The sequence below is a fragment of the Meles meles genome, chromosome 2 (genome assembly GCF_922984935.1).
Source record: "Meles meles chromosome 2, mMelMel3.1 paternal haplotype, whole genome shotgun sequence".
In the NCBI taxonomy this organism is placed as follows: Eukaryota; Metazoa; Chordata; class Mammalia; order Carnivora; family Mustelidae; genus Meles; species Meles meles.
This window is the reverse complement of record NC_060067.1, coordinates 85,540,772-85,684,950: the sequence shown is the minus strand read 5'-3', so window position 1 is coordinate 85,684,950 and position 144,179 is coordinate 85,540,772. Positions and strand designations below refer to the sequence as shown.

Sequence of the window (144,179 nt, the reverse complement as noted above, 5' to 3'; positions counted from 1 at the left end):
GAGAATCTGTTTTGTTGATTAGCCAGAGGTACATTTATTAATAGTTGGGTGAGAATGTGACAAGGAATAAACACCTACAATAATGACAGAAGGTAGAGAAATGACAGAAAATTACTGATTATGTATGCAAAATGTGTGAAAAACATCAGATTGTGGGGGGGGGGGGGGATGTCCAAATGATCCAGCTTAAGAAATCAATATCTGAGATTAAAAATATAGAACTTTATATAAATAGACTTTTACTGACAAAATAAAGCAAAAACACATTTTGGGATAATTTATATGCATGTAAACATAGCTATCAGGCTGAAGTACAGTGCTGATGATTGGTATCCAGGGAAACTTTTCAAATATCAATGTGCCTATCTCATGATGAGTTTGACATAAACAATATGTAGAGGTGCTCTCATGTATATACAAATATTGCTTGTTTTCTGCTTAAGTATTTAAACCAGGGAAGTGATAGAAAGACTGTATCATTATGGTTTGTCACAAGAGAACTTCATGTTTGGAGACTGTGGAGATTAATTGGAAACTTCCAATTTTAAAAACTGAGGCTCATAAGAGTTTACCTTCACCCTAATCAGGACCTCAGAGGAATCCCAGAACAGATGTACATGAGATGACACCATTTTTATAGTTTGGTAATGCCAGTGGGGGCTCCCTGACTCTCACTTGGCCAGCTCTTTTTCTGACTCGACACTATTCTTTTTTCTCTCCAGTCCTATATGTTCAATATATACATGTAATTTCCATCTCTCTCCCAATCATCATTCAAGTGATGGGGGAAAGTTTAACAGGCATGTCAAAGCAAGGAACATGTGCATTAAGATTCAATATTCCGAAGTTGTTGATGTGGTGGGAAAATATTCTTAAAAATTATTCATAATTTTTAAAATTTAAAATACCTTTTTTTTTTATTTCTCCTCCAGCCTATTTCTTGAATTTAACATGGGTAGAATATATGTTGAATTTTTAATTAAAAAAGAAAAAAGTGTGTGCTTGTGGGTTGTGTATAGGATGCATTCCAGTGAATTAACATGAATTTTTAAATGTTAAAAAACTTTTGACTCGGGGCGCCTGAGTGGCTCAGTGGGTTAAAGACTCGGCCTTTGGCTCAGGTCATGATCCCAGCATCCTGGGATCAAGCCCTGCATTGGGCTCTCTGCTCAGCAGTGAGCCTGCTTCCTCCTTTCTCTCTCTCTGCTTACCTCTCTGCCTACTTGTGATCTCTATCTGTCAAGTAAATATATAAAAGCTTAAAAACAAAAACAAAAACAAAACTTTTGACTGTAAGTTCTAATATGGAATTTTAGAGTCTAATGTGTTCAAGTGGAATAGATAACTGCTGAATTTTATCACTAAACCTGCCCTAGTCACCAAAAGAGAAGTACTTTGATTATAAAATATATTATTTTAGTTTTTACCATCATATAAATATTTATTAAAGCACCACTGGGTTCACAAAATATAAAGAGAAATATAGACTGACATCCTTTGACACTATAAACCTAAATCATTTAGTGAAAACTATAGAAGGCATTAATTTAATGTCTATTTATTCTGTCTAAACAAAATAGTGACGTAAGTAATGAATGCTTGTTATGTACTTTCTTCACTCTTTTAGGGAGATATCATGTCTTCCTTCAGATAGGACAAACTTCTTTTTATCAAGGAGTTGTTCTTTGCTTCAGATGCTAAGCCTTCCCTGTTTGCTTCTATAGCACCAAACCACATGCTTTTGGACTTTCTACTATTGCCTTCCCCCCTAATTATATTCAAATAATCAAATATTAATTAAATATTCTACTCTTCAATGTGATTACAAAGATATATTTGTAAACTCCAAAAATATCACAATCATTGCTCCCCAAAATTTAAGTACATTAGAAGAGAAAATATACATATGCAAATTACTATGACAGATTAGAAAATAAGATCAAAGACGTTACTGGAAACTAAAGGGCAAGGAGGTACAGACAACAAAAGATGAGGTAAGATATGCTAAAAGCAGAAAAAACAAAATAAGTAATATGTAGGAGAAAGATTCAAGATATACACGGAGAATAACAAATATGTTGGTCTAGATCAATAGTTGAAGGGAAGAGTCAAAGTATGTTTGATAGAGTATTCTGGTTTTAAATCATAATAGGTCCTGACTATTATGGTGAGGAAAGTAGGCTTTTCTTATAGGCAAAGATAGGTAAATGTTTTTTAGCAAGGAATACACATGATTAAATTCATGATTTAGTAACATTATTCTGGAAACAGTGGTAATCAAGTTGAGCAAATAAACACAAAATATTTGCTACTAAAATATTTTATAACAATTTGGCAATAACTAAAATGAAGTTCCCAAATAACTTACTAGTGTTAGAAAAGGAATGTATGAGATGAATGTGGGAAAATTGCAAAAGGCGAATCCAAAGATAGAAACACAGAAGGGTTTAACGAACTTCACAGTGTCCCTCTAACTCATTGTCTGACTTATGATAAAACTTACAAGGGAAGAATTATGTTTCCTTACATTGATTGTGCATTGTCTAGGAAAGCACCTGAAACAGCAGATAATCAGTTAAAAAAAAAAAGTGAAATGAATTAAACTATATTGAGGTCAATGAAGTTTTATACAATAATATCTAAGTCTCCTTCAGACTCAGAACTGTATTGATTATAACCTGATTTCCTATTTCACAATCAAATGATTCAAATAAATAAATTAGTGTCAAAAAAAGTGATACTGAGGGGCACCTGGGTGGCTCAGTGATTTAAGCCTCTGCCTTCGGCTCAGGTCATGATCTCAGGGTCCTGGGATCAAGCCCCGCATCGGGCTCTCTGCTCAGTGGGGAGCCTGTTTCTCCCTCTCATTCTGCCTGCCTCTCTGCCTACTTGTGACCTCTCTCTCTGTCAAATAAATAAATAAAATATTTTTTAAAAAAGAAAAAAGTGATACTGAGTGTAAGTATAAGCCACTTCTAAGCACTATGGCACAAAGATAGATAGGTTGTTATATATATTTTTTGTTCCTTAGTCTGCAGAAGTTTCACATTTTATTTTGTGAGGAAAGTAAAGCATTTTTATTTAAAGTAATTTTTAAAATAAAAATCTTAAGGATAAATGCTATTAGTGAGTATTAAAAAAATACATCATAAGTTCCATAGGCAGTCAGGGGGTACCTGATGATGTAGGCACCACCAAGTGTGTATACTCCCATCTTTTCTGGGACACTTTTCCTTAACAGAGTTCATGAATCAAGTCTCTTCCTAAAATAAATTGTCAGGACTCATCATACTTATGAAACTGTTTTATTCTGCTTTATCATTTTATTAAAGATTTTACTTAAAACCTTGAGTGATATAATTAAGGAGATGTAAAAGTATTTCAAAAATAAATAGATTAGTTTTGAGGGTGGGGTGCAGGGAGAAAGGCAACATAGTAAAACCTAGCTTCCATGTCCCCCCATAAAGATCAGTAACTGGACAGATATCCATGAGCAAAAACAGCTCCAAGGGACCTCTACAAACTAAGAACCTAGCAACACTAGAACAAACAAAAACAAAACAAACAAACAAAAAAAAAAAAACTGAGAATAATTGTATAAGAAGAGAAGGAAGACCATTTCATTTTGCCTGCATCATCCCATCCCCTAAACTGACATTGTTCAGCATCAACAAGGATCTTCCTAGCTAGAAAGAGTTCCTCTCACCAGGAAAAGAACAACAGGGTGAAGAGATGGTTTCCTTACCATCATGGGGCAATGCACATAGGTCTTTCTTTGGTTTCACCCTACAGAGTCCAACAAAGCTGAGACACTGAGGCAGCTTAGCACAAAGAAGAAAAGCAGAGGTTAGCAGACATGCAGTGGGATTGATCATAGTTCACAGACACTTGCTCTGCAGACAAACTCAGAGATTTTTCCACTCATGAGACTCACAGCACTGTCACCATGGGCCCCCTGTAAATCTTTCCAGCTTTTCCCTCCCAAAATACTTTCCCCGAGTATTTATCATCACTGACACTAGCTGCCTGAGTCCCTCCCCACTCCCACTAAAACCAAAGAGCTACAGATGCAGCCAGATCAGGCTTCAGCAGCTATGTAAGTGCAGGATACCAGCCTGGGACACCCTGGCTAACCACTGTGCCCATGTTTGAGCTGTCCCTTCAGTCATGCAACTGCATACTATTGGCCTGACATGTGTTATCAGCCTCCACTGCAGCACACAGGCACAGGGGTACAGAGTGTGGTTATGGTGAATATATTCATAGTGAGGGACCCTCACTGCCTTTAGGACAGATCAGACCCTGGTTGCTGTCATTGGCCACACCACTGCACCAAACTATAGCTAGCCTCTCCACTTGTGCACCTACATGACCCTAGTCCAACCCATTACAGTGTGTATTTCAGAGAGAGAGAATATGTAGCCATAGGAAATGGCCAAATCCTCTAGAGCTGCTAGGGAGTCCATAGTTGGCCCTGGCCCTTACTACCTGTCCTAACCCCCAACACTTTGAATGTGTCTAAAACTGGCCCCTGATCCGATCAAAAGAGCAAAATGAAAAAAAAAAATAATGAAAAAGAATAAAGGAAGCCTATAGGACTTATAGGACATCATCAAAAATATAAGGTATATATCATTGGGGTCCCATATGGAAATTAAGGGAGAAAGGGGTAGAATACTCATTTAAAGAAATAATGGCTTAGAACCTCCCAAACCCAGGGAGAGATTTGGATATCCAAGTTCATGAAGCTAATAGGCACTTCAAATGTTCAACTCAAAATGACCTACTGCAACACACATAATAATAAACTATCTAAAAACAAATACAAAGAGATAATTTTAAAAGCAGCAAGAGAAAGAAAATATCACTCATTCAAGGGAACCCCCTTATAAGGCTATCAGTGGATTTCAGTGCAAGAGACCTTGCAGCCCAGCAGAGAATGTACTAATATATTCAAAATGCTAAAAGAAACTGCCAACCAAGAATACTTTATACAACAAAACTGCCCTTCACAATTGAAGATGAAATAAAGACCTTCCCTAATAAAGCTGAGGGAATTCATCACCACTAAATCTACCTGAGAAGAAATGTTAAAAGGAAGTCCTCAAGAAGAAACAAAAAGATTCTAATTAGTACTATGAAAACATATAAAAATATACAACACACTGGTAAAGAAAACAAAGTCAGTCTCTAAATGTCCCAACACTAATATGTTAACGTGTTAACTACTTCACTCTAGTATAAAGATTAAAGGACAAAAATCTTTAAAATGGATATAGTTTCAACAATTTGTTAATGGATATACATTATAGAAGGATGTAAGTGGTGACATCAGAAATATAAAATGTGTGGAGTAAAAAGAGTTTTGGTATGTGATCATACTTAAATTCTTATCAACATAAAAGAAACATATATATATGTGTATTTTGGTATAATGTTTTATATAAGCTTTATGGGAACCATCAAATAAACATCTATAAAAGATACACAAAAGAGAAGAGAAACAAAACATTACACTACAGAAAAAATTAATTTACAAAGAAAGGCAAAAAAGGAAGGAAAGAAAATGGAACTATAAAACAGCTGAACACAATTAAGATAGCACGAGTAAATCTTTATCTATAAATAATTACTCTAAATGTTAATGGATTGAAGTCTCTAAATCAAAATGTATAGAATGACTGGATGAATTAAAAAAAATAAAAAGACCTCGGAGGAGTCAAGATGGCGGAGAAGTAGCAGGCTGAGACTACCTCAGGTAGGAGGAGATCAGCTAGATAGCTTATCTAAACATTGCAAACACCTACAAATCCAATGGGAGATCGAAGAGAGGAAGAACAGCAATTCTAGAAACAGAAAATCAACCACTTTCTGAAAGGTAGGACTGGCGGAGAAGTGAATCCAAAATGACGGGAAGATAGACTGTTGGGGGAGGGCCCAGCTCCCGGCAAGTGGCGGAGCAATGGAGCACAAAACCAGGACTTTTAAAAGTCTGTTCCACTGAGGGACATTGCTCCAGAGGCTAGACCGGGGTGAAGCCCACGTGGGGTCAGTGTGGCCCCAGGTCCCACAGGGTCACAGAAGGATCTGGGGTGTCGGAGTGTCGCAGAGCTCGCAGGTGTTAGAACAGGGAAGCTGGCTACAGAGACAGAACTGAGGAGTGAGCTCTCAACTCAGGGTTACCTTGAACCTGTCACAGGATGGGTGAGCTTGGAGCGCGGCCAGAGGCCGGGGAAGCGGGAGTGATTGAGTGCTGTTCTCTGGGGGCGCAATGAGGAGTGGGGTCCCGGGCTCTCGGCTTCTCTGGGCTGGAGACTAGGAGGCCGCCATTTTCATTCCCGTCCTACAGAAATCTACGGAAAGTGTTCAGGGAACAAAAGTTCCTGAAAGCAAACCTGAGAGGATTACTTAGCCTGGCCCCAGTAAGGGCGGTACAATTCTGCCTGGGCAAAGACACTTGAGAGTCACTACAAAAAGCCCCTCCACCAGAAGATTAACAAAAAACCCAGCCAAGACAAGTTCATCTACCAAGGAAAGCAGGTTCAATACCAAGGACAGCAGCGGAATTCCAGGGGAGTAGAAATCAAAGCACGGAACTCATGGCTTTCTCCCCTTGATTCTATATTCTTGCAGTTAATTTAATTTTTTTTTCAATTTTTTTTCTTCTTCTGTTAAATTTTTTTAAACTTTTACCTTTTCTTTTTTAACGTTTTTAAACTAGTTTATCTAATATATATTTTCTTTCTTTCTTTTTTATATCTTTTTATTTGTTTTCTCTTTTTAATTTTTTCTTTTTTTTTTCTGAACTTATTTTTATCCCCTTTCTCCTCCCTATGATTTGGGGTCTCTTCTGATTTGGTTAAAGCTCATTTTTCTGGGTTCTTTGCCACCCTTTTAGTATTTTACTTGTTCCTTCATATACTCATCTGGACAAAATGAGAAGGCGGAAAAATTCACCACAAAAAAAAGAACAAGAGGTAGTACCAAAGGCTAGGGACCTAATCAATACAGACATTGGTAATATGTCAGATCAAGAGTTCAGAATGACGATTCTGAAGGTTCTAGCCAGGCTCGAAAAGGACATGGAACATATTACAGAAACCCTCTCTGGAGATATAAAAGCCCTTGGAGAAATAAAAGAACTAAAATCCAACCAAGTTGAAATCAAAAAAGCTATTAATGAGGTGCAATAACAAATGGAGGCTCTCACTGCTAGGATAAATGAGGCAGAAGAAAGAATTAGTGATATAGAAGACCAAATGACAGAGAATAAAGAAGCTGAGCAAAAGAGGGACAAACAGCTACTGGACCACGAGGGGAGAATTCGAGAGATAAGTGACACCATAAGATGAAACAACATTAGAATAATTGGGATTCCAGAAGAAGAAGAAACAGAGAGGGGAGCAGAAGGTCTATTGGAGAGAATTATTGGAGAGAATTTCCCTAATATGGCAAAGGGAACAAGCATCAAAATCCAGGAGATGCAGAGAACCCCCCTCAAAATCAACAAGAATAGACCACACCCCGTAGCTAATAATAAAATTTATAAGTCTTAGTCACAAAGAGAAAATCCTGAAAGCAGTCCGGGAAAAGAAGTCTATAACATACAATGGTAAAAATATTAGATTGGCAGCAGACTTACCCAGAGACCTAGCAGGTCAGAAAGAGCTGGCATGATATATTCAGAGCACTAAATGAGAAAAACATGCAGCCAAGAATACGCTATCCAGCTAGGCTATCATTGAAAATAGAAGGAGAGATCAAAAGCTTCCAGGACAAACAAAAACTGAAAGAATTTGCAAACACCAAACCAGCTCTACAGGAAATATTGAAAGGGGTCCTCTAAGCAAAGAGAGAGCCTAAAAGTAGTAGATCAGAAAGGTACAGAGACAATATACAGTAACAGTCACCTTACAGACTAATAATGGCACTAAATTCATATCTCTCAATAGTTACCCTGAATGTTAATGGGCTAAATGCCCCAATCAAAAGACACAGGGTATCAGAATGGATAAAAAAACAAAACCCATCAGTATGTTGCCTACAAGAAACTCATTTTAGACGTGAAGACACCTCCAGATTTAAAGTGAGGGGGTGGAAAACAATTTACCATGCTAATGGACATCAGAAGAAACCTGGGGTGGCAATCCTTATATCAGATCAATTCGATTTTAAGCCAAAGACTATAATAAGAGATGAAGAAGGACACTATATCCTACTCAAAGGGTCTGTCCTACAAGAAGATCTAACAATTTTAAATATCTATGCCCCTAACGTGGGAGCAGCCAACTATATCAACCAATTAATAACAAAATCAAAGAAACACATCAATAATAATACAATAATAGTAGGGGACTTTCACACTTCCCTAACTGAAATGGACAGATCATCCACGCAAAAGATCAACAAGGAAATAATGGCCTTAAATGACATACTGGACCAGATGGACATCACAGATATATCCAGAATATTTCATCCCAAAGCAACAGAATACACATTCTTCTCAAGTGCACATGGAACATTCTCCAGAATACATCACATCCTGGGTCACAAATCAGGTCTCAACCAGTATCAAAAGATTAGGATCATTCCCTGAATATTTTCAGACCACAATGCTCTGAAGCTAGAACTCAATCACAAGAGGAAATTTGGAAAGAACCCAAATACATGGAGATTAAACAGCATCCTTCCAAAGAATGAATGGGTCAATCAGGAAATTAAAGAAGAATTGAAAAAAAAATCATGGAAACAAATGATAATGAAAACACAATGGTTCAAAATCTGTGGAACACAGCAAAGGCAGTCGTGAGAGGAAAATACAAGTCTTTCTCAAGAAACAAGAAAGGTCTCAAGTACACAACCTAAGCCTACACCTAAAGGAGCTGGAGAAAGAACAAGAAACAAACCCTAACCCAGCAGGAGAAGAGAAATCATAAAGATTGGAGCAGAAATCAATGAAATAGAAACCAAAAAAAACAATAGAAAAAATCAATGAAACTAGGAGCTGGTTCTTTGAAAGAATCAATAAGATTGATAAACCCCTGGCCAGACTCATCAAAAAGAAAAGAGAAAGGACCCAAATAAATAAAATCATGAATGAAAAACGAGAGATCACAACTAACACCAAAGAAATACAGACAATTATAAGAACATACTATGAGCAACTCTACACCAACAAATTGGACAATCTGGAAGAAATGGATGCATTCCTAGAGATATATAAACTACCACAACTGAACCAGGAAGAAATCAAAAACCTGAACAGACACATAACCAGTAAGGAGATTGAAATAGTCATCAAATATCTCCAAACAGACAAAAGCCCAGGGCCAGACAGCTTCCCAGGGGAATTCTACCAAACATTTAAAGAAGAACTGATTCCTATTCTCCTGAAACTGTTCCAAAAAATGGAAATGGAAGGAAAACTTCCAAACTCATTTTATGAGGCCAGAATCACCTTGATCCCAAAACCAGACAAGGATCCCATCAAAAAAGAGAACTACAGACCAATATCCTTGATGAACTCAATGCAAAAATTCTCACCAAAATACTAGCCAATAGGATCAACAGTACATTAAAAGGATTATTCACCACGACCAAGTGGGATTTATTCGAGGGCTGCAAGGTTGGTTCAACATCTGCAAATTAATCAATATGATACAACATATTAATAAAAGAAAGAACAAGAAACATATGATACTCTCAATAGATGCTGAGAAAGCATTTGACAAAGTACAGCATCCCTTCCTGATCAAAACTCTTCAAAGTGTAGGGATAGAGGGCACATACCTCCATATTATTAAAGCCATCTATGAAAAACCCACCTCATTCTCAATGGAGAAAAACTGAAATCTTTTCCTCTAAGGTCAGGAACACAGCAGGGATGTCCATTTTCACCACTGCTATTCAACATAGTACTAGAAGTCCTAACCTCAGCAATCAGACAACAAAAGGAAATTAAAGGCATCCAAATGGGCAAAGAAGTCAAACTATCACTCTTCACAGACGATATGATACTACATGTGGAAAACCCAAAAGACTCCACTCCAAAACTGCTAGAACTTGTACAGGAATTCAGTAAAGTGTCAGGATATAAAATCAATGTACAGAAATTAGGTGCATTTCTCTACACCAACAACAAGACAGAAGAAAGAGAAATTAAGGAGTCCATCCCATTTACAATTGCACCCAAAACTATAAGATACCTAGGAATAAACCTAACCAAAGAGGCTAAGAATCTATACGCAGAAAACTATAAAGTACTCATAAAAGAAATTGAGGAAGACACAAAGAAATAGAAAAATGTTCCATGCTCCTGGATTGGAATAATAAATATTGTGAAAATGTCTATGCTACCTAAAGCAATCTACACATTTAATGCAATCCCTATCAAAATCCCACCCATTTTTTTCAGAGAAATGGAACAAATAATCCTAAAATTTATATGGAACCAGAAAAGACCTTGAAAAACCAAAGGAATATTGAAAAAGGAAGTCAAAGTTGGTGGCATCACAATTCCGGAGCTCAAGCTCTATTACAAAGCTGTCATCATCAAGACAGCATGGTACTGGCACAAAAACAGACACATAGATCAATGGAACAGAATAGGGAGCCCAGAAATAGACCCTCAACTCTATGGTCAACTCATCTTTGACAAAGCAGGAAAGAATGTCCAATGGAAAAAAGACAGCCTCTTCAATAAATGATGCTGGGAAAATTGGACAGCCACATGCAGAAAAATGAAATTGGACCACTTCCTTACACCACACATGAAAATAGACTCCAAATGGATGAAGGACCTCAATGTGAGAAAGGAATCCCTCAAAATTCTTGAGGAGAACGAAGGCAACAACCTCTTTGACCTTAGCCCCAGCAACATCTTCCTAGGAACATCGCCAAAGACAAGGGAAGCAAGGGCAAAAATGAACTATTGGCATTTCATCAAGATCAAAAGCTTTTGCACAGCAAAGGAAATAGTTAACAAAACCAAAAGACAACTGACAGAATTGGAGAAGATATTTGCAAACGACATATCAGATAAAGGGCTAGTGTCCAAAATCTATAAGGAACTTAGCAAACTCAACACCCAAAGAACAAACAATCCAATCAAGAAATGTGCAGGGGACATGAACAGACACTTCTGCAAAGAAGACATCCAGATGGCCAACAGACACATGAAAAAGTGCTCCACATCACTTGGCATCAGGGAAATACAAATCAAAACCACAATGAGATCTCACCTCACACCAGTCAGAATGGCTAAAATTAACAAGTCAGGAAATGACAGATGCTGGCGAGGATGCAGAGAAAGGGGAACCCTCCTACACTGTTGGTGGGAATGCAAGCTGGTGCAACCACTCTGGAAAACAGCATGGAGGTTCCTCAAAATGTTGAAAATAGAACTACCCTATGACCCAGCAATTGCACTACTGGGTATTTACCCTAAAGATACAAACGTAGTGATCCAAAGGTGCACGTGCACCTGAATGTTTATAGCAGCAATGTCTACAATAGCCAAACTATGGAAAGAACCTAGATGTCCATCACAGATGAATGGATAAAGAAGAGGTGGTATGTATACATAATGGAATACTATACAGCCATCAAAAGAAATGAAATCTTGCCATTTGCGACGATGTGGATGGAACTAGAGGGTATCATGCTTAGTGAAATGAATCAACTGGAGAAAGACAACTATCATATGATCTCCCTGATATGAAGATGTGGAGATGCAACATAAGGGGTTAGGGGGGTAGGAGAAGAATAAATGAAACAAGATTAGATTGGGAGGGAGAAAAACCATAAGTGACTCTTAATCTCACAAAACAAACTGAGGGTTGTTGGGGGGAGGGGGGTTGGGAGAGGGAGAGTTGGACATTATGGACATTGGGGAGGGTATGTGCTATGGAGAGTGCTGTGAAGTGTGTAAACCTAGCGATTCACAGACCTGTAACCCTGGGGATAAAAATACATTATATGTTTATTAAAAAAAAAAAAAGAAAGAAAGCATGAATACCCAACTTTTGTATCACCATGGTCGGGACTGGAAGTGATTATGCTGAGTGAAATAAGTCAAGCAGAGAGAGTCAAGTATCATATGGTTTCACTTATTTGTGGGCATAACGAATGACATGGAGGACATTGGGAGATGGAAAGGATAAGGAAGTTGAGGGAAATTAGAAGGGGAGGCGAACCATAAGAGACTATGGACTCTGAAAAACAACCTGAGGGTTTTGAAGTGGGAGGGGGGTGGGAGGTTGGGGGAACCAGGTGGTGGGTAATAGGGAGGGCACATATTGCATGGAGCACTGGGTGTTGTGCAAAAACAATGAATACTGTTATACTGAAAAAAGAAATAAATTAATTAAAAAGAAAACGAGAACTCTTGTGCACTGTTGGTAAGAATCTAAATTGGTACAGCTGCTGCAGAAACAGTATGGAAGTTCTGCAAAAAAGTAGAAATAGACTTATCATATGATAAAAAGAATCCTACTTTCCGGGTATATACGCAAGGATTTGAAATCAGGATCTCATAGACATATCCACATTCTTATATTCATTGCAGTATTGTTCACAGGAGTCAAGATATGACAATAGCATACATATCCATCAATGGCTAAATTAATAAAGAAGATGTGACATATTATTATTTTATATATACATTATATATAAATAAAGAAAATGTAATAGATATAGATGATAGATAGATAGAAAGATGTATATAAATATTATTTAGCAAAGAAAGAAGGAAATCCTTCCATTTGCAACAACTTGGATGAACCTTGAGGTCATGCGTTAAGTGAAAAAAGTCAAACAGAAAAATATAAATACTGTAGGATATCATTTATATGTAAAAGTGAAAAAAAATGAATTTAGAGAAACAGAGAGTAGAATGCTATTTAGCAGGAGCTGGAAAATGGGAGAAATGGGGAGAGATTGCCCAAAGGGTACAAATTTCCAGTTATAAGATTAACAAGTTCTGGGGATCTAGTGTACAGCATGGTGGTTATGGCCAATAAAACTACTATGTATTTGAAAGTTACTATACGAGTATATCTTAATTATCACCACAGAAAAGAAATGATAATTATGAAATGATAATTATAAAAATAATGATAATTAAAAAGAAATGATAAGGATGGAAGTGTTAGGTAATACTATTTTGGTAATCATTTTGCAATACATAAATGTATAAAATTATATATCATACATCTTAAAATTATGACAATGTTGTATGTCAACTATATATCTCAACAAAGTTGAAAAAAATACATCAAGCTAGGGATGTTAAGGTATTTTAACTTATTTTTTTCTGTTTTTTTTTAATGGTAAATTTTGCATAAATAACTTTAGTATGATATTAAGAGTAATATCCACTTGTATTTTTTAAAAAATCTTTTTTGCTTTATCTTTAATTCTTTGGCAAGTCACCATAAAAAAATCATAACATATTTTACTATCTGGTAATCTTTTTTTAAATTTTTATTAATCTTTTTTAAGATTTTATTTATTTATTTGACACAGAGAGAGAGATCACAAGTAGGCAGAGAGGCAGGCAGAGAGAAGGGGAATCAGGCCCCCACTGAGCAGAGAGCCTGATGTGAGGCTCGATCCCAGGACCCTGAGATCATGACCCCTGAGCTGTAGGCAGAGGCTTAACCCACAGAGCCATCCAGGCACCCCGTCAATCTGGTAATCTTATCACCAAAACCTGATAGAAATAATTGCTGCTCAAGAGTACCCTTATGGAGTTTGGATTATTTCAGTTCATCAGAATACAAAGACTAGCTTGTAAAACCTCATAGAGATACATCTTACCAAAGCTAATGTCTCCATTTAGTTAGAGCCGTGATGTCAGGGTCTGTTCCTCTCTACTCCATCCATCTCACCAAACACTCACTCACCATGTGCCAGGCATGGTGGGTGCTAAGGATACAGTGTTAAATAAAGCAGAATCCCTACCTTCAAATTTAAAGTTCAGGTTAAGGTAGTTTCCCCCAAAGAATTTTCTAAGTAACTTTGAGCCCTCGTGAACATACAGATGATCATAGTCAATACAATTTCAAAATTTCTCACAGCTAGTTTTATTAAAACCAAAGTGCAATCTCTGAGACTATTCCATGCTAAATAGAGTATCTGATTCCACAATGCTAAAATAGTAGTCCAAGAAATTCTGCTACTTTCTGGAACTACAGATACTAAAGCAATATTTTAAAAGGATAAATTTGAGCAAATAAAAAGAAAGCAAACAGTGGAATGATCTGAAATTCCTTTAGCATAACTTCAGAACTGGAATAACATTCAGTTCCTTAATTAGAATTAACTATGAAATTATATAGTACAGGAGGTAGCTAGAATACCAGTAGACTGGAAGCTTCTAGCTTGGATCTAAATCATTTTAGGTTGACAAAAAGAGAATTTAAAATTTGTCTGTTATAAAATTATCAAATAGTCTCAATAACTATCATTAACTAAAAGGCATAGAACACATGTTATATATTTGCATATACATCTTTGTGTGTATAAACTCACCTACATATTTGTATCCTGATAAATTGTAGACTTTTAAGAGAGTATTTTAGGCAATGTAAGAAATAATATGTATTAAATCTAGTACACATTTCCCACAGGTAAAGCATGAGGAATTTTGTTCTACAGGCAATCTGCTTTGCAATGTTTCTGGACTTTCTCAAAAGAACCCTTAGAAAACTCTACAATAGTAACAGTGTGTAGTGAAGTAATTGAATGAATATTTATTTGTTGTTTCCAAGATACAGATTGACAAGTGTCTTGTTGGAGAACATACAAAGCATAACTCTAGGTAACTACCTTCAGAGTGCATGAAGAGATATACCTTAGATATGATTCCAAGTTGTATGACAACAACCAAAAAAAAAAAAAAATCCAGCAGTACAAACAGACAAAGCTTATAATAGATTTTGAAATCCAATGAAAGGTTGAATTTGTATTGACTGTAACAACTACCCAATCATTTTAAACACACATCCTCACAACCTCATCTACAAATGGCAACCTGCACATTTTTGACTATTACATCATTCTGCCGTTATGTTTTATGTCTGGGTTCACTAAAAAATGATGTCTGAATTTACCTTTGAAGTTGAAAAATGTTCTCAACCTTACAGATTATTTGCTGAAATCCAGCAAAGGCCTGGAGTATTTATATTTCTCCAGTATTATCAGACACTTAACCACCCTAACCCCCTCTTATTTTGTGGTCTCAAGTGCAAGTTCTGGTATTTCACCTTGCAGATCACTAGCTACTAACAATCTGGTTTCCTTTTTTTCTTAACATTTCTCTTACACTTCAGCACTTGGTTTGCTGGCTATCCACAAGCTGATCACCACATGTTAACAGATGTAGTGACTCGCCCCTCAGAACAAGAACTAAATTCAGGAAGTTAGGGCTGACAAAGGGATGGAGCAAAGCATTTGTGATGGCTTATTCTCCTCTGGCTAGGAATATCTGTAGGCCTGGTTTAAATTGTGTGTGGAAAAGAATTGTTCTGTGCAATACATTTACATGGCATAAGAGAGGAAATAGGATTTCAAAGAAATTAAGTAAATGCTTCAGAAATTCCAAATCCTTGGATTTTAATTTAACATTTCTAACATACTCTAACATACTACAGGCAAAGCAGTTGAACTGACTTGTTTTAGACACATTCCAAATCATTAAAAAAATTGAAAACTAACAATTTCATATTAAGACTCTGAAAATAAAGCTACATTGATGAAATGTTTAACTAAGTTTGGACCAAGTTTGATGAAAGCTTTCCAAACATTCGTGAAACTTTTTACAATCTTCCTTACATGTGGGATTGGTAGTAAAACTTGATACCAGGGCAGCTTTTCAAGAGATTTCAAAAATAATAAGACTTGTCAGTGTTCCATTTGAATCATTAACTGTACATAGTCTCTTCCCATATTTACCAATGGTTTCCTTGCAACTTGTGGCTACTCCATCACCTCTCACTGCTAAATGCATCCCCACTCCAGTATACCCATCTGCCTATTGTAAAATACTTGGAGTTCTCTGGAAATAAATTTAAAAGAATCAAAGTTGATTAAGGATATTTTTCTGCCTATTGCTAGTATCCAATTTTTCATTCACACATGATCATTTTTTCCAGGTATTGGAATACTGAAATCTGAGCCAGAAAACCTGCAGACTATTAATAATAAATAAATAAATTATAAATAATAAATAACTATAAAATTTTTGTGACATGGAAAAAGTCAAAATATAGTCTTTGGTTTTCAAAATTATATTTAATAAACAAAGAGATCAATAGGGACTCGGGGATGAAACATAGTTTTCATTTTGAGTAGCAGCTTCAGTCAGTAGTTGTGGATGTCTAGGGTGCTGGTCTGAGAACAAATGTATTGAGCCCAGGAGCAGAGCCTCAAGACTCACTACAGATGAATGTCATGACCGTGGGTTTGTGAGAGCTGTGGCAATGCCAACATGTAGTTGCCATCTCTGCTCAAGGTAATGTGTAAGGTTGCTTCCAGCTCTAACAGCCTATGATTCACTTATTTCTCTCTCCTAAATTATTTCTATCACCTGAGGAAATAATTTTATTCTTATTTTTACAGCTGGGGAAATACTGTCAAAGTATATTTTGAAAGTTATAAAGTGCCTTTGTTCCCCTTCTTAAATGGACTTTCAGTGATAATGTTTATGCTCAAATAGAAGAGTGAGTTGATTATAAAAAAGTAAAATAAAATAACAGAGGAATAAAAGGCTTTGCTAGTACTTAAGCTCAGATAACACTTCCAATTCCCATATAAAAAAAATCAGTTTCTTCCACAACAATTTGAAAACAGGGCCCTGCTAACCAAAAGGACTTTCCTCTTGCTATAGTAGATAGCTTTGTCTAAATAGGAAATTGGTATAAAGTACTAAAAATAACTCTTTGTAAAAACTGCTGTATCTTTTATAAAAGTTTTTATTTTTATATTTATTAAAGGAAGATCATTTTCACAGACTCCTAATAATACGGAATTCTCAGAAACCACTTTGGAAAAGATTGATATAAGAAGAAAAATTTTTTCCATGGAAATAAGATTAATCATCACGTAAATTCTGATACTAATATAATAATGATTGCACTAGTAAGTTGCACTAGTAGTTGCAATAGTAAGAGCTCATATTTTCCATTTATTTAGTGCTAAAATGCTAAATACTTTATATATATGAACTAATTTAATCTTCACAAAAGCCTTAATATGTTTTAATATTATCATAATTTGAGACGAAAAGTAAATAAATAATTTATCTCAGAGTTAAACTCATTGAGTGATTGAAATACAGAAATCTGACTCTGATATCTTTAACTAGAAAGACACGGGAAAGTGACAGCGAAAGAAAGGTATCATACTTATATCTGACATGATATTTATTAAATTGACATCATACTAAAAATACAAATTTGTGGAAATTGTGGATCTTAGTTATTCTTTCATTCAAGAAATATTTTTTGAGTGCTCACATTTGCTAGACACTAAAACAGGTAATACAAATTCAATCATGGGAAAAGATACAAGATTTCTCATTACACAGAATCTAGAGTCGAGTCTACTTCTAGATGTAGATATTAAACTGAAATGTAGGTAAGGAACACCAGATTACCTATAATATAGTAAAGTATAATGAAGCAAACTAATATACAGTAAATTATACACCAACTTTCTTAAACCACACAAAAATTACAGTTTAGTGATCTTATATTAATAAAGATAAGAACAGACAAAACTCTGTACAGCGAGCTAACATTTTCTAATTGTGAGACATGTCAGGATCCTTGGAAGAAGCAACTGGGATTCCATTGAACACAGCATCAGTGAAAGGCAACCCAGAGACAGACAGCAGATGAATAATCTGGGCTGTTTGCTGACCTCAGTTAACACCTGAACTAAGCAATATTCCTATTGTAAAGCTAAGACTGTCACAGAGTTGCTGAGTTCTTAACATTTCACTCCATGAAATTCAGTTATAAACAGTAACAGCAAAAATACTTCATTGAAGTACTTGATTTACTTGGCTTTGCAAAACCCTCTTTAGGTAAGGTATTTCCTATATATAATAATTCAATCACGAATCATGATTACTTAGGATAAGAACATGGAGTTTCTGCTTCTGCAACTTAAATAACATTGATTGGGAAGCATTAAAAAGGCATTCCTGTACTGAGAGTTTTGCAAACTTTGTTGTAATATTGGTATTTCTAACACTACAAATAATTACTTTATCAGTGCCAGATTGAACTAGAAACGTCTATGCAATTTCTGAAACAATGTAAATCCTCACAGTTTTCATTAATGAATACAGTCAATACCCTTATATTCAAGGTTTCCCTGACTAACCACCCTTACTCAAGGTTTCCCTGTCCAGTCACCCTTATTTGAGGTTTCCCTGTCCAGTCACACTTATCTGAGGTTTCTCTGTCCACGATTTCAGTTACCCAAGTTCAAATAGTGTTGAAGCAGATAATCTTCCTTCTGACATATCATCAGGAGGTCAAGGTAGCCTAATGCCAAGTCACAATGCCTACGGCATTCACCTCACTACGTCTCATCACATATTATCATCTCACATTATTACAAGAAGGGTGATTACAGTACAGTAAAATAGTCTGAGAAAGAGAGATACCATATTCACATAACCTTTATTAAATTATATAGTTGTAATTGTTTTATTATTGTTGTCAATCTCTTACTGTGCCTAATTTATAAATTAAACTCTATTGTGTGTGTATATATATGTATAGAAAAAATATGGTATATACAGACATACCTTGGAGATACTTTGTGTTTGGTTCCAGACCACCACAATAAAGCAAGTATCACAATAAAGCGAGTCAAATGAGTTTGGTGGTATCTCAGGGCATATAAAAGTTATGTTTACACTGCACTGCAGTCCATTAAGTGTACAACAGCATATCTATAAAGCAATGCACGTTTTTAATTAAAAATTTAAAAATAGCTAAAAAATGCTACTGATTATCTGAGCTTTCAGCCAGTCTTAACCAATAATAAGAGATTGTCACAAAAGACATAACAATAATAAAAAAGTTGGAAATATAGTGAAGATAACCAAAATGTGACACAGAGACATGAACTGAGCCAATGCTGTTGGGAAAATGGTGCCAATAGTCTCGTTCAACTCAGGGTTGCCATAAACCTTAAATCTGTAAAAAATGCAATGTCTGCAAAGTGCAATAAAGTGAAGTACACTAAACTGAGCTATGGCCATATAGTTTTCAGTACTATATGCAGTTTCAGGCAACCACGGGGGTCTTGGAATGTATCCCCCACAGATAATGGGGGACTGCTATACATTCTTAGTGTGGACCCTGAAAATGTGGTGATACAATTGTGCTCCAGTGTCTTTCTCTTTGAAATAAAATTTGAGTTAGAAAAATATATATAGCAATTATTAGAAACAGATGATATTTTTTGATACATACAGATCGGACCATCACTTAGTTTTCTCTTTTAGTTCTTTCATAATCACTCATGTCGTGTCATTTACTGGCACCATGTCATTCTGCTATTGTCAGTGACCCACAACTAACCTTTCCCAAAGAAGCTTAGAAACCTCTATTTTTTTTGTTTTGTTTTGTTTTGTTTTCCTTTAGGGAAAATCAGAGGTCAACTGAGAGTTTGCTTTGGTAGAAAGGGTTAAACTAAATCTCCTGAGGGATTACATAATTCAAAACAAATTCAAATGTTCAATTTACTGAAGTGTGCAGAAAAACAGAAAAAAGCATTTGTCTAGAAAGAACCCCATCTTCATGATTATAATCCACTTTCTTGTTGTTAACTAGTGCATCAAATGCCTTACTGTAGCCTTGAACTTGCCAAGGCTAAGAAGTAGCTTTCTTAAGAACCCAGACTGTACAAATATAACTTGAAAGCTGGCTAAGACAGAGCGTAAATCTCCACTTCAGCCCACCAAGATGACACCATAACTTCTGCCAAGTCTTAGAAACCCAAGCAGACCTAGGAGATGAGTAGAAATATAAATTGAAGCTCCTTCATATATAAACTCTTTGCTTTATGGTTCTTATTCCCACAGATGGATGAAATTTTTACTATTGGGAAGAACATTCTTTCTTAGAAACATACGCAGGTAACAAAGTTCAAGTCTCATTTCTCCTTCATTTACTCTTCAGTGTCTCTATTTAATATCCACTGCCCTCTCTAAATGTGAATCTAGCAAATTTGTTCATTTGAGTAGGTTTGGTTCCAAGAACACCAGGGGGCTCTTTGGCCTTGTGTTTACCTTTAAGGTCAAAGCTAAGGAAAGCCTATCACACAGCTTCTTCCTGAACATGTTGCCTCATTTATTTCAAGGGTTGCATATTCCCTGGGAAGTTGTTCTTTCCAAAGTCAATTTTAAGGTTAAGCAAATATTAGTGCATCTAGCAGTATGTCCCATGTGCTTCCTTCTTTGATTTCTTTTACATGCAAAATCCTAAGACAGTGTCATGAATTCTTTAGAGAAATGTGGCTCTGTACTTCTGACAAACCAGTTTTCGTTTTAGATATATTTGTCCACATGCCAAGGTGAAGGCATAGACGCTTTCAGAAAACTGTAATTGATGAGAGCATAATCCCAATATCTTGCTGCATTCCTAAAAAATATTAACATAAAGACTGGAAGCCCTAAATCTCTCATTTTCCTACACACACACACACACACACACACACACACACACACGCATGTACCTCACAATGATTGTAATTGTTCATGACAACAGATTATAGAAAACTTTCTGTCCATCTTTAATTTCATCAGGACCTTTATGACACTTCATTCTTTCACCTTGGGGTTGTCTGATGTTTAACCTGAGCAACTACTCCATTTCTTTTCAGCTGACAGTGATAGGTAGATTAGTTTATTTACAAAAAGGAGTTTTCTTTACTATAGCTAGCAAATGCTTTATTTTAAAGGATTGCTGTAAGATTTTTGCATCTTGAAATTAAAGTATCTGAGAAAAATGAATAAAATTCTGACAGCTTTGTCCATTTAATTATCTGAAATGACAATATCCTGAATAGTATTTATTGACTCTAAACCATGAAGAATCCTGCTTACCATAGTTCATAATCCATTCTTAAGGTCAACAGCTTTTATACTTGTATATTATCTACATCTATCATGTTATATAGAAATATAGACAGATACACATACATGTGCATGATATATAAATGCACATATGTGTATGTAATTATATCCATATGTATGTATCTTTGCATTATTAAAGAACATATCTCTTATAACTTTATGCTTAAAAAATGTTTATACCAGTAGCTTCACTCTACTTGCTAGAAGGAATGCTGCTCAATTCATGAATCATTTAATGAAGCCAATTAGATCTTCCAAAAAAACATGCTTATACCTTTAGATAAATTGATGTTAAAAATTATCTTAAACATAAAAATGTTCTCCATTATATATTTTATCCACACAAGACTGTATTTAAAGTCATTTTTTAATATTTAAAATTATATCACCTACATTCAGGTCCTCATACTTCAATTTATGAATTTCCCTCAGCATTCCTGAACTTCATTTACTAGTGCTGCATTTTGAAATGTTGCCACTATTGAGTCTTTCAAAAAACCAGCTTCTAGGGGCGCCTGGGTGGCTCAGTGGGTTAAGCCTCTGCCTTTGGCTCAGGTCATGATCTCGGGGTCCTGGGATCAAGCCCCATACGGGCTCTCTGCTCAGCAGTGAGTCTGCTTCCCCCCCTCTCTGCCTGCCTCTCTGCTTACTTGTGATCTCTCTGTCAAATAAATAAATAAAATCCTAAAAAGAAATTTAAAAAAAAAAACCAGCTTCTAGTTTTGTTGCTATGTTCTACTGTATCTCTAGCTCCTATCTCACTGATCTCTGCTCTAATCTTGATTATTTCCCTTCTAGTGTTTGGGGGTGGCTTAATTTGTTGTTGATTCTCCAGTTCTTTAATGTGTAAAGAGAGCTGGTGCATTCTGGATTTTTCAAATTTTCTGAGGGAGGCTTGAATGGCTATGTATTTCTCCCTTAGGACTGCTTTTGCCATATCCCATAGGTTTTGGACGGAAGTAAACCACTGGCCAAACTAATCAAAAAGAAAAGAGAGAGGACAAAATTAATAAAATTATTAATGAAAAGGGAGAGATCACGACTAACACCAAGGAAATAGAAACAATCATCAGAAATTATTGTCAACACCTATATGCCAATAAGTTAAGCAACCTAGATGAAATGGATGCATTCCTAGAAACCTATTAACTTCCAAAACTGAATCAGGAAGAAACTGACAACATGAATAGACCAATATCTAGTAACGAGATTGAAGCAGTGATCAAAAACCTCCCAAAAAACCAGAGCCCAGGACCTGAAGGATTCCCTGGGGAATTCTACCAAACATTCAAAGAAAAAATAATACCTATTCTCCTGAAGCTGTTTCAAAAAATAGAAACAGAAGGAAAACTTCCAGACTCTTTTTATGAAGCCAGAATTACCCTGATCCCCAAACCAGGCAAAGAACCCACGAAAAAGGAGAATTTCAGACCAATATCACTGATGAATATGGATGCTAAGATTCTCAACAAGATCGTAGCTAATAGGATCCAGCAGCACATTAAAAAGATTATCCACCATGACCAGGAGGGTTTTATCCATGAGATGCAAGGGTGGTTCAACATTCGCAAATCAATCAATGTGATAGAATAAATCGAGAAGAAAAGAGAGAAGACACACATGGTCCTCTCAATTGATGCAGAAGAAGCATTTGACAAGATACAGCATCCATTCCATTCCTGATTAAAACACTTCGAAGTATAGGGATAAAGGGAACATTCCTCAACTTCATAAAATCTATCTATGAAAAACCCACAGCAAATATCCTCAGTGGGGAAAACCTGACAGCCACCCCTTTGAGATCAGGAACACAACAAGGATGTCCACTCTCATCACTGTTTTTTAACATAGTACTAGAAGTTCTAACAACAGCAATCAGAACAAATAATCAGAACAAAAACAAATAAAAGGTATTCAAATTGGTAAAGAAGACATCAAACTCTCTCTCTTTGCAGATGACATGATACTTTATATGGAAAACCCAAAAGACTCTACCTTCAAACTACTAGAACTCATACAACAATTCAGTAATGTGGCAGGATACAAAATCAATGTACAGAAATCAGTTGCTTTCTTATACACTAACAATGAAAATATAGGAAGGGAAATTAGGGAATTGATTCCATTTATTATAGCACCAAGAACGATAAGATATCTGGGAATAAACCTAACCAAAGAGGTAAAGGATCTGAACTTGAGGAACTACAGAACACTCATGAAAGAAACTGAAGACACAAAAAGATGGAAGAGCATTCCATGTTCATGGATCGGAAGAATAAACATTGTTAAAATGTCTGCCTAGAGAAATCTATACTTTCAATGCCATCCTGAAATGTTGTCACTATTCTCTCTTTTAGATTAAAAATTTGGCTACCCTGGGGCACCTGGTGGCTCAGTGGGTTAAGCCTCTGCCTTCGGCTCAGGTCATGATCTCAGGGTCCTGGGAAAGAACCCCACATCAGGCTCTCTGCTCGGCAGGGAGCCTGCATCCCCCACCCCCTCCTCTCTCTGCCTGCCTCTCTGCCTGCTTGTGATCTCTGTCTCTCTGTCAAATAAATGAATAAAATCTTAAAAAAAAAAAAATTGGCTACCTACATGTTTGCTGAAGGCCCCAGATTCAATACTACCTTGGAAAGAAATCAGTAAACTACAATACTCAAAATGAACTTCAGGGGCACCTGGGTGGCTCAATGGGTTAAAGCCTCTGCCTTCGGCTCAGGTCATGATCCCAGGGTCCTGGGATCGAGCCCCACATCGGGCTCTCTGCTCATCAGGGAGCCTGCTTCGTCCTCTCTCTCTGCCTGCCTCTCTGCCTACTTGTGATCTCTAGTCTGTCAGATAAATTAAAAAAAAAATGAACTTCAGTAATTTAGTCATACACAGTATCTAGCACACATATTTAACTTTAAAATTATGCATAGTTCTATTTTTCCAATATTCCTTGAATCACTTTTCCACAATAGCAATTTGTAAAGCACTGAAATATTTGTAAAGCAGCACTTTTATTCATATTTTTATAGCCAAAATGTTAGCTTAAGCATATTTCACACAAAGAAATAAAATTCAATTCTTAATACCTTAAATAAATTGTGTCTTAGAGATCTTAAAGAGAAATGAAACAAAATGATAGAAAGAGCTTATCAATCCATTGACTCAAGTAAATCATTGAACCCTATGGAAGAGATTGCCTCAGGGCCCCATTAGCTTTTCCACTGAACAGGGCATTATGTTGCTTAGATAAAGCCTCTCTTCTGACAATTTGTCCCAATTTCCCTGAGACTCTCCGTTTCCCTAAAACTCACTTTCCCCAAAAGTCTGCCTCAAAAGGGCAGAAGACAGGTATGGGCAGTCTGGAAGTTGGAATTGTTTACAAAATTTATTAGTACGGGAGCTTGGGGTATAAAATCAAGCTAGACTTTTGTTATGCTGCATGAGATAATGTAAATAAAACTCCTCTGCTACTGGTAGCAATAAACTAGGAGTTAGCTTTCTTTGTATTTCACTCCAATATTCCTGAGGCCAGTCCATGTTTTCACCATTTCCTCTTTCAGCTAGTACTGCTATACCATGCTTAAGCATAAAAATGAGAATCAAACTGATTAATTTGTTTACCTTTCCTCAAGTTTTCTCCCAAGTCAATGATTCAATTTAGTTCCACAATATGCAATCAATCATGTCTGTCTTTAGTTTTATTTCTTTCTGCTGCATAACAACATTTTAAATGTTCAGATTCTTACATGAGTGTGGTATTGAGATTTTATGAAACCTTAAGTGAGGAAATTCAAATTTATGATTCCTTCAGTAAGCACAAACTGACTCTATTTGGACAATTCATATGTACCAGAATGGTTTCTGTATAAAGAGGCTGCAGAGACTCACTTTTTTATACTTTGGAAAATGCCAGAACAACACTTAGGCTAAAATGATAGACACAATTTTTGTTTGTTTTAATCATCATTATCATCATCACCAAATATTTTTAACTCTCTAAACTATTTGGAATGTGATCCATTTCAGATTCAAGGTCAAGGCCTAGTACGATGAAAAAAGCTATTTATTGGTATTAGGTCATTTCATCTGGGGTGGTGATTAGTATGCTAACCCAGATCTGTCATTGCCTGAACAAATCCCAAAAACAGAGAGCATGAGGGCCTTGCTTATGAAGAATCGTTAACTTGCGTTCCGGTCATGGATTTATAGCCACACAAATTGTCTGCCTCTTAACAATTTTTGATGAGATATACAGAATAAATGATTTCTCAGATTCCCTTCCCCTCAAATCAGTTGATTATTTTGGGGGTTTGTATCCTTATAAGAATCTCTTTCAACATTTCCTATTTTCAGTGTTGTTTATTGTACATGATGCTAAATTGCCACACTATACGCCAGTTTTCCAGACTGGCAGCAGTGAATGACTAGTGTTCTGATTAGATTCACCTCCCTGTCTCTGTCACTACAAACAATGACCTTATCGCTCAGAGTAAGCATGTGAAGAGACTGTCATGAATTTGTGAAGGCTTTCCCAAGGTTTCTGAGCATATCCCTCCCCCTTTCTTTCCTTGTGTTCACACTCCCATCTCTGTTTAGCATTCAGCCCTATCAAAACACATTTTCCTGAAAAGATCTGGTTATCTCATCACACTGTGATTTATAAGCCTTGGTGTGTTGTCATTCCCAGGTGCATTTGAATTTTAACCCCAGACTAGGAGCTTTAAATCAAAGGAATGACTCTATAATTAACTTTAATAATTTATGGTCTCTGTGAGCAGGTGAGAGATGAATATAAGAAGTTCAGGGGTTTCTTTTTACCCTTGAAACCATATATTAATAAATGCTTACTTCAGCTTTGTGATAATTACCATTTAGGTATCAAATCATTCACATATTTTCTATTTCTGTTATGAATATATAGAAATCTTTGCCTAGGATTTCATAAGAGATGATCACGGGGATAAAGGCTTTTACATACTGGTCAAGTCAGAGTGAAGGGAAGAGTTAGCTCCCAAATTTGAATATGTGCTTAATGCCTTGGAGTTTTTTGGTTTTTTTTTTAAAGATTTTATTTATTTGACAGAGAGAGATCACAAGCAGGCAGAGAGAGAGAGGAGGAAGCAGGCTCCCTGCCAAGCAGAGAGCCTGATTCGGGACTCGGTTCCAGGACCCTGAGATCATGACCTGAGCCCAAGGCAGAGGCTTAACCCACTGAGCCACCCAGGCGCCCCAATGCCTTGGAGTTTTAAAGTTCATATACTTTACCTCGAAAAAACAAATAAATAAACCAAAGCAAAAACAAAACAAAAAACCCTAGTTGCCTATGTCTTACTTGCCTAATTCTCCAATAATAAGAAATAGAAAGACATAATGTTAAAGACGAATATCTTTTTTTTAAAAGATTTTATTTATTTATTTGACAGAGATCACAAGTAGTCAGAGAGGCAGGCAGAGAGAGAGAAGCAGGTTCCCTACCGAGCAGAGAGTCCGATGTGGGGTTCTATCCCAGGACCCTGGGATCATGACCTGAGCCACCCAGGTGCGCCCCCCACCTTTTTTTTTGTTTGTTTGTTTTTGTGAAAACCCAAACCTCAAAAAAAAAAACCACTTTAATTCCGGCCTAACTGCGCCAGGAGCAATGTCTGGGGACAGCCTCTGGATACAATGCTATGTGGCGACCACTCACTCACACATGGCTCTGGGAAGGCCCCCAAGGGGGACTTACCTTCAGGGGGCTGAGCCAAGGGGGGGAAGGGGGCAGGGGCAGGCAGGGGGAAAAGGTGCTACTTCTTGGCAAAGGAGATCTTCATGGCATTGTTCTGGGTGATCTTGAAACCCTGCAGTGCGTCCCGAGCGGCCCCTGCCTGGACCTCATTGTCAAACTCCACAAACGCAATGTCGTGCCGCCCGGGGACCAGTCGGACCTCCTTGAAGCCAGGGAACTGGTTGAAAAGCTTGGACAGCATGAGCTCGTTGGTCTCCTCGGGCATGTTGGTGAGGAATAAGATGTGATTTGGTGGATTTTCGGAAAGAGGCTGGGCAGGCTGCATCTGGCCCGGAATAAGCTGCTGTGGGGGCAGGGCCCCTGCCGGGATCTGGCCGGGAGCCAGGCCTGGGGGCGGGATCGTGCCCGGAGGCGGCATGTAGGGAGGCTGGCCCGGCATGTGGTGCATGATGCGCGGCGCCTGGGTCATCGGGGACATGCCCGGAACAGGCCCCTGGACGGCCCCCACCACAGGGGCGGCTGCCCCACCCTGCACGGCCTTCTTGGCTCTCCTGGCTCTTGGGCTTCCTCTTTTCCTGTTTGCGGTCCCGCTCCACAAAGGTGCCCTTCATCTTAGCAATGATATCTGAGTCAGTCTTTGCATACTGAATGCACATGGGCTTGTTGTAGAACGGGAAACCGTGCATGGGGCGCAGGGCGTGGGTGGCACTGCTGACCTCCTTGAAGATGACAAAGGCCTGGCCCCTCATCTTCAGGCTTCGGGAAACCAGGATATCCAGGATCTGGCCAAACTGGGAGAAGATGGCATAGAGGGACTTCTTCAGCTCATCCTTCTTGATCTTCTCGTTGAGATTGTTGATATAAATAGTGTGGTTGGGGCGGGTCTTGGGAACTGCCACGGAGAGGTGCCGAGGTAGAGCAACAGAGCCGCAGCGCCTGCAAGTTTCGCCGCGTAGGTTTCTGAGAGTTGACTACGAAAGCTTCCTCTTCTGGTCGTTCCCAGCTTTTTTTAAAAAGAAAAGGTGAATATCTTGATATCCATTCCCAGGGAAGTCCCTGGCTGGACCTATTTTCTGCTTGAATGACTAAGTAGAATAACACAGAAGGGGATCTCTTTAAATTGGATATTAGGAGTTAGAGTCTACGTAATAATTTGTTAGTCTCCCAATATGTCAGTTTCTGAGATACCTGAATAAAGAGATCATGGGGGTTTCACCACAAAGTGAAGACTGTCATGACCCTGTTTATAAATCTTCTGAGACTGATAGTACTTCTATGGATTGGACATCCTAGAGCTGTAAGAAGTAACAGTGCTATCTATGGGGGGGGGGGGGGGGCAAAAAAGAACAAGAGACAAAATGAAGGAGGGCCTCACATCCTAGGAAGAGCCCTGGAGATTTGAAAGAAGCCCATCCTTGCCATTCCAAAGTAGAAGTGGGATATAATGCTATAGAAGAAACTGAATTGTCTAATTAGGAAAAGTCTAGTATTCTCAATACAGGGATGTTGTCCAGTTCAGGGACTTTTGAATAGATATTCAAATAAGCCGCGAGCGCAGCCCCGCGCCGCCCCCTCCAGCCGTGTTCCGGGCCACCCACCCCGAGCCCTGCGACGGACTCAGCAGCCCCGCCAGCGGCTCCTACGAGACCGGGGACCGGGCGATGGACGGGGGACTTCGGGCCCACGCTGGGCCTGCTGCGCCCAGCCCAGGAGCCCGTGGCTGAGGGCCCCGCTGTGAAGAGGATGCGGCTGGACACCTGGACATTAAAGTGAGGACTCCCACTCCCCCCTCTCAGCCTCCCTGCCGAAGACAATCTCACCGCCCACCCCTCCCAGCCCTGGGCTCCTCCCGCTCGACCCCCCCCCTTCCTTTTGTGCTCCGTGTCCTGTTGACGGCTACGTTTGTGTATAATTATTACTTTATTATTATTATTATTATTATTATTATTAAGAATAAATAAATAAATTATTCCCAAATAAGCTTTTTTAAAATCTGTCATCACCATATACTGGCTCTGTCTTTGGCCATGAATTAATAATGTTACAGCCTAGAAACTTAATTTTCTCTACTACAAAATGGTGATAATTGTGATTTTACCCACCTTATAGGATAGTTGTGAAAATTAAATGAGGTAATATTTGGAAACTTTCTGACACAGTTTAAATGTTCAACATTATTATTGTTGTGGTTATTGTTCTATAATCCTTTTCTCCAAAGCTAATAAACTGGCAAAGGGTCATTTATCAACTCTTTTAAAGGAGAAAGATGAAGAAAAAGCAAAACATTTTTCCTGTTATCACAATGGTAAACATAAACCTATGTCATTAGTTCAAGTTTAAGCTACGATTGCTCCAGATTTCTACAATGTTGAAACCATACTTGACTTTGGCATCAGGCAATGTCATTTAATATGTTCATATGGTCCTGCATACCATTAAGCATGCACTGTGTATTATTTTATGATGTTTGAGTTGGACTCACTCTTTCTGGGTGCACGTATTTATGTGTGTGTGTGTGTGTGTGTGTTTTCAGATTCCGTAAAAAGCTGGAGGAACCTGTTTCCAATTTCATGACCGTTTATCACTAATCCAAAATGACTACAGCATTACCTACAGACCTACAGACAGGAGGCTCTAAGAACTGGATCCATCAAATATTTGCCCAGAAGCTCTGGTAAACCAGTTTTATGTTTACATAGATGAAAGTGACAGTTGGTGGGAAAGTGGACAAAGTATTATACTGAGCTACAGAATGGGAAAAAAAAGTTAATTTATTTAATATAATGAAAGATAAAGGAACACGATGTTGGTACTTTCATTAATTGCTTGATTGTTAGAACAGTTGCTGTCTCTTTAAGTTTCTAATATTCTCTTCACAATCATCTTCAGCTGTAATTTTCATTCATGAAGATTTAATACAAAGAAAGCAAAATCATGGTTTTCACTTGGGATAGTTCTCTTAATCAGATATGAAGTGTACTTTCCCTGGAAAATCTTCAAACAAGTTTGAAAATATTGCAGCTGTGAAGTAATTAAGGTATTTGGAGTTTCTCAAGCAATTTGTGTGAATAAAATCACAAATGTAATCATGTTAATGCTCAAAAGCAGCTTGTGGCTTCCTGAAAAACTCCTCCTTAAAAACGAATATGGATGATCTATAATGGAAAGCTTCTTATTCAATATTTTCATTCACTTGGCCATTCACAAAGGTATCTGACATTCAGCTATGTAAATGATCTTGCATTGAAAGTAATTCATTTAAAAATATTAGTTTAATTTATCCATGTTAAATTTAATCTCTATCAATGTTATTTTATAAGCAATTTTGTCTTTAAATTCTCAAGGTCTATGATAAGATACCTTTAATAGCTTAGCTTCCTAAATGTAAAAAAGGTTTTTGTATGATGATATTCATAGTAGGTTTATGTGAGTTGGCTAATAAAAAAATCAAATAAAAGTTTGGTAAATAGTTGAAAAGGTTATAGTGCCTACATTCGTTGGCACACGATGCCCCTGACAAAATGTTTATAAAAATTAATTAGACAGGAAAATTCTTACCCTATAAGGACAACTGAAAACACAATTTACAAAATACACTCTATATTATGATAAATTTTTGCATTAAAAATTTAGAAACGATGAATTCAAATGCTATTTTTATGGTCCAACTAAAAGACTGGCAAAATGATTCCACCACTTAAAATGCTTCAATAACCTTCTATTTCTTCTGAAACAAACTCTTTATCACTAGCTATTCTTGCCTCATTCTCTAAACTAATGACATTGACATTCTTTCCAAGATTCCTTCTTGCTTTAAGAAATCTAATCCAAAAAAAAAAAAAAAAATTCTAATCCAATATTCCCTCTACATGGAATGCTTTTTGCACTCTAGCTGACCCTGACTTCCTTGGGCAGTTAACTTGTAATAACTCTCAAATATTAGTTAATCTTTTATTCTTCTAATTCAGCTCAGGGAGAAGGTTTCCCTGGAATAGTCTCATGTCCCCTTGAAATTCACTTTCATAACTTTTTGACAATTGTAACTAATATTTGGGTATTTGTTTAATGTCTCTCTCCCACAGAACACATATCTTATTAGATCAGAGACCAATTGCTACCACTTAGCAGAGTATTTGACACAAAATTGGTACTCAATATTTTGTTTGTTTGAATACACATTGTGCTTATGGTAATGGTGGAGAAGTATCTTAACAGAAAACCCTCCTGTAGAAAACAGTGATAAACACTGAACAAAATATAAATTTATGCCTATGCGCACAAGCCCGTGCACACATACACACAGAACACACACACCTGGAAGCAAATGAGAAACGAGCAGTAACTGGTGAGTAGTGAACATGCTGGCAGAAGAGAACAGCAGTCATCAAGTTTCCCATGTTTATAGCTTTTCTCTTGAAGGAAGTTTCAGTCACCACTGTGAATGCCAAAAATCTTTGCTAAAGGCCTGATCTCTCTTATTGGCTTGAAGAACCAGAGGAAATATATCTGGGCTCCCACAGAAGCTGGAAGGTATAGGGGAGGATCCCAAGAGAGAGGAACGGAGGCTGAGCCCACATTTGTGGCTGGTCCCTGAACCCAGCGTGCCTGGGACGGACTCAAAACAGCCTAGTTAAGGTGGAAGACGGGAACATATATTTTAGCTGCTGCCTGCTGCGGGAGAGCACAATTTAGAATTTATGTTTAGCCAAGTCTAGCTGCCTGCTAAAACAAAAATCAACACTGTTTTGGCCTAGGATTTATATTCACTGCAAAAATGTCTCTGAAGAAGCAGCATTTATGTTGATACAGAGGGTTTTGTGGGGGTTAGGAGGAGAGGAAAATAAGGATATTTCTTTCAGAGAGAAGAAAAGCATATGTGAATGTCCAGTACTGGGAAAGATGGGCATATTTTGAGACACAATAAACACTAATATAGCTGAGGCATAATAAGGAGAAGGAGGGAGAGAGTGATAAGGTTCTAGTGTTAAGCAGGGGTCTTGTCTGTCGTGTTTATTTTTACTTTATTCTAAGCACTTCTAAAGATGTCAAAGGGTTTTAAGCAGTATAATGGCATGATCAGATTTTCTTTTTAAAAAGTCATTCTGGCTACAATATGGCTAAAGCCTTGCTAGAAGGTAGAGGTTGATAAAGAAAAAGCAGATTCTATAATTGGATGTGAGGTGGGAGTTAATAAGGTAAAGGTAAATATAAAGACTGACACCCAGGTTTCTGACCTGAGCAGTCATAGTGCTGGTTATCAAGATACAGGAAACTGGAGGTAAGGAAAACTTAAGGAAGAGATTAACAATTGAACATTTAATATGTTGATGATGTCAGTTGAATATATTGGCTTGGAAGTAATAGGGGATTATGGCTTAGCAACATGAATTCAGAAGCTATTCATATAGCTTTGGTATTTGAAGTCATGGAAATGGAAAACAGTGTAATTGGAAAGGGGAAAGTGAGGCATGATGTGGACCCAAGAACAATCTCTGAGTGACTTCTTTTTTTTTTTTAATATTTTATTTATTTGACAGAGAGAAATCACAACTAGGCAGAGAGGCAGGCAGAGAGAGAGGAGGAAGCAGGCTCCCTGCGGAGCAGAGAGCCTGATGCGGGGCTCAAAGCCAGGACCCTGGGATCAGGACCTGAGACAAAGGCGAACGCCTGACCGACTGAGCTACTCAGTCACCCAGGGCTCCCTGGTGAGTCTGAGAGTCTGCTTCCCCATTGCATCCCCCCCAACTCATGTTTGCTCTCTCTCACCTCTGAAACAAGTAAAATCTTAAAAAATAGATAAAATAAATTGTAATAATATAAGTGCTTAACCACCTCCCAAGCTTTTTCAATCTGAAATATCTATCTCAGTTCCTGACCACAGCATTTAATAAATATTGCAGTGATGACCAAGGTGACTGATAATATCATCAAATAATGAAGGAATATATTTCAAAATGCACACATCCACACACACACACACATGTACACACATATTCAGACACAGAAAACTGGGAGTAGCAATGAAGTGTTAAGTAGCACTAAAATAATCTGTTAAGAAGCAAGAATTTCCTTCTTGGGTTTGAAAAACATAGATAACAATGTCTAGTAAATACAAGTATTTTATGATTTAAATGACAATTTCATTTGAACTTTGTGTTCATAATAATTAGAAGTTCAAACTCTACAGACAATTTTTGTGGTTTTAATTCTCAGCTCTATCATTTACTTGTTTTAAAAAACTTGGAATATGTATGTAATTCTTTGCGCTTTGGTTTTCTCATCTGTGAAATGGGGATAATAATTACCTACACTGGAAGAATTAAACAAATTAATAGTAAAGTGGCACAGACTATCTAAATGTGCACCATAACCCACTCTTAACTTCCGAGGCTCTGAAGATTTTATCTCCCAGCTTCCTTTCATTTAGGTTAGGGTAACACCACTGTGCTTCTGTCAAAGGAGTGTGATTCAAAGGGATATATGCCCCTTCCAGTTCTTGCCATAAAATGCCTAGCATGGTCTTTGTTCTCTTACTTTGCTTTTTGGTCATTTCAAGCAGAGTTAGAAAGAGCCAGCATCTTTGATCACAATGTGGAAGACTGCCTCCTGAAATCCAATTAAACTGTACCATGAATGATAAATATACCTTTGTTGTCTTAAGCCACTGAGAGTTGGCAGTTGCCTTTTACAGCGTTAGCAATAATTTCCCTAAGGAATACCACAGCGCTTAGAGCAGTAGCTAGCTAGCACATAGTAAGTGTTCAATAATTGCTAACATTTAAAATATTGTTGGACTTCCAAGAAGCCAAATGTTAGAGAATATATTGACTAGGAAATGATGCTCTAAATTCCACAATAAGATGTCCTCATTCTGAAAACAAAATTTGACCTTGAAACCAAGCACGGAAAATATGTTCTGTTACCTGTCATATCAGTAGCAAACTGTATTTATTAAAACAAGGTCCAATGACATTTAGAAAGGTAAGCTTACAAGTTAGTATTGTTAAATAATTTTATGGCCTTTAGCCATTTGATACTATGCTCTGTGCCATATCATTTTATTGTGTGGATTATCCTAAACTCAGTAGCACTCCAGGCTCCTCATCTCTTCTAGACATTTTTACCAATTCACCCACTTCTTTTCTCTTTCTCCAGGTAGAAGGAATATATATGGTTTACATGTATTTTTAGAAGAACTGAAATTGTATTGCATGCATGTATAAGTGAGATATATATGAAAATATATCAAAACAATGAAAATATGTTTGTTTGTGTCAGAGTCAAAGAATCATGGTAGAGCACCAGAAAATATAAAAAAAATAGAGCACCAGAAAAATAAAAAAATCCTCACTTGATATCATCCAACATCTTCCAAAGCACCATATACATTTTACATAAACAGCTTGAACAGAAGCTCTTAACTAGAACAAGGCTACACAAATACAATTTTTCCATATGGGAAGAAATCATATACATTACAGCCATTTTATTGTTCATTGCAGAGGGTTATGTGAAGTAGACTGCACTGAATTCTTTTCTCCTTTAGAAACTAAATCTGAAGTTTTGTTTTTTATTTTGTTTCTGCAGAAACTGCATATATATTTAGCACATTCACTGAACCCTGTTACAGATATTTTTTAGCCAGAACCAATAACTGTGGACCTCTCTTAGTCTTCTTCTAACTACTTGGTGTGTGTTAACATGAGACTCTTGGAAACCTTAAAGGAAATCACCCCATCTCCCTCAGCACCACTGCCCATGACCTTGATATTCAGATATCCTTGTTTTCTATATTCTTTCCAAAGTGCATGAGAAAGCTTCTAGTCCTTATGGGTTTTTATTCTTTTGCATGGAAGCATCCAAAACAGTGCGGAATACTGTAGTGATGTTCAGGTAATTACTAACTTCCTAATCTTGGGACCCCTCCTAGTGTTTTAAGTATTTCCATTACATTTTAGGTCTTTTTCTCTCAGCTGAACATACTGGAACTATTCTAAGCACACAGGAAAAATAATCCTGGGTAATTCTACTTCAAAATCTCTGAGTAATGCAATTTTTAATGACATCCCATTACCTCAATGTTTTTTCCAATTCTAAAACAAAGTATAACAACAATTGGAAAACCAAACCTCAAGTGCCTGTGTGGCTCAGTGGGTTAAGACTCTGCTTTCAGCTCAGATCATGGTTTCAGGGTTCTGGGATCAAGCCCTGCATTGGGCTCTCTGCTCAGGGGGAGTCTGCTTCTCCCTCTTTCTTTCTGCATGCCTCTCTGCCTACTTGTGTTCTCTGCCTGTCAAATAAATAAAATCTTCAAGAAAAAAAGAAAGAAAAACCAAACCTCGGGACCAGAACTGAATTTCCTTTTCTTTTTGTCAAATATATATCTGTGCCCTGCATAAAATTCTGAGTATCATTATTTAACTTACTCCATTATTGAGAATGAATGTACCTCACACTTGGGCACTGTGTGAGGTACAAAAAGTGCAAGCATGGAAGACAAAACCCTGTTCATGGAGCTCACAACTGAATTAGGAGAGAACAAATAAGGAAATCAGGGATTATTAACTATATGATTAATAAGTGTTAAATAACATTGTTTGATGAGAGTCATAATAAACATATACACATGTACATATATTTTCCCATCTGGTAACAGGAAACGAGAGATCAGATAACAGTGATTCTTGAGAACTTGTGGTTAAACTTGGAGAATAGAAAAGCATTACAGCTAGAGATAGAATAGTATGTGCGAACACACAGCAACAGGAATGAGACAAATACTCAGAATCTTGAAGCCAGGACAGTTGGATTAGAGTAAACAATGAGTCTAGTATATATGATGGGTGATAGGAAAGCGAATCTTACATGACATATGAGCATTCAAATTTAAATAAGAGATTTTCCTGAATGATATATATCCATTCCGCTTTTATTTGAAACACAACAAAAACACACTGTATTTCTCTAGGTAGAGTCTACTCTAGAACAAGAACACAACAGAAAGAGCAATTCTATTTGTTCGAAAGAACCAAGGAGGAAGATTTGAATCAGGCATACGGTGAAGAGCATCCATTCCTGAGAATGCTGAAAGAGGAAAACTAATATCTTTGAAAAGTTTTTTTATTCCTTTATTTCTCTGATTATGAGAGCGTGAAGAGATCATTTGTGCACACTGCCTCGAATTCATTATAAGTGGGTTACAGTTATGGCTTATTTTCAGGTGTAACTTCTGTTCCTTAGATTGCCATTGATGGGCTCTACCTGCTTGATACTGCAAAAGACCTGAAGCTTTCCTGGTTCCTTCACAAATCCTCCTTTGAGGGGCACCTCAAAGGGTGGCTCAGTGGGTTAAAGCCTCTGCCTTCGGCTCAGGTCATGATCCCAGGGTTCTGGGATCGAGCCCCGCATTGGGCTCTCTGCTCTGCGGACAGCCTGCTTCCTCCTCTCTCTCTCTGCCTGCCTCTCTGCCTACTTGTGATCTCTGTCTAAAAAAAAAAAAAAAAACAAAAACAAAAAAAACAAACAAATCCTCCTTTGAAGTCCAAGACACTCAAAGAAATATGGCCATTGGAACCTCCTCTCACATAGTCCATTTATTAACTTTAGCCTTTGAAAAACAAAACAGCGCAGGGTACAGTGCTTTTCTCAAATTAATTTTATTACAATTTCTAGAGGCTTATATTAGTTCGAGTTTACTTTAGAGTAAGAAAGAATGAAACAAAAATGTATTATGGTCATAGTTAAATGTGGTCTCTGGGAAAGACACTGAAGAGTTCTTTCACATGCTGGCTTAGTAAACTTTCTTAACTGAGTTCACTTCCAGGCACTTGGCAACTTCCTCCAAACAGCCAAGTCAAAAATCATGATGTTCAGTTGCTGCGACAGTCCATGAACTAGGACAGTATGCAGTACAGCTGCAGAAACCACAAATTATGTTGATAAAAGGAGTGATTTGCTCAGTAATCTTTCAGAAGATAAATCTGGAACAGAAGAAGTAATACTCCATAAATATTATTTTTATCCCATTATATAGGGTGTCAGTCCTTTGAGAATTTTAAAGAGTTTTACCGAAGATGACTTGTGAAATAGGTATTGTTGTATCAGTTTTAAGAAGGGGCAGAGCAGGCTTCTCAAATATGCATAGAATTATAGTGCTGAAAGGGATGTGAAATGTATCAGGTACAAGTTCAACTTTCTCTTCTACACATGAAAAAACTGGTTATAAGAGTTGAAATGGCTTGCTCCAAGTCACAGAGCAAACAGGTAAAGAAAGTCTTAGAACTCAGGTGTCCGGCCTCCTAGTTCCATTGCTTTACTATACCTTGTAGCTGCATTGTGTCACTAAGTATTAGAAGAATATAAAACCACACACACACACACACACACACACACACACACACACACACATCTATACCCTAGCCAATCTGAACACTAGTATATAAAAGCACCCACCTAAGACATAGAAACCATTCTTTTAGGCATATGCTTGCTGCTAGATTTTGCACAGTTACAGAAATAATTACACCTTCAGATGGCTTCATCTCCTAGAATAGAAGAGCATTAACTCTAAAATTGTTGAAAAATTAGTGGGTTTTTTGGTGACACAAAAAAATTCTGAAATTTAGATTCTAGCATCAGAGACTGGAATTGAAAAAATATATTAGATTCCATGGAACTAATTCATTTCATGTTTGAAAAAACCTGAGGCCTTGAATCATACACTTATTAGCTAAATTGTGCTTGACAAATAATCTTTATAAAGTATTCATGTAATGTGGGTCTCTTGGACCTTAATTCAATGTAAATGCTTCCAAAGAGTAAGTTGTTTCCCATCCCCCCACTGCCATAGAGAAAACATAAGAATGAAAATGAATATAACTATTCAAGTATAACTTAGTCAAATCTAAATCAATTCTAAACTGAAGAAAATTAAATAATTTCAGGCATTTGACTCCTAAAGCGTATTATACTATGACTTCTCTTCTTCATTACATTTTCTAGACTTGGCCTATTCTTTTTCTGACAATCAGCAGCATTTCTAGTTTCCACGATGCAGGACATTTTAAGAATGTCAAAAACATACAACACATGCACATATACACAAATTTATGTGACTGAAATTAAACACACACACACACAAAGCAATTTCAAGAATGGAATTTGATTCTCTCCTAATTTGATTGGTAAATTAATCTCCCTGAATACTAATAAGACGATGAACAAGTAACCCTAGAGTAGGACAGTTGGACTTATATTAGCTTTCCTAAAATGTATTTAAAGAAATAAGAACTATTTATAGTATCAATGACATAAAGTGTTCCTCAAAAAAGTCATATGAGTAAATATGCTTCATATTATGTCAACTGTTTTGGAAATGCACAATGAATTTGAATATCTGAGAATTCCTGCATTGATAAAAATGATGAGTAAAAATCCTATTGATTATTTTTAAGTTAAAGTTTCCAGGAACTTGTTTTTTTTAAAGATTTTATTTATTTATTTTGACAGCGAGAGAGATCACAAGTAGGCAGAGAGGCAGGCAGAAAGGGTAGGGGTAGCAGGACACCCGGTGAACAGAGAGCCCAATGCAGGGCTTGATCCCAGGACCCTGAGATCATGACCTGAGCCGAAGGCAGAGGCTTAACCCACTGAGCCACCCAGGCACCCCTCCGTGAACTTATTTTATCATAGAATGTTCTTTTTATCTTCCTTAAACCTAGAATGAAATACCAACTGTGCTACAGAAATTGTGATTGATAGAATACATGGGCAATGCTACTCAATGAAAATTTAATATACTTCATATTATACAACTGTCAAAAACTACATGACAACTTAATTTTGTAAAGAGTATTTTTCAAGCCTCTTTAAGATTTCCCTAAATCTTATATAAGACATGCAGATAATTGTCAACTATAATTAACCGAATGTCTGACAGGTGGAATTCCTAAGACATATACAATATAAAACAGAAATCCTCAACTTGAATATTCAGGAAAAGTTTAAATGATTAAATAAAAGTGTGCATTTATTAATATTCAAATTCATTTTGAATATTGGGTTATTACTTGAGTAATCATAAATCACTGTTAAACAGAAGTTACTAAATGGCATTTGAAGTGACACATGACAAAATATTATACTTCAGGGAAAACTGCAAGCGTAGATTTGATTCAAATTTTAACTAGCTATATAGATTCAGACCCAAGGAAAAGAATTTCTTAATGAGTCATTTTGCCATTTTATAAACTATACCAAAATCTATAAGAATTACAAAGAGATCATTATAAAGAGTTAAATTTTCAAACATACCATGTACATCTAGATCATTAAATACCTAAACATTACAATATATATAATTGTATAGCTGTAGTAAAGTATAAGTACCCCAATTCTGTGGTGAACCAGTAGAATGAATAGAGGAAAACAATCTTAAAATGGTAATTTTATAGTTTCTTTAAAAATAAATATTTTTTGGAGCACCTGGGTGACTCAGTCAGGTAAATGTCTGCCTTCAGCTCAGGTCATGGTCCAGCAGTCCCAGGACTGAACACTGTATCAGAGAACCCTGCTCAGGGAGGAGTCTGCTTGTCCCTATCTCTCTGCTCCTCCCTCTGCTTGTACACTCTCTCTCTCTCTCTCTCTCTCTCTTTCTCTCTATAAAACAAATATTTTTTTTAAAAAAACACACACACACAATTTTTTTTTTTTTATATTATGTAGTCCCCTAAAGTAGACAATCCCTTAAGTAAGATTGTTTATTCAGGCCCTACTATATTTTGGACATTAGCGAAGGACAGACAAAGATGAAAATGGATTTGACATAATACTCCAATTGGCATGCTAAAAAAGTGAATAAGTACACTGTAAAGTGAAATATAACTGAATCATTTCAAACAATGGTATGGGTGCACAGAGATAGAAGTCACCAGCCTAGACGAGGGAGGAAAAGATGCTGCAGAGCCACTGGTATTTGAAATGGATGTTGAAAGGTGAAGTTCCAAATATATAGAAACTTCCAAGTAGAGAGCTATTAGAAACAATTCAATGTATAAAGTGTATCATTCCAGGAAAGAGAGAAATATAAGATGTATAGGAAATTCAGGTAACAGAAAGTATCCGTGTGGCTGCAGTAGGTGGACTAACAGGGAATGAGGGTGCAAATACAGGGCGGACAAGATAAGAAAAAACCTGACATGCTATGCCAAGGAATTCTCTATTGAGAAACTAAGGACATATCGTTTATAACCAGTCAAGTGACCTTTCCTTAACATTCCTTGACTGTTTCAAGAGATCTGTAAAACCCAGAGTTAGGCTGATGCTACTTTCCCAAGTATCTCCTCCATTCTTTCCCTCCTGACATTACCCAAAATCTGTTATAGATAGATGGGATAGGTATCACATCGTTTCTGTGCTTTGCAGTCATGAGAACTGTCTTATATCACTGTAAAAATGTTCTGGATTTCTGCCTTCTCTAAAACATCAGAAAATAAGGTCTTTTTTTTTTTTTTTCTTAAAAAAAAAAAAGCATAGCTGCTATTGAAGTTTCATACTTCAATATTAGTAGTTAAAAGCTTGTTTAAAAAAAGACAATTCTTTACAGAGAAGTAAATGTTCTAAAACTATTTTCTTCAGATTTCAGAATTTAATTCTTGAGTTTTGGGAATGGAAATAAGAATCCCGGAAAGCTACAAAAGTCTTTAATTCTTCCTGAAAGTTTCTTAATTAGCTGCAATTATATAGAATATTGGATTTTTACATTTTAATTAACCACAGATCTTGATCAATTCATCCTTGCTAGTTCAAATTTTTCCAAATCTTTTGGGGCAAAATCCGGCTAGAGTCTTGTAAAATATCTTTACATGTATTGCATTACTCTTTCACAGCTTTATATTAAGTTCTTTTTCCTTTGTGTATGGGAAAGGAGATTGAATTCTGAGAGACATGGGAGCAACTATATGAATCTAGCATGATATTAATAAGAGTACTGAGACTGTCCCAATTCCATAAATGGAATATCTCTTTGGCTTCATAGCCTAGGTCTTTGGCCTCAGAATCCTTTCCAATATGTCAATAATTCACACATTCATATGTATACTTATTTTAATAAAATAGCTAATTAAAGGCAAAAAAATTAACAGCATTTTTATGAGAGATCTTTTAAAGTTCCCTAATTACGGGATGCAATTATTGATAGTGACATGTAGATTTTGTTTCATATAGTATCTGGTCTTATAAACATCATGAAGCTCAAATGTTGTTTATCTTTACAAATAAGTGTACAATTACATTATGGGCTTTGCTTATTTTGAAATAACTAGAATTTTATAATGAATACTATAAAGAGGAACCAAAAAATTCAAAGCAAACTAAACTCAAGGTTTTGTATTTGTGCATTTCGTAATTCACCATTATAAATGACTTGAAACTCATGAGATAACTTAGAACATAAAACTGTAAGCCACCCTTGTGAAATGTGTAATTCTTTGATTATTTCTCAAGTTATCATTCCTTTTCTATTACTATGGTGATAACTTAGGGTAATCTTATTTTTTTATATCATATTTTTTTTATTTGTTTTTTTACAGCATAACACTGTTCATTGTTTTGGCATCACAACCAGTGCTCCATGCAGTATGTGCCCTCCCTATTACCCACCACCTGGTTCCTCAACCTCAACTTAGGGTAATCTTTTTTGAAAAAGCTTCAAATATTAAAATATAATTATTCAATTTTGGTAACTAATTATCATGCTATTATGCTGTAAGAATTGTTGCCCTGTTAGGGATAGTGAGACCTCAGCATTTATATATATTCATACATGTATTTATATAGCATATATATCACATACAGATAAACATATATATCATATATACATATACATCTTATTCATATATATATATATCTTTATAAGAACCATTATGTATAGATATTACACAGAGATTTACAATACTTGTAAATTTTAAGTTTATTTTTCTGACTCTCTACTTTTTTGTTTTACAAAATTTATTCATCTCCTATCACGGAGGGTTGATAATATCCAGGGTAATATTCATGGAAATAGAAGTGGAAGTGGGTGAAGGAATGGTTGTGGCTGCTGCTTTCCCTTAATTCTCAGAATTACCACAGAAGTTAAGAGTTTTTCTGTAAATATGAAGAGCTTGTTTTAAAGCCCATAGAGCTATACTGGATGTTGCTTTTATCACTGATGAATTGTGTAACTCTGAGGAAATCACTTAGCTCCCTGATCTTCATCTATGATTGTGGGAAATAAACCATTTATGTAAAAGTATATTTAAATAGAACCTCCTAATCACATGTTATATTGGTTTGATTACTGAAGCTTGATACTATTTTCTGAGATGATAATTTCAGAGATAGCAACTATCTTATCTTATAAATCCTTCTTAGTGAACCACCAAAAGCCAGAAATTCACTAAAAGCTCATGCTCTATTAGTCATAAAAATTTTCAGTCTATTAATTATATTTGAGTGTACAGCTGAAGTCAAGTACAATAGGTGGTGTTCCATTTTCTGCTACTTGGGAAGCAATTTAATTGTGATTCAAGTGTTCTGGGTGGCCCTTTCTTACTCTCTAGACTGTTCTGTTAAAGTATCTGGGAAGTCCAATTGACAGACATTTATTGACTATTTAATATAAACAAAACACTTACCTGAAGACTGAAATTTGTATAAGCTGTATTATCATTCACTTGAGGAATTTACAATATTTTAATAGAATAATCCATACAAAGCTAGAAAAGGTAGCATTCCATGCATTCAATCATTGAATTATTTGTTCAGCAAATGTTTCTTGATATTTCATAAAATAGGCACTTAGAAAATAAAAATGAGAATGATATTTCCTTTCTTTGTGAACTTGCTGTGTCATAGGTAAACCATCAGATAATGTAACAAATGCAAGATAGCAAGAAGAGGCATTTTTAACGGGATAATGATTTAGGTAAAAATTGGACCTACAAGATCTCTTTCAATTCCAAGGTATTTTAACATTCTTATTTTAATAACAGTTTTACAGTTCTTTAAATATACTTATCTAAATTCCAAATGAAGTTTATGATAAGCTGCTATACTCCTTCATACCATGACCAGACACAGGAAAAGTAACAACAAAAAAGACATTACTTTTAATTACTCTATGTTTCTCATTCCAAGTTACTAATTTCTCTAATTTTAAAATTATATTTTTTCTTATTCCAAAACTAATACAAACAAATTATAAGTACACTGAATAATGAAAACACATATAAAAATAAAAATAGCTGACATCCATATATACAGTATCTAGAACTAACCACTGTACATATTTTGATATATATCCTTTCAGAGGCTTCTGGAAAGAAGGAAGACTAGGAGACTCCTAAACTCACCTTATACCACAGACACACCTAGATAACAGTCAACCCAGAAAATGACCCAAACACCAAAAGAACAGACTTTCCAAAGTTAATCCTAGAAGGGAGGCCACATTGAAAAGAGCAGAAGGGTTGGAGATGCAGAAGGGGACCAAACTCCTGGAGAAACTAATCACAGATGGAAAGGACACCACAAGTACAGAAAAGAGACAGGAGAAGACCCTACACTAGGCAATTCAAGCAGGGACCTTGCCTAGGAAGATGAGTCCCAGAATATGGGGCTTTGAATGCCAATAGGACTTAACTCTGTCTACTTTAAAAATTAGCAGATTAGTTCTGGGAGTGTTGAAGGGCAATAAGAAACTGAGTCCCTGCCCTCACAGAGACAACATAACAAACCACCCCACAGACATACAGTATAGAAGAAGCAATTTGAAAAGTACCTGGAATATATATGAAGGTGATTTATTTATTAATTGAAGAACTTGTACAGGAGGGGAAATGATCTTTAGAAGACTTCAAGAACAAAGAGCTTACAGGTGCCATTTCTCTCCCCTCATCCTGCCAGACTACATAGCCTGACACTTGCAGGAACCAGCAAAAACACTCTTCAACCACCTTGCTAACATCACACACCCTATGTGTTCTACAGGTCTATTCCATTGGAACTGTCACACTCTGAAGGAGTCCCTCTAAAGTAGCTCTTGCCATGCAGCATCAGCAGGGACCAGCACCACTCCAACGTGATTTCTTCCTGGGAAAGGGGGAAGATAGCCATACATATAAGTCTGACAGTAGCCCCAGTGGCTAAACCTTATAACTGGCAAAGCATAGAGAATCTAGATTAGTTAATCAATCAATTAGATTGATTAGTGTCTCTGAAGCCCTAGGGGATGGATGGGGGCCAGGTATCTGATCTGAATGCTGACCCCATTCATCAACAAAAGCACTCAGGGGACAGCACAGCCCTACAGTTCACAGTTTCTGCATCCCAACAGATGGATTAGGTGCAAGCATCTAGTCTGACTGCTGGCCTGCCCATGAATGAGAACCTCTCAGGGAAGAAGGCAGGGAGAGCATCTACAGGTGGGTACAATAGCCAAACTGAAATGGACTGAAGGAATCTGGTCTGACTACAAGTCCATGGTGGACCAAGACAGGTCCCAACCCTGCTAGTATAGTCACAACAGAAAAAGTGGCCATTGTAACTGACTGAACTAAAGGCAAATGCAGCTCAACCACAATAGTAGAGCACACACAACCCCGTAGGTGACACTCCTGAAGCACCTAGTTCTGGTGAACAGGGGTCATTTTGCTACAGGGCATCAGAGGACCTGTTCTTCATAAGGTCACTACTTTCAAAATCTGTGTCTTTCCTAATACATAGAAACAAACACAGAAAGTTTGATAAAATGAGGAAACAAAGGAATATGTCCCAAATGAAAGAATGGGACAAAACTATAGCATAATATCTAAATGAAATGGAGATAAACAAAATTCCAGATAAAGAATAAAGAATTCAAAGAAATAGTCATAAAGGTATTTACTGGGATTGAAAGAATAGAGCAGCTCAGTGAGCTTTTCAGTGAGACGTTCTCAGTGAGACTTTTAATGAGTATAAATATAAAAATAAATGATATATATATATATATGATGAGATGAAGAATTAAATAACTGAAATATAAAAGACACTAGAAGACATCAATAATAGACATCAATAATAGATTAGAGGAGCCAAAAGAATGAATCAGCAAACCAGAAGACAGTGTAATAGAAAGAAATCAAGCTGAAGAGCAAAAAGAAAAAAAAGAATAATAAAAAAAATGAGAATTGGTTAAGGGAATTCAGCAACATCATCAAACATAATAACATACACATTATAGGTATCCCAGAAGATAAAGAGAGAAAGAAGGGAGCAGAAAATTTATTTGAAGAAATGATAGCTTAAAACTTCCCTAATCTAGAAAGAAACCAATATCTAGATCCATGAGGCATAGAAAGAACCTAATAAAATCAACCCAAGGAAGTCTACCCAATAATACATAATAATTAAAATGAGAAAATGTAGAGATACAGTGAGAATTTTAAAAGCAGCAAGAGGAAAGAAAATAGTTACATACAAGGGAAATACCACAAGGCTATCAGCTGATTTTTCAGCAGAAATTTTGCAGGCTAGTAGGGAAAGAAAGGCATGATGTATTCAAAGTGATGAAAGGAAAAAACTTGCAACCAAGAATACTCTATCCACTGAGGTTATCATTAAGAGTAGAAGAGAGATAAAGAGCTTCTCAGACAAACAAAAGTTAAAGGAGTTTGTCTCCTCTAAAACTAGCATTACAACAAACATTAAATTCTTTTAATGGAAAGTAAAGGCCATAATCAGGAGTAGGAAAATTATGAAAGGAAAAAAAAATTGCAGGTAAATACAAACATAATAAAAGCAGTAGATTAGCCAGTTATAAAACTGGTATGGAGGTTAATGCACAAAAGCAAAAAAATCAATTATATCTATAAAAATTAGCCTAGGGATTCACAAAATAAAAGGATGTAAAGTATGGTATTGTGTACATAAAATGTGAGAGTAGTAAAAAATTGGTGCTTTTAGAATGTGTTCAAAGTTATGTGACTTAGTATAAACTGCTATATGCATAAAATATCATATATGAGCCTACAGATAACCAAAAATCAAAAACCTATATGAGACACACAAAAACTAGAAAAAAAGGAATCAAGCATATGATTAAAGAAAGCCATTAAACCACAAGGTAAGAGAGCAAGAGAAAGAATGGAGCATAACAAAAACAGTTGTAAAACATGTAACAAAATGGGAGTAAGTACATATTATAAATAATTACTTTGAATGTAGATTGTCTAAATTTTTCAATAAGAGTCATTGGGTGACTGAATAGACTAAGAAAAGCAAGATCCTTCCATATGCTGCCTATCAGAGACCCATTCAGACCTAAAGACACATGCAGACTGAAAGTGAAGGGATGAAAAGATATTTAATGTGTAAATGGAAGTGAAAAGAAAGCTGAGATAGCAATATTTATATCTGAAAGAATAGACTTTAAAAAAAGGAATATAACAAGAGATAATAAAGGACATTACATACTGATAAAGAGAATAATCGAATAAGAAAATGCAACAATTAGAAGTATTTACGAACCCAACATAGGAGCACCCAAATATATAAAGCAGCTAAAAACTGGAAAAAAAGAGAGAGGGAGAGAGAGAGAAAAGAAACAGTAACACAATAAGAATAGAAGACTTTAACACCTACTTATATCAATGGATAAATCATCCAGAGAGAAAATCAACAAGGAAACAGTGGTTTTGAATGACACATTGGATTAGAAGCAACTAACAGACATTCAAAACATTCCACCCAAAAACAACAGAATACACATTCTTTTCAAGCACACATGGAAAATGCTTCAGAAAGTATCACATGTTAAGCCACAGAACAAGTCTCAACAAATTCAAAAAGACTGAAGACATATCATGCATCTTTTCCAACCATAAAACCAGGAAACTAGAAATCAATCACAAGAAAAAATCTGGAAAGGCACAAATACATGGGTATTAAATAATGTGGTACTAAACAATGAATGAGTCAACCAAGAAATCAAAGAGATAATAAAAGATACATGAAGACAAGTGAAAATGAAAACATAATGGTCCAAAATCTTTGGGATGCAGCAAAAACTGTACTAAGAGGAAAGATTGGAAGAAAATAATAAAGATAAGAGCAAAAACAAATGAAATAGACAATAAAAACAAAAGAAGAGATTAATGAAACCCAGAACTGGTTCTTTGAAAAGACAAACAAAGTTGACCAACCTTTAACTCATTAAAAAGAGGAGAGGGAGTGGGGCGCCTGGGTGGCTCAGTGGGTTAAAGCCTCTGCCTTCGGCTCAGGTCATGATCCCAGGGTCCTGGGATCAAGCCCCGCATCGGGCTCTCTGCTTTGCAGGGAGCCTGCCTTCCCCTCTCTCTATGCCTACTTGTGATCTCTGTCTGTCAAATAAATAAAATCTTAAAAAAAAAAAAAGTGGAGAGAGAGGGCTTAAATAAATAAAATTAGAAATGAAAGAAGAAAAATAACAACTGACACCACAGATATGAAGATTATGAGAGAATATTCTAAAAAATTACATACCAACAAATTGGACAACCTAGAAGAAATGGATACATTCCTAGAAACATATAATATCCCAAGACTAAATCAAGATGATATAGAAAATTTGAATAGATTAATTAGCAGCAAAGAGGTTGTATCAGTAATCAAAAAACCCCCAATAAATAAAAGTCTAGGACCCGATAGCTTCACAGGTGAATTCTATGAGACATTTAAAACATAGTTAATACTGGAGCACCTGGGTGGCTCAGTTGGTTAAGCAACTGCCTTGGGTTCAGGTCATGACCCTGGAGTCCCAGGATTGGGTCCCGCATCAGGCTCCCTGCTTGGCAAGGAGTCTGCTTCTCCCGCTGACCTCTCTCCTCTCATGCTCTCTCTCTCTCTCTTTCTCTCAAATAAATAAATAAAATATTTAAAAAAAACATAGTTAATACCTATTCTTCTCAAAAAATTCCAAAAAATATAAGGGGAAGGAAAACATCCAAATGAATTTTACAAGACCATCATTATTACCCTGATACTAAAACCAGATAAAGATGCTACAAAAGAGAGAGAAAGAGAACTACAGACCATCACTAATGAATACATATGCAAAAACCCTCTAAAAATTATTAGCAAGCTGCATCCAATAATAAATTAATAAAATTATTCACTGTGATGAAGTGGGATTTATTCCAGATATACAAAGATGGTTCAATATTCACAAGTCAATCAACATGATACATCATATTAATAAGAGAATGGTTAAAAACAATATGTTCACCTCCGTAGATGAAAAAGGTTGATGAAACACAGCACCAATTCATGATAAAAAACCTTCAACAAAGTAGGGTTAGAGGGAACATACATTAATATAATAAGAGTCATATATGAAAACCCACGGCTAACATCATCCTCAATGAGGGAAAAATGAGAGCTTTCCCTCTAAGATCAGGATAGGATAAGAGCGTACATTCTCACCAATTTCATTCAGCGTAGTAATGGGAGCCCTAGCCATAGCAATCAGACAACAAAAGGAAACAAAAGCATCCAAATTGATAAGAAAGAAGTAAAGCTCACTACTTGCAGATGAAATGACGCAAAAATCAGGAGATACAAAATCAGTAGACAGGAACTGGTTTGCATTTCTATACACTAATAATGAAGGAACAGAAAGAGAAATTACAAAAATAATCCCATTTATAATTGCACTGAAATCATAAATATTTAGGAATAACCCAACAAAGATAAAAGATCTCTATGCCAAAAACTACAAAACACTGATGAAAGAAATTGAAGATGACACAAACAAATGGAAAGATAGTCCATGCTCATGTACTGGAAGAACAAATACTGTTAAAATGTCCATAATACCCAAAGCAATCTACAGGTTTAATGAAATCCCTATCAAGATACCAACAATATTTTCACAGAGCTAGAACGAATAATACTAAAACTTGTATGGAACAACAAAATACCCAGTCAAAGCAGTCTTGAAAAAGAATAACAGGGCACCTGGGTGGCTCAGTCAGTTAAGTGTCCACGTTTGACTCAGGTCATGATCCCAGGATCTGGGATCAAGTCCTTCATCTGGCTCCCTGCTCAGCAGGGAGTCCTCTTCTCCCTCTGCCTGCTGCTCCCCCTGCTTGTGCACTTTTAACTCTCCCTCTCTCATGCACACTCTCTCTGGCAAATAAATAAATAAAATCTTTAAAATAAATAAATAAATATAAAGTTGCAAAGGAAAAAGCACCAATTTTTCTATAACTCCCAACATGTATGAAAGAAAGAGAGGCTTTACACTAATCACACTACATATAACATGGTCCCAGGAATTGGGCACTTGGTCATAATTTTGGGCTTTTATTTTTAGTGTAGCAAAAACTGAAGAAATTTGTGTCAGTATCTCTGGTGAGCAACTTTATGCAAAAACATTTGTTTTATGATCTGAAATATGTATATTTGTCACATTTATTAAGCATGTAACCCCTTTACCCCTTTTGGAGAGTTTAGATTTAAACAAAAGTAATCAGTGAAAAACATGTATCTCACTGGTTAATATCAGTGAATAAAAGAGAGTTTCTAGGGGCACCTGGGTGTCTCAGTGGGTTAAAGCCTCTGCCTTCAGCTCAGGTCATGATCCCAGGATCCTGGGATGGAGCCCCACATTGGGCTCTCTGCTCAGCAGGGAGCCTGCTTCCTCCTCTCTCTCTGCAGGCTTCTCTGCTTACTTGTGATCTCTGTCCATCAAATAAATAAATAAAATCTTTTAAAAAAATTATAAAAAGAGAGTTCCCACTAATTTACCAAAGCTGTCCTACCAATGACTATATCTACTTTTTAAATAGAGCCATATGGATGGGGTGCCTGGGTGGCTCAGTCAGTTAAGTGTCTGCCTTTGGCTCAGGTCATGATCCCAGAGTCCTGGGATTGAGCCCTGCATCAGGCTCCCTGTTAATGGGGAGTCTGCCTCTCCCTCACCATCTGTCTCTTCCACAGCTCATGCTCTCTCTCATCTTTAATAAATAAATAAATTCCTCAAAAAAATCCATATTGAAATAACAATGTTAAAAATGAATCTACTGTTACTATTTGCTAGTGACACACAAGTCTAAAGGAAAAAAAAAATTTTTTTTTAATTTGAGCATAAAAGAAACCTTAGCAGCAGGCATTTAACTTGAACATCCTGGAGTTAAGACAAGTAGGAAAGAGAAGATGAGAGAAAATAAAGTAATAAAACTGTCCAGATGCTTTTTTTTTTCCATTTTATTTATTTTTTCAGCGTAACAGTATTCATTCTTTTTGCACAACACCCAGTGCTCCATGCAAAACGTGCCCTCCTCATTACCCACCACCTGTTCCCCCAACCTCCCACCCCTGACCCTTCAAAACACTCAGGTTGTTTTTCAGAGTCCATAGTCTCTTATGGTGCGCCTCCCCTTCCAATTTTTTTTTTTTTAATAAACATATAATGTATTTTTATCCCCAGGGGTACAGGTCTGTGAATCGCCATGTTTACACACTTCACAGCACTCACGATAGAACTTACCCTCCCCAATGTCCATAGCCCCCTCCCCCTCTCCTAATCCCACCTCCCCCCAGCAACCCCCAGTTTGTTTTGTGAGATTAAGAGTCATTTATGGTTTGTCTCCCTCCCAATCCCATCTTGTTTCATTTATTCTTCTCCTATCCCCCTACCCCCCCATGTTGCTTCTCCATGTCCTCATATCAGGGAGATCATATGATAGTTGTCTTTCTCCAATTGACTTATTTCACTAAGCATGATACGCTCTAGTTCCATCCATGTTGTCGCAAATGGCATGATTTCATTTCTTTTGATGGCTGCATAGTATTCCATTGTGTATATATACCACATCTCCAGATGCTTTTTACCAACCTCAGACAGGTTTTAAGGCATAGAAGACAGGATTTCAATCCCTAGCTGCCCAAAATACAATGAGATAAAGTTTTTCAAGTAAAACACAGAAACACATTAAAAAAGTACCAACTATGAGGAATTTTTTTATTATGTTCAGTTAGACAGCATATAATACATCATAAGTTTTTGTTGTAGTGCTCAATGATTCATTAGTTGTGTATAATACCCAGTGCTCACATCTTGGGATGAGAGGTATAAGGAAAGTTTTAGTGATAAGTTTCTGGGAGATATAGATATAGATATAATATATATATAAAATTTATATATATTATATATAATACATATTAAATGTTATATAATATTTAATATATTACATTTATTACTATTTTATTATATTATATTGTAATATATCTATTATATATGTATATATGCAAAAACAAGATAAGTGGCAATCCTTTGAAAATGTTTTGGAATTCACAGCCAACCAAGAAATCATGCTTAAAAAAACAAACAAAACAAAAAAGACACTGAATGCATACATGTTTACAAAAAAAAATAAAAAACCTTGTGCAGGCCTTGTGTATTTTCCCCCCTGTGTTCCATCTTTAGAACCACATCCTGACAAGTTCTGGTTGAAACATTTCCAACACACTAACTTTCTCTCTTATCACCTTTATTTTTGAACATTTTTCAGGCCCTCAGATCCCTAAAATTTACTGTCAGGCATCCAGAAAGGACACACCACAGTGCACTGACCTCAGCATCATTCTTCAGATATCATCCTGATGTATTTCCAAACTATTTTGCTAGGAAAGGGGAAGTAGCCACAACATATAAAATCCCCAATTCTAAACCAGTTAGTTAGTAACTTAGTTTGTTTCAAACAAATTTTCTGAAAAAGTCCACAACTGGTAATATATTCCCTAAATTATCCCTCCTAAATATGGGTTTTAAACTGCAATAAAATCTTATACAATAAAATGTCAGAAAAGCAAACTTTAAAAGGTAAGAAACAGTGCTCTGCTATGGAGATGTTAATGCACTTATGTTCCTTTATCTCTGATTATGACATTATCCAGAAGTATCAAGGATTATACAGATCGCCAACTTTTTAGATGCTATGTCCTAGTGCAAAGGAAATGTGTTTTCCATACAAAACCACTACATACACTGAGCCATATTTCCAGATACCCTTTACCAGCACTCCATTTTGGCTTTGCATTAAAACAAAATTTACTTAGAGGCTCCACAAATAATAGCTCTCCAGTGTCCAATTATTGCTTCACAATTCAAGGAAACATCTACTTATGGAAAGGCATTGAGCCAATCACAAGTTTAAGTGATAGTCTTTGAAAATTCAGTCTTATATTTTGTTAGTTTTCCTATAAAAACATTCAGCAGGACACCAAATAAAGGTTAAAAAGTCACATTGTTTTATGAAAAATAACATAAGCCAGGATAGTATGTTATACACATAAAACTCCATGCCAATACTTCTGTGTGCATATACATAAATACACACACACACATATATGTGTATATAGTTATATGTAACGATAACTAATTAATTATGAGTTCTTGGGAAATGTGTAAAAATAAATGTATGGACTTGGTTTCTAGTCTCTGACAAGAACTAGAGTTGCTGCCTCCCTCCTCAAAAATCTATCACAGAATAATGTCAATAATTCAAAAGTATGAAGAAGCATGAATTTGAGGATCTAATGAGAAAAACTGTGAGGATCGACCTTGAAATGTCTAATTTTGAACTTGAGAGGGACAAATGCATTGCTCCAAAATAGTGTCAAAGGAGAAATAACTAAATATGTCATCATGGATATTTAATAAACTACTTATTAAGTGGTAGAATAAGCAGGCAATAAAGCAGCAATATACAGAATAAATAGCATGATAACTACATTTGACCCAGTTAATCAAATAAATGAAAAGTATGTGTTTCTTTCAAATGCATACAGATATATACTTGAATATATGTTGGCTCATAATATGATTCTCAATAATTATACTTAAATCACAGAGAATATGATAACATCCCTGAACTGCAACAAAAACAAACAAACAAAAAAAACAACAAAAAAAGAAAATCCCCATACATTTGTAATTTAAGCAAAGCAGTCCTTAAAACTGGAAGTTTAAATCACTGGTCTATTACATTAACTCTGCCTCCCAAATTTTCATATGTTGAATTTTTATTTTCATTCTCCTAAATTTTCATGTCGAAATTTTATTTTCATTATTTAAATTCCCTTGAATCTTCTGATTTGATCTGTGTACATAGGAGTGTGTTTTTTAATTTCCAAATATCCAGAAATTTTTCAGATATATTTTTGTTACTGATTTCTAATCAAATTCAGTTTTCTACTATAAACATATTTTACATATTTTTTTATTTGAGATTTGTTTTATGGGCCAGAATACAGTCTATCTTGGTGAAAGTTCAACATGCATTTGAGAATAAGGCGTTTTCTGTTTTGTTGGGTGCATAGTGTTATATAAATCTTAATTAGGTCAAATGATTAATAGCGTTATTCAGGTCTTCTACATGCTTACTAACTTTCTATGTATTTGTTCTATCAGCTAATGACACTGGAGTGTCAAATCCTCTACAACTGTGTATATTTCAGTTTTTGGTTTTTTTTTTCCAGTTCTGTCTTTCCTTTTGATATACTTTGAAGTTCTGATGTTAGGTGAAAATCACTGACAATTGTTAAGTCCTGTCTTAGAAAAATTGACTCCTTTATTATTATATGGTGACCCTATTCATCCCTATTTTTATTCCTTGTTCTGAATTATATTTTATTTTATTTTAATATAGGTATTCCAGTTTTGTTTTTAGTTGGGGTTTGCATCGTATAGTTTTTGCCATTCTCTTACCTTTTACCCTATTTTATACCTTCATATTTGAAGACAGTTTGGTGTGTACATTGTATAGTTTGAGCTCTTATTTTAATACAATGTGACAATCTCTGCCTCTTAATTTGCATGTTTAGGCCATTAAGATTTAATATCATTTTGATATATATGGCTAAAATTGGTCACTTATATAGCTGTTTCCTATTTGTTCCATCTCTTTTTTCCTGCTTTAATTTTTTTTTTTCTTTTGGCTTAATTGAACAGTATTATTCTATTTTAACACTCCTATGGACTTATCTTTCTTTTAGGAAAATTTAGTGGTTGTCTTAGCCCTTACAATACATATATTTAATTAATTAAAGTCAACCTTCAAAGAACATCTACACTGCTTTACATGTAGTACAAGGGCCTAAAGAAATTTTAAATTTTTCTTATAAAGTATGTCCATAGCAACAAATTTCCTCAGTATTTGAAAATGTCTTTCCTCACACCCCTCCATTCCTCAAAGATATTTTCCTAGGGCATAGAATTCTGGGTTGATAATATAGATTTTTTTTTCACCACTAAATAAATATCAATTCATTGCTTATTAGCTTTCATTTTTTTTCTTAAAAAAAAGGAAGTCATGGATTTTAAGTAAGATATGGATCAATGAACTAATGGCTGAGTATTTAGTTGATGATGTATGAAAACTGGCTCACTATATGGATAAATTAAAGCTGGGTTTCTATTACACTGCATGCAAAAAAGGTACACTCTCCCAAAATCAAAACTATCATGGTAGGAAATAAACCAATAAAGTTAATAAAGGTAAACAAAAGGTAACAGAGATGAAAAGGTAATGAATTCTACAGCACCTGATGAAGACTGTGTGTCAACAAAAAGACATGATGGATAAAGTAAATAAACCTGTTGTTTATTATTCACAGAAGACACTTGCAATATCTAAAACATCAGTCTAATATCTAAAATATACAAAGAACTTTTGCTAATCCACAAAAATATAGCAAATCAAAATAAGAAAAAACAATGGGCAAAAGATGTGAACAAGCATTTCACAAAAGAGAAGACTCAAAAGGAGGCCATTAAGATGAGGACATAATAATTTATACTTATTATAGTGGGAAAATATTAGAAAACTAGATAATTCAAGTATCCAAGGAAACAGATATATGAAAAACAAACTCATGAATTACTTGTAGGAGTTTAAATTGGCCCAGCCATTCTGAAGAGTAACATGACAATTAAAAGTTAAATTCAGGGGCCCCTGGGTGGCTCAGTGGTTTAAGCCTCTGCCTTTGGCTCAGGTCATGATCCCAGGGTCCTGGGATCGAGTCCCACATCGGGCTCTCTGCTTGGCGGGGAGCCTGCTTCCTCCCCTCTCTCTCTCTCTCTCTCTGCTTGCCTCTCTGCCTACTTGTGATCTCTCTCTGTCAAATAAATAAATAAAATCTTTAAAAATATATATATATATATATATAAAAAGTTAAATTCAATGTAGGGTTATGCTATCATCTAGATTAAGTCATATTCTGAATGTATGTTCTGGAACAATTCTTGCACAAGTATGAGAAGATATACATAAATGTTCATCCCGGTGTTGTTTTTAATACAAGTAACCTGAATGCAATCCAGGTGTTCATCATTGTGTCAAATGGACAATAAAATGTGCTGCATGAACACCCTGTAATACTGTGCAACAGGAAAAAAAACTAGATCTAAACACAGAAACATAAATAGATCTTTAAAACATGGTGCTGGGTGGAAAAGAAATAGATTGTGTTTATAACATAATAGCATTTATGTAAATTAAATGTACATGCACATAAACAGAAGCACATGCAAATAAATTATTCAAATTATCAGAATTGAAATCAAATTCTCTCTTATGTAGGAGAGGAATGTTAAGTAGAAAAGCATTAAAAGAGAAGGAAAAGGAAAATTGGAAGAAAATATGGGCTGAAAGAAGGGACAAATAAAGGAAGAGACTTGCATAAATTCTTTTTTTTTTTTTAAAGATTATTTATTTATTTATTTGAGAGAGAGAGAGAGAGATCACAAGTAGGCAGAGGCAGGCAGAGAGAGAGGGGGAAGCAGGCTCCCCATTGAGCAGAGAGCCTGATGCCGGGCTGGATCCCATGACCCTGAGATCATGACCTGAGCTGAAGGCAGAGGCTTAACCCACTGAGCCACCCAGCTGCCCTGAGACTTGCATAAATTCCTAATAACAGTGTCCTAAGAACTTGGGACTATGATTAGTCAAACAATCTATCACAAGTCCAAAATAAATTATTAGGTATTTGTTTAAATAGGTCCATAGTTAAATGAGAGATATTATTACATGTAATTGGTAGGTAAGTAGGTAGGTAAGTAAGGGGAGGAGTGGGTGAATAGAAGGGTAGATAAATGATATAAACAGATGATAGATCAGTAGATGATAAACAGACAGACATAAATATAGGTAGATACAAAGGAGATAAAACATTTTTTGAAATTAAATGTTCAAGTTAGACGTAGAATAGTAAACCTTGATTAATTATAATTCTTCTTAATGATATTTGTAAAATGTAAAATTTATTTTACATATATATCCATTTAGAGCAATACTGATTAATTACTCTTCCAAAGGCCCAAGGATATGTTTTTTTCTAATAAGAAGGTGATTTTTTTTTTCCTTTATAACATTCTTATAATCCACCCTAGATCCATAAACTAATTCCTGAGTAACTGGCTACAGATTTTACCTACAACTTGCTAGCATAAACTCCCCCAGGACAAAAAAAAAACAAAAACAAACAAACAAAAAAACCACAGTATTTTCAAAGAGTAGCCTGATGAATGTATCTTTTGTAAATATAAAAAATGACTACTTTCTTATACTGCCTTTATTATTCTTTTCTTTAAAATTCAGATATGGTTAACATGCAATATTATATTAATTTCAGGTGTAGAATACAGTGATTTGATAATTCCATGTATCACCAGTGTTCATCACAGCAAGTGCACTCCTTAATCCCCATCACCTCTTTCACCCATCCTCTACCCACCTCACCTCTGGTAACAATCAGTTTGTTCTCTATAGTTAAGAGTCTGTTTCTTAGTTTGTCTTTTTTTCCTTTGCTCATGTGTTTTGTTTCTTAAATTCCACATGTGGGGAAATCACATGAAATTTGACTTTCTCTGACTTATTTTGCTTACCTCCATTCATGTTGTTGCAGATGGCAAGATTTCACTCTTCTTTATGGCTGAATAATATTCCAGTACATGTGTGTTATATAACATTGCCTTTAGCCATTCATCTATCAAAAGACACTTGGGCTGATTTCAAAATTTGGCTATTGTAAATAATGCTGCTAAAAACAAGGAGTACATGTATTCCTTTGAAATAGCGTTTTTATGTTTTGGGGAGGTAAATGCCCAGTAGAGTGATTACTGGACCATAGGGTAGTTCTATTTTTAATTTTTGAGGAACCTCCATACTGTTTTCCACAGTGGCTGCACCACTTTGCATTCCCACAGACAGTGCAAAAGGGTTCCTTTTTCTCTACATCCTTGATAATACTTCTTGTTTCTTGTGGTTTTTTTTTCTCTTTTTTTTTTTCTTTTGGCCATTCTGAAAGGTGTGAGGTGATATTTCATTGTGATTTTGATTTGCATTTTCACTATGATGAGTGATATTGAACATCTTTTCATGTGTTTGTTAGCCACCTGGATGTCTTCTTTGTAGAAATGTCTATTAGTCTTCTGCCCATTTTTTAATTGGATTATTTGTGGGGGTTTTGGGGTATTGAGTTATAAGTTCTTTATATATTTTGGATACTGACCCTTTATCAGATAAGTCATTTATAAATATCATCTCCCAGTCTGTAGTTTGCCTTTTAATTTTGTTGATTGTTTCCTTTGCTGTGCAGAAGGTTTTTGTTTTGATGAAGTACCAATAGTCTATTTCTATTTCCTTTGCCCCAGGAAACATCTCTAGAAAAAAGTTGCTACAACCAATGTCAGAGAAGTTATTGCCTTTGCTCTCTTCTGGGATTTTTAAGCTTCCAGGACTCACATTTAAGTCTTTAATCCATTTTCAGTTTATTTTTGTGCATGGTGTAAGAAAGTAGCCCAGTTTCATTCTTTTGCATGAAGCTGACCAGTTTTTCCAACACCATTTGTTGAAGAGTCTTTTTCACATTGGATATTCCTGCCTGCTTTGTCAAAGATGAAATGATCATATTATTCTTTCCCTTTCCTATGTTGTACAAATATGCAGTTATCAAATACAGACATTACGAATGTCTTATAAAATTTCATTGTATATAAATATAATATCTCCCACAGGGAAAATACAGAAAATTCAAATTCACAAATAAAATTCCTTTCTTCTTAATATCAGAGTCCCAAGTTTAACAAAAAACACTAGATTATCCTGTTGAGATAATTGTTTTAACAATTATTATTTCAGTTAATACTACTTGTACTTTCTTTCGATGTGTTTTGTTCCTATCTCTTCCTGTGCTGAACAAAACAGAATGATCCAATTTGAGCTGCATGCCTATTTAGCTAACTGAGATTATTCAGTGGTCTAGTTAATCTTGAGTCATCAGAAGGTCTCAAACAGAATGAAGTAATATATTCTATCCCACTAGCTCAGCCCCTTTTATTTTAGTTTTTTTTTCCAAAGAAGAAAGGTTTATGTTGTGGGAGAAGCAGAGGGTCTTAGATCATAACCATGAAACACTAGGATAACAGGGGAGACCAGTCCGCCTGTATGTATGAATGTGAAATCCTATCTGTGCAGGTCACTGCCAGCATTGAAGGAGACAAGGGCACTGAATTTGTGCAGGAACTTCACTTTTTACTTCATCCAACTGGGGAAAAAAGGAGTAGTGATTATAACCATGCTACACATGAATCTTTGGTATTTTACTAATCTTTCTACTATGCAGAGGCACTTTCTTTGAGCAGCCAACAGGCTTTCAATGGTCATGTCATCTCCCTTCAAATCTCTTTTAAACTGTTGAAGACATAGCCAGCATCCTGTCTCCTATCATCCTCCCACCCCTCTTCCCTTACCTTTATTCTTGGTGAAAGCTAATTTAAGACTCTCCTTAGTCAAAGGGCAGTGCTTTCAGGGAAAACACATTGGGCTGTATATACATTTGATCAAAACATTTGAAACGTGTACAAAAGCAACCAAATCCAAAAAAGGAAAAGGACAGCTGCATAAAGATATTATGCTATAAAGGAACTAGCTGTAAAAGCTCTGGCTAACCAAATGGCTAAGTTAAACAAAGCACAATTATGGGTACCCTGTCCTCTTTCCCATTTCTTTCTATGTAAAACTCACTAATTAGCATTGCATCGTTGTCCTAAATTCTAGTTTCACTTCATTTTCCTGACAATCTGCTTTCATGTCTGCCAACATAAAAAAAAAAAAAACCCTCAATTTTCTAGAGTTCTTCCACTTTCCGTGCTATTTCACCCACTCTTCTTCCAATGATGTACATTTTTACTATGATTAAATATTAAAATATACACATATGTACCTTAACACATTATTTTTTCTCAGAAAAATCATTGATTTTTTTAAAATGGAATATATCCAAACATATTCTGGGACTGCTCTGAATAATTTAGTGGCAGACTTCCTAAATTAAGATTTAGATATAAATCTAAGCAGCATTATTCCATTCTATAGGATTGAAAAAAGCAAACATACCAAAAATAAACAATAATCTCTTTACTAATTTTGTCCACAAAATGCCTTAAGGTTATGTTAGGTTGCCTACCTGTGCATTTTTATCACTGACACACTCAACAGACCAGCACTGGGCTAGGTAGCATGGCAATCCCAAGGCAACAATGAAGCATAAAAATCTGGGCAGAATATCAATGATTAAATACACTAAAATATAAGAAGGCAAATGCCAATGTACAAGGCAAGAGGTAATTAATAAGGTAATGAAAACATTCATCAACCAGGAAAAAGCATGGACTACTTATAATAAGAAACCATAACATAAAAGCTACCACATGGAAATAACCGTGAGATCTAGTCAGGAAGATCTCTGAATCTCAGTTGCTGCTGGACTCTTCTGCTGAAAAACAATCCTGAATGACTGTTGCCTTAATCCTCTTTGAGAATAAGGGTAGATGGACTTGGAAAGGTCTCTAGAGGGATTTCTCTAAAAAGATAAATTAATATGCTAGTGTGATCTCCAATGTTGTAATTGGAGAAATCAAAATGCAGAGAAATTTTATGGCAGCCAGATATAGAAGATAACTTTGAATAAAGTCTGGGAATAAAATAACTATATATCCAAGATTATCTATCTACCTACCTACTTTCCTATCCATCTATCATCTGTCTCTAATCAGATGTTTTCGTGAGAAAATCAACAAATTCATGAGAAAAATAGCTCAAGAAAATAAAATTACATGACTTCTATTTTGGGGTGTTATTCAAATCATTAGCTCATGTCATTTAATACTTGAAAGAGACACACTAATGTAAGTATACAAAACAGTTTCTATTCACCTGGTTTATTCATGAAGATTTGATAATGTCTCCAGTAAATCATCATGTGATGTTTATATATGTAATTTTTATGTAACTTACATTATTATTGTTTATGTGTATTAATAAACATTGTAAAAATCTATTAATATAAATGTTTACACTGTTTTCAAGTAATAAATATTAACACCTTTTGAACTGACACATGGTAAACATTCATTTTTTCCTTCTTTATTCAATTTTCATATGTGCTTTTGCTTTCAGGGAATACAACATAAATTAGCTGTATTTTTATTTCATTATTAAATATTTGACTAGCTGGACAATTGGCTAATTACCATCAATGTAAAAATTTTTGTTTCTAACAATATTAGACTATTAATCCATTTGTTTTTCTGTAACAGAAGAAATGTGTTACTATTTTAAAGATGGTTTAATAGAGTCTACAATTAAACATTCAAAGGACTTGGATTATGTAATTTTTTTAAGGAATTAGGATTTTAGATTAATCACTTATAACTTATTTTTATTAAAATATGTAAAATCACAACTACCTCCTCTCCTTTTGAATAAAGAGAGTCCAGTTAGTCCTTTGGACATGGGGGTCATACAGAGTCTTGGGTTATCATTTGTTACATTTTGCATTCTTGCTTAAGAGTACAAGTCTTGGGGAGTGCCTGGGTGGCTCAGAGGGTTAAGCCTCTGCCTTTGGCTCAGATCATGGTCTCGGGGTCCTGGGATCAAGCCCCGCATCAGGCTCTCTGCTCACCAGGGAGGCTGCTTCCCCCCCACCCCCGCCTGACTCTCTGCCTACTTGTGATCTCTCTCTCTGTGTCAAATAAATAAATAAAATCTTTAAAATATATATATACATATATATATATGTCTTGTGGTGCCTGCATGGGTCAGTTTGTTGGCATCTGACTCTTGATTTCAGCTCAGGTTGTGATGTCGAGTCTGGGGATCAGGCCCTACATTGGGCTCTGTACTCAGTGGGGAGTCTGCTTGAGAATTATCTCTCTTTCCCTCTGCCTCTCCTTTTGTTTGTTTTCTCTCTCTCTCTAAAATAAATAAATTGGGGTGCCTGGGTGGCTCAGTGGGTTAAAGCCTCTGCCTTTGGCTCAGGTCATGATCCCGGTGCCCTGGGACTGAGCCCCACATCAGGCTCTCTGCTCAGTGGGTAGCCTGCCTCTTCCTCTCTCTCTCTGCCTGCTTCTCTGCCTACTTGTCTGTCAAATAAATGAATAAAATCTTAAAAAATAAAATAAAATAAATAAATCTCTTTAAAAAAAGAGTATGAGGCTTAATACATATTGACCAATAAATCTCTGCCTCACAGGTATATTTCTGAAAAAATAAAGTCTCTCATAAAGAGAATGTCTGCATCTGTTTCTGTACACACACATAGTAATGTATGCAGGAACATCCTTACCCATATTTAGAGACATAGATAATTTATGTCCTACTTAGTTGGTTCCCAGATAACAAAGAATTTGTACTTGTACATCTTCTAATTGTATATTACATTTCATAATATCCTATATACCATCTACAGCCATCATCAGATTTTTCCTAATTATGTATTAGTAGTCTAATTCTTAGCCATTACTATGTATGTCTTTTAGGCACCAGTTGATTTCATTCCAGAACCATAAAATGATCCTTGTGAATAAATGTAGTAATATACTTTGACATTCTTTCATTATATTCTCTGAATACAGAAGGGTCAATATTGCTACATGTTACATGTACAGTTAATGGTCATTTCTCTGATGAGTACAGGCCTGACTGATTACTATATTTGAGAGTTGTGTTTTTTTTATTTGTTTTGGTTTATACTCCTTTGTAATGTACATTTCAAAGTGTTTGTGATTTAAACTATTGAGCTGAGTTATCCAAATTTAGCTAACTATTCTCAATCAAAAAACTTTTTAAAGCATGTGAACACATATACATATATTCCTCTAAATTCCCACTACCTTCCTCATAGGAGTTATTTTAATTAGTTTTTTATACCTCTTAAAGAAGGAAAATAATCATCTTGAATTAACTATATAGGTGATAATTGAAGTCTAATAGCTTATTAAACAGTACTGGATAAAAATCAGAACTACATTGAAAAACCTCTGAATGTCAGGTAAATATGCGAAAAGCCTGTCACTCCTATCAAATTGGGTACCTTTGAGGATATACTCAGTGTAAGCATTCCTCTCAATGCTTTCTGCAGAAAACCACTATCATTTAAAAGCACTGAGATATCACTTGATGGCCATTCAAGACACAGCAATTAAAATTTCTGAGATGTGACCCTTTCTTAACTTTATAAATTTAATTCATTCTACATATCTCCAAACTTCTTTCTATTAAACTAAGTGTCCTACAATCGTAGCATCCCATCTCATTTTCAATATTACTTACAGACCTTTTAAAAGTAAAAGTGATCATTTACTATAGTGCTTTATTGATTAGTCATCTGTCTATCTCCCCAACTACACAAGCCATGAAAGTGTGGATGATATTCTATTCACCTTTCAATCCCAGGTAAGCATTAATAATAGGAACACAGGAGGCACATACTAGAGAACTATTAAATGAGTGAAAAAGTTAATATCTAAATCACACCTAACTCCCTTAAATTTATGTGGGGGCCCTAGAATTATTTTATAATTTCCAATTAATTAAATATGATGATTTGAACTGAGTTTGACTAAAAGCATATTAAAAATTATAGTATAACTGCTATAAAAACAATCAAGTTATCAGTAAATGAAGAAATCCTTTGCTTCTTAAAAAAAAGCTATATATTGGTGCCTGGATGGCTCAGTGGGTTAAAGCCTCTGCCTTTGGCTCAGGTCATGATCCCAGGGTCCTGGGATCAAGCCCCACATCAGGCTCTCTGCTCAGCAGGGAGCCTGCTTCCCTCTCTCTTTCTCTGCCTGCCTCTCTGCCTGCTTGTGATCTCTGTCTGTCAAATAAATAAATAAAATCCTTAAAAAAATAATAATAAAAATAAAAAGCTATATATTTATTACAAAAGAAATCAATGAGGATTGTTCAAATTCAAGCAAAAAAAGAGATGTTAATATAAATATTAATAATACCCACTCCAATTATATTTTCTAAAGTAACTACTGGTAATAGTTCAGTTTGTAGGATTCCATACAGCTATAATACCTACTTCTTTTTGGTTATTTTATTTTATGGGTTTTTAAAATTTTTTAATTTTTTCAGTGTTCCAAGATTCATTGTTTATGCACCACACCCAGTACTCCATGCAATATGTGCCCTCCTTAATACCCACCACCGGGCTAAACCATCCCCCCAGCCCCCTCCCTTCCAAAACCCCCAGTCTGTTTCTCAGAGTCCATATTCTCCCATGCTTTATCTCCCCCTCTGATTTACTTCAATTCATTTTTCCTTTCCTTCTCCTAATGTTCTCCGTGTTATTCCATATGTTGCACAAGTAAGTGAAACTATATGATAATTCACTTTCTCTGCTTGACTTATTTCACTCAGCATAATCTCCTCCAGTCCCATCTATGTTGATGCAAAAGTTGGGTATTAATTCTTTCTGATGGAGGTATAATATTCCATTGTATATATGGACCACATCTTCTTTATCCATTCTTCTGCTGAAGGGCATCCTGGCTTCTTCCACAGTTTGGCAACCATAGCCATTGCTGCTATGAACATTTGGGTACAGATGGCCCTTCTTTTCACTACATCTGTATCTTTAGGGTAAATACCCAGTAAGTAGTGCAATTGCAGGGTCATAGGACTTCATCAAGATAAAAAGCTTCTGCACAGCAAAGGAAATGGTCAACAAAACAAAGAGGCAACCCATGGAATGGAAGAAGATATTCACAAATGACACTACAGACAAAGGGCTGATATCCAAGATCTATAAAGAACTCCTCAAACTCAGCACCAAAAAAATAATCATGTCAAAAAATGGCAAAAGACATGAACATACAGTTCTCCAAAGAAGACATACAAATGGCTAACAGACACATGAAAAAATGTTCATCATCATTAGCTATCAGGGAGATTCAAATCAAAACCTCAATGAGATACCAAACTTACACCAGTTAGAATGGCCAAAATTGTCAGGACAGGAAATGGCAAGTGTTGGAGAGGATGTGGAGAAAGGGGAACTCTCTTACACTGTTGGTGGGAATGCAAGTTGGTGCGGCCACTTTGGAAAACAATGTGGAAATTCCTTAAAAATTATTTGGTTATTTTAAAATAAGATTTTATTTATATATATATAATTTCATTATATTTTCCAGAGAATGGATTTGTGCAGAGAATGGCTACACTCTGTATCACAGTTCCTTCAACCATTACTCCTTGTTGAATAATTAGGCAGACTGTTTTAAATTATTTTGTTTTTTATATTTTGTTATGACTATTACCAAAAAATGCTGCAATGGCACACTTGCATTTTCCTTTTGTTTCTAGTTAACAGATTTCTATAAATGAGTTTGATGTACAAAAGAATATGTGCACATTAACATTTTGATAGTTACTGACAGAATGTTGTGATTCACATTTCCACCAAAACTACATGACTTTGATCCTCAGATCTTGATAATTTTTATTTAATAAGATTTTAAATTTTAGAACAGCTTTGGATTTCAGAATTATTGCAAAGATGATACAAAGATTTATCCAGTTGCCCCTAATATTAACATCTTATATGAGTATGGTATACTAGTTATAATTAATGAACCAATACTGATACATTATAAATAACTAAAATCCATACTTTACTTAGATACCCAGTTTTTCTCTAGCATGCTTTTTCTTTTCCAGGATCCTATCCAGGATATCACATCACATTTAGTTGTCATGTCTTCTTAGGGTTCTCTTGACTGAAAATTTCTCAGACTTTTCTTGCCATGAGCCTATAATGAGATAAATAAATGAATAAATAAGGGACAATCAATATATCTCCTATACAGAAATTCCTAGTAATTTATATAGGTATTCTGCCCGTAAGTAGGAAGAACATAACTCCTTATCACTCCAGAAAGTGTTTTTCTAAAAAGGACTAGGAAAAAATAAGGAGATAAAAAGACTAACTTACTATGGTAAACTTAACAAACACTACCTCCAGCTAAGTGATGATAGTTAACATAGACAGTGATAAATCATACTGATAGTATATACTCTTGATACATGTGTTGAGAATGACACTGTACCTCTGTAGTCTCCCCTAAAACCCATAACCCCAGTCTAATCCAGAGAAAAATATCAGACAAATCCCAACTGAACAACATCCTACAGAAGACCTGACTAGTAGTCCTCAACCTGTCAAAAATATTTAATGTTTCTAATCTAACTGTTGAAAAACAATGATGTTTTACTAGCTCTATTTCTTAGAGCACTTAAGATCTGAAAATTGAATTACTGATTTTCACAGTACCTTGTAGGAGTTGAAAATTTGCTGAATAGGTAAATGAATAAAACTCTTATTTAGTGCTTCTTAAGGAATTTGTATCTAATGTCAATATATTATGTTTCTATTCTTGTGTCACACATGAACATTTCCAGGTCCTTTAATAAACAAACCATTAGGGGAAAGGATCCTGCCCTTTATCCTAAAACTTGTAAATTTGATTCTCTTTTAAAGGTAGCTGTAATATTTGGAATGTTTTTTGTAAACTTCAAACTTCTTATATCTATTTGGATATTTACAGGCTGTTCTAAGTAACAGAATGCAAAATACTTGCTTAAAATCATGCATACACATTAAAAATCCCATAAACAAAATTTTCCAGTTTTAAACATACCAAGACACAAACAATATCACATATGGGATAACAAATGGAGAGAGCTTTTGCCAATTCCTGGGGTCTTTGGCAGTATTAATGCTTGGTATAATCTTTTGAAGAATTCTAAAAGCATGTGGCAAACTGTTCCCATGCACATGTTACATTCAGGGACACAGCTGTACTGTAATGATAGGTCACTTGAAATATATGTAACTCTCCTCACTTCTCTTCTGATATACTAAGCAACTTGCATTTTTGCCTTATATCTCCACTCAGATATCCTCTTGTAAAAGGGATATTATAAAGATGAGTGAAATCTTTTCTGTGAAGTACTTAAAGCTTCTAAGCATAATTACTGGACAAATACAGATTATTAAGACCAAAGTCATCAAAAATTCACTATCCAGATCCCATTATAACATTCATAAATTATATTTGGCTCAATTGTTATTTCATTCTTCCTACCAGCATAAACATGAACTAGTCATTTTTTAATATTATAAAGCCAAACTCAAGTTCTGTGCTAACATTTATATATTCATGATAATAGTAATGGGCTTTTTCATAAAACACATCCTGAATAACTTTCTTTGTTGCCTTTGGCAGTTTCTAAGAGTTGTAGGTAGCTAACATTCACTAGATCTTAACTGAAAAAATATTCATTAGTTATGTATTTGTGAAAAATAACAAAACACCAAACAAGAAACATTGAAATATGCTGCCAAGAGGAATTTAAAGAATGAAAAGCTTTTTCTAACATTTTCAAGAGTTTAGATAAGAATGATTTCTTTCAATTTGATAAAAATGCCATTAATGGTTTTATAGTTTCAGTAAAGCTACAGCCTACATAGCTGCTTCTTCCTTTTTCTTCCTTAGTTTGAAGAAAGGCCAAAGAAAATCTAGAAGCAGAGTCCTATCTTTGCCTTTTTTTCTTTAAAGTATGTCTTTTAGTTTAGTGTCCTGGAGTTTCCTGTGTCAGAGAATAAATACACTGTCCAGGTGGACACTGTCCAGGTGCTGAAGAAAAAGAAGATATAAAAAGTTGTGCTGAGTTTTTGTCTCCCTGAAAGTCCAGGATTAAAAAGAGCTGAGGAAGAGGAAGAACCTAATTCCATTTGATCAGATGACCACTGAGAACTTGAATGAAGTCTGCTCAGAAATCAAATTGAACAAAAAAGTATCTCTATCGGCCTCACAGGCCAACTGAGAATTTGTAAACTTGGTTTTGGGAAAAGCACTAACCACATATTATAAACTCTGGACTTTAAAAATAAGGATATAAAAATAAAAAATAAATTTAAAAAATAATATAATAAATATATATATATATGATATATGCATATATCATGCATCATACACACACACACACACACGTAATGAAGTGATTACTGCATTAAGTTTAATGAACACATTGGACTTAGTGTTGGATTTTCTTTCTTTTGAATATCATAAGAGATGTCCAGAGGGCCTGGGCAGTAAGTGGTCCAGGTAGACAGAGTGTGGGGTTTCCCAGAAAGATAAATAGGGTGCAATTGGAGGCTACAGGGTGAACTATATGTGTATGCGGAGTGGGAAGTAAGTGCAGATCTCAATGGAGGGGCAGGGAGAGGATGGTCTGGGCTGCACTAAGCATCAGGATTGGAATAAAGAATGACAGAATAAGACCTGAGGCACCACAACTACCACATATCAACCCAGTGAAAGCCCAATCTCAGGAAGTGTGGAGCCTGAATAAATATCAAAGGTTTTCAAAGATCACAATTAAGTTTAAAATAATATCTCAGATAATTTAGCCAATAAAAGATGAGATATTGAGTAATACAATCTATGTTAATAAATTAATCACAATGATGGACATGTGAAGACTATCAACATCAATGATAGATAAAGGAAAATGGTTTCTCTAGAATCTTTACAGTGACTGGATTTTTTCACTTCTTCTAGAGTGTTCAGGATTCACAGAGTGGCTATGAACATGGAGCAGCTCTCCATTTTTTTTTTTTTAAGATTTTATTTATTTGACAGGAGAAAGCACAAGCAGCGGGGAGAGCAGGCAGAGGGAGAGGGAGAAGCAGGCTCCCCGTTGAGCAGGATGCTCAATGCAGAGCTCAACCCCAGGACCCTGGGATCATGACCTGAGCAGAAGGCAGACACTTAACCAACTGAGCCACTCAGGCACCCCGGCTCTCCATTTTCAATATTTATTTTTCTAACAATTAAAAACAAATTGTATCAATGTTATTTCCATCCATGTAAGAATCACTTGAGGGCAGATGAAAAGATTTAGAACAGACACATCTAAGTTCTATGAACAGATGAGCATGTTCATGTCAGTCTGAACACCTCTAGCCACACTGTTACTTGCATTCATTTATATAATTCTCAGGCATATGCCATACAATTTCTTCCATTATAATCTACTATTTAAGTGCTTAAATATGGAAAATATAAGAAATATTCATAGCTGATTACTGATTACTGAGGATAAAAAATATCTTACAATCTCATCTCAAGATGCTCTTCATTTCAAGTCATGCTCATTTGACCAAAAATTTTATATAGAACATAATGGATCAATTTATATGACAGAAATGGTAAACCTATATTTTCATAATCTATGTGTATTTTTATTTTGAATAAACTGGAAGAAGTTTTGGGTTTTTAATTTTTTCTCCCCTTGAATCAAAGTGCATTTTCATTTAATACAGCCTCTTTTTTTAAGTAAAATACCGAGATATTTTATTGAATGTTTTTCTTCTTTTTTTTAATTAATTTCTTTTCAGCGTAACAGAATTCATTGTTTATGCACCACACCCAGTGCTCCATGCCATATGTGCCCTCCATAATACCCACCACCTGACTCCCCCAACCTCCCACCCTCCGCCCCTTCAAAACCCTCAGATTGTTTTTCAGAGTCTATAGTCTCTCATTGTTCATCTCCCCTTCCAATTTCCCTCAACTCCCTTCTTCTCCCCATCTCCCCATGTCCTCCATGTTATTTGTTATGCTTCACAAATAAGTGAAACCATATGTTACTTGATTCTCTCTGCTTGACTTATTTCTCTCAGCATAATCTCTTCCAGTCGCATCCATATTGATACAAAAATTGGGTATTCATCCTTTCTGATGGAGACATATTACTCCATAGTGTATATGGACCACATCTTCCTTATCCATTCGTCTGTTGGAGGGCATCTTGGTTCTTTCCAGTTTGGCGACCATAGCCATTGCTGCTATAAACATTGGGGTACAGATGGCCCTTCTTTTCACTACATCTGTATCTTTGGGGTAAATACCCAGTAGTGCAATTGCAGGGTCATAAGGAAGCTCTATTTTTAATTTCTTGAGGAATCTCCACACTGTTCTCCAAAGTGGCTGCACTAACTTGCATTCCCACCAACAGTGTAAGAGGGTTCCCCTTTCTCCACATCCTCTCCAACACACGTTGTCTCCTGTCTTGCTAATTTTGGCCATTCTAACTGGTGAAATGTGATATCTCAATGTGGTTTTAATTTGCATCTCCCTGATGGCTAATGATGATGAGCATTTTTTCATGTGTCTGATAGCCATTTGTATGTCTTCATTGGAGAAGTGTCTGTTCATGTCTTCTGCCTCTTTTTTTAAAAATCTGCTAAAGTGAAATCTTATCTAACACATAAAGATGCTTCTGGTATTTCAAAAGTACAAATGTAAGTCCAAGCTAGAATAATGAGGCAAGAAAAAGAAATAGAAGGCATTCAAATTAGGAAGGAAGAAATAAAATTATCTGCTTATAGGTGACATCATTTTACTTATACACAATTCTAAAGACTGTACTAAAAAAAAACTGTTATAGCAAATAACCTCAGTAAAGTTGCAGAACACAAACTTATGTATGAAAATCACTTGTGTTCTAACACAAACAATGAACTATTCAAAAAGGAAATAAAGTAATATTGTAATATAATAGCATCAAAAAGAGTATAATACTCAAGAAAGAACATAAGCAAAGAATAAAAGACTTGTATGCTGAAAACTACTTTGATGAAAAAAAAAAGACACAAAAATAAATGGAAAGACATCCTGTGTTCATGGATTGAAAGTCTTAATATTGTTAAAATGCCCATACCCTCTAAAGCAATCCACAGATTTGATGCTATTACCATCAAAATTCCAATGGCATTTTTACCACAGAAAACTTAGATAGCCATAGCAATCTTGCAGGGGGAAAATGGAGGCATCACACTTCCTCCATCTGCCCTAGGATATGGGGGACTTCCAGGGCTTGCTGTCCAGGTACCCATAGGCCACCTGGGGCTTAGAATGCTGGAAACACAGAAAGGGCCTTAGTAACTGTTGTTAAGAAAGGCCTTCTAAAAAGTTTAAACAGCTCTAAGAGCTTTGAAACCTAATTGCTTGTGACTAATCATTCATGAGAGTTTTTGAGAAATCTGCAGCTGGAACAACTAGTACAGTTTCACTATTTGCAAAAGATATCTGAAATATGATTGGAGGGTAACCCTGCACCGTGAATGGGATATGTTTAAATATTTATTTGGTTAGGTGCTATACTCTTCAGCTGTTAGGGTATGAGATGTTGGGGGCCAAGCCTGGTACTGTACAAAGGTATTGCCTTATGCATATTCTGGGAAGTATAGCCAAAGGGTCATAGGCACTGCCCTTATGATTCCTGTACTTTGTTCAGAAACTAATAAATTATTTTAAAGAAAAAAGAATACAAAAAGAACTTCTGCAACCCAATAGCAAAAACAAAATAAAACAAAAACAAACAAACAAAACAGATTTAAAATAGGCAAAGGATTTGAATATACTTTTCTCCAAAGACATACAAATGGCCAACGGGTATATGAAAAAGTACTAAGCATTGCTAATCATCAGGAAATTGTAATTCAAAACTATAATGAGATATCATCACTTTATAGCTGTCAGAATAATTTTTTTAAAGATATCTTTAGGTGATGTGGAGAATTTGGAACACTTTCATACTAATGGTGAGAATGTAAAACGAAGCACCCTTCTCCATTTTATTTATTATTTTTGGAACTCCTGCTATTCTAATTTTGGAGTTGTTGGGGAAAGTCATCAAAAAGACATGATCACTGATTGACCTGTGAACTGATCTGGGCACCCAGAAGCTCTTAACCCCCTCACCTGCCTTTGGGATGTGGTTTTCACTTGCTTTCCCCACGCCCAGGGACCACTCCATGGACACAGCCTTGAGGTAAGGATGTGGTGTTAACACCTGCATCATATGCCAGACTGAACCCAGTTAAGAGCTCTTTCTAAGATTTTAAAATTTAGCTTTTAAGATTTGGAGGGGTGCAGGGATCCATTTGTTCTGTTGCCCAAGACAAGCCTCATATGTAGGTTTCTTTGCTCACTAAAACAGCCACCTAACAACCTGGAGTGAGTTAGAGCTCTTTCTAAGATCTTAAAATTTAGCTTTTAAGATTTGGAGGGGTGCAGGGATCCATTTGTCCTGTTGCCCAAGACAAGCCTCATATGTAGGTTTCTTTGCTCACTAAAACAGCCACCTAACAACCTGGAGTGACCTGCTTCTTTCTTTGGCCTCTCCCTGCCCTCTAAGAGGCCAATTTCAGATTACATCATGGAACCGCCTAGAGGGTTGTGAACCAACAGACCTCTTGAATTAATCATATCCGTGTTTTATATTTTCTCTCATATTTACTACATCTTTCTGCCCTACTCTTCATAAAGTTGTTGACTTGATCTATCAATTTCTTATTTTTTAAGTTGCTTGTGGTTTATTTTTGCTTAATTGCAACATTCATGCATTTAATTTCCATGAAATTTGCCTTATTCTCTGATCTCTTTTATTCTATTCTATATTTTTAAAGGAAGAATCTCTCAGATTAATGAGATTTATTAGGGAATATTTGGGTTTTATTTTGTTTTTAATATTTTATTTATTTGAGAGAGAGAGAGAGATAGCATGAGTGGGGGAAGGGGTAGAGAGAGAAGTAAAAGCAGATTCCTGCTGAGAAGGGAACCTAACATGGAGCTCAATCTTAGGACCTTGAAACCATGACCTGAACTGAAGGCAGACACTTTATCACTGAGCCAACAGGCATGCCAGAAATATTTTGTTTGTAAGAATTTTTGTCTGTTGTTTTGCTGTTATCTTAATAGTCTCTTCTCTCCCTAAAATATTTACTTCCCCCATGTCATATTTTTCTACTATTTATCTCTATCATTCTCTTTTATATTCCTGCTTTCTTAAAATGAATGGCTATCCTAGGTTGTTCATTCATGTTTAATAACAAAGTAATAAAAATAAATGTTTATATAGGTATGATGTGTTTGCTGGTAGACATCACTACTGCTGTGAGTGTATAAAAACCTTCCCACAACATTGCCAGACCCCAAAATAAGAGAACACTAAACTTTTAAATAGTCACCTAGTTTTTACCAAAATATTCATTAAATTTAAATGAAGAAGCATCTCTCTGGATTTAGTTTAGATTAGTCTCACTTTTTTAGACAGGAATTGTTTTAAATCTTTAAGTGAGGTATAGTTGATACATAATATTAAATTTGTCTTAGGTGTACAAATAGTATCTCAAGAATTATATATAAAATGCTCACTACATCAGTATATTAAAATATTATTCAATATATCACTTATGCTGTGCTTTTCATCCCCATGATTTATTTATTTTATAACTGGAAGTCTGTACCTCTTAATCCCTTTCACTCATTTCACCCATCCCACATTCCTCCCCTTGGCAACCACCAATTTGTTCTTTATATTTACAACTCAACATCAAAAAAAAAAAAAAAAAAAGAAAGAAAGAAAGAAGAAAAAATCCAAGCAATGCAATTAAAAAATGGGTAAAACACCTGAATGACATTTTTCCAAAGAAGACCTGCAGATGGCTAAGAGACACATGAAAAGAAGTTCAACATCATTAATTATGGGAATGCAAATCAAAACCACAATTAGATTTTACCTCACATCTATCATAATGGCTAAAATAAAAACATAAGAAATAGTGTTGGTAAGGAAATGAAGAGAAAGTTCTTGCACTATTGGTGAAAATGTATATTGAAATTATGTAGGATATGTATAATATTAAAAACAGTTTGGAGTTTCCTCAAAAAACTAAAACTAGAAGTACCATATAATCTAGTAATTTTAATTAATTCTGAAAACAACACTGAGAAAGCTATATACACCTCTATCATTTATAACACAATAGCAAAGACATGGAAGCAGCCTACGTGTCCAAACGATGTTGTGTATACACATAATGGAATGTGATCCATAAAAATAATGAAATCTTGCCATTCACAACACATGGATGGATCTAGAGGGTGTTATGCTAGGTCAAATAAACTGACAAAGACAAATATCATGATATCACTTATATGTGGAACCTAAAAAATAAACAACAAGAAAAACAGATTCTAGTCTCTCTGTTTTTTCATTTTGTCTTTTTCTGTCTGAGGGGTAGACTGTAAGTAGAGACTTGTGTCAACTATTCTCCATACATATTTTCCAAATGTTTAATGCCTTTCTCTTCAGTCTCATGTATTATTTCCACTCTTTTTTAAAAAGATCTTATGTATTTATTTAACAGAGACAGAGATCACAAGTAGGCAGAGAGGCAGGCAGAGAGAGAGAGGAGGAAGCAGGCTCCCTGCTGAACAGAGAGACCAATGCAGGGCTTGATCCCAAGACCCTGGAATCATGACCTGAGTCGGAGGCAGAGGCTTTAACCCACTGAGCCACCAAGCACCCCTGTATATGTTTTATGCAACATGTCTAACACTTCCTCACTAGAAATGCCTGCATCTAAGAAGCTAGAATATCCAAGAAACCATTTCAGATTCTTAACTCTAATTAATACTAAAACCCTAATAACTAAAGAGGTTTTAAAGTCATCCCTTTGGTTTCTGTATGGATATAGTGAGGAGTTTTTATCATTCTATACAATCTCCCTGAACTTCATTGATTACTTCCACAAACATATAGAGTTTCTACACATAAGCATTTTTTGTTAATTTCTAGAGATTCAGTGACAAATCAGACAAATCCCTTGTCCTCTCTGGCTTAGTTAGAGTCATACAAACAGAAAAGCAAAAAAACATATAAAAACAAAAATATCTATTTTGTTACCTGTTATAAAAAAGCAGAAGTGAGGGGCCCCTGGGTAGCTCAGTCAGTTAAGTGTCTGACATTGGCTTGGTTCCTGATCTTAGGGTCCTGGGATCAAGCCTCATGTCCTGCTACAAGCTAAGCAGGGAGTCTGCTTCTCCCTCCCCTTTTGCCCTCCCCCACTCAGGTATGCTCTCTTTCTCAAATGAATAATTTTTTTTTTAAAAATGCAAGGGAGATTAGAGAATGATAGAAGTTATCACAATGGTTGGTCAGTAAAGGGAACAGTAAAGCAAAATTCTGGGTTGACAAGATGGTGGAGGAATAGGAGACCTAAATATTCTCAGGTCCCAGGAATTCAGCTTGATAGCTATCACACCATTCTGAAAACTACAAACTTAACAGGAGACCAAAGAGAAGAATAGCAGCATTTCTAGGAACAGAAAAGCAACCATTTTCTGGAAGGTAGGACATGTGGAGAAGTGAATACAAGGTGATACACAGGAAGAGAGACCATAGGGGGAGGGGCTAGATCCCCACCAGTGAAAGAGCAGCAGAGCACAAAATTGGAAACTTTAGAAGTCTGCTCCACTGAGCGATGTCACTTCAGAGGCTAAGCAGAGGGTGAAGCCCTCACAGGGACAGTGTGGACTCAGGACACATGGGGTGACAAAAAAACTGGGGGTGCCTGAGTGTGGCAGAGCTCCCAGGTACTGGAGCAGGGAAGCCAGCTGCAGAGACACAGCTGAGAAGAGGGCTCTCAGCTTGGGGTTACCTTAAACCATGATCTGAGGCACAGCTGGGTCACTTGCTCTTTGAACAGGGACCCACAATTGGCAGATCCAGGGAGACCCCCTTCCTACTCCAGGAGAAGCAGTGCAGGAGCATGCTGCAGGAATCTGCTGGATTTGTAAACTACAAATGGGGTCATGTACCAAAGATAGAAATGCTTGGTCATAGGCTGGGTGAGCACGGAGTGTGGCTGAAGACCAGGGAAATGGGAGTGATTGACTGCTTTTCTCTGAGGGTGCACTGAGGAATGGGGCCTCAAGCTGTTGGCTCCGATGGGGCTGGAGATTGGGAAGATGCCATTTTCATTCTCCTCCTCCAAAGCTATAAAGAAGGAGTTCAGGAAATAAAAGCTACAGAGAGCAAAACCAAGCAGATTACTTAGCCTGGCCCCTGGCGTGGGCAGTGCAATTCCACTTTGGGCAAAGACATTTGAGAATCACTGCAACATACCCCTCCCCAAGAACAAGAACATCCAGCAAAGACCAAGTTCAAGAATCAATGAGAACTGCAGATTCCAGAGGTAGGGGAATGCACCACATAGAATTCATGCCTTTATTCCCCATGATTCTTTAGTCTTTAATTTTTTATTTTATTTTTTCTTATTCTATTTTTTAATTCTTCCTCTTTCATATTTTAAGCTTTTAAATTTATTTTTATTTTATTTATTTAATTTATTTTAATTTTATTTTATCTTTAACCTTTTAAACTATTTTATCTTCTCAATACCTTTTTAAAAATCTTTATTAATTTTCATTGTTAGTAGTCATATTCTATCCTTTCACTGTATATAACCTAATTTTTTGTATACATATGTTTATCTTTCTTTTTTTTAATTTTTTTAAAGATTTTATTCATTTATTTGACAGACAGAGATCTCAAGTAGGCAGAGAGGCAGGCAGAGAGAGAGAGGAGGAGGAAGCAGACTCACTGCCCAGCAGAGAGCCTAATGTGGGACTTGATCCCATGTCCCTGAGATCATGACCTAAGCGGAAGGCAGAGGCTTAACCCACTGAGCCACCCAGGTGCCCTAGAATCTTTTTTAATTTTCATCTTTACAGTCATATTCCATTCCTTCATCATGTTTACCCTTATTTTATGTATATACATATATATATTTCTTTTTTTTTAAAGATTTTATTTATTCACCTGACAGACAGTGATCACAAGTAGGCAGAGAGGCAGGCAGAGAGAGAGAGGAAGGGAAGCAGGCTCCCCACTGAGCAGATAGCCTGATGCGGGGCTTGATCCCAGCATTATGGGATCATGACCCGAGCCAAAGGCAGAGGCTTTAACCCACTGAGCCACCCAGGTGCCCCTATATGTTTTTCTATTGAGGCCGTTTCTTCTAACAGGCCAAAATACACCCAAAATCAAGTTTGTGGCTCTGTCCTATTCCCCAGTCTAATCATATATACATTATATATTTTTGTGTGTATATATATACATATATATGTACATTATATATTGTATATATTATATACATATATGCATATAATATATAATATATTATGTTACATAATATGTAATATAAATATAATTAATATAATATATAAGATATATTGAATATAACATATTATATTCAATATATATGTTTTATATGTCATTATATATGTGTGTATATATAATTTTTTTATATGTGTATATGTAATGTTTTTCTCCTTTCTTGTCCCCCCTGTTTCAGGTCTCTTCTTTTGTTTAATTTATATTTCTCTGGGGTCATTGCTAACCTTTTAGTATTTTGCTCTTTCATTCACCTATTCTTATTTCAAACAAATGACAAGGTGGAAAAACTCACTTCAAAAAAATAACAAGAGACTGTATCAACACCTAGGGACCTAATAAATATGGACATTAGTAAGATGTCAGAACCAGATTTCAGAATGATGATTATCAATGTGCTAGCTGGGATTAAAAAAAGCATAGAAGATACAAGATAATTCTTTTCTGAAGAAATAAAATCCCTTTCTGGAGAAATAAAAGAACTAAAATCTAACCAAGTTGAAATAAAAAAAGCTATTAATGAGGAGCAATAAAAAATGGAGGCTCTTACTGCTAGGATAAATGAGGCAGAAGAGAGAATTAGTGATATAGAAGATCAAATGATGGAGAATAAAGAAACTAAGCAAAAGAGAGACAACTACTGGAGCACAAGGGGAGAATTCGAGAGATAAGTGATGCCATAAGATGCAACAATATTAGAATAATTGGGATCCCAGAAGAAGAAAAAAATGACAGAGAAAGGCAGAAGGCATACTGGAACAAATTATAGTACAGGATTTCCCTAATTTGGGGAAGGGAACAAGCATCAAAATCCAGGAGGCATAGAACCCTCCTCAAAAATCAATTAAAAATAGGACAATACTCCATCATCTAATAGTAAAACATACAAGTTTCAGTGACAAGGAGAAAATCCTGAAAGCAGCTCTGGACAAGAGGTCTGTCACATACAATGTTAGAAATATTAGATTGATAGCAGACTTATCCACAGAGACATAGCAGGCCAGAAAGGACTAGCATGATATATACAGAGCACTAAATGAGGAAAAATATGTGACCAAAAATTCTATACACACCTAGTCTATCATTGAAAATAGAAGGAAAGATATAAAGCTTCCAAGACAAACAAAAGCTAAAAGAATTTGCAAACACCAAACCAGTCTTATAGGAAATGTGGAAAGGAAGAGAGATCCTAAAAGTAACATACCAGGAAGGAACAGAGACAATATATAGTAATAGTCACCTTACAGGCAATACAATGACACTAAATTCATATCTTTCAATAGTTACCCTGAATGTAAATGGGCTAAATGCCCCAATCAAAAGTCACACAGTATCAGAATGGATATTAAAAAAAAAAAAAAGACCCATCAATATGCTGTCTACAAGAAACTCATTTTAGACAAAAAGACACCTCCAGATTTAAAGTAAGGGGGTGGAAAACAATTTACCATGCTAATGGACATCAAAAGAAAGCTGGGGTAGCAATCCTTCTATCAGATAAATTAGATTTTAAGACAAAGACTATAATAAGAGATGAGGAAGGACACTGTATCATACTTAAGGGTTTGTCCAAGAAGATCTAACAATTTTAAATATCTATGCCCCTAATACGGGAGCAGCCAATTATATAAACTAATTAATAACAAAATCAAAGAAACACATCTACAATAATACAATAATAGTAGGAGACTTTAACACCCCTCTTACTGAAAGGAACATATCATCTAGGAAAGATCAACAGGGAAATAAAGGCTTTAAATGACACACTGGACCAGATGGACATCACAGATATATTTAGAACATTCCATCCCAAAACAACAGAATACACTTTGTTCTCTAGGGCACATGGAACATTTTCCAGAATAGATCACATCCTGCCCACAAATCAGATCTCAACTGGTACCAAAAGATTGGGATCATTCCTGGCATGTTTTCAGACCACAGTGCTCTGAAACTAGAACTCAATCACAAGACAAAAGTTAGAAAGAACTCAAATGCATGGAGACTAAACAGCATCCTGCTAAAGAATGAATGCATCATCCAGGAAATTAAAGAACTGAAAAAATTCATGGAAACAAATGAAAATGAAAACACAACTCTTCAAAATCTGTGGGATACAGCAAAGGCAGTCCTGAGAGGAAATTATATAGCAATACAAGCTGTTCTCAAGAAACAAGAAAGGTCTCAAATACACAACCTAAACCTACACCTAAAGGATCTGGGGAAAGAACAACAAATAAAGCCTAAACCCAGCAGGGGAAGAGAAATAATAAAGATCAGAGCAGAAATCAATGAAATAGAAACCAAAAGAACAGTAGAACAGATCAATGAAACTAGGAGCTTGTTCTTTGAAAGAATTAATAAGATTGATAAACCCCTGGCCAGACTTATCAAAAAGAAAAGAGAAATAAAGAAAATCATGAATGAAAGAAGAGAGATCACAACCAACACCAAAGAAATACAAACAATTATAAGAACATATTATGAGCAACTCTACACCAGCAAATTTAACAATCTAGAAGAAATGGATACATTCCTAGAGACATATAAACTATCAAAACTGAACCAGGAAGAAATCAAAAACCTGAACAGACCCATAACCCACAAGGAAATTGAAGGAGTCATCAAAACTGTCCCAACAAATAAGAGCCCAGGGCCAGATGGCTTCCCAGGGGAATTCTACCAAACATTTAAAAAAGAATATATACCTATTATCCTAAAATTATTCCCAAAAATTGAAATGGAAGGAAAACTTCCAAACCCATTTTATGAGGCCGGCATCACCTTGATCCCCAAACCAGACAGAGACCCTATCAAAAAAATTACAGACCAATATCCCTGATGAACATGGATGCAAAAATTCTCACCAAAATACTAGCCAAAAGGATCCAACAGTATACTAAAAGAATTATTCACCATGAGCAAGTGGGATTTATTCCTGGGCCTCAAGGTTGGTTTAACATCCACAGATAAATGTGATAGACTATATTTATAAAACGAAGAACAAGAAAGATACGATACTCTCAATAGATGCTGAAAAAGCATTTGACAAAGTACAGCATCCTTTCTTGATCAAAACTCTTCATAGTGTAGGGGTAGAAGATACATACCTCAATATCGTAAAAGCCACCTATGAAAAAATACAGAAAATATTCTCAATATGAAAAAAATTGAGAGTTTTCCTCTAAGTCAGGAATATGGCAGGGCTGCCTAATATCACCAATGCTATTCAACATAGTACTAGAAGTCCTAGCCTCAGCAATCAGACAAGACGAAGTAAAAGGCATTCAAATCAGCAAAGAAGAAGACAAACTCTCACTCTCTGCAGATGATAATATACTTTATGTGGAAAACCCAAGATTCTACTCCAAAACTGCTAGAACTCATACAGGAATTCAGTAAAGTGTCAGGATATAAAGTCAATGCACAGAAATCAGTTGAATTTCTATACACCAACAAAACAGAAGAAAGAGATATTAAGGAGTTGATGCCATTTACAACTGCACCCCAAACCATAAGATACCTAGGAATAAACCTAATGAAGGAAGCAAAGAATTTGTACTCAGAAAACTATGAAGTACTCAGGAAAGAAATTCAAGAAATTCTAAGAAATGGAAAAGTATTCCATGCTCCTGGATTGAAAGAACAAATATTGTGAAAATGTCATGCTACCTAAAACAATCTACACATTTAATGCAATCCCTATCGAACTACCATCAATTTTTTTCAAAGAAATGGAACAAATAACCCTAAAACTTTTATGGAACCAGAAGAGACCTTGAATGGCCAGAAGAATTTTGAAAAAGAAAGCCAATTCCAGACTTCAAGCTTTGTTACAAAGCTGTCATCATCAAGACAGTATGGTACCGGCACAAAAACAGACACATAGATAAATGGAACAGAACAGAGAGCCAAAAATAGACCCCCAACTCTATGGTCAACTAATCTTTGACAAAGCAGGAAAGAATGTCCAATGGAAAAAAGACAGTCTCTTCAACAAATGGTGTTGGGAAAATTGGACAGCCACATGCAGAAGAATGAAACTGGACCATTTCCTTACACCACACACAAAAATAGACTCCAAATGGATGAAAGATCTCAATGTGAGACAGGAATTCATCAAAATTCTTGAGGAGAGGGGCACCTGGGTGGCTCAGTGGGTTAAGCCGCTGCCTTCGGCTCAGGTCATGGTCTCAGGGTCCTGGGATCGAGTCCCGCATCGGGCTCTCTGCTCCGCAGGGAGCCTGCTTCCCCCTCTCTCTCTCTGTCTTCTGCTCTACTTGTGATCTCTCTCTCTGTCAAATAAATAAATAAAATATAAAAAAAAATAGTGCTTTGGAATAATACTAAAAAAAAAAAAAATTCTTGAGGAGAACACAGGCAACAACCTCTTTGACCTCAGCTGCAGCAACTTCTTCCTAGAATCATAGCCAAAGGCAAGGGAAGCAAGGGCAAAAATGAGTATTGGGACTTCATCAAGATCAAAAGCTTTTTCACAGCAAAGGAAAGAGTCAACAAAACCAAAAGACAACTGACAGAATGGAAGATATTCGCAAATGACCTATCAGATAAAGGGCTAGTATCCAAAATCTATAAAGAACTTATCAAACTCAACACCCAAAGAACAAATAATCCAATCAAGAAATGGGCAGAGGACATGAACAGACATTTCTGCAAAGAAGACATCCACATGGCCAACAGACACGTGAAAAAGTGCTCAACATCACTCAGCATCGGGGAAATACAAATCAAAACCACAATGAGATACCAAGTCACACCAGTCGGAATGGCTGAAATCAACAAGTCAGGAAACGACAGATGTTGGCGAGGATGTGGAGAAAGGGGAAACCTCCTACACTGTTGGTGGGAATCCAAGCTGTTCAGCCACTCTAGAAAACAGTATGGAAGTTCCTCAAAAATTTGAAAATGGAGCTACCCTATGATCCAGCAATTGCACTACTGGGTATTTACCCTAAAGATACAAATGTAGTGATCCGAAGGGGCACATGCATCTGAATGTTTATAGTATCAGTGTCCACAATACACAAACTATGAAGAGAGCCTAGATGTCCATAAAGAGGTGAATGGATAAAGAAATGGAATGAATAAGAAAGAAATGAAATGGATTAAGAAAATGTGCAGGATATATATATATATATATATATATATATATATATATACACATACACACACATATATATGTATATACATATGTATTTATATACATATACATATGGATATACACATATGTATTTATGCATTTATGTATATGTATATCCATATACATATACAGAATATACATGATATATATATATATCCTGCACATTTTACATATATACACACATATATATTTTAATATGTGTGTATATATATACATATATATATGTAATACTATGCAGCCATAAAAAAAAAACAAGTCTTGCCATTTGCGATGATGTGGATAGAACTAGATGAATTAGGCTAAATGAAATAAGTGAATCAGAGAAAGACAATTATCATATTATCTCTCTGATATGAGGAATTTGAGAGGCTGGTGGGGTGTTGTGGGGGAAAGGGAAGGAAAAATGAAACAAGATGGGATCAGGGGGGAGACAAACCATAAGAGACTCTTAATCTCATGACTCAAACTGAAGTGGGGGGAGGGATAAGGTGGCTGGGTGATGGACACTGAGGAGGGTATGTGCTATGGTGAATGCTGTAAATTGTGTTAGACTGATGATTCACAGACCTGTATCCATGAAACAAATAATACATTATATGTTAATAAAAAATAACTTATGAAAATATTTTAAAAAAGCAAAATTCTGGATGAAATGGAATGTGAACAGTGTTGATAGGACAATAATGCATAATGAGCAAAGAGCAGGAAGAATAACAAATTGAAGTGAGTACAAACTTGCAAGATGAGTAGAAAGATATTGTAGCTACAATATAGTAACTGGGATAATTGTAGTGAGAGGGGCATGAAGATCTCATTGGTCAGTCTGCATCTTATTCTGAGTGAGTTGCTAAGCTAATTAGAAGGGTGTAAACCAAGTGAATGTCAAATTTAGTGTATGTTTTTAAAAATCTATTTTTATTGCTTTGAAAATTTGAGAAAAATTGCCTGTGGAGGGCAAGACTGGAGGCACAAAAGTCACTTTTTCTTAGAAAAGCAAAAGAGAAATGATAATGGCTTGGACTAGTGCCGTCAGACATAGAAGAATCGAAGATAATAAATGTGGTCATCTTTTGAAGATTAACATATTTTGAAGATAGTTATAGAATTTACATTTCATACAGTTACAATAAAATGAGAGGGAAAAAAAAAACCTAAACAATGGTTTCTAGGATTTTTCTAGAGCAACAAGTGTTGCCACCATTTGCTAAAATATAAAAGAGGAATAATAGGCTTATCAATGGGTCATACAGAGCTCTGTTTTGGATGTATTGAATATTTATTAGACATCTAAATGGAGATGCAGAATAGGAAATATATAAGTATGTAGCTCAGTGGAGTGGTCAGAATTATAAAACAAATTTGAGAATCATCACCATACAGATATTATGTAAACCTTTACCCACATTATGATTATATGTGTAAATAGAGAATAAAAGACAAGGGTCAAAACCCAGAGACACTAACATTTAGAGATGAAGAAGGGAAAATACCAGTGAAGATGAAAGGAAGATACAATCAAGGAATTTACCTATCAAGAGTTTACTTCAATGATAAAACTCATTAAAAAAAAAAGTCTATAGCTTATTTCTCAGATAAATCCTGATAATAAAGACTGTAAGTCTATATAACCCAGAGTTCTACTAAAATTACATGGATCCTAAGATTCTTCTTGGTGTCAGTGAGTAATTTAAAAGTTCATGCACATTTGCAAAAACTACCATAAGGGGTACTGTAAGGGATCCCAGCTAGGATCCAAGCTTTTTAAAGAAATTTTTAGTTGAAGTACACTACACACAAACATTAAATATGTGAAGTACATTGATTTTAAGTGTATATCTCAATAATTGTTTTCATATATGATGTCTTTTTTTTTCTAACACCAAACTGTATGATATCTGACAGCAACTGGGCATCCAACAATTAATTTCAATTCTGACATAAATACCCAAAATTAGCAGAGACCCCACAGGTTAAAGGATCAGTCCTGCAAGGCTGCCCCCACTTCAGGTACCAGTCAAAAGTGGTAAGGAAGAATGGAGAGACACCTGTACTTCTGACCAACTAGCTATAAATCAGGAGTTCCCACAAACACTTTCTAAAGTTCTATAATTCACTAGAGTGACTCCCTGAATCACTTATATGTACTCATTAATTATAAAGGATACAACACAGGAATAGCCAAATGGAAAAGATGTATAGGGCAAGATACCTTAAGGAAGGAAGGGGTACAGAAATTTTATGTCTTCTCAGAGCATATCACCCTTTATATGTTCACTAACTCAGAATCTCTTTGAATCCTAATCTTTAGTGCTTTTCTGGAGGTTTCATGATATGGCCATGACTAATTAAATCATTGTCAGTAGGTTGTTAGCCTCAATTCCAGTCTCTCTCCCTTCCCTGGAGGTCAGAGGGTGAGGCTGAAAGTGCTAATCCACTGATTAAGGCTTGGTCTTTTGGTGACCAGCTCCAGCCAGAAACCATAGGCTTCTCATTAGCATATAAAATACACTCAGCACTGAGAAGATCTCAGGCATTTTAGGAGTTCTGTGCTGGGAACAGGGTAAAAAACCCAAATACTGTATTTATTTTTTATTATACCAACACACACACACACACACACACACACAAACACACTCACACCCCCTTGAAGTGAAACTCAGATTGAGATACAGAATACTTTGGGAACTTGGTTCCCTAGTGTTAATAATTATTTCAGGCCTGCTTCTCTCCCATCTCCAATATACAGTCCCAGTGGACCTACCAAGGATTCCCCTGACAAAGCCAGACTGAGATTCTAGTGACATCTCAAAAACAAAATTGTGAAAGGTTTGATGTATGGAACACCCTGTAATGCATACGAGACCTCAAAAAGATCTTTAGTTGTCTGTATTTGGTAGACCAAAGAGTAGTGGAAGAAATTTCTAAATTTGATTTTACCTGCTGTTAAGAAAGAGTATATTCTACAAAAATATCAGAGCAGTGCAACAGAACTTGTCAACCAAAGATTTCAACCTTACTTCTTTAAGGCACATTGTTAACATAAGGATACATTTTAATGTTTTTTCCCCCAAAATTCTCCAGACTATTTTTTAAATATATCAAGATTTCAAAATACATCAGATTCCCCAACCACTCTTTCCATTGGTATCTAGAAGAAAGTGAAGCTCAAGATAATGCCTTGAGGCATTTTTTCTCTCCAACAGGTCAAACCTAGAAAGAAAAAGATGATTTTCTAGTCAGCCTTATCTGGTAATACTTCTTCCATAGACCCCATTGTGACTCTTAACATTAGGAAATAGGAAAACATTTGAGGATCCTAGTATTTGAAGAAGTATTTCCACCAATCTTGATCCCTTTTGTTCCATCTCATTATAATAGTTGTTCTTCATTTTCTCCTCTGATTTATTCCCCACTCTTTTTTTTTCCCCCAGCATGGGGGGAATTGCTGCTTTGTGATTTGAGATGACAAGTGTGAACTCAAAGAATACTTAGTTTCACTGCCCTCTGACTTTGAGTTGGGTTCAGCCAATGAAAGTTTTGGCAGAAGATAAGAGAACAGGAGGTCAGAGACATCATGAGGGTTCCCTTCAATGGCCTGAGGTTTAATAGTCTCCAGTAACCCTATTTTCTTACTTTTATTATTACTATTATTACTTTTGTCTTAATTGCAGTAATGGCTTTCCACTGTTCCTATTTCCTTGCTATTTCAACATCCCTTAGTGGTTCCCTTAGCCCTTCCCAAACCTCTTTAAATGAAGCTAAATATGCCTTTTGTTTCCTGTCAGGATCTTGACTAATAAAGTCCTCTAACCTACATTTATTTTTTTTTCAAATTTCTTATATATCAACATAAGTAGAAATGTTAATGGATCCTGATACCAAGATAAAATTTAATTGATCAAAAGCTCTTTAATATGTTTCCTTATATAATTAACTTACTGTTCTCTATAGAATTATATTCAAAATTTCAATCTACTTCTCATTTTCTTTTTTTATAATTTTGTCTTCGTTTTTTTTTCAGTGTTTCAAGATTCACTGTTTATGCACCACACCCAGTGCTCCATGCAATACATGCCCTCCATAACACCCACTACCAGACCCACCCAAATCCCCACCCTTCTCCCCTCCAAAACCCTCAATTTGTTTCTCAGAGTCCACAGTCTTTCATGGTTTGTCTCCCCGCTCTGATTCCCCCTGCTCACTTCTCTCCATCTCCCAATGTCTTCCATGTTATTTGTTATGCTCCACACTAAGTGAAACCATATGATAATTCACTTTCTCTGCTTGACTTATTTCACTCAGCATAATTTCTTCCAGTCCCATCCATGTTGATGCAAAAGTTGGGTATTCATCCTTTCTGATGGAGGCATAATACTCCATTGTATATATGGACCATATCTTCTTTATCCACTTGTCCATTGAAGGGCATCTTGGTTCTTTCCACATTTGGGCAACTGTGGACATTGCTGCTATGAACATTGGGGTACAGATGCCCTTCTTTTCACTACATCAGTATCTTTGGGGTAAATACCCAGTAGTGCGATTGCAGGGTCATAGGGTAACTCTATTTTTAATTTCTTAAGAAATCTCCACACTGTTTTCCACAGTGGCTGCACCAGCTTGTATTCCTACCAACAATGTAAAAGGGCTCCCCTTTCTCCCATCCTCTCCAACACTTGTTGTTTACTGTCTTGGTAATTTTGGCCATTCTAACTGGTGTAAAGTGGTATCTCAATGTGGTTTTGATTTGAATCTCCCTGATGGCTAATGATGATATCCAAGATCTAAAAAGAACTCCTCAAACTCAACACACACAAAACAGATAATCACGTCAAAAAAAAAAAAAAAATGGGCAGAAAACATGAGCAGACACTTCTCCAAAGAAGACATACTTCTCATTTTCAAAATCCACTTCCCACTCGAACTTTTCTCCTTCCCCGTAGCTTCTCCTTTAATTTATCTTACCTTAGTATGCTGTATCCTCCCCTTTATGTCCCTAATTAGTGAGGAAAGTCTGTGATTGACTCCCTGGGCTTGCTGGATTCCATCCCATGAGAACCATAAACACAGACAAAACTGATTTCAATTTGTGAAACAACTCTGGACAAAATCTCTTAGATATAGCATGCTCTTTCAACAACATCTATTAGCTCTCTAATCCTGACAATTATCTTTGAAAACTTATTTTCTTGAAAGAGAGAGAAAGAAAGAAGGAAAAATTCCTTTCTGTGTTTAATTTTTTATTTGAATTTTTTTTTCTTTCCTCTCACAGGTTCCATATGCTTAAATAAGATTTGTGTTCTTTGTATTGGTAGGGTGATAGGATTCAGGGCAGGGTGCCCCAAAATATCCCACTTTGGCATATTAATTATTTTGAATTAAAATTAGTTAAGGAACAGTCAATTCAAGAAGGACCTCTGACCCACATCTTTGTCCCTCTGAAAGCATGAAATAAATTCACCATGTGAAGGGTATCCTTCCTGCACCTGTTGGGAGAGGCATCTTTATCACCACAGATAGGAAATTCAGGGCCAAGAAGACTGTATAAACAAACATTATTCTTTACTAATTTGCTTCCCAAATCCCCATCTTATTTTTCCAATTCTTCACAAATTATCTAAAAGATATAAAAGCTACTTGCTTTGGTCACTTCTTTAAGTCTCAGATTTCTATGAACTCCTTTATATACAAAATTAAAATTTATTTTTGTCCTGTTAATCTGTTTTATTTAAATTTAATTATGATGCCTGTCAGGGAACCTAGGAAAAAAGAAAGGGCAGGTTTTCCTTCCATGCAATATGTTAACATCCAGCACAGGTTGACTACTTGCACAATCAAATCATCACAACTTGTGGTAGTGCATTTGATTTTCATGTTGGCAAAGATCATCCCATCAATATGCAATATTCCTCTTATATTTCCCCAAAATTGCAGCAATCCAACTGTACATTAACATTTCAGATCATTCAGTGCAGAAAAACCTTTCTTCATAGACAACAGTCCCTGGATACATTGAACTACATATTTACTGTGGGCCACCATATAAATTCAAATAGTACCACATAGTCCAAATGTTCTGTTTGAAATAATGCATTTTTAACTTTAGCTCACTTTCCCCTATTCAACCACTTCAAGGGTTCTAGTCTGTTTAACACATCCATCCCCATGGTATTTTTCTTATATCAACCTTATGAGAGGTTATTCCTATACCACATCTGTTTACCATCGGCTAATTCCTAGTCTTAGAAATCATTCCAGTGACAGTTTGGTGGTATGATGTAGGGTATCTAGCTTGTTTATACACTGAATGTTGATTTAGGATGCCAGACAATCATACTAATATCAAAATCCTGAAAGGTAATGTCCCAAATACATTATGTGATATAAATTCTGAAAAGATATACAGGTACAGTTCTTATGCAGGAGAAGGGAGAAAAATAATCTTAAGGTGAGTGTATCACAAGCACACAAGACCCAGAAGAAGGTCCAAGCTTTTCTGTATACACTGGGTTGTCATTCATACATAAATGGAAGCCTCAAATTGATATATAGAAATATGTTCTCTCTTTGGTCTGTTTCCTTCTTGTACAGAGTTCAAGTCCAGACAGACTTGAAACAGGCTTCATTCTAAGAAGGCAGTAATAGAAAATTGTAATAGGTTAAAGAACCCAATATTTAGGTCTTGCCAAGGGAAAGCAAAGGATAAATACTTCTATTATAGTAAAGTCCTTAGTTTAGGGGGACCTGGGAGGCTCAGTTGGTTAAACATCTGCCTTTGTGTCTTCTCCAATTTCTTTCATGAGTGTTCTGTAATTCCTCGAGTACAGATCCTTTACCTCTTTGGTTAGGTTTATTCCCAGGCATCTTATGGTTCTTGCTGCTATAGTAAATGGAATCGATTCTCTAATTTCCCTTTCTGTATTTTCATTGTTAGTGTATAAGAAAGAAACTGATTTCTGTACATTGACTTTGTATCCTGCCACGTTACGGAATTGCTGTATGAGTTCTAGTAGTTTGGGGGTGGAGTCTTTGCAGTTTTCCATATAAAGAATCATGTCATCTGCGAAGAGAGAGAGTCTGACTTCTTCATTGCCAATTTGGATACCTTTTATTTCTCTTTGCTGTCTGATTGCCATTGCTAGGACTTCTAATACTATGTTGAACAAGAGTGGTGAGAGTGGGCATCCTTGCCGTGTTCCTGATCTCAACGGGAAGGCTGCAAGCTTTTTCCCATTGAGGATGATATTTGCTGAGGGTCTTTCATAGATAGAAGTTCAGGATTTTAATGAAAAAATCCCAGGAAAATGTGAACTTTTACTTTATATTTCCTATGCGTAGAGCTAGGCATGAAGTAATTTTAGATCAAGAATTTCTTTCAGTCCAGTAAAATGGAGGGAGATCATGCACGCATATACACCTGTGAGTGTGGTCCTCCCCATCGTCCGGTGTGTTTTCTAAATGCTTGTGGGTGTGACCTGTACATACTTCTGTGTGGGGCTGACAGGAGCAGTGGGTTCCCACTGGGCCTGTTTGCAGGCTCCTTGAGGATGTGGTGTAGCAAGTTTTCTGTCATTGTGTTATTTCTTCCTGAGACCAATTTGTTACAGTTCTTTTAGTGTGCATTCTCATAAATGGTGATCTTGTATTAAAACAAGACATTTTCTTTCCTAATAAAAGTCACTTTTGTTTTCTGTAAAAAAAAAAAAAAAAGGGAACAGTCAGGAATTTTATGATTTTATGAAGTTCAGGAATGTTCCCTCTATCCCTATACTTTGAAGCGTTTTAATCAGGAACGGATGCTGGATTTTGTCAAATGCTTTTTCTGCATCAATTGAGAGGACCATGTGGTTCTTCTCTCTTCTCTTATTGATTTGTTCTATCACATTGATTGATTTGCGAATGTTGAACCATCCTTGTAACCCAGGGATGAATCCCACCTGGTCATGGTGGATAATCTTTTTAATGTGCTGCTGGATCCTGTTTGCTAGGATCTTGTTGAGAATCTTAGCATCCATATTCATCAGTGATATTGATCTGAAATTCTCCTTTTTGGTAGGGTCTTTGCCTGGTTTGGGGATCAGGGTAATGCTGGCTTCATAAAAAGAGTCTGGAAGTTTTCCTTCTGCTTCAATTTCTTGGAACAGCTTCAGGAGAATTGGTGTTATTTCTTCTTTGAAAGTTTGGTAGAATTCCCCAGGGAATCCATCAGGTCCTGGGCTCTTGTTTTTTGGGAGGTTTTTGATCACTGCTTCAATATCGTTACTAGATATAGGTCTATTCAGGTTGTCAATTTCTTCCTGGTTCAATTTTGGGAGTTTATAGTTTTCTAGGAATGCATCCATTTCATCTAGGTTGCTTAACTTATAGGCATATAAGTGTTGGTAATAATTTCTGATGATTGTTTCTATTTCCTTGGTGTTAGTTGTGATCTCTCCCTTTTCATTCATAATTTTATTAATTTGGGCTTTCTCTCTTTTCTTTTGGATTAGTGTGGCCAATGCTTTATCAATCTTATTGATTCTTTCAAAAAAACAGCTTCTAGTTTCATTGGGACGTTCTTCTGTATCTCTGTTTTGTACCTCATTGATCTCTGCTCTAATCTTGATTATTTCCCTTCTTCCGTGTGGAGTTGGTTTGATTTGTTATTGATTCTCCAGTTCTTTAAGGTGTAGAGACAGCTGTTGTATTCTGGATTTTTCAATAGAGCTTCCCTATGACCCTGCAATTGCACTACTGGGTATTTAACCCAAAGATACAGATGTAGTGAAAAGAAGAGCCATCTGTACCCCAGTGTTTATTGCAGCAATGGCCATGGTCGCCAAACTGTGGAAAGAACCAAGATGCCCCTCAACGGATGAATGGATAAGGAAGATGTGATACATATACACAATGGAGTATTATGCCTCCATCAGAAAGGATGAATACCCAACTTTTGTAGCAACATGGACGGGACTGGAAGAGATTATGCTGAGCGAAATAAGTCAAGCAGGGAGAGTCAAGGATCATATGGCTTCACTTATTTGTGGAGCATAACAAATAACATGGAGGACATGGGGAGATGGCAAGGAGAAGGGAGTTGAGGGAAATTAGAAGGGGAGATGAACCATGAGAGACTATGGACTCTGAAAAACAACCTGAGGATTTTGAAAGGGCAGGGGATGGGAGGTTGGGGAACCAGGTGGTGGGTGATAGGGAGGCACATATTGCATGGAGCACTGGGTGTAGTGCAAAAACAATGAACACTGTTATGCTGGAAATAAATAAATAAATTTAAAAAACAAAAAACAAAAGCAAAAAAATCTGCCTTTGGCTCAGGTCATGATCTCGGGATCCTGGGACTGAGCCCTGCATCAGGCTCCCTGCTCAGTGGGGAGCCTGCTTCTCTCTCCCTCAGTGCCCCTCCCTCATGCTCATGCATTCTGTCTCAAATAAATAAATAAAATCTTTTTTTTTTAAGTCCATGTTCATTCAAAAAACCAGAAAGACAAAAGGAGATTGAGAACAGAAAAATCCAGTTCTGCCACATACTGATAGGGCAGGAATAAGCTGGTAAAGTCATTATAAAATAGCTAGCTATTATCCCACTGATGTTAATTATTATTCTAAAACTGAATATTTAGTGTGTTTATAAATCAAATAATTTTATTTCAATTTAATAAATGAAAATTCAGTTTATTTTTCAAATGAAACATCAGTAAATTTATTTTTAATATTGTACCATATTTAAATTTTAACACCAATTTTGTGATTAAGGAAATCTACATGAATTTATAGTCATATTACCTACATATATCCCATCTTGGATAGAACTGCCCACATATGGGGCAATTCAGTGGTTCCAGGGGAATGCCTCAACCAATAGGATATTGAGACCACCAGATAAATGGTCATGTCTTCTGCAATTTCGTGAGGTTTCTGGGAGATATTCTGGACCATTTTCAGGAAGTTCCAGTAGAATTGAGGCCTCTTGCCACCAGAACAGAATTGATAATAAACTTTTATGTTATCTTTTCCTCCTTTCTTAATCTCCTGGTCCTCTGACTTCTGCTTTCTGGGATAACCTTCCAGATATACTATTTGCATCTAAAGTATTTTTTAGGCTCTGCTTTGAATAACGAAGTAAACACAGAAAATAGTTGCTTGTAATGGTATTCTAGAAATACATTATTCTATAGGCAGAAAGCAACAAGGAACCCAGACAAATAAGTCGGATGATGATAACTCCTGTCATGTTGAAATACTACAATTATTAAGACTAATTTTACCTTGAAGTAGATTGGGATGAAATATAGCTTAAAGTAAAAGCACTGATTCACATAATATTAGTATTTGAAAGTATGGACATACATTTGTTATAAAACTTTTGTGGAGTCGGCTGACCTTGCTAACTGCCAGAAGCACTGAAGAAGGAATGTCCACCAGCCAAAGTTAGACCATTACCAACTCAGAAAATGGATGCTAAATCCAGATGCTAAAAATCTGGCAAAGAATTTAATCTTAAGGTGACAAAAGTACAAAGGGAACTGAATGTACAATCTTAAATAGTCTTCTATGATCAAATCAGGGCCTTGAGAAGAAATAGGTAGACTCCTGAGACCCAAAAAGTGCATATGTACATGATACAATAGAGTTCCAAGCTCCTATATTTACTCTTACTATTCCACCACAGGCAATCCCTCCTCCCTTGCTGGAGGATAATGGCTTGATCTTGCCTAGAGACCATTCAATGACTTCATCTAAGCCAAATACTTTAGAGGTGACTTTCTCCTTAAAATTCAGAGCTCACTGCCTCCAGAGTAACTAACGGTAATATTGTCAGCACAGACAAAAGGGGAAATACAGTCTCTATTCTGGGAGTATATAGTTTTCTCACTGATAGAATTATAGGAACTCAATATTATGTACCTGTAGAGTTAAAAAAACAAAACAAACAAACAAAAACAGAAATGAGTTTGTGGATCTTACACTAAAGAAAATGAAATATAAGGTGGACAGAAAAGGGTGTCTCCTGGGCACCTGTCTGGCTAGCTGGTGGAGCATGTGTCTCTTGCTCTCAGGGTAATGAGTTCAAACTCCAGACTGAGTATAGAAACAACTTAAAAATAAAATCTTAAAAAAAAAAAAAGGAGTTTTCCCCATGATTCAAGTAAACAAGAATGTTAAAATAAATCTATTATATAAGATCTAAACACTGGTTTAGATCTTGGGAGTAAGTAGCATCCCAAGATGCTCACTTTACTATAGGTATAATGAATTCATTTCTTTGAAAGGCACAGGGGGCTGCCTGGGGGCCTCAGTTGGTTATGTGTCCAACTCTTGGTTTCAGCTCATTCCTTTGATAATTTACATCTAGATTTTTCTTAGATTAGCCCACCAATATCAAAGTATTGGTTTTTATTTATGTTGTAGATTTAAAGTTTTCAGAGAGATAAACTTTCATTTTGTCATCTTGTGACCAGTACATCAAATTTGCTTTATGACTATCTAGGCATAAAAGACAAGTATATTGTCCTATAATAGAAATTCTGTCATGCTTACATAAAATCAACTAAGTCTATTAAGTTGACTGTCCATGACTTTGGCCTCACTGATATAATTTTCTAACCTATGTAATTTTATAATGTTAAAACTATCACTGTATTATAAAATCATATAGATGTGTTTGGTATAGCTGAACATATTTTATGTATTAGTTATGTATATTAATCATAGGCTTAATGATATTGTGATAACAAAAAAAAAGGTCAAAATCTCAATCACTTAAAATTGTAAAGTTTATTTTTTGCCCGCATCACTTGGGTAGACATAGCTCTCTTTTTTTTTTATCCTAATGCAGAGACCCTAGCACCCAGATCAGGATCTTCTGAAACATCCAGTCCTTATGTTACAAGAGAAAAGAGTCATGATGAACTACAATGTTAGCTCTGAAAGCTTCTACTCAGAAGACACACTTAACCTCCATTCACCATTTTTGGCCAAAGCATCAATGGCTGAGTCTTACCTCAGTGTGGTGGATAAAATGTTCCTCCTGCCGGGATTATCATAGAATATACAGTAAACTGTAATACAACCTACAATAGGTAACTGTCTTTGTGATATTTTTAATAAGTATCACTTAAAAATATATTTTCTTATAATGGGGCAAAAAATTACCTAATTATTTTTCTGTAAACTCAGTGTTTTGTTAGGAATTATACTGTTATTTTATTAGCCTTAGAAAAAGTGCATATTATATAAACTGTTGTATTCTAAGCAGTTTTATTTCAGAATTTTTCCATGATAAATTAAGAGATCAAAATTTCTTTTATTGGGCAAAATAATCTCAAAATTAGTGTTTACAAGATGTATGTGCCTAAATTTTCATATCATTTTGATAGTGATTTAATAGATACATTTGAACATAGATTGCTTGGTATTGTGATGGGCATAAAATAAAGGGATAGTGGGATAATAACTGTGGCTGTTCTAATCTTTCCAGAAGCTGAGAATGACTCAGACTTTTTGCTGAATATTATTACTAGACTTCATTTGAATGAAAATATAAATGAGTGAAAAAATGTTTTCATTATAACCCCTAGGCTTTTTCCTCTCCCCATTAAAATTCAATTAGATGATTAGTAATGTACCCAAACACTCATGATGACATTTTCTTTCCAATTGCACTTACATTCTTAAATAGAAATCCCTGCTGAGTTAAAAAAAAAAAATGTGTTTATTATAACTCTAACAGACATTTCTTCAGTATCCAAAAATGATAACCCAGACCCAATATGGGGGTGGGGAAAGAGTTACAGCATAAATGTAACTAACAAATGAGTAAAGCACTCAGCAAGCACAGGATCTATTAGATTTCTGTGTCAAAACTCTGCAGAACGGGGGCACCTGAGTGGCTCAGTGGGTTAAGCCTCTGCCTTCAGCTCAGGTCATGATTCCAGGGTCCTGGGATGGAGCCCCACATCTTGCTCTCTGCTCAGTGGGGAGCCTGCTTCCTCTCTCTCTCTTCCTGTCTCTCTGCCTACTTGTGATCTCTGTCTGTCAAATAAATTAAAAAAAAAAAAAAACTGTAGAACGTGTGTCCACACAAACTGAGTCTTAATTTCCATTCCAAAAGAGAAAATGCACAAAGACTCTACCCATGCATATGTGACCCAGATAAGTCAAAGATGGTGTTAGGCCAACACTGGGCCTAACTTCAATGATTCCATGAGTCAAGATTTTATTATTTCCAATCCTTTGATTATCGTTTTCCAAAGAAATCTCAAAGGCAGCTGACTATGTTTATGAGATGGGTATGGATTGGCTCTTGCTAATCAATGTAGCATTTCATCAGTATTTTATGCACACGGTATCTATCAGGGAAGAGAGTAATATTAAGGAAACTTTTCATAAGGCATGAATTTTACCTCAGAAGCTATACTCATAATTAATAAATCTCAAAAGGTGGGATATATGTGTGTTTAAATAACATTTTGTTTTACTATAAGGAATCAATGTCTTATAAGTTTGACATATTTTAAAAAACATAAAGTGCAGTATATAGATTGGGAAAATGTAATCACCACAATACTCACATTGAAATAAACTAATAATTTTTATTCACTCATTATTTCATTAGTTATTTGCTCTTTTAGAACATTAGTTCATTGTTCTCCACATAACTCTTCCCTAGATTGCCTCAGAGCAAGGAAAACTAGAGGCAGTAAAGAACATAGTGAAATTCAAACCCCATCCCAAAGTAGTTAGCCAACAATATCATGGAGGGGGTCCTAAAATTATTTTAAGAAGTTGTATTTGAGAACTCCTTGGGACCCCTTTAAGCAACTTGACACCAATTTAGCTTTTATTTACTCATTCTTCAAGATCTTGTGGGTCTCGTTCTAATATAATACTTTCCATGGTTAGAGTAGTCAGCAGAACTAGAATTTTGAGTCTGTTTCAGCCCGATGATCTCAAAATATGTGAAGAGATTATCTGATCAAGCTTTTCTAGCCGTAAGACTTGGTTTCATAATGCTAACTAACATGTCTTGAGCACACCCTATGTCTCAGTCTCTGCTATGAATGCTTAATTCTCAAAACAATCTAGGAGATTACTATTATTACTATATATGTTTTATAGGTAAGACAACTGATGGCATAAAAAGATTTCTAGCTGGTAACTATATAGCCAGAACTCACAATTAAGCAAATTTTTTCAGAACTAAAAACCACTACCATCTATAATTATAGAAGATTCTGTACGAATAAAACTTTTTAAATAAAATTTTCTGGGATATTCAGATAAAAATAATAAATATGCAAAGATAAGTTCTATCATTTATTTGTTATTTCTGACAAAGTATGACTCATTTCTTTTAGCCATCTCTTTACATTGCAAAATCCCGGAAGGAAAAGTATGCATTACACTGTACCAACACATTTTGAAATACAGTAAGTAGAATCATTTAACCATATTGTATTCAAAAGAGACTAAAGCACTTAGGTGCCAAGAATTTCCCTTCATACTAGTTTTTGCAAATTGTCTTACCCATTGAAAAACATATCTGTGAATGGTATACAGTGAATAGAAAATATTTTTGCAGATGTTCCGTTGTATTCATAAGTTCCTGCAAACACCCGCAGACACCCACAAATTTTCCCCTGAGTCTTGGCTAATTTTCACTTCATAGATCTGTGAAATATTTTAAAATAAAAGAAACATGTCAGGAACTCTTTGTCTGTTTCCTTCCTTCTTAGCTCTTGGTATTTTATCTCTTACCCTGCTTTGCCATATTTTTCCATGCAAGAAATAGGTGTATATTCAATTGATTTATTTAACATGTCCTTATGAAAAAGTTTCCAACGCATAACAAAATGAAAAGAATTTTAGAGGGAACATCCTTAAATTCACCCCCTATGTTTTGTCATTAACATTTACTACACTTGTTTTATCACATGCCTTTTCATCTGTCTATCCAGTCATCAATCTTATTTTTTGATGCAAATTAAGTTGCAGATATCTGTAACCAGCCACTAAATGTTTCAGCATATTATTTATTACATGTAATTTAATATTATTTATAGCTTTTCACTTTATATAAAATTGACATAACAATAAATTGCAGAAATCTGAGTTGTACATTTGCTAAGTTTCAGTCTATGCATTTGTGTATTCCAAATACCTATCAAGAGATTATTACCATCACTATACATGCAAAATTTTTACAAAAGTAACTTCAATCTATATTCCTTTTTTCCTACCTTCTATGGCCTATAGCTAATAACTCTTGAACAATCTATGGTCCTCTTTTGAATATTACACCTAACAAAGTTGAGAATTATCTTAAGAGTCCTATTGTTTCTCACACAGAAAGTTATCCAAAGGAATAGGAAGCCAAAGTTCATTTCTTGGAGGCAGTTTCTGGGAAAGGAGAATCTGAATGTTGCCCAGTGGTCTCACTGAGTAGAATAAGAGATCGGAGGTGTAAAAGAAAAGGATTTGTGTGACAGGAGAGGGAGTCACAGTGACAGCAAAAGTTCCAAAAATCTGCAGAGGAGTCCAATCAAGCCTAATTTGCATATGAGAAAACTACCCAAGGTGGGAAAAGAACCACTGGAAAATAAGCTGAATAATTCTAGGAGTTCAATAGGCTGGAAAATAACTGTTTTGCCACCAACCAGAACAGAAAGCTCTTGGGGCACCTGGCTGGCTCAGTCAGTGGAGCATGCAATCCTTGATCTTGGGGAATTCAGGCCCCATATTGGATGTGGAGATTGCTAAAATAAAATCTTAAAAAAAAAAAAAAAGTAGAATAGAAAGATCTTCCAATTCATGGGTCATGATAAAGTGTTCTCTGAAGGGTACCATCTTAATAGCTTGGGTATATTAACTTCCAGCTAAAGGTGTCTTAGGTTCATTTAATGAAGATAAGAGACAAGTTATAATAGGGTCAAATTAATCTCAAGGAACTTAACTGCCCTCCAGAAAAAAAAAAAAAAAAAAAAAAACAACTAAAATCATTTAAAGAAATAGTAAAATCCAATACCCGACATCCCACATTTACAATGTTTAGCATGCAATTAAAAAATTATCTTTCACACACAGAAACATACCTCAGACGAAAAAATGCAACCAATCAAAACAAAACCAGAAATGACAAAGAAATTAGGAGAAAATGACCTTACAATAGCAATTATAAATATGATCCACGTGATCAAGAAGATTAAATAAATTGCGTACATGATGATAAAAGAAAGATATTTTAAAAGTCCAAATGAAACTTATGGAGATGAAAAATAACTCATGTGAAAAATACACTGAATGTGGGGCGCCTGGGTGGCTCAGTGGATTAAGCCGCTGCCTTCGGCTCAGGTCATGATCTCAGGGTCCTGGGATCGAGCCCCGCATCGGGCTCTCTGCTCTGCAGGGAGCCTGCTTCCTCCTCTCTCTCTGCCTGCCTCCCTGCCTACTTGTGATCTCTCTCTCTGTCAAATAAATAAATAAAATCTTTAAAAAAAATACACTGAATGTAATTAATAGCAGATTAGACATTGCAGAAGGAAAGACCAGTGAACTTGGGGCGCCTGGGTGGCTCAGTGAGTTAAAGCCTCTGCCTTCGGCTCAGATCATGATCCCAGGATCCTGGGATGGAGCCTACATCCGTCTCTCTGCTCCATGGGGAGCCTGCTTCCTCCTCTCTCTCTGCCTGCCTCTCTGCCTGCTTGTAATCTGTCTGTCAAATAAATAAATAAAATAAAATAAAATTAAAAAAAAAAAGACCAGTGAACTTAAAGACACAGTCATAACAACTATTCAAAATAATTCTCAGGGAGGATGAAAAGATTAAATAGGACATAAATAGTATATCAGAGACCTGTGGGCCATTATCAAGTGTAATGTAATTAACCTATAACTGAACTTCTAGGAAAGACAACAGAAAATATTTAAAGAAATGAAGACCTACACTTCTCTAATTTGAAGAAAAAATTAAACCTGCAGTTTCAAAAGGCACAAAAAATCCAAGCAGAATACACTTAATGAAAACAACTCTAAAGCATGTCACGATCAAAGCATTGAGAACCAAGGATACAGATGCCTGTTAACCCACCACAGAATAGACACACTAGAGAACAAAGATAAAAATTACAGTCTTCTTGCTAGAAAAAAAATGAAAAGGCATATCATTACATAATTAAAAGAATACATATCTCTCTATTCCTAATGCTGGTTCAGTATCAGTATTCAAGAAAACTTGTACTGACCAAAAGAATAAAAGAATGAATAAATGACCAAAAAAAAAAAAAAAGAAAACACTACCAAATTAGAAATCTATATTCAGCGAAAAGCAAAAATTAATATTAAATACTTCTAGACAAAAGTTGAGATAACTCACTACAGTAGACTGTATTAAAGAGAGATGTTAAAGAAGTTATTTAGATATATAATATCTGACAGAATTTAATACCACATGGAAATCTGGATTCATACAGAGGAAAGAAGTCTGCTAGAAATGGCAAATATATGGGTACCTGCAAAAGACTTTTTCTCACATGTTTAAATCTCTTTAAAGATAATGTATAGTGTAGGATAAATTAAGAATCACTTGTGTATTTTTTAACATATGACGTGTAAAACGTTTGGCACCAATAATATAAAGGACAGGAAAGGATAAATGGAAGGGTATGGCTGTTTCTTACACCATATGTGAGGTGGTATCCTATTTGAAAGTAAACTGTGATAAGCTACAATGAATAGTGTAAACTTAAAACAACCAGTAAGATACAGTAACATAAAATAAAATGAAATAATTAAATTGAAACACAGAGTTATTGGCATAAAGATAGTATTTAAAGTCAGGGGAATGTGTGAAAATACAAATGAGAATCCAGGAACTGAACTATGGGACACTCTTAACATTAAGAGTTTAGGAAATAAGGAGAAGAAGCTAATAGAGAAAGCAGGTGAAATAGCAGAGACAGATGAGTGCAAGATTTCTCATTCAACTCCTGAATTTGAGCGTTTTTGGTTGATGGGGTTAAAATGCTTCATAGTCTCTCTCCCATGAATGGATGGTCTGTGTTCTTCTAAGGAGACATTTTTTCAGAGAAAGTTTGTCCCTATTTCTATCATCCTAGCAGCTTCTATTATAGGCACATGAATTTCAGCATAATTTCTCATGTAAAATAGAAGCATAATTTCTATAGGTATCATATAAGAAATAACCATTTTAATCACTTCAATATCAGGTTGGATAATGTTCCAACAGAAATCATCAATGGAACTGAGTTCTTTATAAACAATTGATTTTAAATCCATAAATATTTTACAGGAAACACTCAAGACTTCATTGTGCTCAAGCAGATCTTTATATATATAATGGTTGCTTTTTCACTGCCATTGTAAATTGTATATAAGTTTGGTGAGAGGGAGTTCTAAAATGTGTTGAATAATATGCAGCTTGCTTTTGACTAATATGTTCATTTCAATATCTCTAAAACTATTATGAAATTTGAAGTATTCAGATATTAACAATAAATTCACATAATATGCCTTGTTTGGATCACTGTCTTTAAGTTTAATAGATGTGACAGCACCTAATAAATTGATTTTGAACATACAGAAATAAGTTCACTGACGTCAGAAATAAGGTTTAAAAAGTTATGCGAATGAAAGATTGAATATTAGTTGAATATCTATGTCACATATTAACTACAGTAAATTCTAAGAAGCATTTTTAGATGGGGGGAGGGTCAGAAAGAGAGGGAGGGAGGCAACGCTTAGCAGGCTCCATGACCAGCATGGAGCCCAACATGGGGCTCCATCTCACAACCCTGAGATCATGAACTGAGCTGAAATCAAGAGTTGGATGCTTAACTGACTGAGCCATCCAGGAGCCCCCAAGCAGCATTTTTAAAGAAATTAAAGAAGTTCTATAATTGATATGAAAATAGAAATAGCCAAGTATAACCAAAATAATTTTTTAAAGAAAATTATTTTAAAATTATAAAAATATACTACCTGATTTTAATGTTCACTAGAAGGCTATGTAAAAAAGAAAAATGTACTACTGGCAAAAAGACAGACAAGACACTTGGAACAGAATGCAGAATCCAAAACTATGAACACTAATATGATTGATTGATTTTTAACAAAACATCAAGGTAATTTAAAATGGGGAAAGTCCCTTACATCACACTTTGCAAAAAAAATTAGCGTGTGATGGATTGGACCTAAATGTAAAAGCTGAAACTGTAAAACTAGAAGGAAACACAGGAGAATATCTTTAAATCTGGACTAGGCATTTATTTCCTAAGGAAAGCAGCAGTCATAAAAGAGAAAAATCATAAATTAGACTTCATCAGTGTTAAAACATCTGCTCTGTATAAGGTTCCATTGGAGAAAATTAAGAGTAAATAAATTGATAAAAGAGTAGATATTAAAAGTTCTCATCACACACAAAAAAGGCAACTACATGAGGTGATGGATATCTTGTTAAATGACCTTATCTTGGTATTCATTTTGGAATATATAACTATATCAAATCATTGCATTGTACACCTTAAGCTTACACAATGCTATTCAACTATTTGTCCATAAAGTTGGATAAAATTGCAGTAGAGAGGAGGAAAAGATACTGATAAAACTCATAGACATTATACCAGGAGAAAGAAACCAGCTACAAAAGAGCACAATCTCTATAATTCCATTTATATGAAGTGCTAGAATAAATAAAGATATTTTGGGGGAGAAGTAATTAAAAAGCAGGGGGAAAGGAACAGACTGGGCAAGAAGATGAAGAAAAACTTCCAGGGGATGGAAAAGTTCTAGGTCTCAATAGATTTATGCATCCCATGGCATTGGACATATATATCACCTTAGAAACTACAAAAATAAGGTCTGCCTGGTTGGCTCAATCAGTTAAGCATCTGACTTTGGCTCAGGTCATGATCTCCTGAGTCATGGGACTCAGCCCTACCTCAGCCCTACCTGGAGCTCCACCTTTGTCTCCACACTCAGCCTGGAGTCTGCTTGTCTCTCTCCCTCTGCCCCTACCCCTGCTCGTGCTCTCTCAAATAAGTAAAAAAAAAAAAAAAAAAATCTTTTAAAAAAACTATAAAAATAATATTCAAGTGGGTGGAGAAGACTATAAATGAAACAAGAATAGTATAATACCATAGTTGTTGAAGTTGCGTAGATCCAGAGGGGTTTCTTACATTATTCTGATTTTTATGTTTAAAATTTCTATAGGCCAAAGAAGTTCCTTATTCTATTATTTTCTTTGTATATATGTATGTCGTTCAAAGAAAGTCTGAATATTTCCTTGAAGGTACAAATCAAATTTTTACAAAATTTGCGGAAGAAGCTGAGTGTTTATCCATCCAAACTCCATTTAGATCATTTTATTTTGTACATAACTTTCTCACTGCGATTAAGTGGCTAATCTACTGATTCAAATTTATAAAGCGTAAATGATGTTTGTTAAGAATTTTTGACACATTCACGGGTGCCCCTGGGTGGCTCAGTGGGTTAAAGCCTCTGCCTTCAGCTCGGATCATGATCCCAGGCTCCTGGGATTGAGCCCCCACATCAGGCTCCCTGTTCAGCAGGGAGCCTGCTTCCCCCTCTCTCTCTCTGCCTGCCTCTCTGCCTACTTGTGATCTTTCTCTTTGTCAAATAAATAAAATCTAAAAAAAAAAAAAGAATTTTTGACATATTCAAAACCGTGATACATGAAAGAGCTCAAGTTTTTTGAGTAAGACTTGAGTTTTTAATCCTAACTAGTGACCTCGGATAAAGCCGCTTTATGACTCTGAGCATCAGTTTCCCTATTTGTAAAACTGAGGTGGGATAATCATTAGTGATCTCATGTAGTCTTCCCAATGACTTCGCATAGAAAGTAAGTGAAATAAGTATTTAATGTGCTGGGAACACGACAAATATTTAATAAATTTACGTTTTTTCAAAATTACCAGTGCTTCCATCATTAACTTATTTTCATTTTAACAAGATAAATTATTTTCAAATATACTACAGTATTAGTATACTTTGAGATGAGAGGTTTTTGATATTACAGAGATAAAATGTACCATATTTTTTATGTTCAGTTGCATATTCTGTTTCTCTGAGTGGTAGAAAGAAAATTTCTAAAGTTTACTTTCCTGGTACCAACACAGAAAATACATATCCATGTATCATTTATATGGATTTTGCCTTTTAAAAACAAGATCTTTGAATTTAAAATTATAAATATCTATTGTCATACTTTCTTGTATTATAATATGCAATTTATGGAAGAGATTGACCTGAAAATTTAAATTCATTTTTTCCAATTTAATAAGGTAATAAGAAAGATACTTTGAGGACATACATACATGATAAAAGTGTTATATGGGGTATGTTAAAGAGAAATCTTTCTCTTTTAAACAAAATCTTACACTGCTGAAATAAGAAATGTACTGTCTATAAAAACATGTCTATTTAAATATTAATAATAAAGTTAAATATTATTTATTTATTATTTTATTTTTTATTTTATATTTTATATTTATTTTATTTTATTATTTTATTTTATTTTAATTTATTTTATTATTTATTTTATTTTAATTTATAATAATTTCAAAAATCCCTTAAATGACACTAAATATTTCCTTAAGGTGTTACAAATTTTGCAAAGTACAAATCAGATCATGTTGATAGTCTGGAAGGATTCTAATTGGTCCATGTAATTGATTAATACATTTTCAGGTTTAATCTTACCCAAAATCAACTATTTTCAAGTTTCTCTAACCATGAATATTTCTCATGATTAGCAAATGCTGTGCTTTCTATACTATTCACTGAGATAACTTCATATACCTTCTTCTTTTCCTTTACTAGTAGTAATCTCATAAATCATGACCACCATATTATTTGGCATTTCACTGTTTAATTTTCCAACATTTTTTAAAAATTTTCATCTTCATCACTATTACTGATCATTGTATTTGTAAGGATCTTTTTTCAGAAGAAATGCACACTTTATGATTCTGACAGTTGTCGCATAATCAGTAAATCATAGAAAGCTTCTAAATGGCCAAGGATCTCTGCCTACTGGTAATTAATGCCTTACGTAATCTCTGTCTTTGAAGTGTGGGCTAGACCTAGTGATTCTCTTCTAAAGCATATCATAAGGTAAAAGTGATGAGATGCCATTTTTTAGATAGGGCTATAAAACAACCAGGATATCTATCTTGCTTGCTCACTTTCTATCATTATAGCCATGTCTTAGAATCCAATCCATGGGGTAGGATGTTATACTGTAAATGGTCCTACAGAGATGTTCACACGGATGTCTCAGGCCAATTAACCAGTAAGGATCTGAGGACTGTCCATAGACACATGAATGACTACAGCCTCTATAAACACCTTGATTGCAGCTTCATGCAAGACTGAGATAGAGGCAGCTAACTAAGTCATGCTATTTCCTAACCCACAGATATTTTGAAATAATAAATTTTGGTGCTTTACTCAGCTTAGTTTTAGAGTAGTCTGTTATGAGGCAACAGATAACTAATACAAAGAATTAGAAAGTTGTGCTGATATGCAATGGTGGCAAATCAACTAGGCTCAAACATTAGCTGGTGGTTAACCTCTAACACTAGCCCCTGGCACCACTCAAAAGTAAGTGTGGAAAAAAATATATAAAGTAAGTTTGAGTAAATTTACAAATTATCTCAGTTATTAACCTTTGGAAAACATAAGAAAAAAATTTAAACCACTAACATATTTAAGTATCACATCTAACTTATTTTAAAAAAAGCATAATTCTTTTCCCATATTTATTTGCTTTTAGAAAGCTAAATTTGAAATGATAAATATGGGGCATGAATAATTTTCTTATATCCCTAGATAGATCCTCAACTTTAACTATGATACACTTTAACTACAATGCCACATATTGGGGTTAAAGTCTTTATCAAGATTTATTAGATACTAGAAGTGAATTACGATGTTCTGTTCAATATCACTTGTCTGTGCTTCCTTCCGTCATGGATACTGGTTATGACTGATGGCAACCATAATGCTTTCTGTGCTTCATATATTTCCAATATGCTTGCCTTTAACAGAATAGCCCCACTACAAGTAGTTGTATCATGACGAACTAGGAAAGTTCCTTCAGTGTTTGGTTTGCTCACACTTTCTCTCTCCCTGGAAGTGTTGCCACATGCAATGATTTCCTGCAAGTGACCTGAACCCAAGAGATATGCTATTTTCCAGGGAGATAATAATTTTTTAATTGTCAAAACTACTTAAAAATTAAAACAAAAACTAACAAATTACAACAAAAAATTGAAAGCTGAAGTGGTTTGAACTTCAAAATACTTAAAGCTTTTTGTTGTTGTAAAAAAAAAAAAACACAACAAAATAACAAAACAGGTTTTGGCATAAATACAGTTTTCCTACCAAGAAAATTCCAAATTCTTCTCTGTATGGTACTGCCATCTAGTGGGCAGTTCAGTGGGGCTAGTTAATAATCCTGAATTTGTTCTGGTTATTGGTGAAGAGAACCAGTTCCTCCCACATTTATTGAGCACCTTCTGGACAAGGCACTTTCTGATTAACTATGGGAGATTTTTTAATGATTAAAATTAAAAACTTAGACCTTAGGTTCAAATATTTGTTGTTTTATCTAGAATTTTAAAACCACAACTGATATAGTTACATTTTATCTTAGTAATTTGACCATATTTTAAAGGTACTGTCATATTAAAAAAGCCTCTTTTGGGGGCCTGGGTGGCTCAGTGGTTTAAGTCTCTGCCTTCCACTCAGGTCATGATCTCAGGGTCCTGGGATGGAGCCCCACCTCAGGCCCTCTGCTTGGCAGGGAGCCTGCGTCCCCCTCTCTCTGCCTGCCTCTCTGCCTACTTGTGATCTCTCTCTCTGTCAAATAAATAAAATCTTAAAAAAAAAAAAAGCCTCTGTTACCTTCTAGGCTTTATACACTCCTCCTATCATCTATCCGTCTGTCATGCATTTGAAAGAAATTATGGAAGAAAACAAGGTTATTTTGAGTCAATCCCGAGTTTTGGAGAATCAATGTATAATGTAAATGTTATTACTATCATAATTTCTACTAGTATCTTTCATCAATGACTAGCAAATTTCCTCATGGAAAGTTGTCCCTAAAATGGCAACATCAAATGTGATACTTATTGTGTATGTTCATAATTCATTTTATTTACAGAGCTTAACTGTTATAAAGAAAATTCAAATAAAACCACCCTGTATGAAAATATATCTAAACCTTGGAAACGTAGTGAAAACAGAAAGGTGAACTAGATGTATGAGCACAGTATAGACAATGATAATATAGAGGGCCATGAAAAAGCTGATGTTTAAGCTAACATTTTAGGGAAAGCACTGTCACTAGTGACTCCTGTGATAGCTTGCTAAATTTAAAAAAAGTTCACAAGTTTCTGAGACAAAGACACATTTAAAATGAACGTAATTATAAAAACAGTATGACATATATTCGTTTATTTTTAATTATATTGATGGCATAGTTTTTAGACTGGCAATTGCAAAAATAAAAACCTCTTAAAGACCAAAAAATAAGAATACTTAGTGGACTCAGAATGAATAACTAAAAATTATTGCATTTATTCATGACATTATAATGATATATTCTTGAAGAGATCACTAGAAAAACGTAATTTCTAATATATTGCCATATCACAGTTATCTAAAAACAATAGTTCAATTTGTATAGTGCTTTGAGGCTCATAAAATGATTTTACAAACCTCATTTTATTTACACATCTGTGAGCAGATAGTGGTTTCTAATTTGATGCAGGAGATACTAGATTTCACAAGCTGGCAGGCCAGTCCTGCTCCTCTGGTCAATCATGGGCTATTATCTGGAAAACTGTTGTGAGCTTTTCACTAGATTTTCACTAGAAGATGTGATTAATCCTCTTTTTAGTGTAATCAGTGGGCTTACCCAAGAGTCGGAGGGAAAATCTAAACCTAATTGTAAGTACATTCTTCTTTATATTTGATTTTAAAAACCATGTTTTACTGTCTTAAACTGTGTATATCGTACATAAGAGAAATGCTAGCTTTGGGGATGATTTACTTATTGCAAATCCTTTCATCTATCCTTATCTACTTTACTGTGTGTGATAGATTTGTATAAATATATTTCACCTGAATTTCCTGAAATAGTTCTGTGATCTCAAACTTAAGTCTTTCCTTTGAAAGGCTTTATTTAGATGCTCATTCAAATGCACGCACAGTTAAATCCAGCTCATCAATTAGCATCAATTTTCCAAACTGCCTACATTAGTTTTGTTTATTTGGTTTTGGCTTCTTGAGCTTCTGCACCTTGGTTCTTAGTTCTGTGCATGGTCCAGCATGAATCATAGGTGACACATGATCCTGGAGTATTTTTCTAATATGCTATCAGTTAGTGTTTTCTTAACACTACTACTATCACTGGAAGTGCTACAGTTTGATGAAAACATCATAAAATATTTTAGTTAATGTTAAAGTTCTTTCAGGTGCACATGCAGTAATAATACTTCAGCAGTCTGTCATTTAAAACCTCATGGCACTGTTTAATCAAGTTAAATAAGTTTGGTGCCAGGAGACGTTCTGTCTGTGTGGCCTCTTGTAAGACATTTTCTCCTCTCCTAGTCATAGGCTTCTCATTTACAAATACAAGATGATAGTGAAACATAAAACTTACAGGAGAGAAAACTTAAATTATGTCTTAATGCACGGTGTAAAACATAAAATGGTAAACAAAACTTGCCCTAACAAAATAGTTCAGATAAGATGTATAACTCTCAGATAATTTAAATATTATTACAATAGTTTTGAAAATATTTACCACACTTGCACTGTGCCTAGGGGAAAAATGGAGAGTTTCAAGCTATATGTGAGTAGCCGTTCTTTTAAATTATTCTTAAGGTATAATTTTTTCTTAATAATCAAACATTCCTTTCTTCTTGCTTCAGAATGATAGTCCACTTTGAAAGCAAAGATTTATACAACAGACTCTTCATTTAAACCTTATGTAAAGAAATAAAATCTTTATGTCCACACATTTTGAACTCCTACCTTCATGCATTTATAGTGTGTTACATTTCCCAGCTTTCTCATATTTAATGTTTTATGGCCTGTTTTCCAGATTCAGGTAGTAAAAGGTTAGAAGGTATGTTTAAATAGACAGAAGGGGTACAGAAACATATTTTAATTAAAAATAGCTTAGAATAGAAATCTCTGCCCGGTTTCAGAATAGTTTGCACCAAAAGCTAATGAGCAAACAAGAAATCTGATCTGTTCTCCAATGAAACCCAGAGTGATATGCATGTGCTATTGCATATTGGCCTAAAAATGGCTGCTTGGAATCCAGCCAAATTCCACCAAGTTTGTCTAATCACTGATGAGCAGTTTTTCATTTGCACAGATGAAACACAATTAAAGCAAAATGTAACTCAAACCAGTATGTTTGGAAGGATAAAGACTGAACACTGGAAGAAAAATTTCTGAAAAATCTTTTTTTTTTTTTAAGATGTTATTTATTTGACAGAGAGAGAGAGAGGGCACAAGCAAGGCCTGGGAGGGCATCAGGCAGAGGGAGAGGGAGAAGCAGACTCTCTGCTGAGCAGGGAGTTAGCCCCAGGACTGGATCCCAGGAATTTCTGAAAAATCTTTAGCAGAAGTTGTAAACTGAATTAGTCCATCCTCTCTTCTAATGAATCAACCTTCTTCTGTACTCAGATACCTTGTGGCAAGTTTCACAAGTGACTGTACAAATTAGAAGTATATTTCAAATTAGAAGTATATCTCAGAGTGGGCATAGGGTCAGATAGCTTACATGCTCTTATCCCACTTTGACCTGCATCAGGCACTTAAAGATCAAAATATTAGGTACCTCAAAGTCCTAGTCTGATGCCCATATGCTATTCCTTTACTTATAAAATAAGGAAGGCTACAGCTTCCCAATAGCCAGTTAGGGCTGGCTAGTAAATAAAGGCATTTAAGTATGAAACTATATCACACTTTAGGTAGATAGTCCAAACTCCCTGCAAGGTATCTCCTGTCCTTAAAGATGGATTGGTGACTCACTCATGAAAGATTAGATAGTCAGGAAGTTTGAGTAGGATATTTAACAGGCTGATCTCTTGAATGGTGGAGATCTAATAACTTGGGATATGAGGGTAGCCATTTTCTGCCATGTGAATCAAGTAATAGAGAAAACTCAACTGTAGGGAGAAAATTAAGCATCAGTGAGAGAGAGGACATAGATGAGAATCAGGGGGTGTACATTTTTCACTCCATATGGGGTTTTGTTCTGGTTCCTAACTCTGTGTTCTGTCAGTAATGCCCGGTTGCATTTCTGTATTTGAATTTCATTTAAAAACTTCACAAATAAAAATGTAACATCCTTAAAGATTTCTTTGTTGGTCTGTTTAAACTGGTTTGAGGTGACCTCTGATATTTGCAACTAGAAAACATTCACACATACCAAAACATGAGACAGAATTGTAAAAAGCTGGGGAATGAAATAGCCTATTCTTAAAGTTCCTTTATAAAAGTAAATCATCCATAACATAAGGAATTAAAAAAAATATATTTTCTCAGAAAATCAATTCGTTTAAGAGATCCATCTTCTGCTATTGTATTTTTTAACAAATCTTGTGGAAGCTCTGCTTTCCTCTCATTTTTATTCCACCAAAACCCCATCTAACACTTCTACTTCATAAGTAGTATACTTTAAATTATTAAATAGTTAGCTAATATAATATTAATTATTAATATAACATATTAATGAGATTTGGGTTAAACAGAGCCAATCATTCACTTACATTACCACTAATATTGGCAAAACTTGAGGTATATATGTGGCCTATATAGTGGCTAGATGTGATACAGGCTTTTTCAAACACAGGAACATGATTTGACAAAACACATAATATAATTTTTTGTAAAAAGGACATTAAAAAATAATGGGATTTACTTGAACTTAATGCCCAAGGAGGCTGAATACCCAGTGTTCAAAGGTTTGATATTTACATTTTGTTTTAATCTTAATGAACATCATACATTATACATTATACATGTGTCTTATGCCATGTCAAACTTAATTGAAGAACGTGCATAATTAATATAATCTTTAGATTTTTCAAAGGACTAATATTTTCAATAATATAATTTACTCTTCAAAAATGTAAGGCATTCTTTTATTTAATGTTTTATTTAAAAAACATTACTACATTGATATCATATGGCATGGGAAATTGAGTACTGTTCTTTAGGTAGCCCTTGGTATTTTTTTTTTCAAATAATCATGAATTCTAGAAACAGTCTAACAAACAATTATACTAAGTTTACCTTCCACTATGTGAGCATTACATACCTTACCTTTACATATCATTACCTTTAATCATTTCAATTTTGTTTTCTACAATTGTCCCTTTTCAGATTTCAAAATAAATGCTTAATAATACATTTTAGAATTTTTACAATGAGATTTTCCACAATGTGCTCCTACATAAAGAAACACATACACAAATGTTCTTCCTTGTTTAAATAAATTTGATGTAATATGAATGTTTTCATATTCATGAAAATATATTTCTAGAAAATTAATTCTAGAACAATGTAGTCTGTATTCAATAATAAATGCATATTTCACCTAAAAGAGCAAATTTTTCATTCATGAAATGTCACTTAAAAATTGGTCTTACTGAATGCTTTCTAAGAATCTTCTGTGATAATGGAAATTCTCTATCTGCACTGTCCAATACAGCAGTCACTGGCCACATTTAGCTACTAAGCATTTGAAAAACAGCATGACTGATAAGCTGAATTTTTAATTTCATATAATTTTAAATAATTTAAATGTGAAGTTAAATAGCTACAATCTAATGAGAACTGGGGCCCTGGAATAAATACAAGAAGTGTAATCAAGAATATTAGTTAATTTGAGGACATAAAAAAGTTTGGAAAGAACTTTGAAAGAAAGGCAAGGGCCATCTGTGGTCTATAAAGTCTATAAAGTGTGTCTGTGTGTGGGGGGGGGAGGAAGGTGATTATATTTGGAATGTTTAGAGAAAGGAAAAATATGAAGGAATTCAATGAAAAAAAATAAAAAATATTTTAGGTATAAAAGACACTATTTCCAATGTGGCAAAAATCTAAGATTGCCAGGAAGGAGCAGAATCTACAGTAAAATAAATTATTTCATTTGGAATAATCTCAACTTTTCTTCCTTAATACATGAACAGTTAGAATAAAGAGATTAAGTCATGTATATTTGAAAATAGAGGGAAGGAGTGGAGGAGAGCTAATGGCTTCTTCTAGCTTTTTATCTTCTAAGAGTGAGGAAACTGAGTGGGATTAAAGATTTAAGTGGCCATATTCTAGGAATTGTATATGAAGATGGATAATAAAGAAAACTTTCTTACTGCACTTCAGGGATTTATGATGCAATGCTGAGAAAGACACCATGCAGCAAAATACACTGAGAATTACTATAAGAAAGGCATATGGAGTATGAGATGGGCAGGGAGGAAGATGAAATTTACTTTCTTTGAGGGAAATAAAATTAAGTTGATGGTTAGGATTAAGAACGTTTAACAGAAGAGGTAACAAAGCTCCACTAAAGACAAATCAAGAAAAACAATTCTTACAGTGTTCAATAATATGTGCTCAGGTATGGTATAAAGGTTCTTAAATGTTGTATCATAAGAAATGTCTATAAAGGCTGTAAAACGTGGGTATTTCCAAGCTTTGCTTGAAGAGAGTGAGTTTGGCATTTGTAAAATTGAAACTGAAATAGCAATCACCATTGATTAACTGTGTCCTCCAAAATTTTGATATGTACTGTTATCCCCATTTTACAGATTCCTAAATTTCTCCAACCCTGATTCAGTAGACCAAGGATGAGGCCACTACTAATTGGTGGTAGTTTTTTTTTTTTTTTTGGTTTTTGGTTTTTGGTGTTTTTTTTTTTTAAGCTCCCTATGTAATTGTGATATACAGACACAGTTGGTATTTTTTTTTAATCAAAGAAAAAATATAACTGGCTATTTCAGTCAAAAAATTAGGGAGCTGCTTATGGATTTAGGAAAGTCAGTGGCCCTCAGAAACCTCTAAATCATGCTATCACTTATTCATTCAATTATTCTTCTACATATTATGCTCTTATTGGGCTAGAAAGCTAAGCAAGACATTAGGAGAAAATCAAAAGAAATAAAATGTTCTCCTTGGTTTCCAGGCATGTATAATCATTTTAAAAGAAAAGGTTACAAAAGTTCTAATTTGCCACTAGGTACCCAAATGGGTAAAATATATAACTCAGAATTTAAATTTCAGAAAATAAGAGATGTTCAACTATGGGTCTGAATATTCACAGTAGAGAAACCTGGAATTCAGGAAGACCTTTAAAAAATATCCATGGACTTGGGTAAGCTGATAAATATGGGCAGGCCATTTCATTCATTACAGGGAATGATACGAAGAGCCATGAATAAACTGGCTTAGTAAAATAACAGTTTATTTAGAATAAGAAATATATACCAAAAATGGGAGATAATTTTAGGTTGATGGATTGAGTCCAGGTTGTGAGGTGCCTTGAGTGTGGGGCTGAAGAATTATAACTTACCCTCTAGACAATAACACACAAAAACATAAAACAGAATCAAAGAGCCATAGCTGCCAAACAATTTTTCAGAGTGTTGATTTAAAATTTAAAAAATATTAGAAATAAATATTATCAGAAATATACACTAACTTTGGTGCATGGCCCATATCCAATCTATGATCAATCTATAAGCCTTCACCTTCCTAGGTGAAGAACTCGTGATTCTGAGGGCTTTTTCTGAAAACCAATCTTTGCTAGCCTTCACAATGCCAAGGAGAAAATACCCAAGAGCAGTTCTCAGCCAATTACAGTAAGAAATTGGTAGATGAATACCTCAGCTTCTACAATTCTCGGGAAGAACAAATTTGAGTTGCACTCAGAACAGTTTCAACAGAAGGACCCAGAAGTGGTCCAATTTCATTTTTCTGCATGTGGCTGTCCAATTTTCCCAGCACCATTTATTGAAGAGGTTGTCTTTTTTCCATTGGACATTCTTTCCTGCTTTGTTGAAGATTAGTTGACCATAGAGTTGAGGGTCTATTTCTGGGCTCTCTATTCTGTTCCATTGATCTATGTGTCTGTTTTTATGCCAGTACCATGCTGTCTTGATGATGACAGCTTTGTAATAGAGCTTGAAGTCCGGAATTGTGAAGCCAACTTTGGCTTTCTTTTTCAATATTCCTTTGGCTATTCGACGTCTTTTCTGGTTCCCTATAAATTTGAGGATTATTTGTTCCATTTCTTTGAAAAAAATGGATGTTATTTTAATAGGGATTGCATTAAATGTGTAGATTGCTTTACGTAGCATAGACATTTTCACAATATTTATTCTTCCAATCCAGGAGCATGGAACATTTTTCCATTTTTTTGTGTCTTCCTCAATTTCTTTCATGAGTACTTTATAATTTTCTGTGTATAGATTCTTAGTCTCTTTGGTTAGGTTTATTCCTAGGTATCTTATAGTTTTGGGTACAATTGTGAATGGGATTGACTCCTTAATTTCTCTTTCTTCAGTCTTGTTGTTGGTGTACAGAAATGCAACTGATTTCTGTGCATTGATTTTATATCCTGACACTTTACTGAATTCCTGTACAAGTTCTAGCAGTTTTGGAGTGGAGTCTTTTGGGTTTTCCACATATAGTATCATATCATCTGCGAAGAGTGATAGTTTGACTTCTTCTTTACCAATTTGGATGCCTTTAATTTCTTTTTGTTGTCTGATTGCTGAGGCTAGGACTTCTAATACTATGTTGAATAGCAGTGGTGATAATGGACATCCCTGCCGTGTTTCTGACCTTAATGGAAAAGCTTTCAGTTTTTCTCCATTGAGAATGATATTTGCGGTGGGTTTTTCATAGATGGCTTTGATAATATTGAGGTATGTGCCCTCTATCCCTACACTTTGAAGAGTTTTGATCAGGAAGGGATGCTGTACTTTGTCAAATGCTTTTTCAGCATCTATTGAGAGTATCATATGGTTCTTGTTCTTTCTTTTATTAATGTGTTGTATCACATTGATTGATTTGTGGATGTTGAACCAACCCTGCAGCCCTGGAATAAATCCCACTTGATCGTGGTGAATAATCCTTTTAATGTACTGTTGAATCCTATTGGCTAGTATTTTGGCAAGAATTTTTGCGTCTGTGTTCATCAAGGATATTGGTCTGTAGTTCTCTTTTTTGATGGGATCCTTGTCTGGTTTTGGGATCAAGGTGATGCTGGCCTCATAAAATGAGTTTGGAAGTTTTCCTTCCATTTCTATTTTTTGGAACAGTTTCAGGAGAAGAGGAATTAGTTCTTCTTTAAATGTTTGGTAGAATTCCCCTGGGAAGCCGTCTGGCCCTGGGCTTTTGTCTGTTTAGAGATTTTTGATGACTGTTTCAATCTCCTTACTGGTTATGGGCCTGTTCAGGTTTTCTATTTCTTCTTGGTTCAGTAGTGGTAGTTTATATGTCTCTAGGAATGCATCCATTTCTTCCAGATTGTCAAATTTGTTGGTGTAGAGTTGCTCATACAATGTTTTTATAATTGTCTGTATTTCTTTGATGTTAGTTGTGATCTCTCTTCTTTCATTCATGATTTTATTGATTTGGGTCCTTTCTCTTTTCTTTTTGATGAGTCTGGCCAGGGGTTTAACAATCTTATTGATTCTTTCAAAGAACCAGCTCCTAGTTTCATTGATTTTTTCTATTGTTTTTTTGGTTTCTATTTCATTGATTTCTGCTCTGATCTTTATGATTTCTCTTCTCCTGCTGGGTTTAGGGTTTCTTTCTTGTTCTTTCTCCAGCTCCTTTAGGTGTAGGGTTAGGTTGTGTACTTGAGACTTTCTTGTTCCTTGAGAGACTTGTACCACTATATATTTTCCTCTCAGGAATGTCTTTGCTGTGTCCCACAGATTTTGGACCATTGTGTTTTCATTATCATTTGTTTCCACGAATTTTTTCAATTCTTCTTTAATTTCCTGGTTGACCCATTCATTCTTTAGAAGGATTCTTTAAACTACATGTTTAGTCTCCATGTATTTGGGTTCTTTCCAAATTTCCTTTTGTGATTGAGTTCTAGCTTCAGAACATTGTGGTCTGAAAATATGCAGGGAATGATCCCAGTCTTTTGATACCAGTTGAGACCTGATTTGTGACCCAGGATGTGATTTATTCTGGAGAATGTTCCATGTGCACTAGAGAAGAATGTGTATTCTGTTGCTTTGGGATGAAATGTTCTGAATATATCTGTGATGTCCATCTGGTCCAGTGTGTCATTTAAGGCCTTTATTTCCTTGTTGATCTTGGATCATCTTGGATGACCTTGGACAGATCTTGGATGATCTGTCCATTTCAGTGAGGGGAGTGTTAAAGTCCCCTATTATTATTGTATTATTATTGATGTGTTTCTTTGATTTTGTTATTAATTGGTTGATATAGTTGGCTGCTCCCACGTTAGGGGCATAGATATTTAAAGTTTTTAGATCTTCTTTTTGGACAGACCCTTTGAGTAGGATATAGTGTCCTTCCTCATCTCTTATTATAGTCTTTGGCTTAAAATCTAATTGATCTGATGCAAGGATTGCCACCCCAGCTTTCTTCTGATGCCCATTAGCATGGTAAATTGTTTTCCACCCCCTCACTTTAAATCTGGCGCTGTCTTCACGTCTAAAATGAGTTTCTTGTAGGCAACATACTGATGGGTTTTGTTTTTTTATCCATTCTGATACCCTGTGTCTTTTGATTTGGGCATTTAGCCCATTAACATTCAGGGTAATTATTGAGAGATATTAATTTAGTGCCATTATTAGCCTGTAAGGTGACTGTTACTGTATATTGTCTCTGTACCTTTCTGATCTACTACTTTTAGGCTCTCTCTTTGCTTAGAGGACCCCTTTCAATATTTCCTGTAGAGCTGGTTTGGTGTTTGCAGATTCTTTCAGTTTTTGTTTGTCCTGGAAGCTTTCTATCTCTCCTTCTATTTTCAATGATAGCCTAGCTGGATAGAGTATTCTTGGATGCATATTTTTCTTGTTTAGTGCTCTGAATATATCATGCCAGCTCTTTCTGGCCTGCCAGGTCTCTGTGGATAAGTCTGCTGCCAATCTAATATTTTTACCATTGTATGTTATAGACTTCTTTTCCCAGGCTGCTTTCAGGATTTTCTCTTTGTCACTAAGACTTGTAAATTTTACTATTAGGTGACGGGGTGTGGACCTATTCTTGTTGACTTTGATGGGGGTTCTATGTACCTCGTGGATTTTGATGCTTGTTCCCTTTGCCATATTAGGGAAATTCTCTCCAATAGACCTTCTGCTCCCCTCTCTCTTTCTTCTTCTTCTTCTGGAATCCCAATTATTCTAATGTTGTTTCATCTTATGGTGTCACTTATCTCTCAAATTCTCCCCTTGTGGTCCAGTAGCTGTTTGTCCCTCTTTTGCTCGGCTTCTTTATTCTCTGTCATTTGGTCTTCTATATCACTAATTCTTTCTTCTGCCTCATTTATCCTAGCAGTGAGAGCCTCCATTTTGGTTTGCACCTCATTAATAGCTTTTTTTATCTCAACTTGGTTAGATTTTAGGTCTTTAATTTCTCCAGAAAGGGCTTTTATATCTCCAGAGAGGGTTTCTCTAATATCTTCCATGTCTTTTTCGAGCCCGGCTAGAACGTTCAGAATCAGCATTCTGAACTCTTGATCTGACATATTACTAATGTCTGTGTTGATTAGGTCCCTAGCCTTCGGTACTGCCTCTTGTTCTTTTGTTTGTGGTTATTTTTTCCGCCTTGTCATTTTGTCCAGATAAGAGGATATGAAGGATCAAATAAAATACTAAAAGGGTGGCAAAGACCCCAGAAAAATGCACTGTAACCAAATCAGAAGAGACCCCAAATTGTGGGGGGGAGTAAGGGGATAAAAAGAGGTTCAGGAAAAAAAAAAAGAAAAAAGTTTAAAAAATAAAACAAATAAAGAAAAAATATAAAAAAGAAAGAAAAAATATATATATTTAGATAAACTAGTCAAAAAACATTAAAAAAGAAAAGGGTAAAAGTTTTAAAAAATTTAGCAGAAGAAGAAAAAAGAAAGAAAAAAATTGAAAAAAGAAAAAAAAACTGAATTAACCACAAGACTAAAGAATCATTGGGAGAAAGTCATGAGTTCCGTGCTTTGCTTTCTCCTCCTCTGGAATTGCTCTGCTGTCCTTGGTATTGAACCTGCTTTCCTTGATAGATGAAATTCGCCCTGGCTGGATATTTTGTTGATCTTCTGGGGGAGGGGCCTGTTGTAGTGACTCTCAAGTGTCTTTGCCCGAGGCAGAATTGCACCACCCTTACCAGGGGCTGGACTAAGTAATCGGCTCAGGTTCACTTTTGGGAGCTTCTGTTCCCTGAACGCTTTCCGTAGAGTTCTGGAGGACAGGAATGAAAATGGCGACCTCCTAGTCTCTGGCCTGGAGGAGCCGAGACTCCGGGGCCCCACTCCTCAGTGAGCCCCCAGAGGACAGCACCCAATCACTTCCATATCCTCAGCCTCTAGCCACGCTCCGAGCTCACCCAGCCCATGACCAGTTCAAGGTAACCCCGAGCTGAGAGTTCAGTCCTCAGCTCTGTCTCTGTAGCCAGCTTCTCTGTTCTAATACCTGCGAGCTCTGCAACACTCCAACACCCCTGATCCTTCTGTGACCCTGTGAGACCTGGGGCCATGCTGACCCCGTGTGGGCTTCACCCAGGTTTAGCCTTTGGAGCAATGGCCCTCAGTGGAACAGACTTTTAAAAGTCCTGATTTTGTGCTCCATTGCTCCGCCGCTTGCCGGGAGCCGGCCCCTCCCACTGCGGTCTATCTTCCCGTCGTTTTAGATTCACTTCTCTGCCAGTCCTCCCTTTCAGAAAGTGGTTGATTTTCTGTTTCTAGAATTGCTGTTCTTCTTCTCTTCGATCTCCCGTTGGATTTGTAGGTGTTTGCAATGTTTAGATAAGCTATTGAGCTGATCTCCTGCTACCTGATATAGTCTCAGCCTGCTACTTCTCCGCCATCTTGACTCCTCCCTCAACCTCTTTATATTTTTGCCTCATTATGTTTTTGTGTATACTTGGAATTCATTTTAGTAAACTTTACTAAAGGATTTCAAAGGCAAATCTTGAAATGCAGCTATCTTTTTTTAAAAGCAGGCTTTCCTCATGCCTACGTGCATAAAGAATTTGCAGTGGTAAACAAAAATTTGGAATATAAGCTGATTATCTCATTTTGACCTTAAAACGTATGAGGTAGGCTCTGGTAAATGGTGGAATCACAACTCAAACCAATGTTATGGCTCTTACCTCTTCTGAAATTCATACCACTTTCCCTTACCTGGTTAGGTAGTTCTCAATGCATATATTAATTTGTTGGCTGTATACCACCGAGGTAATTTCATAATATATTTTTGTACTTTAGGGCAAAACATTTCCAGGAATAAGTAATAGTAGGAAAGGAGGCAAGAGCTTGGTAGGGGAAAGTATGATATAAATTGCCATTGTTATCATAGTTTAAGATTTAAATGATAATAAAATAGAAAACTTTGTTTTGCAGATGTTTTGTAATTTTGTTACTGCTCTGTGCTAACTGGATGATTTCAAGGACTGCAGTTATCATTCAAAGGATAAACACACACACATATGATAGGGCTAAATGTATATGGTGACAATTACAAAAAAAAGTGTGTGTTGAGCTGGGGTGGAGCTGAGGAGTTAAAAATATGCAATCAAGGAACCAATGCCTTATAGTGACAGTAATGGTAATACTTTGAAGTTTAAAAAGAACACATTTTCCAAGAACATACAAATTCATGTAAGGTCTGATGTTTACAAATCAGTTGATCAAACAATAAGCACATGAAGACTAGTGATGAAGAAAGGTGAGCTCCCAAATTCTAACAAGGCTCCCAGATATGAAAGGCAAAGCATTCCAGAAAACCATTCTTGAAATTATATTGTAGTTCTTATCTATAGTTTTGTTCTCTTGGGCACTCTCTGAAAATTGCATAGGGATTTTTTTTAGGTCACCCATTATTTGATACAATTGCATTCAGCTGGATCACAGTGAAAAACAAATGAAAACAGTTGTTGGGAATTCACAGGTCAACTCTAGGTCCTAATGGAGGCAGCTGTGTAACAGGAACTTTATATTATTAAGAGAATGGAATTCCTGCTCCATTTAGATGTCTAAGTAGTGTGCATAAAAGAACCCCCCCCAAAAAAAAACACATTATGTTTAAATGTTTAGGATATCTTATTTTGGTTGATGATCTCAAGAATCCCTTCATGTCTTCAGAGTAGTCCCATATCCTGTTTCAGCTCTGACTGAAATAAGTCTTCAAAAGAAGAAATTATTCATAAAATCACATTTTATGTTAATTTTATGGCTTTTACAACATCCAACCTTTCCCTTGTGAACTAGGCAGATGTGAGAAACGCCAATGCCAGTAATTATTTAAACAACACAATCATTACTTGTTATTGTCTTCTTAGCTAACACGCATAACATTCCTTCATAAGCTGAGTATACTTCTGCTTGTCTTTTAGATTCACACATACTCAATTTCTAGCAAAGATTTTTTTTTTAATCACATATGGCAATTTGTCCACTGCAGTTAGGGTCTTTCCAAGGCCCCCCAAAAATTTTTAACAAAGGCATTTTTAAAATTAAAATTTCTATCATAAAATTCTGCAATGTTTTTAGAAAGACAGAGTACCTACTGAGTTGATGGATACCCTTGTTAAGTCTGAGTGAGGCAATTTTAAGAATTCTAATAAAGTCAATCAAATATTAAATACAAGTATAGTTTTACATGTGGTCAGTCAAGGCTGTATGTATGTATGTAGGTGTGTTCTTAACTTATGAAAAATTAATAGAGATCCTTGAACACATGCACTGAAGACATTAACTCTGTTCTGATTTGACTTGGCCTGGCTAGCTATCTCCCACTTGGTATTTCTTCAGTAAAATCCCAGATGCTTATATTCTGTACCTTCAGACTTATAAACACTGCTCCACTATTCACAATGAAAAGAGAAAAGATGTTCAGTTTGCTCCGTTCTGGCAAAAAAACATTTCATGGACTAACAAAAAACCTTCTCTTACCTCAAAATTTCACACTGGTTCACCTAGTTATAAAATGTAAAACTCTTAAAAATGCTTTATGCATAGTTAGTTAGCATTAGGTGTCTCTTAGTGTTACTAAGGCAGTTGTACCTAGAAGTAAATCCTTTGGAAATTAAAATGGTGAATTTCTCCACAGTATACAATTATATCTTTTGAGCCAAGCCTGCATGTTATCTGCCTTACAAGCTGTCTCTTCATTAGGGCCTGATATAATTCCAACAAATACTCATGGATGGCAATGATGATAATTCATAATAATATTGTGTTTCTCTCATTTCAACCTTCATCTGAAGGTGATGAGAAGATATTCCTTTGTTGCCCTCCAGATTGTTCCAGGGTTACAAGGTGAAATTAGTATGTATTTCCCCATGTCTATCCCAAAGGGCATGGCAATATCTAGCAAAAGGACACTATATCACTATACAATTCCATCTAAGAAATGTTCAAAAACAGGCAAAGGAAAGCCATATTTTTAGTGAGGTATATATAGATGTTAAGACTATTTTAAAACAAAATGATTTTTGCAGGAGTCAATATAAGGGTTGGGATCCTAGAGACTTTTGGGATTCATTAATTTTAGTGGTAGTTAGGTATTTTCTCTATAATTATCTTTTAAGTATACATACATTTTTAATGCAATCTTTAATTTCTATTTTATATCTCACTGTAAAAAAGAAAATAATGTGGAGACAAAAAATATATCACTTAAATATTACTTCTTTTCCAAACCCTATTTTCCACAAATATTAGACAGTTCTTCTAATGTGTACCCATAATCTTTGTCCATACCCGGAGCACAAAATCCTCATCTTGCAGTCAAATGCTCTACCCCTGAGCTATACCCCCCAAAATCCTCATCTTGTAAGTTATTCCATGTCTCCCTCCCTAGACTCTGAGCTTCTCCTAGGAAACATTAATATTTTGGTACTTTTGTAGCTCTGCAGCCTAGGGTAGGGAAGAGAATCTTGTCACTCTTAAATAAATGCCTCTTGGAAAGTTCACTAATCAATCAAGTAATCATGCAGTTTGAAGGAAACACAGTGATCAAGGTTTAGTAGAGTCGATATTCCCCACCACCCCTACTCCAACTGACAACAAATACCTTGCAGTTTTTAGCAAGTTATTTATCCTCTGTGAGCATTAATTTTCTCACAAGTAGAATATATATATTTATCTCTTGGAATCTAGACATTTCAAATGATATATAAAAAATAAGGTGATTATATAATTTGCTGTCCACTTAAAAATGCAGGATACTTTTAAGAGTAAAATGAGACTTTTTAAAAATTAAAATTATGTACTTTTGAAATATTGAGAAGGTATTTACTACATTGTTGGTGCTAAAAATAGTCTTATTTTAAAACTAATTCCAAATTAAGGGTGCATGTATCTATGCACACTAAAGTAGGATTTTAAAATCCTATTTTTATTTTAATACAAAATAAGAAAAATAGTTATCTCTTTAATATGTTTATGTATTTTAATAAGTTTCTTAGCCACTTACCATTAATGATGCCACTACTAGTTGAAGAACATATTACTTCTAGACAAGAATATACAACGGAGAAAAGATAGTTCCTTCAATAAGTGGTTCTGGGAAAACTGGACAGCCACACACAAAAGAAAAAAACTGGACCACTTTCTTATACCACACACAAAAATAAACTCAAAATAGATTAAAGACCTAAATGTGAGACATGAAACCATAAAACTCTCAGAAGGAAACATAGGCAGTAATTTACTTGACAGGGGCCTTAGCACATTTTTCTAGATATGTCTCCTCAGGCAAGGGACACAAAGCAAAAATAAACAATTGGGACTACACCAAAATAAAAAGATTTTGCACAGTGAAAGAAAAAACCAAAAAACCCCAGAAAACGAAAAGACAACCTACTGAATGGAAGAAGACATTTGCAAATGATAGATCCAATAAGGGTTTAATATAAAAAAATATAAAGAACTTATGTAGCACCAAAAAAAGATCAAATGTTCTGATTAAAAATGGGCAGAATACCTGAGTAGAAATTTTTCCAAAGATACACAGATAACCAAGAAATACATGAAAAGATGCTCAATGTCACTAATTATCAGGAAAATGCAAATCAGAACCATAATGAGATATGACCTTTCACCTGTCACAATGGCTAGAATCAAAAAGAAATAACAAGTGTTGGCAAGGATGTGGAGAAAAAGGAATGCTCATGCACTATTGGTGGGAGTGTAAACTGGTACAGCCACTGTGGACAACAATTTGCAGTTTCCTCAAAAACTTAAAAATAGAGATGCCAGGATGGTTCAGTCGGTTAAGCATCTGCCTTTGGCTCAGGCCGTGATCCCAGAGTCCTGGGATGGAGTCCTGCATCAGGCTCCTTGCTTAGCGGAGTGTCTGTTCTACCTCTGCCTGCCACTCCCTCTGTCTGTGCTGCCCATCTCTCTTTCTCTCTCTCTTCAACAAATAAATAAAATCTTAAAAAAATTAAAAGTAGATCTACCATATGACCCAGTAATTCTACCACTGGGTATTTACCCAAGGAAAATGAAAACACTAATTCAAAAGATATATGCACCCCTAGGTTTATTGGAGCATTATTTACAGTAGTCAAAATATGACAGCAAGCCAAGTGTCCACTGGTAATGGATAAAGAAGATGTGGTATGCTTGTGCACGTGCACTCATGCACTTGCACACACACGTGTGCGCACACACACACACACGACTATTAACAGACTATTGCCCATAGAAAAGGATGAGCTCTTGCCATTTGCAACAACATGGATGGACTTGGAGGGTATTATGCTAAGTGAAACAAGTCAGGCAGAGAAAGACAAATACTATGTGATTTCACTTATGTGTGAAATCTAAAAAATAAAACCTCCAAATAAACAAAAGGCAGAAACAGACTTATAAATATAGAGAACTAATGGTTGCCAGAGAGGAAAGCACTAGGCAAAATAGGTGAAAGGGAGGGGGAGATACAGGCTTGCAGTTATGGAAGTACGTCACAGGGAGAAAAGGTACAACACTGGAACTATAGCTGATGATACTGTAGTGGCGCTGTATGGGGACAGATGGCAGCTATACTTACAGTGATCATTGCATAGTATATAGACTTGTTGAATCACTATGTCACACACCTAAAACTAACATAACATTATGTGTTAACTATAGAATTTTTATCAAATGATGTAAATACATTTTACTATAACAAACATCTATTGAGCATTTAATGTTTTATTTTCATGAGGAATAATGTGCATACAGGAAAATGTGACAATATCAATTGTACATCTTGATAGTGACATATGTATCCCCTATATGTACCCTCCTCATCAAGATATAGAATATTCCCATCACCCACTTTGCCTGTTCCTAGTCAACTGCCCTTTCAAACGAAAGGCAGATACTCTGCTGAATTATTTATATCACCATAGATTAGTGCTACCTGTTCTTGAGCTTCCTAACAAGGAAATCATACTCTTTTATGTCTATCTGTATGTATTTTTTTTTTTTTATGTTTGGTTCCCTCCATTCAGGATTATGTGTGTGACATTCATTCATATTGTTACCTACATCATACACTCATCTTTTTTTTTTGAATTTTTTATTTTTTATTTTTTTATAAACATATAATGTATTTTTATCCCCAGGGGAACAGGTCTATGAATTGCCAGGTTTACACACTTCACAGCACTCACCATAGCACATACCCTCCCCAATGTCCATAAACCCACTCCCCCTCTCCCAACCCCTCCTCCCCCCAGCAACTCTCAGTTTGTTTTGTGAGATTAAGAGTCACTTATGGTTTGTCTCCCTCCCAATCACATCTTGGTTCATTTATTCTTCTCCTACCCCCTAACCCCCCATGTTGCATCTCCACTTCCTTATATGAGGGAGATCATATGATAGTTGTCTTTCTCTGATTGACTTATTTCACTAAGCATAATACCCTATAGTTCCATCCACATCATCGCAAATGGCAAGATTTCATTTCTTTTGATGACTGCATAGTATTCCATTGTGTATATATACCACCTCTTCTTTATCCATTCATCTGTTGATGGACATCTAGGTTCTTTCCATAGTTTGGCTATTGTAGACACTGCTGCTATAAACATTTGGGTGCACGTGCCCTTTCGGATCACTACATTTGTATCTTTAGGATAAATACCCAGTACACTCATCTTTTTTTAATTGCAGAAAGGAATTTCTTTGTATGATGGATCACATTTTTCTTTTTATCCATTCTCTTGACTGAAATTTAAGTTGTTTGCAGTTTCAGCCTTTAAGAATAAAGCTACTGTAAATATTATTTTGTAAGTCTTTTAGGGAACATATTACATTCATTTATATCTCTTAGATATATACTTAGATTGGAATTACTGAGTCAGAGGGCAAGTGCTTAACTTATTAGAAACTGCAAACAAATTTTTCCAATGTGATGGAATCATTTTATACTTCACAAACAATATATGAGACTGTTGGTTGTTCCACATTTTTAAACAACTATGCTTACCAAAATCATATTTTGTCTTGGCCTAATGTTTATATAATATTTATACATTTTAACAACTAGAGCCTTTTCTGACTGGTAGAATATTACAAATTGTTTTAAAAAATTATAAATTATATGTTCACTGAAACCAGTTCCAAGTTTTCCAATTAAGAACATGATTTTCTGGGGCACCTGGGTGGCTCAGTGGGTTAAAGCCTCTGCCTTCGGCTCGGGTCATGATTCCAGGGTCCTGGGATCGAGCCCCACATCAGGCTCTCTGCTCAGCAGGGAGTCTGCTTCCTCCTCCCTCTCTCTGCCTGCCTCTCTGCCTACTTGTGATCTGTCTGTCAAATAAATAAATAAAATCTTTAAAAAAAAAAAACATGATTTTCTTACACATGCTATACTCACTCTGCCATCTACATACCTGCACTACCACTGCAAACACATGTAATTTATCCTAATGTGAAATCCTTAATTAAATTTATAATAGCACATATAATAATGTCATATTTCAGTCAATAGAGTGGTCCTCTAGAAGTAGAGATTTGATTCTATGATTTGGAATGGGAAAATTTAAATTATTGTCTGAATTAATGATCTGATTTTGCAGATTTAAAACTTTGCAAGTTCTTCTGTTAATGAGTGCACAACCATTGCATCAATTTCTGTATATCCACACATAAAAAACAACTTTGAATGGGGTACCTGGGTAGCTCAGTGGATTAAGTGATCAACTCTTGATTTCGGCTCAGGTCATGATCTCAGGATTGTGAGACTGACCTCCACCATGGGCTCTGTGCTGGGCATGGAAACTGCTTGAGATTCTCTCTCTCCCTCTACCCTCTCCTTGCCCCCCCAACTTCTTACACGCATACACTCTCTAAAAACAAAACAAAACAAAAAGCAAACAAAAACCTCTGAATACAAAATGAATAATTTTTTTTAATTTTCATTTGATCTACACCAAAAATCAGACAGACAAAATGCTATTTAAATATTATCTCTTGGAGCACCTGGGTGGCTCAGGCAGTTAAGGTCTGCCTTCGGCTCAAGTCATGATCCCAGAGTTCTAGGATCAAGTCCCACATTGCTGAGCAGGGAGCCTGCTTCTCCCTCTCTCTCTGTTCTCCTGCTCTTACTCTCTTGCTCTCTACCTCAAATAAATAAAATCTTTTAAATAAATAAATAAACAAACCAACATTCTGCAGAGGCCATATTGAATTGTTGCTATGATCTTCCCTAAATAATTACTAACATTTAAAACACTGTCTTGTGCCTCTTAGGAAGCATCCTGACTTTTGCATTGTCACTGCAGCCCCTATACTGGTTGATTAATGTCAACAAATATTTTGTCAAGTTATAGAAATCACCATCAACTTTCTTGAAAAATTGAATTTCATTATTAAGTTTTTCATTACACAGTAATTAAGATTTTAAGCATCTTATTGTGGAAAGGATTTATGACAACATTAAAAATGTTAGTAAGTAATACATACACATATATTGCAAAGGAGGATGGGGAGGACTGGTCAACTTACATATATTTACTTAGCTACATGTTAAAATAAGAACTCTTGTTTATTGCTTGTGCATCTCACGTACTACCAGCTGAAGCTATGACAGAAGCTCAAAGAACAATATGGTAGTTAGCAAGCCTATTTTAATTCAAATTAATACTTCGTTAAAACTGAAAATCTAGGACAAATGACAAATTAAATATCAGGATAATTAGCAAAAATAAGGATTATCAGAGCAGACCCAGTTGTAAAGTTATGATACATATATACATACACACACATATACATACACACACTACACAGTTATATGCAAAGACATGTACATACATATACACAATTATAGGCTTGCCTTATACAACATATAACCATATGACTATAACAAAAATGCTCGAGTATTCTTTGTAAGCTTGACAGAACTGCTCAACCCCCATTTATCACATATTTCTTATATACTTAACCTATAATTTACCACACTTCCAATCAGTATGATTACTGGCACACTGACACTTTCATGATTTCTTAGGCAACAGCACATCCTCATCTTCTTAGGGAATGCCCTTATATCTTTTATAAATTAAATACTGAGTGTCTTGGCAGCCCAGGCCCTTTATCTTGGATCCTTTATTACTGGAGTGTGCTGGCTTTTACTCCCCAGGCATCTGGATGGGACCACTTACCACCTTGCTCATGCTCTTCAATGATCCCAACCTCAAGACTATGGACCTCTTTAATGAACACAAAGTCCTCACCACAGCAACCCTGTGCTGGGGAGGGATTAAGCACTGTGATGGCATTCAGGATGTCACTTTCTCACCCTGGGTCACCCTTAACTAAAAGGCTACCATGACAGCTAATGGTCTGGTTTCCAGTCTCCCTACAAGAGCACAAATCCCTAGCTACCTCAACTTGTCTTAATCCATCTTTTCCTCAACCCAGAGGGGCTTCTCTGGAACTGCCTACCTCCCACCAATCCACCAACAGATGCACATATTTTTATAACTATTAGACAAATTTCCTAGGCTCAATCATTGTGAAGGGGAAGGGATAGTATTTCAAGGGGCCCTAAGTATGGGGATTCTCCTAAGTATTCTCCTAAGTATGGGGAGGGAGCATTTGCTACAAAAAAATATTATAATCAACAACATGTGATGTTGGGTGACAACACCTTATTGATTATAATATTTTTTTGTAACAAATGCTCCCTCCCCATACTTTAGAGGGCTCCTGCAGCAGCAAGGAACTCCAGGTTGTCTATATTTGGGGGATATGTGGAAGTACTAGATAAGAATATGTCCTGCTTCGCTGTCAATATATGACACATTTTTGGTGATGCTAAAAATAAGCAGTACAATGTGTTTTATTTTGTGGTCTAAGGAGGAAGGAATCTACTTGGAAGCATTGGATGTGATAACTGGATTTCTGTTGTTTTCCCAGCAGGAGTGCTTAGCAGGCAGCTGGGGTCCTCAGTTGTTTCCTTCCTAATAAAATAAAAACAGGTCACCAAACAAAAAACACTTCTTAGCCACCATTGAGAATCAGAGTTAGCTAGCTGTCTCTAGTCACATACAGCTGAGAACACTTCATTTTATCAGCAAACATTTTGTGTTTCTTTGGAAAGACAAGTTTAGTTACTTTGTATCAACAAAGGGCTGTGGAAGGAGGATGAGGGCCATGGTGGGTGGGGGGGACAGGGAGACTGGTCAACTTTCACATTTAACTACATGTTAAAGTAAGAACTCTGGTTACTGACAATCCTTTCAAAATTACCAGCAGAAACTGTAACAAATTCAAAGAATAATGTGGGAATTACCAAACCCATCCAAGTTTATTTTAATAAAATTAGTACTTTAAGATTGAAAAATCTAGAGACAGTAACAAGCTCAATAGAATCCCAGGATAAGTGGTAAAAATACGGATTAGCAAGGCAAACACAGTTGTAAAGTTACCCTATGCATAGCAGCCGCCTGGTAGTACTGGTTTTTTTACAGACACCAAAAATAGTCCTCATTAATGAAAACTTATTTTGACTGCCTCCTCTGATGCTCCCAAGAAAAGTTAATACTAAAAAACTTATTTTAAAATACACAATTTGTGTTGATATAACTAATAAAAATACTAAGTAAACTACTAAATAAAAATAAGTCCAAATGCCCTTTCTGACCACTAGAACAGATTTCTTCGTTGGACAATCTGAGAGACAGACTAAAAACTAATGATAAATAGATTGTTGTGTGTTTGAAAAGCACCCAGCTATAGGACATGAACTGCCCAGAGAGATGAGGTCCGTGAAGACTAGATAGGGGTGGAATGATATCTGGCAATTTTCAACATTAGCCTGGATTGTATAACCCTTTTTTGTTGAACAGAGCCACAAAGCACACTTTGCCATTTGCCAGAAGTTACACCAGTTAAGAATATCATTTCCAATGTTCTAATGTTGTGAGGAATCTGTTACATTAAAAAAAAAAAAAAATCAACTTCTTCCAACTAGCTGAGGAGATCTGTGATGCATCAGAGCTGCCCCATCATGGCTGGGATGTGCAGACAGCTCTCTGCAAGTCTTTGGCAGCAGCCTGCGAACTTCGCTGAAGGGGGACTGTTTCAAAGTAGCTTTCGCTTTATTTTTGTTGTTGTTTCTGCAAATATCCAGTTTGCAGCAGCATCTGCTATCTCAGCTCAGACGGTCCAAACAGATGTGCCATTACCTCATGTGATGAGCAAACCCCTTGAACACAGTGCCTGCTCCTCCTTGGCAGGTAGTCCTAGACGCTTTGTTTAAACCCAGTTGTAAAAATAGCTGGAATCCACCAGGGAATGGGAACTAATGAGAGGCAATTTCTCTGCAAACTTGGTGAGGAGGATAATGGACTCCTTCTGAGTCCATGGTTTTATTAGTATTTCCATTTCAGCAAAATGCGCTTTCGACACAGCTTTCAAATTATCACTGAATTTATCAAGCCCATTTTACTTGATGTTGATGCGTTTGGTGAAGCAGATCGGGAGATGAATTCAGTGGTTCTAAATACATAGTGAGTGTGAAGTGTGAGCAGTCAGACTGTGGTATCTTCAGGCTTTGTGTCCTTACTTGGTGCATAAAGTTAGTAAGCAAGCAGGGCTCCATACTCGAGGCACAAGAAGCAGCTCTATACCAGCAGTGCTCTATTGCCTATGGAGTGTCGCCGTAAATGAGCGCAATGATCATTTTTTTGTTTGTTTTTAAAGATCTTATTTGTTTGACACGGAGAGAGAGAGAAGGCAAGTAGGCAGAGCAGCAGGCAGAGGGAGAGGGAGAAGCAGGCTCCCCGCTGAGCAGAGAGCTGGACCAAAGCCTCAATCCCAGGATGCTGGAATCATGACCTGAGCAAAAGGCAGAGGCTTAACCAACTGAGCCACCCAGATGACCCTACACTAACTGTTGAGAAAATTGTTTATTACCACAACTGTTTTCTCCCATCTCTCCTGTACGCTCATCCTACAAAGTTGTTCAGTATACTGAGAAGATAAACCTATTTGCTCATCCTTTTGGCAGCAGAGTAGTTGGACTTGGGCAGTGTGGGAAACTGGTTTATTCTCTGTAGGCAATGTATTATGTGGTTTTATACACATTTTCTCATTTAAATTTTATATAATGTAACAGTTACATATTACTGAGTTTTACTAATGTGGAAACCAACATTAAGTATCTTCTACAACTTTGGATCTAGAAATTGGCAGAGGAATATTAAAATTCAGTTTTATCTACCTCCAAGTTACATTTCCTTTCTACCATGCCATCCACCAGGCAAGGAAGTTTTGACATATTACATATAATATTACATATTATAAAATCTGGGCCTCAGTTATTTTTTTCTCCATAACCTGGTTACTTTGTAATATTTCTGTGGCAAGTTTCCTTCCACATACAGTAAGTAGGAACACTGTCAAAATTTGTCAGTGGTCAACAGTTAATTTCATACTTCAAAAATATTTTTAGCTGAAAAAAAAAAAAAACTTACATTTTCTGCCATTGAATACACTTATTTATCCCACCCACCCCCTTTTTTTTGAGCCATAAGATTGTGCTGAGTTATGGGCATGGAATATAATCATAATTTTTAAAAATTGTGTTAAATGAAGGAAATCTTACAAAGTACTTTTTTTCTCATTGTAATATGCAAAGAAAAAACTGTTGCCCCCCCAGAAATAAATGAGAAAAATAGTCAACAAATAGTATGATTTTTATAAAGAATCTTAATATAAAGACAGTTCCACCATTCTTTATTTTATGATGAATTTCATTTGATTTGATTTTTGATTTTTGTTGATTTGGTTTTTCCATTTAAATTATAATTAGAAGTAGAGTTATAAAGGTGAAGAATTTATCACCTTAGAAAATAGGGCATTTTGTCACTCAGATTTCAGTATGCTAGATTAATAGCCTCTACTTTGGTTCCTCTTCTTTGAAAGTTTACACAGAATTTCAAAACTTGGTTTGGTCATGGATCTCACTCAATATGAGCAAAAGGGAAAAGGAAAACTTGCACTTAATTCAAAGCAAATATATAAACATTTAACATTAAATTATCTGTGTCATTTTCTCCAAGAAATTTAAAATGTGGAATAAATAAACATAATGGATAAACATGGTAGAAATGAAAAAAAGAAGAAGAATATGAGATTATTAAGGAAATTCAAGTCAAAATTAAGGAAGGGAAAAGGCCTGGCTAAACTTGTAGTACCAAAGTCATAGGCCCAGGACAAGTTTTCTAAATAGTCTGTGTTATGAGAGGTAAAATTTGATAGCTTTTTTCTTTTCTGGTATTTGATAGTGGCAGAAAGCTTTCCTTCTCCTTGAAGTTTGCTAGTATAGTCACAAAAATAATTAGTTATCAATTACCACAAGAAGCATTTTCTTTCTGAAGAGAGCACAAGACTCCCTACTCCATTTTTAACAGCACACTTTTTTTTTTTTTTTAAACTGCTCCTTCCTAGGGTTATGAATGCGGCCAGTTCTTGTGTCTTTCTAGTTCTTCCTTTTCCCTCTTCTTTGTCACCATAAGTGAGTACTCTCTTCCTGACATTATAGCATTTTTTTGTAACAGCCTATAATAAACTACCAAGATTTTCCTTTTGGGAGTGCCTGGGTGGCTCGTGCTGTTAAGTGTCTGACTCTTGATTTCAGCTCAAGTCATGATCTCAGGGTCCAGGGATTGAGCCCTGCAATGGGCTCCCTGCTACAGGGAGTCTGCTTGAAGATCCTCTCCTCTGCCCCTCCCCACATTCACACCATGTGTACACAATGTCTCTCTAATAAATATTTTTTAAAAAGGAAGATTATTTCTGTAGCACACATTTTTTTAAACAAGTTGGTCTAAACAACAACAACAAACAGCACAAAGAAACAAACAAATGAATTACAGGATTGTAATATTTGAAATATCTGCCCAGGTAGGAAAGAGCAGTCCCCAGAGAGGAAAGAGGGAGGAGCACCCCCCTAGAGACAATGCAACAAATATTAATCACCTACTCTGTTTGGTAAAGTGCCTTCTTATAGCTTACAATTTAGGCATAAAGAACAGTCATTAAGCAATTAATTTAAAGGAAGTATGATAAACTATGCCACAAAAATACATTGCACAATAGGTATATATAATGGGGAACATTACCTATTTTAGGAATTCAGGAAGTGTCATTTAAACTGGCCCCTGAAAAAGGATAGGACAAAGTGAAGAGGAGAGAGAATCAAGTTTCTGTTTGTCAAAATTCAAAGCTAAGACAGGCACCTATATTCTCAGTCAGATGCAGGAGAAAAATTTAATGTTACTCTTGATTGGCAGACATTAACAAACTCTAAAAAGTTAAAACTTCAAATTCAATTTTACTATAAGTAATGAATGAGACACAGTTTTCACTACATCTTTGGGCCATTGCCCCTTCCTGACTGCCCTGCCTTTGCTCCCGCATTTTCATGCTTCAGATTATCTTTTACCACATTCCTAAACCTTGCCACTCTTTGCTCCATTCCCATTCTTCTCTCACTTTGGTGGACTACAGTTGCTTAAGGAAAACAAAAGTTTGAGGATTACCAAGAATTTGCATTACAATTTACACTCAAATTTACCACTGCAATTTTTATGTCCCTACAAATTGTTGTAAACAACAAAAAGAAAAGAGTACTTTTCTAAAAGAATTATATAGTTATAAGAATTTTGTTGGTATGTTTTCTTTGGAGGTAGCCAGATTGAAAAGATAGAAGGTATAAAAGGTTGAGAACTCACAGCTAAATTAGAAGGATGATAAGATTTTACATCAAATTGTAACTAGGGAAGTCAACAATCAGATTTAACACTAAATCATAATTTCATGATTTTTTAAATTCTGAAATTTTTTAAATTGTAAAAGCAATATAAAAAAGTCCAATTTGCCTTTTTTATATTGCTTTACTGCGTTCTGCTTACTGTGTTCCCTACTTTATCATGCCAGCAAGGTTTACTGCCTACATTTTTTTCTCCCAGATTCATAAATAGTACTGCGGAGCAAACTAGACTTTCCTACTTTTAGTATAAGCCAAGAATTAACATCAATAAGAACAACTTTGGGCCAAAAGTATGATTCCCCAATGAAAGAACATACTCAAATGATATTTTCCAAAAATTCTCAGCTTGGAAAACCAAGAAAAATGCAAAGTAATTTATGGGAAGAAGACTCTTTAGTACTTGACATTGAACATTTTAATTAGAAACGCATATGGGCCATATGTTAAAACTATATTTCAGTGTCTATCCAAAGAAACCACAGTATCTACCAGGATATAAGTTGAAAAGAGGGATAAATTGTCTTTTCATCTTTTAAAAATTCTTTAGAATCTCTGGAGAGGATATATACAATCCAAATAGATTTGGGTTGATGTGGTTGGAGTCTTAGATCTATATATTATCTCAAGCTTTCATGTTGCAAGTCAGGCACTTCCATTCACATCTCCAAGAGGTACTAAAGAATGTATACAACAAGATTTTTTTTACATGCAAAGCACTGAGACATGTAATGATATCTCTGCCTATCAAAGTATCTCTTAGAAAATTAAGAATTGATGTTGTTTATATCAATACAACCACATAGTAATCAAAGTGCAAAGGATTCAACTTTACCATGAGAATCACAGTAAAATTTACTGAATTCAGTAATGTTTTGGAATCTGATTTCTGTCAAACCAACCTTGAGTCTTATTTGATGACATGCTAGTTACAAGGTGATGATGGAAAGAGCATTGGCTTGGGTTCTGGCAGTGACTTCAAGGTGAAAGACTCTGAGATTCTAGTTTATCATCTTTGAGATTATGATGTTATACACAGCTGTTTGCCAAGATTCCTTTCTTCTAACAATATCAACCAATTTATGTATATAAAAGCTTTTTATCATAACTCTCCAAGTGATGACTGCTCACCACTTGCTTCAAAATTATCTTGCATGATTGATAAAAACACCAATTCTTAAACCCCACCCAATCCTACTAAATTAGAGTCTTGAGAAATAGATTAAAAGAAAAAAAAATATATGTCATCTTAAATAAACATTCCAGGGGATTCTTCCCTACAGTTCAATAGCTATTCATATATAGTGGATTATTTTGATCATTGTAGAGCACCCCTTTATCAGTATTATGCTTATTTTTCAAATCTACTTAATAACAAGGGAAAAAACTCTTATTTACATAGAGATTCATAATTACAACTTCAGTGTTTTTTTTTTCCCCATGCCGAGAACTCTTTTCTACTTCATAATAGAAGAGAAATTGCAAAGAATAGGCCATAGATCTTCTTAAAGTCCATCAGAAATACCTGCATTAGCAAATTAGGAATAAATGTTACTAGAATAACAAACTCAGGTGAGAAAAATTCTGTTCTTTTCATCTAATGTTGAGGTAGTTATTATAAGCTTTTGTAGTTAGCATAAAACATCTGATCCGCTGAATATCCCATTCTGGCACAAACTAGCACAGTGTAAAAATAGTAAGTGGACAGAGAAAAGAGAATAGATCACATCCAAGCACAGAACAGAGACTCTTCCATTCATCTCATTTGGTTAAAAGTTTTACCAACATCACAGTGAAATGACAGATCCTCAAAATGTATTTTAGATTAATAATAGTTTGCCTTGTATACGTTTTCATGGCTAGTATATGAATAGAGTTTTAACATACTAATCTTTGAAATCAGACAATAGTTCCCTCTAGTGTTCCTGTCTTTACTCCAGACAAACAAGCCTACTTACATACCAGAAAATCTTTAGGACTCATAACTAACATGAAATATTGGAGAACACATATCTCAGGTATCTGGTCAGTCTTTGATTTCAAACCGCCATAATAAAATTAAAAAAAAAAAAATAGTAAGCACTGAACTCACAAATAGTTTTAGCTCTACAACAAACAAGAGAGAATACACTGGTATATGAACATACTGGGGAGATGGCAGGAGAGCAGTTTGCAAAACCAGATCATGTAAGAGCCTAATATCCACCAGGGGCCAGGGAGAGAAGCCAGGCAGATTTGGTTTAACTGATAGAGGGGTAAGGCCAGGATGTCAAAATGAGCTTTGGATGGAACACCCGCTTAACCTCACACATAAGTACACATAGGAACACATGCCCAACTATACAGGTATGAGCTAAAATGTGTGCCTATACACTCAGAGAATCAATGTGTTGAGGGCTGTGGTAGATGTTAAAGGCTTAAAGAAGATCCATCAGCTTTCCCACTTGGAAAGACCTGGCTTTTAGGGGGAAAGCTATTTCCTTTCTTTATGGGGAGAGAGGTTCAAGAATATTGAGAACTCCGTGTAGAGATTAATATGCTAAAAGATACTGGTAGTGGTGTGAGCAAGAGCTCAAGCCCTCAAAGTGCATACTTTCTGAGAAGAAAAAGAACTTCTGAGTAGAGAGTAGTGAGACTTTGTGTCAGAGGATAATCAGGCAATGAGGTGCATGAACACAGTGGCTACAGTCACTTGTCCCCCTACATGCCTCTTCCCCAGGACAAGCTCCACAGCTGAGCTACCAGAGTGAACCCTGGGACCCAAAGAGACCCTCCTTGTGGCACTGACTCCAGAAAGCCTAGCTGATAAGACTTTCAGAAGCCACACAGTTGTAACTACCTCAGTCAGAAGCCCCCCTGGAGAAACCCCTACCCCCACACCTACAGCTGCTGAAGTGTAGGAAGCACTGCACACAGGGTGGGGCACCTGGCCAAGCACCCACACATTTTGACAGGGGCCAGCGCCACTGGTATCCAGGAGCACAGGAAGAGCTTTGTGTGCTTCTGGCTCCCCAAAGCCTCCACACCCTGCATATAGGTGAGTGTCTCCTCCAACGTCCTGATTGTGAGAAGTGCTATACCTGATCAACCACCTGCAGCTCCACACCAGGAAGTGGCCCTTTGATTGGCCCAAGTGCAGCCTCAGCTTCATATTCAAGACAAAGTTTGTCAAGAATCAGCAGAAGCACACTAAGAAGGCAAAAAAGCATAAGAGCTGCTCTCCCAGCCTCCTGGACCCCAAGCCAAGTCTGACTGAGGAGACTCTATGTAGAAGGCACTTGGTAGAATCTTCTGGTCCTCAGACACCTCAAGTGAGAGTCTCCCTTGCCCCTGAGACTCAGGCCTATCATCAGAAACTGCCATGAGTGTGACAGGTCACACAGATCCCTTGCACACATCACCACACCTCACATCAGGATCAGAAGTGCTGGATCCTCTGGTAATGACCAAGGTGTGGTTACTCATAACTCAAGACCTGTACCAGTTGGACCAAGACCTGAAGGTCACCAAGTTAACCCTTCTTTGTTTTATACTGATTGTTCATTAAAAGGACTGATTCATGAAGATGGGGAAAACAAAACAAACAAACAAACAAACAAAAAAACCTCAGTATTCATTGGTAAGCTATGATAATGACAGCTGTTTTGATGGATACAGAGAAATACTTTCAAAATCCCATTTCATGGAAGAATTTGTTGCCCTGGCTGCAAGGACTGCTATCAGTAGATATTCTTCAGTTTTCAACCCTTTTACAGATTGTCTCAGCTATGGAGAGCTGCCTTATCCCAGGTCACATTATTGCCAGAGTGAACTACATCCAATGACTGCTGGAGGCAAGAGTAAAAATATGCAGCCATTTGAACTGCTGAGTCGTTTAAAATGACTGATGTAAAGATCAAACAAAGCTCTGCTTCCTGAGGACTTACTCAGCGGTAACATGCAGTAATCAATGATAGCTACTTTGATGGATGCGCTAAAGAGCCCTCTGTATCTTCAGAGCTCTGAGTGGGTAGGGTTAAGCTCTCAGACCTTTGTTACTGCTCATCTTCTTCCTCTGCTCAACCCTTCTTTTACCCAGCTTCTAAAAGTATTAATTTCTAGGACCATTCCCTAGAAAACATCTGCACATTTAACTTCATCTCAGAGTCTGATTCCCACAGATCCAACCTGTGACAGTTGATAATAAGAGTGGTCCAAGAAAGCAGGCAATCAGATGGGTCTCAGAGCTGGATCATTTGTCACCAACAGGCATCAAAGACTCGTCACCTGTGATAGGTATGCACAGGATAGTCCCTGGCACAAGGTATTGGTTTGAGTTTTCAGATATTCACTTGTGGATCAGAATAATATGTCAGTGGAAAGGAATGCACAATCTGTCAGTTATTTGAAACATATGGAGAAAATAGTAAAATTAAGAAAAATAAAATTGAATGTATGTTTTGCAAGAATGTATGTTTTGCAAGAAGATAACAAAAAGCTGAGATCAATTAACAGACATCTGAAAGTGAGTGGCAAGCATCTGAAACTGCCCAAACCCACCCTCAGCCAGTAGAATATATCAAAAACAGTATTGCCTTGAAGGAGGAGAGTGATGGAAATTCATGTCACCATTTAGGATTTTAAAAATTCTGGAGTGTAGGTCCCTACACACCTCTAGTTCACCAGTCTATTCCTTACATGAATTAGAAAGATACTATAGAATTAAAATAGACCACAACAAATTTCACCAAGCAATAGCTCCAACTGCAACCACCTTGCCAGGTATAGTCTATATTTTAGAGTAGATTATGCAGTCTTCTGGACATGGCATATAACCACTGATTTGGTGAATGTATTCTTTGCTATCTATAACACTATCAGTAAATGAGTCTCTCTAAAACTTCATAATCACATGGAACTGACAACAGAATACATTTACAGTTTTACCTCAGGGCTGCATCAACTTCCAAGTGGTGTGTCATAACATAGTCCAAAGAGATCTGAACTACATGGACAAAACATCACATTGACCCCCTACTAGGGGCTTTGTTGAGACATATGTATTACAGAAATGAGACAGATAAACTTGATGAAAATTCAGGGTCAGCCACATCAGTGGTATTTTTAAGGATCCAGGGGTCATGGGCATGCCAGAAAAAATATTTCATCTTGCACCTCTCTTTTTAAAATAATCTTTTATCTTCTCATAGCACTGAGAATAAAATCAAACTCCTTCCTCTGACTTAAAAAATGAAGCAAAACAAAAAGCTATAATATCTAGAGCCTGCCTTTCCTCTGAATTTCTCTTAAAAACTCCTCCTTGCTTCAGGACACTGTATTAGTTTTCTACTACAGTGTAATAAGTGATCACAAACTTAACTACTTAAAATAATATCCATTTCTTACTTTACAGATTCAGTAGGTCAGAGGTCTCAGCATGGCATAACCAGGCTCACTGGTCAGGTCTTCACAAGGCTGAAATCAATGTGTCAGCTAGGGCTGTGTTCTCATCTGGAGTTTAAGCCCTCTATCAAATTCATTTAAATTGTTGGCAGAATTTAGACTCTTTGATTTTAGGACTTAATTCCCCATTTCTAGCTGGCTGGTACATAGTGTTGCTCACGGCTGCTAGAAGCCACTCTCAGCTCCTATCCACATGACTTCTGCATAGGCAGTTCATAACATGGCTGCTGGCTTGCTTGCTTGCTTTCAGGTTCAGAGGAAAGCGTGCGCTTCTTGAAATCATTCTAGATTCTTTTTAAAGGCCCATCTAACTAGGTCAGGCCCATCTAAGGTACTTTCCTTAGAGTCCACTGAGTAGGGAGTTCACAGCAGCACCTACTTTAGAGCTTGACTGAATAATTGAGAAAAGGTGTGTGTATACCATGGGGTGAGACTCTTGGGGATTATCTTAGAATTCTGCCTATCACAGTGACCAAGACCAAGGCCTGCCTGAGACTGTTCTGATCTTAAACCTGAAAACATCTCACATTCTAGGAACCCTCTCACTCCTGAGCAAAACTTGTCCTACTAAATTGCCATTATGTTGACCTTCTTTGGTTCCTCAAAAACATCTAGCCCATTTTTCTCTAAGGATTTAACATTAGCACTTGTACCTATAATGCATTTTCTTCTTGTCATTCACATTTCATTTTAAATGTCATCTTTAGAGCTTATATTCTCTGGAGAGTAGGCAGCAAATAAAGAATAGTTATAATCGATTAATAATATGTCATATGTTAGAGGAATGAGAAGTTTTATGGGAAAAAGATGAAACAAGCTAATGAGGATAGTAGTGTTGCAATTCTGAATGGAGTGTCAGGGTTATCCCTTTGAAAGGTGACATTTGAGCAAATATTTGAAGGGAGTAAGGGCATTAGCCTGGTGGATTTGTCGGGGGAGGATATTCCAAACAGAGGAAACAGCTGGTGCTAATTCTTAAGGTGGATGCCTGACATTATCAAGAATATGCAAAGAAGAAAATGCAACAGAAGCAGAGTGAGAAAAAGTATCCTAGAGATGAGTTCAGAGATGTAATGGACAACCACATCGTGTAAGTCCTCATAGAGTATTGTAAGATTTTGGCTACTGAGATGAGAAAATATTGGGGAAATTTGATAGAAGAAGAACATGATCTGACTTCACAAGATTCCTTCTGGCTTCTAAGTTGAGAATAGATTGGGGTTGGGGGAAAAGAGGAATTAGGGAGAACGTTTAGGAGACATTGCAATGGGCTGATTATTTGTGGTGACTGAGTGTAGTCTGTTAACAGCATAAGCAATGAAATGTGATGAATTTATCACAAATCAACTCATGCAATTTTGAAGGATTCCTTTTGTGTGTCAGGTAGATTAGCGACAGATTACATATTATTTCTGGGTGTGTCTGTGAGGATGTTCCTGAAAGAAATTAGCATTTGAATTAGATTGTCTTCCCAGTGTGGGTGGGCATCATTCAATCTGTTGAGGGCTTGAACAGAACAAAAGATGGAAGAAGGAGTATTTTGCCCCTTCTTGCCTAATTGCTTCAGCTGAGATGTTGATTCCCTGTACTCAGCTTCCTGGTGCCATGCTTTCATGCCTGTACTGGAATCTAGATCATTGGCTTGCCTGGATCTCAGGACTCAAAATAAATTAACCGGCTTTCCTGTGTCTCCAGCCTGCAGACAGCAGATGGTGGGACTTCTCTTCTTTCATAATTGCATAAATCAATTTTGTCATAATAAACTTCTCTATACATATAGAAAGATATGGATATATGTCCTACTGGTTCTGTTCCCCTAGAGAACTCTGGCTAATAGACTCAGCCAAAGTGTCATGCAAAGGTTGAAGCCTTGCTAGGGAAAATGTGGGATCCTGCAACGTGAGATGAGGAGGTTTGGATGTATGCACCTGGGGATGTTGGCTCTGCAGAATCCTCAGACTCCCCTAGGTTTCAGAGATGGCCCACCCTTCTCTTGTGAAGAGCTAGCATTTCTACCACGCTGAACGATGATACAGGTCAGCCTCCCACCCCTCTGCCCCCTGCCATGTAACAGATGAAACCCCTCAGGAGCTTCTCCTAATACCTGTTCTGGCTTCCTCCAGTGCTACCACCCTTTCTAACCTGTCTGGAGAGGTGCTGGGCCTCATAAGTGATGAAGCGGACTATATAACCAAAGAGTTTTAGGAATTTGTTAGTTTGTACAAGCAGGAGCCAAGAAAATACTCCTAGGTTTGGAATCTGAGGATAGTTACTTAAGGGGGCTAGAATGTGGGACCAGACAAAAAAGAATTCACGTGGGCTCATTGTTTTGGGGACACAGAGTTTAACACCCCAGGGAATGAAGAAAATTCCCTACTAGGGTGATTTTCAGAGTCTTGGAAAAAACAAGGCCTGTGCTCAGTGAAGTGGAAATGCCTGAGTTACGTTAAATGACATCAGAGAAAGGAATAAAGGGGCTCAGGACAATGGATATGCTAGAATGAATATATGTAAAAGGCAAGGACACTTACCTGACCCATCCATAGGAGGGATCCAAAGACATACCATTCACCTGGGGCCTTAGGCATGCTCTGGTGAGGGGTGAGATGCACCTCATTACAGTGACAAAGCTGAAGATCTTTAAGAAGTTCACTGGCAGCTTGCTTCTGCAGGCTGGGGCTGAAGGTAGTATCAGCTGTCACAGAGCTGACTGAGCTCATTAACTTCCACCGGGAAGATGCTCCCCACCAGCAGAAGCCAGGTGGCACTATTTAATCACCAGAAGGCAGGAGGCTGCAATTATAATAATGGCAAGGCAAGGTCAGTGGAGACACACCAAGGGGATGTTATCCTCAAGGAGTTGTGGAGATGGTTAATAGAGCATAGTATCCCTAGGGACAAAGCGGATGAGCTGTCAAGAAGAGCGCTGCTTAGCATCTATAACCAAAAAAGGCAAAGATGCAGGAGCAGAGAGATGAGGGCAATTGCCCCCAATAAAAAGTAAGGAGCTCTTGTTCATTTCCCTGAGGCAGTTTTCAAATCTGGAACCCATTGATTAACAAAGGGGCCTCCTCCCTGGAGGAAAGAGCCTCACAGCAATTACAGGCTGTAATGATTCCCCCAGTCCTTCCCTCAAAGGGAGCTATGGCCATTTACTCAGGTCACTGTACAGTGAGGTAGGAGGAATATGGAAACAGTTGGAGAACTGAGGTGTGAGTAGACATTAAGGTATCATCATGGCATGAAGTGGTTGCTTATTGGAACCCTGTAATAAAGGGAGTCCTGGCTAAAGTCCAGGTCACAGTGGACAACTAGGACTGACCCAATGTTCTTTTCTACAACACCCAAGTGTAAAATTTGAATTCTTCTACTCTGCAATTAGAATAATTCCCCACATCCTTAGCCTATAGGGAAGAGTACTCATATTAGGTAAGCCCAAGTGGAAACCCATGAAACTGCCCTCCCCCAGCCAAGATAGTAAATAAAAAGGAATATTGCATCTCAGGGGTAGAGAAGGGGGTGGGATGGCAGAAATTAACACCGCTATTAATGACATGAAGAATTAAGAGGTGATGGTCCCAATCATAACTGCATTTAATTTGCCAGTCTGGCCCCTGGAGAAACTGTATAGATCCTTAAGAATGATTTTAGACTACTATAGGCTTAGTCAAGGAACATCTCTAATTGCTGCTGTTGTGCCAAACACAGCATATTTACAGTATTTCTCAGAGCTGTGTTAATGCTCTGCCCTCCGTCACTAAACAGTACAAAGAGAGCTGAACCACCTGAATATCGTCAGGGTATCCCACTGATCAGTTATATTGATGATACCATACCAACTGGGCAGAACAAGCAAGAGATGACTAGTTATGTCAGAGAGCTTGGTAAGACATATATGCTTCATGAATTGAATGTTAAGACCTATGAAGATTCAGAGGTACGCCAGTTTAGTGAAATTTAAGAGTGCAATTGTTAGGGCTTGCCCAGATATCCCCCCAAAATAAGAGGCAAATTATTGCATCTTACATCCCCTAGCACAAAGAAGGAAGCCCGGTGCTAGTCGGCTTCTTCGCATCTTGAAATCATATACCTAGGAATACTGCCCTAGCCCATATACTTGGTCAAATGGAAGGCTGCCAAATTTGAGCTGGTCCCAAAGTAGTACAAAGCTCTGGAGCTGGTTTAGGATACAGTGCAAACAGCCCAGGCTCTCGGGCCAAACAGTTGAGCAGACCCTATCATGTATAGGTCCCAGTGGTGGGAAAAGATGCAGTATGGCACCTATAGCAAACAAGAGAGACACAGTGCAGGCCCCTGTTATCTGCAGCAAGGCCATAAGACAGAACTATATACCTTGTGAGAAACAGCTCCAGGCATGCTTTTGTTCCTTAGTAGAGATGGATAGGTGACCCAAGTAAAGCTTGCCCTGACAAATTATATGGTCTAAATATGGCCCAGCAATTCATCATAAAATGGAAATGGTACGTCTGAAATTAAGATCAAGCTCTCAGATCTTGTTATAGGTTAAAAGCCTTAGTTTTTATTTTCTTCCACATGCAATAAGTTTTGTGTTTTTTTGTTGAAAATGATCAGGACATTATCTTTTAGAAGATGGTGTTAAACATAGCTGTATTGATCTAATGAACACTTAAAATTATCTCTACTATGTGGGACTTTTCTGTAATATGCATTGTCCAAATAAACTAGACAAATGTTGCTAATGTATTTGTCAATGCTTTAAAAATATGCAGTAATTATATATAGTCTTCAATATGCTGTTTTATACTGATAGATTTGTACATTTGGTGCTTTGCACAATCTCATAATAATTCTATAAAGAGACTTAGGGCACCTGGGTGGCTCAGATGGTTAAGCATCTGCCTTTGGCTCAAGTCAAGATCCCAGGACCCTGGGATGGAGCCCCACTTCAGGATTCCTTCTCAACAGGGAACCTGCTTCTCCCTCTCCCTCTGCTGTTCCCCCGCTTGTACTCTTTCCCTCTCTCTGTCAAATAAATAAATAAAACACTTAAAAAAAAAAAAAGACTTAAGTACTTGTTTAAGAGAAATCATTGTCCAAAATTCCAAGATCTCCAAAAGTAAAGAAATTTTACATTTTAGTATAGATTACATAATGAAATATTATGTAACCATTTGGAAACATGTTTTTAAAGAAAATTAAATAGGGGGCACCTGCATGGCTCAGTTGGTTGGGCATATGACTCTTAACTTCCACTCAGGTCATGATCTCAGGGTGGTGGGATCCAGCCCACATCAGGCTCCATACACAGTGCAGATTCTGTTTGTCCCTCTCCCTCTGATCCTCTCCACGCCCTGCTTGCATGCACTTTCTCTCTCCCAAGTAAATAAATGAATAAAATGTTTTGTTTTTTTTTTTAAAGAAAATTAAATGGTGATGGCATGAATAATTCTCATGGGACAATATTAAATTAAAATAATCTAAACATGCAACTTATATAATTATACTGTGTTTAAATATCTTTCTTTTCCACATATTCTAAAATGAGTATCATTTTATAATGTAAAAAGCAAATATATATTTTGTTAATATATGATGAGTGATTTTCTCTGAAGTTACTATGGATTTATTGAAGCTATATCATCTCATATTCATATATCATGAAGTTTTATCTACTATCTAGAATTTGATGACAGCAAATGGCATCATAACTTTCTCCACATAGTTTTATCAAGTATCCATTTTGCTGAAAATGTCTTCATTATAATAATGCATAATATATAAGAATAACACTATGTGTATTTACTCAAACAGAAGCCCTGTGCTGAGAACACACAAAACATTGTGATCATACTAAGGACAGCACCAAGAATCTATTGCTAAATGACACAAAAACAAAATAAAAATAACAAAATACCATAAATGAAGTCAATCTCCAGAGAATAAAATGTATAAGGATATAGATATGTATCTATAAGAATATATACACACACACACACATATATCTTACAACTCTCTGCTTAGCATGTTCAATCTTCTAGGTTCTTGTAGTTATATAGTATAATTATAATGCCTATTTTAATATTTTTGTCTGTTAATTCTAATATCTGTGTCAGCTCTGCATTGGTTTCAAATGTTTAATTTTTCTCCTTGGTGTGTTTCATATTTTCCTGCATTTTTTTCATGACTCGTAATTTTCACTGGACACCAGACATTGTAAATTTAACCTTGTTTGGGCTAGATTTTTTTTTTTTTAATTTCCCTTTACATATTCTTGATTTTTGTTCTGAGACACAAGTTAAGCTACTTGGAAACAGTTTGATTCTTTCTGACATTTCTTTTAAGATTTTTTTTTAGGTAGAAGGAGAGTAGCATTTATTTTAAAGCTGATCATTCTCATTTACTGAGGTTTGATTGTGTCCCTTCTAAAAAAAGGTATGTTGAAGTTCCAATACCCAGTATATCATTGGTTGTATGTGACATCATTGGGAAAGAATGGTCTTTGTAGATTTAAACAAGTGAAAATGAGGTCACTATTGTAGGTGCTAATGTGACTGATAACCATTATGAAAAAGGGAAGTTTGGGTACAGACACACTTAGGAATAGGATAGCCGTATTATAGTAGAGCCAGAGATTGTTGTTACCCTGCTCTGAGTCAAGGAACACCCGAGATAACAGAAGTTAGGAAGGTGATATTGATGAAGTTCTAGAACATAGGTGAGGTTCGGTGGGGTGAGATCTGGAGCC

At 36.0% G+C, this 144,179-nt stretch overlaps 1 protein-coding gene across 1 annotated transcript; it reads right to left on the bottom strand.

Moving 5' to 3' along the window:
* Nucleotides 1–26,868: 26,868 nt before the first annotated feature.
* LOC123936863 (U1 small nuclear ribonucleoprotein A-like) lies at nt 26,869–140,172 on the bottom strand. The gene is given in 7 exon segments (XM_045997402.1): nt 26,869–27,421; nt 27,423–27,809; nt 28,517–28,605; nt 135,091–135,199; nt 136,937–136,994; nt 139,557–139,635; nt 139,984–140,172. Coding segments are annotated over 7 exon segments (1,401 nt in total). The 3' UTR covers nt 26,869–26,931.
* Between the last annotated feature and the right edge of the window lie 4,007 nt (nt 140,173–144,179).